Here is a 144,179-nt window from a genome sequence, read left to right as displayed (position 1 = left end):
ACTGACGCACAAACTACACGAGTCTGTCGTATTTCGTCCCTTTTTGATAGGGGGACGACCATAAGTGATTTCTAAAATGAAAATACGCTTATACATATTCTGTCTATCGAAAATTCATATAGGCATGGTAGGTAGGGTGTCGTTGAAAAATTCTTCACACACAGTAAATGTGACTGATTCGTAACAATACCTAGTTGTTTTGTTGTATTGTGGCCGGCACGAAAACAGTTCTTTAAGGTCACCTTGCTGTCTCACAGCATTGCCAGTTTTTTTATAGTAATAATTTCAAATGTTCGTAAAAATTAAAAAAAAATACTGGGAAACTCTATTTTTAGTCTAGTATATGATGCAGTACTTTCCAAAAGAAAATTCTCACTAGCTGCTAGGAAAAAATGAAAACTAACCTTACAAGAAATTTTGGAGGAAAATAATTTTTTACTTCAACCTGTGGTAGTAACAGAATCACTAATATAATTGGACTGAAAAAAAATATGAACATACTCAAAGTTTACTGATGCATACGCTGCGTCTTTTATTTCGGAAACATAAAAGTTTTCTGAGATAAAAAAAAGAAGAAATATTGTAAGAGTGTGAAACTGTGCCGACAGCGTAGCGAAAAATGTAGTCGCTGATGAATTTTCGTTCTGTAGGACTGCGAAGAAACTTCCGACGAGAAAGTTGTTAAGAAAACTACAAAATTAGTTTTGGTAACATTTCAGACATCATTATTGTATCGTATCACGTACAGAGGAAAATTACTTCCGCGATAATCCGTGCGCAGCATCGCGCGAGTCGTTGTAGGCCGTCGCCAGAGTTTTGTTCGGTCGGCTCGCTTTAATATGACGGAGAATATTCCCTACTTCCAGAAAATATTTTACTGGCTGCTAATACGTAATCCTTCGCCAGTGCATCCATCACTCAAAGCGGCAATATACGCTACGCAAACGTATTTGTAGTTAGTTTTCACTGAAAACGAGCAAAATATTTGTTCGAAAGGTTTTGTGAAACCTAAGTTTTATCTAAATTTGCTGTAAGCCTATTATTCTCAGCACGCAATACGTGCTTGGTACACAAAAACCTCGTTCGTACTACTGCAATGTCCGTGTCCTGTGTTACAAATTTCGTTCATCATTACAGTCTCTGAATTAAAAACCAAGTGTTCGGAGAAGACAGTGTATTGAAGTGACTGGCCAGAATATTCAGTTTTATCACGGGCATTACCCTGTATTTTTCAAGGCCATCGGATACTACACTCTGCCATACGAAAGTAATACAATTCTACGTTCTAGTTTTTTGTAAAAGTCGTCAAATATCATAGATTTCTATGCTCTTCTCGGAAAATCAGAATAGGTGCTGGTAGTGTTCTGACGTTACTGCGCTGTCGACACAGAAGCACCACAACGTTTTGTCATTTTATGAACTGCATTACCCTTACTACGAAATAGCTAGTAAATGCTTCTATGAAAAAAATGAGTTAAATTTCGAATGTACAAGTAAACCGAATGCAGTAAGATTATATCCAAATGTAAAGACATTCGATACTGGTTTTTAGGAAAAACTGTTATTAATTAATGCAGAATTGACAGTCTTATTTTAATTGACAGTTGCTATCGAGTAAAGTAATCGCCACAACTTGTGATAAATTTATGACGTCTACTGTAACGGAAAAACATTCCCAGTATGTCCTCTATAACTGAAATGAATAGAAAAACATTTACATCGAATAAGCTTTTTACATAGACGGCACTTACCTAAACTGAAGGATCTTCTGGCTCCGTGTCTTCGGATTCACTGTCGCTTGTTTCAGCCAGGTGTATCATCACAGATTCCACTATGGTGTCTCTTAAACCCTGGTTCAAGAAATCAGTTTCTTGCAATGCTTCTGCATGTTTTGCGCACCTCTCTCAGTCCTGCTGAGTAACATTGTCAAGAGTTTCGTGTGTTAGCTTCTCGACATCAGCAAGTTTGAAAGTAGTATTTCTTTTCGCTACTTCTCGCTTTACTTGGGCCCATACCAATTCAATGGGATTATATTGGGAGTGATATGGTGGTAGACGTACCACTTGGTGTGCCATTTCGTTTGCCAGTTGATCTAATTCGTAAGTCTTTTTGGCACCTGCGATTTCTTCCTTAGACAAGAGTTCAGCCTCCGTTTCATCGACTGAAAATGAAACATTCTTTCTCTTTAACCACTGGATAATATCTGCCTTGCGCCAATTTGAACGTGGCAGGTTTTTTATCTGAATGGAGTGGTAGCTGGTGTTATCCATCACGATAATTGACCCTTCTTCCAGCGCAGACAACAGTCGAATAAACCAATTCTTAAAAACTTCTCCAATCATTTCTGAATGGTAATCGGATTGGCAAGAACTTTTCCCACCACGAAAACAAGTTTGGTCTCTGGTATGAAGCCTGTGGTTAATGAACCAGCGTGGGCCATAATTAATCGGCCACCTGCACTTTCAAACCGCCGTTTCCTTTTGAGTCGTGCCATATATACTTATTGGTGTGGTTCTGTCAAACCCAGGTTTCATCCAAGTACACTACAGGTCTGGTGTTTTCAGCACGCAACACACACAGTTTGTACACAAAACTTCACTCTTGCTGCTGCAATGTCTCTGTGATCCATTAAGAATTTCCGTCCGTCATTACACTTCTTGAATCGGAAACCAAGGGAGCGGAGAAGACGAAGAACGGAGGTCTATGAGCCTAAAAGATTAATTTTTGGACGGAGGTCAGCCTATAGTTTTTAGCCGTCGGACACTCTCCTCTGTCGTAATATCAAAGTACAGTTCTACGCATGAGCTCTTTGTTAAAATCGTCAAGGTCGGTTAATTTCCGTTCACGTTCGTATCCCTTTCTTGGAGAATCGAAACACTCATTCATGTCTGGAGATTCTGCCAACGACTCAGATTTGCTAATACGGCCTACAATTGACTTGGAGACACTAGCAGTAAGTTTATGAATTTGCGCAAAATTTAAGTTATTCCTCGCTTCTTCATTGTCGGCCAGATCAGTAAAAACATTCAGTACATTCGATATGATAATTTTCGATTGTTTACGAATGTCTTTCCGCCCTTCACGCATACCGGCCAGAGGAGTAGTACAAGTAGGCCGTCGCTCCTGCATTGTTGTTCACCACCGAGCACACGTCAAAGCACCTTTCTAAAGACAGTGAGGCACTTAGATCAGACGTGAACACTCGATATAGCACGACAACACCGAGCTTTCTGCTGCTCTGACCTACCGCCGAGAGGCAGGCGAATCACAGCCCGCAGCCCCTGCTGGCGGCTGGCAGCGGCCGTGACCTTGAGGACTCTACTTTCGTGCCGGCCACTATAATAAGATGAGTTACCCTTTGCACCATAACAGTTAGCTAGTTAGTTAGTTGGTTGCGTGTTCCATTGATCAATCCCACGGTATGGTAGCCGTTATGATGTGGAACGTGTCAAATGCACAAGAAATGCACATACGAAACAAAATTTTTTTACAGAGTTAAAGATTAATATTTCTGTTATTTACCCCATTCCCTTAAATGGCACAAAATGCATATACTATATTTATAGATTTATTTACTTCTATTCATTTATTTATTTCTATTCAACACTTATTGAACACGTACACACACATAACAGAGTATTTTAAAAAATTGCGCCCACTTGTATTATGGCTCTAACATCCCATTGCTCAATATGTTAACGTCACGTACCGTCACATTATTGTAGGATACGATATTAAATTCATGCAGATCGATTATGTTGGCCTTTGAAAACATTTTCACACACGTACATCACTTTCAACACTATTTACTGTTAATTACAGATCGTTTCTCTTATAATAGTTAAAAAATCTTCTTAATGGTCCTGAAAGATTCTCTTCTTTTTAGTCTTCCAGAAAGTGACAGACTATTTCGCATATTCCTTCGCTATCATCTCGAGCTATTACTGATGATTTTGGATCTTCAGAACAGTCTTCATTATCACTTACTTCCTCGTCTTAGTGTCCATTGTCCTTACCACCAGTGGAGATTGCAAAGAAGTATCGAACGTCAGTCCATTATTTGTATCTTCATTTAGAAAGTTGTCTATAATATCTGTGACAAAACTGAAACGTATAAATAAGAGCGCAAAGAAAAGCCCATACACTTCCATTTGCATGTGAAATAGCCGGAAAACAATGGTTTTAGCCATTCATGTCTTTACTAGCTCTCGCTAATTTACGTTCAACGGTGTCAATTTGACCGTCTTTCCATTCAAATCCAGGAACTGCGGCACTGTAGCTCGTGGGTAGCTGGTTAAGTCGAGGTTACGTATGTACTTCGCGCTTAGGCTTAAAATGGCTGCAGTGTGGAGGAGCGAGTGACAAACAACCAGTACGCACGAGTATAGTGTGGTCTTACCTGTGTACTTCCACCGTATGGCCCACATTCTTAGGCTAGATCGTTTGTGGGAGCCGACATTTTACCACCATGCTTCCCTTATTAAATATAAAACATGAAGCCAAGCGAATGAAGTTCTGTTGAGAGCGCTGATCATGAATAATTTAAAGATGTGCCTGAGTTTGTATTGATGGGTAGATAACAGCTGAGAGCTCATTCTCAACTCGTTTTCTTCTTCTTCCGCCATAATTTTTATGGACAGAGATTCAATAGATGTCGATAGGCGGGAAGCTGTAGTAGTCTAAACTCTTGGAAGGCGACTGTCGGTTTCGCCATAGCATAGTGCTACTGAGCAGACTCTCGCTTCTGCTTACACGGCATGTGTCATTCGCAAAAGCTCTATGGGTGAAAGCCTCTCATATACAGGGTGCGTCAAAAAATGTATACACACTTTGAACTGTCATTGACAATTTGTTTCCCGTTCTACAAGGTTAAATATCTGTGAGAAAGTAATGTTATGTTTCTTCAGCAGGTGGCAGCAGTGACAAGGAAGTAACTGCAAAATGGCGGACGTGCGTTTGAGCTTTGAAGCGCGGAAGCAGATAATTAAGTGGTACTGGAAGTTTGAGAATGTAGCTGCTATTCAAAGAATTTGGAGAAGTGAGTATGGTACAGAACCACCTTCAAGGTTAACAATTACACGTCTACGAGACAAATCCGATATTCGTGGAACAGTGTGTGATGTGCATAAAGGTCGATCAGGGCGACCTCGTACAGCTACAAGTGATGATTCCAAAACTTCGATCTTGGAATTGTTTCAGCGTTCGCCTAAAAAATGTTCAAGGCAAGCGGCACGTGAGAGTAATGTATATGCTAGTAGTGTGCTACGCATTCTGAAGAAAGGCAAGTTTCATGTGTACATTCCAAGGCTGGTGCAACAGCTAAATGACGATGATCCAGATCGAAGGTTAGAATTTTGTGAATGGGTTCAGGAGATGGTGAGACGTGAACCAGGATTTGTGGGTAGCACAATTTGGTCAGATGAAGCCTAATTCAAACTCAATGGAACTGTCAATGGGCACAATTGTGTGTACTGGGCTGAAGATAATCCTCACATTATAGTTGGAAAGGCTGTAAATTTGCCTGGTGTAAATGTGTGGTGTGGTTTGTCTGCAAGGGTACTCATTGGGCCTTTCCGCTTTGAAGGTACTGTTACTGGAGAAACGTACCTAACAATGCTTGCTGAGTCCATATTCCCTGCCATTCGTGCATTATACGGTAATGATGAGTTTTATTTCCAACAAGATGGCGCCCCACTGCACTATCATAGGGACATATGAGCATACCTGGATCACAGTGTGCCAGACCAGTGAATAGGATGCAGGGGACCAATCAAATTTCCTGCATGCTCTCCAGACCTCACGCAGCTGGATTTCTTCTTATGGGGCACAGTAAAAGATGAGGTGTACAAGCGTAAACCATGTAACTTTGGAATGAGATTCAGGCGGTGTGTGCAGAAATCTCATTGGACACTTTGGTACGATGTACGAAATCAGTGGTGACTCGTACTCAGAAATGTATTGATGCTGAAGGCCACCAATTTGAACATTAATCACATTTGCAAAGCTCATTTATTTTTCCAATTGGACTTTAAGCTTTCCATTTCCTGAAATTTAACATTGTAGAACGGGAAATAAATTTTATATGCTGCTTCAAAGTGTGTATACATTATTTTGCCGCACCCTGTATTTATAGCTTAGCATTTGCCCAGTCAACAGGCACGATTTTGTCGAATATACAGAAAATGAAGTACAAAGTTCAAAAGCTGTAGTTGATTGTAAGGATGATAGTTATACTACAGAAGATTCATCAGAATATCCAACTTTTTCCGATGTAGTTACGTTTTCCACAAGTGATACAGCAATTGAACAGACGGCAACTCTTCCCAGTTCAGCTATATCGTTTTCAAGCCAAACTGAATTGAAAAGCATAGGGAGTCCTATCGGCCCAGAAACCTCATCTTCCAGACAAAGAAAAGTCGTTAAAATGTGTTGTGGGCTGGACGGGGAGCCAACCCCTCATTACTAGAGGAAGCCGAAAGGCACGCGTTTTAGCTCACGCAGGCTGGCGTGAGGTCTGGAACAGGACAAGGAAATTAGAATATAGAAAAACGGACGTAGCTGGTGGAATACTTAACTTTAATCCATTAATGGTGAACGTCGGTCTGACGGTACATGATTAACAAGATGAATAGCAACTGATAATGGCGCTTTGCTAGATCGTAGCAATTGACGTAGCTGAAGGCTATGCTAACTATCGTCTCGGCAAATGAGAACGTATTTTGTCAGTGAACCATCGCTAGCAAAGTCGGTTGTACAACTGGGACGAGTGCTAGGAAGTCTCTTTAGACCTGCCGTGTGGCGACGCTCGGTCTGCAATCACTGATAGTGGCGACACGCGGGTCCGACGTATACTAATGGACCGCGGCCGATTTACAGGCTACCACCTAGCAAGTGTGGTGTCTGGCGGTGACACCACAAAATGTTACAGGCTTCTGACGTTACTGCATCTTGTACATGTGGAATATAAAGTGCCGCGGGGGATTAGCCGTGCGGTCTAGGGCGCTACAGTCATGGACTGTGCGGCTGGTGCCGGCGGAGGTTCGAATCCTCCCTCGGGCATGGGTGTGTGTGTTTGTCCTTAGGATAATTTAGGTTAAGTAGTGTGTAAGCTTAGGGACTGATGACCTTAGCAGTTAAGTCCCATAAGATTTCACACACATTTGAACATTTGAACATTGAACATAAAGTGAAAGTAGAATATATTCTAACCATATTGGTCAGTGGTGAAACAGCTTTGACAGAGATTGTTGGATTATGAAAGGAAGTAGCGAAATTCAGCATGTGAACAGTAGTTTTTGTCTTCAATGAACATACAGGGTGTTACAAAAAGGTATGGCCAAACTTTCAGGAAACATTCCTCACACACAAAGAAAGAATATATGTTATGTGGACATGTGTCTGGAAACGCTTACTTTCCATGTTAGAGCTCATTTTATTACTTCTCTTCAAATCACATTAATCATGGAATGGAAACACACAGCAACAGAACGTACCAGCGTGACTTCAAACACTTTGTCACAGTAAATGTTCAAAATGTCCTCCGTTAGCGAGGATACATGCATCTACCCTCCGTCACATGGAATCCCTGATGCGCCGATGCAGCCCTGGAGAATTGCGTATTGTATCACAGCCGTCCACAATACGAGCACGAAGAGTCTCTACATTTGGTACCGGGGTTGCGTAGGCAAGAGCTTTCAAATGCTCCCATAAATGAAAGTCAAGAGGGTTGAGGTCAGGAGAGCGTGGAGGCCATGGACTTGGTCCGCCTCTACCAATCCATCGGTCACCGAATGCATTGTTGAGAAGCGTACGAACACTTCGACTGAAATGTGCAGGAGCTCCATTGTGCATGAACCACATGTTGTTTCGTACTTGTAATGGCAGATGTTCTAGCAGCACAGGTAGACTATCCTGTATGAAATCATGATAACGTGCTCCATTGAGCGTAGGTGGACGAAACTAAAATGAGCTCTAACATGGAAATTAAGCGTTTCCGGACACATGTCCACATAACTTCTTTTCTTTATTTGTGTGTGAGGATGTTTCCTGAAAGTTTGGCAGTACGTTTTTGTAACACCCTGTATATGAGAAGGAAAATAAGCCTAGGTTATGCAGAAAGTCGTTTTTCACATACAAACATAAACTAACGAATAAAACTTTCATGAGAGATTGCTTGTGCTATTCAGAAACCAAAGGGCGACTATTCTCTTTTGTTTGCAAAGTGGCAGATTCTGACGGCTCTCACGGTTTTCGAAAGAAGGATTAGATGACCGGAACAATGCAAATATTTTGCTGAAGAGACATGAAGAAAGCAGTTAGTATAGAAAAGAGATAATTTCGCTGTTAGTTCTAAAGAAACAAGGATGCACATGTCGACTCTCAACATGTTAACCAATCTGAGACCGAACAAAAGCTTTGGCGAACATTCTTACAACGAATTGTTGCAGTTATAAGTTATTTAGCTGAGCGAGGGCTAGCATTTCAAGGTAGTGATGAAATTGTTGGTTAACCCAAGGCGCGCGCTATCAGGCGACTTGTTACGGATCGCGCGGCTCGCCCTGTCGGAGGTTCGAGTCCTCCCTCGGGCATGGGTGTGTATGTTGTCCTTAGCGTACGCTAGTTTAAGTTAGATTAAGTAGTGCATAAGTTTAGGGACCGATGACCTCAGCATTTTGGTCCCATAGGCTCTTACCACAAATTTACAAATTTAGGGTTATCAGAATTACTAGCCAAATTTGAGGTGTTTCTGGCCCAACATATATGTAGTCACGCAAATAAAGGAAACGGACATACGTCATAATTGTCAAAAACAATATGCGAGGAATTTATCCATCTAATTGCTTCAGCCATACTGGGTCATACATACAACAAAAAAACTTTTGCACTGCCCCAGTTCCCTGAACTCCTGAAGATTGACTTTGACTGTCGATACTGTATCACAGACACAGTCCCTTTGACTGTTCAGAGATGTCAGTAAACCCGCCCAAAGATGTAAGCAACCAAGCATGATCAACGCCTATCAGACGAAGGGGGTCCGACAACCAATCAGTTCCAGCCATTCCACCATGAAGGAAGTACATGGCTAGTGTTGTCTGTAGTTCAACCACGCCTAGACGGTCAATACCGCGGTTCGATCGCGTCCGCATTGTTACTTTGTGCTAGGATTTTAGTGGATCAACTACACTCGATTAAGTTGTAGAAAATCAAATACCTGGAGAATATTTTGAATTTCAGGTATTTATTATGATAATTGACCATGTAATGGCTGCATTAGCCAAACACAGGGTAAAATATCATCACCTGACTAATGTTTTTGGAATACTAAGGGACTTTAAATCTCTTACAGCAGAAGAGATCATGAAAAAACCTCCTAATACCGTGAATGCTTGCCCAGATGAATTAGACGAATCGCTAGGCGACGAACTGGTACAGTTCGCTGAGCTGCTGAAAATGGATATCGCTGCTGCCATTGACAGAAAAAAGAACGAAGCTTTAGAACTACAAATTTTTAATGGAAAATTCGTTAGGATCGTGTTTTCTAAATGTAGAAATAGGCTTCCGCATTTACTTATCTTTAATGACGTTAAAGTGCATTAAAATTGAATTAAGAAATACGATGGGACAGGGACGTCTAAATGACCTCAGTATAACGAACATTGAATACGATTTGCTCAGAGACTTTGAGCTAACTTGTATTATTTCTAAATTTGCCTAAATTAAATCGAGAAAAGTTTTTTGTAACAATCTTGTTTTATTTCATGTCCTACACCTTACCACCTAAACAAACCAAGGGCCCTTTGCCAGAATTTGCTATGGGCTCCGCACTTGCTTAATCCAGCACTGACTGTAGTGAGTGTAGGTTAGGCGCAACATCAGTTGACAGAGGTCAGATGTCGGCAGCCGGAACCGCTTTATTAATGTGGCGTTCTCTGGTGGTGGCCAGGGATTACAGCTCCAGTAAGCGTTGCTCTCTACCAAACACGGCGCCGTCCTGTAGCGTCTCTGGCAATCGCTGCAGCGCAGATTCCGCCAGAAACGACATGCAAAACACTACCACCACGTTTATGGCTGTGAGAGTGGCCAAGGGAAGTCGGTTCGGCAAAAGGAAAGAAAAATATTCCTAGTAGCGAGAATGAAAGACACAAAACATAGATATTATTCCACTTCAACTAATTTAACACTAATTTAACTATTTAGACGCTTATGACCTGTGAAGTATCACTACTACAGTTCTCCCCTCGATACAGGCTGTTTCAAAAAGAATATACGTATTGCAAAGAACTATGTTATCAAAACGAACGATCGCTGCACCACAGCGCGGTTATCGGAGGAACAAATACTCGTCCATTGTTTAGTTTATGTTCATTGCCGCTATATGGCGGTTATCTGCTGCTTGTTTGGTTACCGTCACATTTTGCAAAATGGCTACTCTAGAGCCAAAATCATTTTGTATTCTCGACTTTGCTAAGTGTCATTCTGTGAATACAGTGTGAAGACGTTTCAGGTTGCGTTCGCAGTGCTATCGACGTTTTGTAGACACGGGATATGTATGTAAAGGAAAGAGTCCAGGCCAGCCGTCATGTTTCCTCCGAAAATGTCGTACGAATTCACACTGCTTTCCAATGTAGTCCTACAAAATCAAAATCAATTCGTCATGCCATTCAGGCGTTACAACTGCCTTCAACAACAATGTGGCGTGATTTGAGACATCGTTGGTTATGAAGGTGTACACATTACATATGTTACAGGGTCTACGTCGTGGCGACAAACGCAAGTGTCTGGAATTTTCTGCCAAGCTCCAGAATGCTACTGACAATGATAACATTTTTGCACAACACATTGTGTTCAGCGCTGAAGCGACTTTCCACCACTGTGGGAAAGTAAGCAAACACAGTATTCGAATTTGGGGCCTGCAGAACCTACATGTACACACTGAATATGCACGAGTTTCACCAAAATCAATGTGTTTTATGACATATCTCACTCATCTGTTTACAGAAAATTCTTCTCTGACAGAAGCGCGGTTAACAGTCATCAGTATCTCGCTGCGTTACAAAGCTGGTTGTTTCCGAGGCTGAACGACGACAACTTCATTTTTCAACAAGTCTGTCGCTCACTGGAGTCGCCATGTGTGTGAATATCTGAACGAAATTCCACCAAGCCGCTGGATTGTTATCAAACAGCCGGTGCATGTAGTACCAGTGAGCATGCTGTCTGTGTGTAGATGCCGAATAGCTGGATCGCCGAAATACTAAACAGAGTTGATTTTAGGATCCGGCAGCAAACCCTAAGAGATTTTCACGGTTACACCACTATGAACAGTGGACCGTGCCGTTGGTGGGGAGGCTTGCGTGCCTCAGCGATACAGATAGCCGTCCCTTATGTGCAACCACAATGGAGGGGTATCTGCTGAGAGGCCAGACAAACGTGTGGCTCCTGAAGAGGGGCAGCAGCCTTTTCAGTAGTTGCAGGGGCAACAGTCTGGATGACTGACTGATCTGGCCTTGTAACACTAACCAAAACGGCCTTGCTGTGCTGGTACTGCGAACTTCTGAAAGCAAGGGGAAACTACAGTTGTAATTTTTCCCGAGGGCATGCAGCTTTACTGTATGGTTAAATGATGATGGCGTCCTCTTGGGCAAAATATTCTGGAGGTAAAATAGTCCCCCATTCGGATCTCTGGATGGGGACTTCTCAGGAGGACATCTTTATCAGAAGAAGGGCAACTGGCATTCCACGGATCGGAGGGTAGAATGTCAGATCTCTTAATTGGGCAGGTAGGTCAGGAAATTTAAAAAGCGAAATGGATCGCTTTAAGTTAGATATAGTGGGAATTAGTAAAGTTCGGTGGCAGGAGGAACGAGACTTCTGGTCAGGTGAATACAGGGTTATAAATACAATATCTAATAGGTGTAATGCTGAAGTAGGTTTAATACTGAATAAAAAAATAGGAGTGTGGGTAAGCTACTACAATCAGCATAGTGAACGCATTATTGTGGCCAAGATAGACACGAAACCAATGCCTACCACAGCAGTACAATTATATATGCCAACTAGCTCTGCAGATGACGAAGAGATTGATGAAATGTATGATCAGATACAAGAAATTATTCCGATAGTGAAGGGAGACGAAAATTTAATAGCCATTGGTGGCTGGAATTCGAGGGTAGGAAAAGGAAGAGAAGGAAACGTTGTAGGTGAATATGGATTGGGTGTAAGAAATGAAAGAGGAAGCCACCTGGTAGAATTTTGCACAGAGCATAACTTAATCATAGCTGACACTTGGTTCAAGAATCATGAAAGAAGGTTGTATACATGGAAGAGGCATGGAGATACTGGGTTTCAGATAAATTATATAATGGTAAGACAGAGATTTAGGAACCAGGTTTTAAATTGTAAGACATTTCCAGGGGCAGATGTGGTCTCTGACCCCAATCTATTGGTTATGAACAGTAGATTAAAAATGAAGAAACTACAAAAAGGTGGGAATTTAAGGAGATGGGACATGGATAAACTGAAAGAACCAGAGGTTGTACAGAGTTTCAGGGGGAGCATAAGGGAACGATTGACAGGAGTAGGGGAAAGAAATACAGTAGAAGAAGAATGGGTAGCTTTCAGGGATGAAGTAGTGAAGGCAGCAGAGGATCAAGTAGGTAAAAAGACGAGGGCGAGTAGAAATCCTTGGGTAACAGTAGAAATATTGAATTTAATTAATGAAAAGAGAAAATATAAAAATGCAGTAAATGCAGCAGGCAAAAAGGAATACAAATGTCTCAAAAATGAGATCGACAGGAAGTGCAAAATGGCTAAGCAAGGATGTCTAGAGGACAAATGTAAGTATGTGTAGGCATATATCACTAGGGGTAAGATAGCTACTGCTTACAGGAAAATTAAAGAGACCTTTGGAAAAAAGAGAGCCACTTGTATGAATAACAAGAGCTCAGATGGAAATCCAGTTCTAACCAAAGAAGGGAAAGCAGAAAGGTGGAAGGACTATATAGATGGTCTATACGAGGGCGATGTACTTCAGGACCATTTTATGGAAATGGAGAGGATGAAGATGAAATGGGAGATACGATACTGCATGAAGAGTTTGACAGAGCACTGAACGACCTAAGTCGAAACAAGACCTCGGGAGTAGACAACATTCCATTAGAACTACTCTACAATCTGGTGAACAAGATCTATGAGACAGGGGAAATACCCTCAGACTTCAAGAGAAATGTATTAATCCAATCCCAAAGAAAGCAGCTGTTAACAAATGTGAAAATTACCGAACTATCAGTTTAATAAGTCACAGCTGCAAAATACTAATGCGAATTCTTTACAGACGAATGGAAAAACTGGTAGAAGCTGACCTCGGGTAAGATCAGTTTGGATTCTGTAGAAATATTGGAACATTTGAGGCAATACTGACCCTACGACTTATCTTAGAAGACAGATTAAGGAAAGGCAAACCTACGTTTCTAGCATTTGTAGACTTTAAGAAAGCTTTTGACAATGTTTACTGGAATACTCTCTTTCAAGTTCTGAAGGTGGCAGAGGTAAAATACAAGTAGCGCAAGGCTATTTACAATTTGTGCAGAAAGCAGATGGCAGTTATAAGAGTCGAGGGACATGAAAGGGAAGCAGTGGTTGGGAAGGGATTGAGACAGGGTTGTAGCCTCTCCCCGATGCTATTCAATCTGTATATTGAGCAAGCAGTAAAGGAAACAAAAGAAAAGTTCGGAGCAGGTATTAAAATCCATGGAAAAGAAATAAAAACTTTGAGGTTCGCCGATGACATTGTAATTCTGTCAAAGACAGCAAAGGACTTGGAAGAGCAGTTGAACAGAATGGACAGTGTCTTGAAAGGAGGGTATAAGATGAACATCAACAAAAGCAAAACGAGGATAATGGAATGTAGTCGAATTAAGTCGGGTGATGCTGAGGGAATTAGATTAGGAAATGAGACACTTAAAGTAGTAAATGAGTTTTGCTATTTGGGGAGCTAAGTAACTGATGATGGCTGAAGTAGAGAGGATATAAAATGTAGACTTGCAATGGCAAGGAAACCGTTTCTGAAGAAGAGAAATTTGTTAACATCGAGTATAGATTTAAGTGTCAGGAAGTCGTTTCTGAAAGTATTTGTATGGAGTGGAGCCATGTATGGAAGTGAAACATGGGCGACAAGAAGAGAATAGAAGCTTTTGAAATGTGGTGCTACAGAAGAATGCTGAAGATTAGATGGGTAGATCACATAACTAATGAGGAGGTACTGTATAGAATTGGGGAGAAGAGAAATTTGTGGCAGAACTTGAGTAGAAGGAGGGATCGGTTGGTAGGACATGTTCTGAGGCAACAAGGGATCACCAATTTAGTACTGGAGGGCAGTGTGGAAGGTAAAAATCGTAGAGGGAGACCAAGAGATGTATACATTAAGCAGATTCAGGAGGATGTAGGTTGCAGTAGGCACTAGGAGAGGAAGTGGCTTGTACAGTATAGAGTAGCATGGAGAGCTGCATCAAACCACTCTCTGGAATGAAGACCACAACGACAACAACACTGTATCACATATTTATATTTATTATTTAATACATTTAATAGTTTATTTTTATTTTCCTGTGGCAGTGGTAGATCATTATGATTATCATGTAGCACTCTTGGATACTCCAAATCAACTTCAAATATATACGCAGTATCTGAATCGTTGGCAATTTTTATCACATCAATATTCCAATTATTTCTCCATTCAGGTCCATCGTATGGTAAATATTGACTCACAAATAATTTGAGTCCTCATTTGGACTGTAATCTTAGAAATATTTATTATTTACTTTTCCATATCTTTTACAGCATTGTGCTATACCAACTCTTTTTCCTTTTTCTATTATTAAAATCATGTAATAAACATGTAATAATTCAAGTGTATTAACGTTATATGAGTCTACATACATATATCTAAAATAACACATCATCTTTCAGATATAAATTGTGACATTTACTCACACTTATTATATTAGACATATTCCGTATTAATTTTACATGTTCATAGTCATTGTCTCTAATATAAGTTCATTCAGCCTGTGATATAATTAGGTTTTAGGTGGTAGTTGTGCTTCATCAGGTCGTTTTCAACTATTCATATAATCATATTGATCTAACAAAATAATAAGCAACCAGTTTCACAAAAGAAATTTAATTTCTGTACCAGTCATAACCACCACATTTTTCTGTGTCTCTATTGTTGACACTTGAAAACATTGCAACAGATACAACCTTCTGAAAAAGGGCACTGTTAAAAAAACTAAATTTCTTTTATGTAATGAGTTGCTTATTATTTTTTTGCATACCACCACAGTTGCTGAGGGTGGATAAAATACTAATCATGTGGATATACACCTTTTCTAGCGATCAGATCCACTTTGTCATCAGTAAGGATTTGCTTAATATTAGTTATTTGTTATTTTCCCATATTTGATACCAATTTGTATTAAATCTCATTTTAAGCTATTTGTTTTTTTTACCACATCCTGTATATTTTCTTCATTATTTGGAATCAAACTTATTTCTTTTTCATCATTCCTAAGTTCTTTCACAAACAACTGTGAATCATAGCTAGTAAGATTATATAAGAATGTAGTCATAAATTTTCGATGTTGTAATTTAAGATTACATTTATTATACAATGATGCTATATAATTTCCTGTTGATTAACGTAATGAGCATTTATTGGATTTTGAATGGATTGATTGTCATTCACTTATTAATTTTTTCATTGTTGTAATTTGTGAACGTTATGTTCCCATATTCTTCTACACTTTTTCGCATGTCAATAAATTTTTTAGCTGCATCTGGGCCTCTTTATATCGCTAGATCTTTGTAATAGTAACTAACATGTTTTATATAGCAACAGAATCCATTTGGTTCATGTTTTTGATATTTCATCATCTATGATTTATTTGGGTTTGTATCAGTTGTATCCATTTTCAGGAGCAAACTTTCAAATCAGAGTAAATAACAGATATTGTTTATTGAACATGGGAAAACTTTTATTATGTTATGTAATTTTAACTGGCTCTTTGTTTGAATAATTTTCTTTGTGTAATTTATGTTCTTTTCTGTTGTAAAATGTTGTTTACACATTTTACAATTTTTCAGTATGTATTGTTTTCTGAAATCGAATTATGCATGACAGATTTTTACAAGAACATAATTTTTCAATATGTATTCTTTTCTGAGATCAAATTAAACGAGACAAATTAATATTTCAACTATAGTGGAATTTATTACTATCTTTTATGTAGAGTAGATCTATCCGTATTTTCTTTTCACATTTGAAATCTTTAATGGATATATTTCATACTTTTCAACATACACACATACATTAATCGATATGTCTAACTTACATTCAATGTTAGGACTACCAATAATTTTCGCTGGACACTCTATTTGACCAGTTTTGCTTTCTAGTTGTTCTTTTTCATGATTACTAGTTCGATTAGGAGCTTTATTTATAGGTGTAGCTGGATATAATGCTTGTGCTATTGACTAAATCAAACATTTTTCATCATAATTTTTAATATTTATGCATGAATTCTTATTTCTTATTTGAACTAGTAATTCTACACATGATGAACCATAAAGAGGTGAATATTTATTAGTATCATTTGTAATCTTAATAATCTATCCAACATCAATCCCGATCATCTATCTTGAAAATCTTGCATAAGTTTAAAAATTATCATTTTGTATTAATCCAAGGGTTGTCCATAAATTAAGTCCGCCCAAGCTTTTACACGTAGTAAACATCATTATGTTGCAAAACCAATTATAGGTTCTGGAAGCAGCCTGGAAGCAGCTTGGAGTTTAAGCAATTTATGAATGAAGTCCCCATCACAATCGTCGATGCTGCAGAAGCTTTTTCATACCCACATCATACAACTCTCCAGATGACTCATGCAGGAAGGAATGGTCAGCTGGCTTCACATACCCATTGCTTGAGAATTGCATTCCCCTAAGTGTCGTTTCAAGTTGGGTAACAAATTGTAGTCACTGAGAACTAAATCAGGGTTCTATTGTGGATGGTTGGTGATTTCCCACCCGAATATGGCGATGAGATCTGTTATGGTGCTAGCGACATAAAAGTGGCCGTTGTCACGGTGCAAACGAACTACCTTTGTCAACCGACCTCTCTTTTTGTTCTGTATAGCCTGGAGAAGCTTTGTTAGTGTCTCGCAGTACGTTGGCACATTGTTTGTTGTACCTCTTTTCTGGTAGTCAACCAGCAGTCAGCCCGTTGTTCATGTTTGTATGGCCATCTGTGAACTCCCTACACCACTTACATACATATTTTACGTCCATACACTTTTCTCCATATACATTGGTGAACTGACGATCGACATCAGTAAGAGTTGACTCTTTAAGGGGGGGATGTAACAGAAAATATAAACATTTATTTAAAAAATCTTTACAGCTGTATGTATTAGATTAGATTAGATTAATACTTGTTCCATAGATCATGAATACGACACTTCGTAATGATGTGGTACGTGCCTGTATTAATGTACAACTCTTAAATTTTGTGTGTATAAAGTAAAAGAGCTGTGTTTTAAAATATAATAAAATATGCAGGATAAATATATTACCAGAAATTTGAATTTTTAATTTTTTTATTGTCTTTTATAAAAAATCATAACTCCAATTCTAATCATGCAATTAATCCGAAAATTTTAATATAGTGTCCTGAGAAGGTTATAAGACCACTGAATGACAGTTATTAACTAATCATACAAACTGCATCTTTAACAGGGTTTTTAATTTTGCACATCCAAAATTAACTTTTGTTCTACATATAATCATCTAAAAATCAGAATGTAATTGCAGGATCTCTAATTTTTTTGTTCCATGGGGACAGCAACATGTTACGGACAGTTCCTGAAAATTTCATAGCATTAACGCATATACATTCTGATAAAAGGCTTCTAATAACGTAAATAATGTAAAACAGAGAAAATGAGGTTCAAAGATTTTCTTCTCACACTTCTACATGTAATAAGCTTACCTCAGTTTTAAAATCCTCCATACTGATACTCCTCATCCTCAAGGTTTCTCTTCTCTCCTCTTCGAGTCTGCCTGGCCTGTATTTGATGGTAAGACACTGGTCTGTTTGTTTTCTTGACCCTGCTCTCGTCGGTGGTGTAAAATTCTTTTGTTGTAAACACACCAGGATCTATTCCAGCTCTCTGCAGCACTTCAACTCTTTCATTATTTCCGTTATTGTGACATAAAACTGCATCATATTCACCTATTTTGAGTACTTCAAGTCCACAGAATGTCTGTTTTGAGCATCTAATCCAAATCAAATTACTGAGGCTTTCATTTGCATTTTGTGTCTTTCTGCAAACACATTTCCTCAGTAAATCAGGATTTGCAAGACACATGGATGTGGTCTTCATTCTATTTATAACAGGTTCTGTTAATGAGTGTTTAGGTGAATATGTCTCATCTCTGTTTTTCAACTTACACTAATTGTCTTTCGGACAAAGATTGTGTTTTGGTTTATTGTCAGTGGATAGTTCGTGGAAAAAAATTGCCCACACAGCATGCCTCATTGCTTCTAAACAATGTGTGTTTTTGCTGATAGCTCTCCCATAAAATAACTGAACAGAATCAGTTCCTTTCAGAGTAAGGCTCCCATTTCCTCCTAGTGGTTTTCCGTCCTCAAGTACTTCACTTTTCTTCTCTTTCAGCAAGCGATGAACTCTACCACCAAGCCTCTTTTGGATGTGGCCAACACATTCCACCTTTTCTGTTGTATTCTACAGATTTTTATCTGTTACAGTTTTGAACGAAGTGGAGTCCCCATCACCAAGGTATTTAGTATATCTAGCACCATACTGGTCCTCAGATATGGAGAACATCCTCACAACTGCAGCAGTCTCCATGCCCCCACTTGAGCCACTATAGTTTTTAGACCATGCTACTGCATGCTTTTCTTGCTACAGTTTCTCTTTGTCTTCATTGTCGGACATTTTCCTTGTTGCACCTGGTGGTAGTTTTTAGACATAATTTCTACATCTAAAACTTTACCTGAGTCAATACCAATAACAGATGCAACTCCATACAGCGATGAGTGACCCCTTTTCATACAGGTCCCATCTACACACAGACAGTTCAGTAACATTTGTAGAAGTTTCACTGACATGAAAATCTACCCCAGGATTTATTACTTTTTGGTTTATTTCCACCAATTCCTCCACAGCATTCTTCATAGACACTTTGGCAGTATCGCATACAGCATCAGACATTTCTTCATTTATTTTTTCAAACCTTGCACAGGGTGGAGGCATGTTCAGAAAACCACACAATAAATTACCTCCTTCCCTGCCCTGTCCAAGGCATCTCAGAGTATATGCTAACCTAAAAGTGCTTTCTTAGGTACCAGTATCAGTTTTTTTGGAGGAGGTAAATGAAAATTCATAGCCACACGAATTATAAATTAATTTAAAATCACAAGCTATTCCCACTCTTCTTCCTTCAACAGTAATCATACATTTCGTAATTTTACAGCTAATACATGAACATGAAAACTTTATAGCCTGACAGAAAAGCTCTAAATCAATAAGTCTGAATCCAGTGGAATCCATATCAACATCATTCATGCACCTGTACAATTATCCTGTCCCAAATTTGGACGCTGAAGCTGAGAGCTTATGTTCTTCATTTCGAGCTGCTTCCTCTTTTTTGTTGGTAAATCGATTTCTGTGAAATCTTAGCTTTCTAAATACAGTTTTTACACCACCCAATGTGCACCAATCTTGATTTTCACCTAAAGGTTTGCGAATTCAACCTTCCACCTACTAATATGTGTTAGTATTGTCAAAACGTAAATAAACCGCATGTAAGAAAGTTTTCAGGCAAAAATATAGATGTCAGCCAGAGATATACATGTCAGTCAAAGATATCGAAAGAAAATAGCCTTCAGACTGACAAAAATTCCGCTGAAGGAAGCAGTTTCCAAAATGTCTGAAAAGGTGGGAGTGTCTGCCAGTGCAGAGTTAATCAGTTTAACGATTTAAAGGCATTTCTTAAGCTGCTATCACGATAAAATTCACTCACAACATTGATTAAAGTGTTTACTTCAAGAAAATAATATTTTCGAAAAATCGATTTTTTGGACCAAAATCTATTATATCACCCTTTAAACTATCACAGAACGCAATTTACGCTTGGCGCGGTGTCGATTTCCCTTCCATCGTTAATGGCTGCCATGTCAAGAATGAGCATCACAGATAGAACTGGCATGCATAGTGGTGCAGGAAGCGAGGAACACGGCGCTGTTGTCAGATTTAAGTTAGTTCGCTCAGTCCTGACGGGAGCTCATTGAAGACCGTACTTGATGGACAACCCTTGTGTAAAATTTAGCTATGTCTTTTTTGTTTAATATTGTATAGTTAGATGATGCAAATTCAAACTCCTTTATTCCTTTAGTCTTGTCCATTTTGAAATCACATCATAATTTCAAATCCACCACCAATCCACTGTGTATATTAAGATTATCTTTTATTAAGCCATATGTTGCAGATTTAGCAGATGTTGTGGAGCTTTCATATTGAGATTATTCCCATTTTTATATGTTACAAGTCTACATCGAAATGCTTTTCTGTCAAATGATATTTATGGACATTTTGTGTCTTAGGCTTCTCAAGTATATCTACAGCAAATGGAATTATTATTTGAATAATATTAATAAACTGTATCAATTTATTTTTGCATAATTTAGAATACCCTTTAAGATTTAGATTTATAGCTACAGTTCTTAATTCAGTTAATGTAGAATAGGATTGTAATTTAATATATCATTTATTAATTCATTAGCTTTACTACTATAGCCTTTAATTGTATATTATTAAGCATATTGTCTCAATTGTTTAAATGTTAGACTTCTCAAATTTATATGATCCATTTACATAGGATAAAAGCTATCGAGAATTCTTTTTCTGTCTGTGATAGAATAACTGGATCTAGATGTGTCTTTGATTGATGTAATGTTTAATATCTGAAATTGACGATTTTACAACTAGATACAGATATATTTCTTACTGATATTAACATTATTAAAAATGTTTTGAAGATGCAATTTTACAAACAGAAACAGATGTATCTTCGATGTAGATAATATTCATTAGCTATAATTTCACAGTGAGGAACAAAAAGACGCATCTGTTTAATAGCTCTAATTCCACAATGAAATGAATAGTTTTGATTTCACAATCAGATGTATCTTTTTATATACATATTATTTAGTAGCTATAATTAACAACTAGATACAATTAGTTGGAACTTTTCATATAGATAAAAATTACTGAGTACTTTTAGTATCTGTGATAAATTAATGGTTTCACAATCATATGTATCTTTTTAATAGCTGTAATTAACAAGTAGATAGAACTGGATGTCTATTTTTATATAGACAACAATTAACCACTAGATACAATCAGAGGAGTAATTTTGATTTTGCAATTAAATGCACCGTTTTATAGATATAAAAGCTATTAATTACCTTCATAACTAGATACAGATTTATCTTTTATAGCTATAATAATTACTGAGAATTTTTAGTGACCATGAGATTGTTGTGAATTAATGTTTTTACATGTCATTTGCATATGCTCCTAGCTAAACCTCTATCACATTCACATGGAACCTTTTGTAATATTTTATATTCATGAATTTGATAAGACCCTCGGTATAATAAAATGCACATTGCTAGCATAAATTTCCATGACCATATTCGATATTTATCGAAATAAAATTCATCAATACTTTTTACATTGTTACACTGATAACAATTTATTATACATAAGAATCTTAATTTTATTTTCAGTATATATGTAACTTCTTCATTTATTGTGACAGTAATTCATGGCTGTGCAACCATCCCAACCTATCACTTTGTACAGTTATCTGATAATATAATTTTCAAACCATTATTGAGCTCTGTAAATGTTTTATAGCTCAATTTGGTATTAATAATATCTACATTTGTAACATGATACACATTGTCTATAACAAATCATGCAATGTTTTCAATAGTGTTATTGACACTATTACGCATAGCTACCAAATCAATTTATATATCAATAAAGTCATCAAGCTTTAATGTACGTTTTAGTACAATTTTTAGATCTGGTATTAACGCACATGGTTTAATAGAGTCTACACCAAATAGTCATAAATCACTTGATCCACCCTTTATTACTATTTTTGTGAGTTCTTTATATTCATAAAATGTTCTGTATTAGAAAAAATATGACATCCCATTAATATGCCTCCTGCAGAATTCATATATACTAGTAACCCTGGAAATTTTCTGTTTATATTACCACATACTTTACATTTAAAGTTGCACTCTTCCAAGAATTATAGAAAAAATATCAGTAAAGAATAAAAATGTTCTTCCTGAACATGTGTTGACTGCGCCATTTAATACCGAATATTTACGGAAGCCTGTACTGGACTATGACTCTGGATGTCCTGGAATTAACTGTAATGTTTCTAAATACATCATATATATAATTTTGTCAACAGATGTTACAATTTCACAGTTTGGCCTTTTATATATGCTAGTTATAATTTGTAAATATTATGGTAAATTATTAACCAGTTAGTTAATAATTGTGATTTTGGTATTGTATCATTATCAACCTTTCACACCCATCTTTTATAAAAAAAATATCTAAAATCATTCACAAATAAGAAGTAACCGATATTCATTTTGGCATAATGATTCAACTAGTTCAATTGATCTAGATGGTATAACTGGCGTAGTTTGATACAGTTGGCTCCATTGGTGTTAGTAATATTTTACCACATAACCTTTGAATAGTATTGATGTCATCTTCAGATAACTGTAAATCAGATTATAGGAAGGACACATTTTAATCCACAAAGATCTGTGTGTTGTAAACCGAATGTGTATCTACTCTCAGACTCTAATACTTCACACAGATTTATTTGGTATTTTGATGTATCTTCATTAATCTTCAAGTAGCACAACACATTGTCATCCATATCTAATTCTACTGGTTATTGGTAATAGTTACAGAAATGCGTGAGTTAACACATTACCATTTCCATCTAATTCTTTTGAATGTTGGATATTTTTATCAAATTCATGTCTATGTTGCTGTCTTTTATTTGTTATTAAACATCAGGATTATTACTAGCATGTTCAAACTAATATCAACATATGTTTGCCATAAAAGAAATGCTGTATCTGCTACTTAAACAGTGTGATCGTAACACCACTGGCGTTCAGCAACTCCTTATAATCAATTATTTTAATAAATACACAATCTTTGATGTATAGAACATACTAAAGCTGCTGAAACTGAGAGTATCAACTTGCTGAGATTTATATTACTGCAGAACAGTTGGTACTGTATAGGTATTTCATTCCATGTAGGCTTTCACGGCCGGCATCTTTATCAGTAAACTCTTCCGGGCTAAGTTGCCGTGGTCCATCTGTAGAACTTCTTCTCCCTGACGTTTCGTTCTCAACTACGGAGAACATCTTCTGAGGTGAGTCGACGACTGGCTGCTAGGAGCTGGGGCCGCCGCTTATATAGAGATCGTAGGGGGCGCCACCACACGTCACATGGCGTCGATGTGCAGCTATCTCTGGCTATCGTCTGTTCTCTCGATTGCAGGCAATCGATTGTCACGTGATTGATGCAACGTCGACCGCCATATCTTATCCAATTTTAATCCTTCTTCTTTACGATTAAAATTGTATTGATGTTTGTGGATTTCAATTGCCCCTCTACACATACGTGTATAATAGTGCGACGTCCTCGCTAGCAAGCTTGTTTCACCAAATTTTATGTCGTGATCTCCATCCTTAAAAACATGTTCCGCTACTGCCGATTTGTCGATATGTCCCAAGCGACAGTTTCTTTTGTGCTCCGTCAACCGTGTATTGATGCTTCTTTTTGTAGTTCCTATGTAAACCCTGCCGCAACTGCACGGAATTTTATATACCCCTGGGGTGACTAGGGGGTGACGAGCATCTTTTGTTGATCTTAGGCATTCACTAATTTTCTTAGTAGGTCTAAAAATGGTCTCTACCTGAAACTTGGCTAGTACTTTTCCAATGCGATCCGTGATATTATGGATGAACGGAAGAAATACTTTTCCAGCTGATGGTTGTTGCTGTCTCCTATTTTCAGGCATTTTTCTATTTGGGTGAAGTGCTCGATTAATCTCGTTTTTCGTATAACCATTTTTCGCAAAGGCCATTCGCAAATGATTTAGTTCTTCTTGTAAGTAGCCTGGTTCACAAATATTATTGGCCCTATCCACTAGTGTTTTTATGACCCCCCTCTTTTGCCTAGGGTGGTGGTTTGAGTTCTTAGCGATCGGTATGTGTACCTTTCCTGTAGACCTTATGGCCTAAGGTCCCATCCGCCCGTTTGATAACTGATACATCCAAGAAGTTAAGTTGTCCATTCTTATCCTTCTCCATAGTAAATTTAATCTTTTGGTTGATGCTATTTAAGTGTACCAGAAAATCATTCAAGTCTTCTTCCTCATGATTCCATATTACAAAGGTATCATCCACATACCGATACCACTTTGAGGGGCTTTTTTTGGCCGACTGCAATGCTTGATGTTCAAAATATTCCATGAATAAATTCGCAATTGCGGGACTTAGGGGGCTTCCCATGGCTACCCCATCGATCTGTTCATAAAATTCACCATTGTACTGAAAATAGGTTGAGGATAGACAGTGTTGGAACAAGGCTACTATATCAGTAGGGAACATATTGGCTATATGGGAGAGAGCCTCATCAACTGGAACCATCGTGAACAAAGACACTATATCAAAACTGACAAGTATGTCATTAGGACCGACAGTAATTTCCCTCAATTTTTCAATGAAGTGTAGAGAGTTTTTAATATGACTCTCAGTTTTGCCTATGTGAGGTTGTAACAAAGAGGCAAGGTGTCTGGCTAGTTCTTGGGTAGGAGCTCCAATTGCGCTGACTATTGGTCTCAAAGGAACATCAGGTTTATGTATCTTTGGTAATCCATATAATCTCGGAGGATAAGCCTCCATTTCAGAAAGATACTTCAGTGTACTGTACATAAGATAGACATTTAGAACTACTGCTCTTCAGAATGCAATACGTGTATTTCAGTGACTTGAGTTGCCAGGTATTTCAATATCACTTGCAGTTTAATGTGAGATGGCATAGCGTCTCACATACTTGTATTAGCTATTTGTTTATTTCAGTATAATGATAATAGTGTAGTGGCTGGTGCCAGGAGGTGCCGTATTAAGACTCATCTGAGCTTTCCAAGTGATTTATTGTTTCCAACAACAGTGCCCTTATTCTTCTTAGTCTGCATCACAGGGCCCCGCAATGCTGAGGAAGAACCCCAGCAGGCTGTACAAAACAATGCTGTGACATGCTGGCCTTGGGCACCCACAATATTGCAACGGCGTCAGGATGCGCCGACAGTAGGCTCAGCGATCTGCATCCCTGCCAACTCAGCGCTGCACAGTGTGAGCCGCACGCAGCCAGCTGCTGCTTCTTCATGTGTTGGAAGCCAGGACAACTGCCCGCGGTAGCGAGCTGTGGCGTGGCGCGCCGGTGGCCTTCTGGCTACGGACCCTGCGTCGGCCTCAGGGGGTCGAACCATCGATCCGTCATGGACTGGAATGCTGGCGCCCCATCTGCTGCTGTGTGTAGCCGGCGGTGTGACACGCCCTGATGTCCAGTAGAGCTTGTAAGTAGGCTGTTTATGTTTAGGCTGTTTATGTTTTCTCTATGTAAGTAGGCTGTTTATGTTTAGGCTGTTTATGTTTTCTCTAAGTAAGTAGGCTGTTTATGTTTTCTTATTGGCAATGTTACGTAGCGCTCAATATGAAAATCACTGGCTGTGCTGTGTGCAGTCTGTGGCTGCTTTGCATTGTTGTAATACTCGCCATTGTAGTGTTAGGCAGCTGGCTGTGAACAGCGCGTAGCGTTGCGCAGTTGGAGGTGAGCCGCCAGCAGTGGTGGATGTGGGGAGAGAGATGGCTGAGATTTGTAAATTGTCATGAACTGCTATATTTATATATGATGATATCAAGGTAAATACATTGTTTGTTCTCTACTAATATCTTTCATTTGCTAACTATCCCTATCAGTAGTTAGTGCCTTCCATAGTTTGAATCTTTTATTTAGCTGGCAGTAGTGGCGCTCGCTGTATTGCAGTAGCTTGAGCAGCGTAGATTTTTGTGAGGTAAGTGATTTGTGAAAGGTATAGTTCAATGTTAGTCAGGGCCATTCTTTTGTAGGGAATTGTGAAAGTCAGATTGCGTTGCGCTAACAAAGTATTGTGTGTCAGGTTAAGCACAGTCTCGTGTAGAATTGTTCAAAGGGGACGTTTCATATGGCGACCCTGCCCTGGAATCTTCTGATTTTTCTTGTAGTTTGTGTAATTAGTGTAGATTTTGTTTATTGCTAGCGCGTAATTATAGAGAGAATTTCCTTTGTAGTTGCAGTCTTTCATTGTTGTATAGTAAAACAGTTGTGGCATGCATGTAGATTTGCACTAAGTATTTCGTAGCTGCGCTTGCAATTAACTAGATATTATTTTCAGTGCTATGTTAATGTGTTCTCTTATTTTTGATCTTCAAATTGTGTTTTTCTGTGTTGTCGTGTGAAATACTGTGACAATAATGGCGTGTGAAAAACGTAACACTAGGCTCCAAAGTAAACTGAGAAATGACAGTGAAAGTGAAAGCAGTGTGTTAGCGCCACCGAGTAATGAATTAACTGATGTTCAAAGTAGTAATTTGGTAATCGTGCATAGGGAAATGGAGCGGGCGGCAAACAATGGCACGGACAGTGAAACAATTAGTGAAGAGGGAAGCATTATCGATCGATCGGTCGGCAACAGTTCGCCTCAGGAATCCGAAATGACAGGACACAATTTTGCAAATACTGTAGATTCAGGTTTTGCGTCCTCACCGTTTTCTCAAATGAGTCAAGACACATTTTCCGCTTGTCAAAATGTGAATGTTGCCGGTGCAAATTCACTGCCGAAAAGCACTGAGGAACGTGTTTCAGACACCAGTGCATTGTTATTACAGTTAATGCAACAAATGGGACAAAAGCTTGAAAAGTTAGACACAATGGAACAAAATCTTCAAAAGTTAGACACAATGGAACAACACCAGAGACAAACACAGCAACAGTTAGACGCAATGGGACAAAATCTTCAAAAGTTAGACACTACACTTGAACAAACACGTGAAGATTTAACCACTGAGTTACATAACATCGAATCGAAATGTCAAAAGGTCTGTAATGACGTAAAAACTCAAATTTGTGAGCATTTTCAACCTATTTTTTCGCGGCATGAAAATGCATTACGGAATCACGAAGCAGCCATAAAAGAACTGCAAACTATTGTTCATGAAAATCATGAGACCTTGCAAGCTAAATTTGACTCAGTTGCATCTACCGATTCGGTTACGCAACTTGCAAAAACTCAGAAAAACTTAAAGGACACAGTAGATACTCTGAAACTTGGTTCAGAAAAACACACTGAGGAAATAAGTACACTATCGGATAAAGTAGCCAAACTTTCAGATCAGTTCACTAACTTATCTACAAAGGTAGATGATGATCTGAATGACACAACACCTGTAGCCTTCACTGACACAGAAGAGTATGAACAAATTAGGAAATTCAAACAAAATCAGAATCAAATTAATACGCAACACCAAAGAGAAATCCGGGAAGTACAAGATCAGCTGACACAGGTAATACAAGAATTACGTATTTCAGAGGACACTCGCGCTCCAACACGGGAAGAGGGACTTAGAAACACGGAAAAGCCGCAAAATAATAACACAGGGCATTTCGGAAGTTATGAAAGAAATTGGCAATGTGCACCGAATTTTGAGATGGAACGGCCGACACGACCTAACAATGACCGATATGCGACTCGCCGACATGACGATTTTGACTATAAGCTGTTCATTACTACACGTAAATTCAAAACATTTAAAAATTCTGGCAACGACATTCATCCACAAGCATGGCTCCATCAATTCTCTCATTGTTTTCCTCCCAACTGGTCGTTGGAACACAGATTAGAATTTATGTGTGGCTACTTAGAGAATGAACCAGCTGTAAGAATGCGATCGGTCATTCACGATTGCCACAGTGAAGGAGAATTTTACCATGCCTTCCTCTCAGCATATTGGTCTCAAGCCACACAAGACCGCGTAAAACATGGCATCATAATGATGAAACATTTCGAACAATCTGAATTCTCCAGTCTTGTGAAATATTTTGAAGACATGTTGCACAAGAATCAATATCTTTCAAACCCATACAGCCCCTCAGAACTCATCCGCATTTGCTTACTCAAATTGCCTGAACATTTACGACATATTATTTTAGCAGGACGTTGCAAAGATGACATTGAAGCATTTCAGGGTCTGTTACAAGAATTGGAAATTGACACTGACAATCGGGGAACGCGGAATCAGGAGCACAACAATTACAGGTCACATCTGTCACAATTCCACGATGAAAGAAGTAATAACTGGACACGACAAGGCTATTCTCACAACACATATCGTGACCAAAACAGACACCACCCGTATGACAACCGTTGGCAGAGTAGTAATAACTACAGGGAAAGATCACCTCTCCGTGGTAATGACTATCACAGAGACAATCAGAGAAACAGACAATATGGGAACCAAAACAATCATTATCAAGGGAGACAGAATAACTTTAGACGCAACGGTCCAGCGCGCAGTTACGATTCAGGGAGAAATTCTCCACCACTTAACCGACAAGAAAGAAACTACAGGAACTATCGACATGACGACAGACGATGTGATCGTAACGACAGACCTGAATTGCATCAGAACTGGCGGGATTTAAAAAGGGCAGGGCCCTCTCGTCACGGTGAATTTGTAGAAGTTAGGTCTCCAAATCCCAATAACGACGCTCGCCAACAAAGAGACAATAGGCAATGACTCACACCGCTGGCAGCCACAAAACGTTCTTATGACACTAACGACGCAGCTGCCGTAGCTAGTAACTACGTAAAAATGGAAGACATTAGGGACATCTTACTCCAAGAACACGACGTAAAACATAACAACATTGCATATCCTGTGATTCACATTACAGTAAATGACGTAAAATTTACGGCAGTACTTGACTCTGGCAGTCCCATTTCAGTAATCAGTGAAACAGCCTTTAGCAAATGCAACAAATCGAACGATTGCCCCACACTTCCGTTACGTAAGATTAAATTGCAAGGTGCAATCTTTGGAAAAAGTGTAGATGTACGCCAACAAACCAACCTAGAATTCTTTTGTCAAAGCCACAGCTTCTCTATGAACTTTCTTATTGTTCCATTATTGTCGACGGAAATTATACTGGGAGTAGACTTTTTAAATGAATACAAAGCAATCTTAAGCTTTCACGATGCTGAAATAAGTTTAGAAAAAGAAGGTAAGTCAGTAGCTTTGAAATTTGAAGATTGGCTCTCAAACCATGACGAGGAAATTAATCGGCTTTACCTTCTGTTAGACAACAGTTCGGAATTTTCGACGGAACTTGACACTAACAATCACTCTGCAAGTACTGACAGGGATGACATCGACGGCATATTTGAAATTAATGAGTTAATTCAGAATAAAATTCAAGCAATTGAGAATTGTAATGACACTGATAGGCAGGACCTTTTTGAAATTTTACAAGCACATTCCACAGTTTTTACTCACAAAACAGGAACAATCAAGGGATTTCAATACCAATTTCGTGTTCGTGAGCATACTAAATTTTGTGTTAGACCATACGTAATTCCGGCTCATTATAGGGACCGTGTTAGAACAGAAATACAATCTATGCTTGACGAGGGCATTATTGAGCCTGCAGTAAGCTCATACAACAATCCGTTACATGTTGTTGAGAAGAAAAATGGATCGATCAGGCTTGTCTTAGATTCGAGACAAATCAATACGATCATTATTCCTGAAACAGACAGGCCGCAAACGTTGGAAGAACTTCTTCAAAATTTTAATGGTGTAAAAGTGTTGTCTTCCATTGATCTCAGATCCAGCTTTTATCAGATCGAACTTCATCCAGAATGTAGAAAATACACAGCTTTCCTTTGTTTCGGCGTTTGTTATCAGTTTTGGAAACTTCCCTTTGGTTTGAACATTTCTTCGGCAGCATTCATTCGTGGGTTAAATTCCATATTACCTGAGTTCCTAAAACGTCACATCACCTTCTATGTGGACGATATTCTGATAGCAGAAGCTTCATGGGAACAACATAATCACATTCTCAACAGTTTGTTATATATTTTTGCAGAATCTGGAATTACAGTTAACTTGGAAAAGTCTGAATTCGGTAGGTCAAAGGTGAGGTTTTTGGGACATATTATTTCTTCTAAAGGCATTCAGCCGGATCCTGAAAAGTTAGAAGCAATCAGAGCCATTCCAGTTCCATCCACAAAAAGACAAGTCCGCAGTTTTCTAGGTCTCGTAAATTTTTACCGTCGTTTTCTGAATATGCAAATTCTTGTTACACCAAAACTTTGTTCTCTCACTGGAAAAAATACTATTTGGAACTGGGACGAACAAGCACAGTTGGAAATGCGATTCTTTAAAAGAAGCGTTACTTCATGCGCCAATATTAGCTCATCCAGATCTATCACAAGATTTCTGCCTTAGCACGGATTCTTCTAAAGTCGGTCTTGGTGCCCATTTATTTCAAGAAGCCATAGAAAATGACATTACTGTTCAGAAAACCATTGCTTTTGCTAGCCGAGTGCTAACAAAATCTGAAAAAAATTATTCCGTTACTGAATTAGAAGCTTTAGCAATCGTTTGGGCATTTAACAAATTCCGTTTCTTTCTTTCTGGTAAGCACGTAAAAGTGTACAGTGATCATCGTGCATTACAATTTCTTATGTCTTCAAAATTAAATCATGACAGGTTAAAACGTTGGGCATTGTTTCTGCAAGAATTCCGCTTCACAATAGTCTACATTCCCGGCAAGGAGAACATTGTTGCGGACGCACTGTCACGCGCACCGGCTGGGCTTGAGAAAAGTACCACAGAAGGCAACCTCGAGAAAAATTTCAGTATTCTTTACATTCAGAAAGTCGCCTTTGAAAACTTCATCACCACATCCTTAAAGGACATTGCTCATGAACAAGATAAAGATCCGATTTGGAAAGACATCAAGAGCAAATGGCATGAAAAGACACACACACAGATTCGGCATTATTACCTGGTTAGAAACAACATACTCTTCAAACGCTGCACTGTTGATGACAAGCTATGGGTACTTTGCATTCCTGACGATTTTGTTAATAAGCTCATTTGGTACATTCATTTCAGCTATGCACATTTTTGCCCAAGAAAATGTTATCATATTCTTCGAACGACTTGTTATTTTAACAATATGGAAAAGAGAATTCGAAGAGTCTTGTCTATTTGTAAACTTTGTCAAAAGGCGAAACCATCTACTATCTCCCATAGTGCTCCGCTGTTTCCTATCATTCCTTCTAAATTAAAAGAATTTGCTGCTGTTGATCTCTTGGGACCACTTGTCAGAACATCTAATGGATTTTCGTACGTTCTAGTCGCTGTTGAACTTACTTCAAAATTTGTTTCTTTCACTCCGTTACGTAAAGCCACTGGATGATCTGTATCCAACGCCTTTGTTAAAAATTTCTTACGTGAAGTTGGACACGTTAGTAAAGTCATTTCAGATAACGGACTGCAATTCAGATCTGCTGTTTGGTCACGCATGCTTCGCAACCATAAAATCAAACCCGTTTTTATTTCATTGTACTCACCACATTGCAACCCGTCTGAACGGATTATGAAAGAAATCAATAAGCTTTGCAGACTTTATTGTCACAGAAAGCATCAGCATTGGGACAGATATTTACACTTATTTCAAAACGTGCTGAATGAAATGCCTCATGATTCCACTGCTTTACCACCTACTCTTGTACTGAAGAATGAAGAACCACCGAACAGAATCAGAGAGCTTGTACCTTTCCCGAATACACGTAAACTTCGACACAAAGACATAATTGATTTGGCTCTTAAAAATATAAAATCTGCAGCAGACAAAAGGAGAAAACTACACGGTAAAGCAAATGCAAAGAAGTTGTATATTGGTCAGAAAGTTCTCATTAAAGCTCATTGATTGTCACATAAGAAGAAACACTTGAGTCACAAATTCTTTCTAGTTTACAATGGACCTTACAGAATCCGACGTATACCACATGATAATTGCGTTGAAGTTGAAACTCTGCGTACTAGGAAGAGTAAAGGTTTACACCACATTTCACATGTAAAACCGTTTATTGAAAGATAATCTGCTTTTTAACTTAGTCTTTGTCATAAAATTTTTCGCTTCACATTACTAATATGCTTTGTCAGATTTAGAATCTGTTAACATGTAACAATGTTTGAAGTGAAATATCCAGTCAAGAGCCAAGAGAACTTATTTAAGCAGAAATGACGAATGCATTGTTATAGTGAACAGACGTCACAGTGTTATTGTGTGTGTACATTCTTGCTTGTTTGTTGCACGATTACGTAACGACTATAAGGCTCACATACTTAGAACATTTACCAGTACTGCTAATGAGATTTTAATGCAACATTTTGGTTTATTTGAAAATACATTCCGAATTTAAAGTGCTTTCTGAGAGATACCAGATGACACAGAAGTTAGTTTATGTGACAGCTACACGATTTTTATCACGACGCTACTAATGAGTGACAATTTACAATGTTGCTTTTGCGGTGTATCTGTTTTATATCTGCACAGTTTTCTGAATTCTTCTGGAAAGCAAAACATGTTTTAGTTGTAAGCTACAATGTGAGGGCCTTTTTCTTAGCACAACAATACCTTACAGTATAGTATTTTCTTGATCACAGTAATGTACATAATAATTATGATATCTATACACAAAGCATTTCACTTTCGTTTCTGATGGGGTAAGTACATTGACTTCTGCAGAACTTAGCTTTCGGAGGACGATAATTACGACACTTCCACAGAATTATCTTACAGCAAGACGCACATTTAGCGCTACAGGACACGCATTTGAGTGATTAATTTTGTACTTAAAACATTTATTTTTAAAGATATTTGAGGTACAATGATACAAAGGTTTTCAGTGATACATTTCATTTCATTGCTGTAATCTGTAACACCTGAGGGTATAATTACATTAATCCTCAGGGGGGTTCACGCTTACTTTGTGTACCATGTGTGTGGCAACCACAAGGAACCCTAGCTAATATGGTATTTGCTTATACAACTTTACACATCGGTACCATATTTCTCTAACACATAAATTACACAGCTATCTGATCATTTAACTGAGAGATAAACATTTTTTTACTACATCAGTGACACATGTTTACGCAATACACAGTTGGGTAACTTCACACTTATGAAACTGTATTTTGTCTGTACTTTGTAAACTGTTCATATTTTTTCGGAATCATTGTGATACTATGAGAGCTTTGAATGATGTATTTGGTAAGGGAGCATGATTTTAAAGTACGTTTGAGGTAGATGACACTATTGAAATGAGCAGAGAATTTTTTTAGGTTTTGAAATTATTGGAGGAAGCTACGACGATTTTGAGATTTGACTGAGGTGTTATGATGTTATTATTACGACGACGATGTGTACTATGCTGTTGAGATATGTTTATGATCAATAAGATGTTGCTACCGTATATGAGGAATAAGAAGTATGTTGGAAACCAAGAATCGTACTTTAAGAGTTATGAAATGTGCGTAAATGCGTGACTGTATCACAATGCTGACGAATATTTTATTTGGACACTTATATTTGTAGGATTTTCTTTCTACAGATTTGCAACGCTAATTCTTGACCTGTGAAATATTTTTATGTGAGACTGTCACGGTAGCAGAAACTGCTGTCGTAAATATTTCCGTACGAAAGTTAAGTGACCACCTGCACGTAATGCGTCGCGGGCACCCAGCTGTGTCAGACACCTGGAGAAAAAGCCATTATTGCGAGCCCTTTTCAGCGGCACAGGTAGAACAAAAAAAAGGGGAGGCCATTATCCTCGGAAATATTCTTACATCTGCAAACTTGATAATGACAAGTGTCTTTCTACGAGAATTGAGAGCTACTGACTTACGAAATGCCACATAGCTATTGAATGATGTTTTTATGCTTTGGTTTGCGTAATTGCTTATTTCATTTGATATCTGGTTTCCAGCTGTGTTGCAGCATTGCTTTTATAAAATGAAATGCATTTGCTAATGTGAACACTTTCTGTCAACAGATCTATTAAATAATTATTTTATGATCCACATTCTTTAAAAAAGGAGCACTTGGAAAGGAAAGAACAATAAGAAGGAACTAGTAACAGCAACACATAATTTTCTTTTCAAGTACATGGTAATATTTTTTTTACAATAAGTTGTTGTGCTGCACCACTTTAATTACATAGATATTAAGATGTGAATAGACATTTCTCTTGTCTGCATTGTTGTTTTTATTGTAATATTTTTTCTGCTTGAGCTATGTCATGTTTTGATAGAAGTTATTACAATTGCTGCTGCTAGCTTTGCCAATCTGTACTTTTTGTCATTGCTGCTTGTGTTAATTGTTTTATGTGCTGCTGCATTGCCTCGTCCCTTAGTTTAGCATCTGAGCTCAGTAGATTTAAGTTAGCTTAAGAGGGGTAGACTATATAAGAAACTAACTATGATGAATTGGAAGAAATGCATTTAGACGCTATAAGAAAATGGTTTGGCCAAAAAAAAAAAAAAGTATTTTAGGTAGGATTTTCTTGGAAATAAATGATGAGGTAAGATAATGGAAAATAAAAATGAGGTAAGAAATGTGTGAACATATAAACACAGAAAGCATGCTTAGTTAGAATTTTTTTTGGTGGAAACAAAGGATGAAATAAGAGGAAAGATGTATGAAGTTTTGGGTTGGACTGCAGTACCAAATGTTACACTGAAAACGAACCCTGTCCTTTCCTATTGGTGTTATCCCACTATGTGTGTGTGTACCCTTGTGTATTTGTTTTCTTCCTGTCTCTGTGTGGTTTCATAGAATTTTTTCTTCTTTTAATATTAAGCTACATTCACTATGATGAGGAATACTGTTATCCTCGAATATAATTGGCATTAATAATATGTTATTTACTTTGTAAAGATGTTAGACATTATTAATTCTGTTCTGTTTCATGCTCATGTGTGAAGTTGATGTTTCAAAAGTTATTGTGATCTTTTATGTATGTACTCATGTCATAATTCCACTGATGTATATGTTAGTTCGATTCTTTTGTAAAGCCTGTACTACAGATGTTATCTGTATTATTATGTTTTTAATGATGTATCATGTACCTTTGTTATTGTATTTTTATGTTACCAAATTGTAATTGTTACCAGTTCTTCAAATTAAGTAACATTTCACTGCACACGTTTCTGTTGGTCATAGTACATGGACAATATGTGAGAAGTAGGGACTGTTAGTGTTTGCACGTGTGTTAATAATTCAGCAAGGGACTGGATAACAGCATTGCTGGTTCTAAGGACAATTCCAAAAACATTGTGAGTGCACAAGTGGTGGTTTATGGACTTGCTATATTCTCCGCAAGACTCTTCGATGGTGAATGTGCACCTGCACAATCGCAACAGATGGCTGCTGGCCATCTCTACAAGGACTACAGTGGGTCTACATCTTTGATGATCCATCATTACCATTATCTCTACAAGGACTACAGTGGGTCTGCACCTCTGGTGGCCCACCAATACCACAATCTCTACCAGGACTACAGTGGGTCTGTTCTGTGATGACCTACCTACCAATATTCATCAAAACTTCGACGGACTCTGCAGTGGGTTTGCTCTGTTGTGACCCAATACTTGTCTGCATGTCGAGAGTCAGCACTGTCTTTCCGTTGGAAGGACAACACTACTTCTTCAAGACTGCATGGAAATCCACTACTTCCGTGTGCATTTTCTTTTACTGCTCAGACTTTGAGAAAAACACTGATATTCTACTGTAATGAATGATCAGGACTATCTTTATGGACTGTGAGAAAATTTTAGCTTTTGACCAACATTGTATCAATAAGTGTGTGCATTTGATTTCTTTGTTATTGTAATTATGAAAAATTTTATCAAATCATTATTGGCCACTGCCCAAAAAAATTTTGTAAAAGTTTTTGTGGGGAGCATGGGGGCTATGTAAGTAGGCTGTTTATGTTTAGGCTGTTTATGTTTTCTCTATGTAAGTAGGCTGTTTATGTTTAGGCTGTTTATGTTTTCTCTAAGTAAGAAGGCTGTTTATGTTTTCTTATTGGCAATGTTACGTAGCGCTCAATATGAAAATCACTGGCTGTGCTGTGTGCAGTCTGTGGCTGCTTTGCATTGTTGTAATACTCGCCATTGTAGTGTTAGGCAGCTGGCTGTGAACAGCGCGTAGCGTTGCGCAGTTGGAGGTGAGCCGCCAGCAGTGGTGGATGTGGGGAGAGAGATGGCTGAGATTTGTAAATTGTCATGAACTGCTATATTTATATATGATGATATCAAGGTAAATACATTGTTTGTTCTCTACTAATATCTTTCATTTGCTAACTGTCCCTATCAGTAGTTAGTGCCTTCCATAGTTTGAATCTTTTATTTAGCTGGCAGTAGTGGCGCTCGCTGTATTGCAGTAGCTTGAGCAGCGTAGATTTTTGTGAGGTAAGTGATTTGTGAAAGGTATAGTTCAATGTTAGTCAGGGCCATTCTTTTGTAGGGAATTGTGAAAGTCAGATTGCGTTGCGCTAACAAAGTATTGTGTGTCAGGTTAAGCACAGTCTCGTGTAGAATTGTTCAAAGGGGACGTTTCAAGCTGCTACACCTGAATAAATCTCGTTAGAAAACGGCACCTATTTATACTCGGCTCTGCGCCTCTGTTTTCCCACGCGCCGCTTTGCGTTACATTCTCATAACACACTAGGTTGGCCAGTGGGCCTCTTCTGCCTGTGACTTGTGACATGCCAAACAGCTATGTCTACTGTTTCAGCAATTTGATGGGCCTGTAGCCTCTATTCTACTTTGCAACTGTTGATATGCATAACTCACTGCAATCCAGCCCACACTTGGCTGTAACTTGTGCTCAAAATTTCGCACAAAATTAACTTTCCCTATCCCAAACGGTGGTGCCGCTACAGTAGGTTTTTGTTATAGACTTTGAATGTAAATATTACCATGAGATTGAAATTTATTTATTGCTTTAGAAATTTAAAACTATTCTTGAACCTCATTCAAATCCTTTGCAAATATAACAGTGCTCATATTGGCACTATCTCTGAGTAATGACTGCTCTGCACAGTAGTACAAAATTTGGTTATGAAATTAACTACCATACCAGTACATTTAAAGCACTTCTGACCTAACAGGACACTGACAAACCCTGAACATAAAAAAAGCTGAACTGTTGAGCCAAAAATCTTACCTTCCAAAGCTGGCCAGAGTGGCTGAGCGGTTCTAGGCTCTATAGTCTGGAACAGCGCGACCGATACGGTCGCAGGTTCGAATCCTGCCTCGGACATGGATGTGTGTGATGTCCTTAGGTTAGTTAGGTTTAAGTAGTTCTAAGTTCTAGGGGACCGATGACCTCAGAAGTTAAGTCCCATAGTGCTCAGAGCCATTTGAACCATTTTACCTTCCAAAACAACTTCAGTGTACTGTACATAAGATATAAATTTAGAACTACTGCTCTTCAGAATGCAATACGTATATTTCAGTGACTTGAGTTGCCAGGTATTTCAATATCACTTGCAGTTTAATGTGAGATGGCATAGCGTCTCACATACTTGTATTAGACTTCTGTACAGAGCCAGAAATATGATTCAAATAGGATTTAAAAATTAATTGAATTCATTCAAAAATTATTTTCGAACGAAATGTCATTCTCGGCAGATACCACTCTTATTAGAGCATGCCAGTAATGGCGTTACCAGCGCAAAGTTAGTGAGAAATGTAAGCTCTCACTTCTTGTGGATCAGATAAATAATAAAGACACATAACCTCTATGCAACTTCTGACAAGACAGCTATACTAATCAATATTCTTTCGAGGACTGGATACTGTGTAACAAAAGTGTTTTTGTATCTTTAATGCTGTCCTTAACTTTTTTCATGTGAACCGATGATGACGTATAAGAAAAGATACGATCGAAAGTTGCTATGCCAACCCTGATGCGAGCAGTCCCTGTCCCTGTCAGACACATCGCTGGTAATGAGGCAGTGCCTTCATGTAAAATATGCACTTTGATGAATCAATCAATTAAGACCCTCAAACAACAAATTACTTTTAGGAATACCTTTATTTTCGTTATTCATTTTGGAAGTTTTCAATGTTTGTCTTTGAGTTCTGTATGAGTAAGTTCTCTGCTATTGTTACAAAGTTTACTTTGATTCATCATTGAATAAAAATTTTGATGTAGTTACATTCAACTTTCTAAGGCCAACTGAATGTTTGTGCTTACATATCGTCACATTTAATTTAACTACATTCTTCCCACCCTATCAATTTCACATTAAAATTTTGATTCAAGTTTGTAGTATGATACAAAATTACAGTTTCAAGTATGGACCATTTGCTTTTCCTAACGTCGAATTTGACTCACAGAAAAAACAAGGATTTGAAAATAAACCACTTACACTGGTATCCTCTTATTCATCTGTTTAGGTGGAATTAAAAAAGTTTCTTTCAGTTAAAGTTCGTTTATATTTTGTTTGTATCATAATGCACATATGTTGGTATTCAACAAGACTGTTGTTCCTCATTTCTTTCATTCTGTAAAAGAGTTTGCTGATATTTCCTTTGGTTCGTAGGAATTTGAAATTTGTATTCTGTTTAATTAGCACTTTTCCATTAGCTTGGAGGGTAGCGAAAACTTCTTAAATTCTAATATATTGCGTCGTTTATTCGGATACTGCGACATTATAGAGAAACTAATGATAATCACTGAAAATAATTTTTTTTGGGTGGAAGATGCTGGTTCATTAGATTTCCAAAGCTGTGGTTATGCAGGAATATAACAGCAAACCTGAAATCGCTGTGAATGAAACGAGCAGCAATCATATTTACAGTCGTCACTGCCAAGAATGCTTTGCTTTCTTTCTGTGAATATATCATGACTTTCGAAGATGGGGTTATTCAGGAACCTAACAACACAGCTTAAATTGCTGGGATCCGCTTATGAAGTGAAACAAATGAAGAAACAAAATATCACTGAATTTTTCTGCATCTGACTCATGATTAGTTGTCTTCACTTACCATAATTCATTGTGCTGTTACTGGCACCCACAGAGGACGTAAAAACCACTGACACTTAAGTACGTGTTTATCACATGAACTTCATTCAAGGATTCGCTCCAAGACTGACAAAACGTGGATCATGAGCGAACACTTGCGTATGCCAAACGAACTTGAGTGAACGCATCTTGCCTCCCGTTTCACCAAAAGGAATGCTCTGTACACTGATGCATGTACACTTGTTCACTCCAGCGTACAGGCACCTTAAGATTTGGCACTTCCATAGGGCATTCTTCGACCACTCTATCTACAGTCCTGTACCATTTTCACGTCCATGTTTCAGTTTTTGAAAATTTAGCAGCATATTTAACTACTGTGTCGTGAACTCGTGATATGCAGCTAAATTAAAAAAAATGAAACATGGATGTGAAAATGGCAACAAATGTGCAACTGACTGGAAAAACTGTCACCACAGCATAATTACAATAACGATATTTCATCTTTATGTAAGTACAGATATATTTTCGATAAATACTGCCTTACCACTTACAGTTGTTCCACTTGTATCTGTTTAGTCACCAGCAAATAATTTTCTTTTTATTCAAACAGTGATCTCCTGCAATATGAACATGTACATGAATATGTAAGCATCTGAGGATGGCCACAAATTCTAAACCAGTCGTGTGACGAATATATAATCTTTTATTGTGAGTGGTAGCGGATATTTCTCTACAGTCTACACCCTATAAAGCCAAAGTACATCTTTGAAAGGAGTGCAGCCACAATACCTCTCGTAAAGTATATAGTGAAATAAAGGCACGGGTCCGCACTTACTGTCCTGACACTACTGCTCATTTTTTTTAGACTGTGCGTCCTTCCTGTTTATCACCTATGAAAAAACAGCCAATCGCGGAGCGCAGGCTGTCTGTTCTATCCGCATGCCGGCATAGATAAGAGGCGATGTAGCATATGTGTAAAATGTCTGTGGTCTTAATTCTAGTCTCTCTGGTCATTACAGTAATTGCGCAATAGGCAGTTTGAGATCGAGAAGCTGATTGTAAAATGCTGACACTGACAGTCTAGAAGTAAATCCCGGTCTCTCGTATTTTATCTCGATTCAGTGAGGTAGCCATTTCACACAAAATAAAATGAAGTTTTTTCCCTTGCTTTTCTTATTGGTATCGACATGTGCAGCACAAGATACGTTTCTTACTACTAAAGTTTTTGTGATGCCCATAGTTCCATCATTGTTTAACTGGACGTTGCAAGGTACATGAGAAAGACAATACGTTAAGCGAACAGAAATTTAACTTAATTTCTTGTAGCTGCCAGTATGTATTTTCTTCTCCCAGGACATACCAGTCAGTATACGTATCGACCATCCTTATTAAATGCCCCAGACCTTCCAGACTGGATCCATTATACACACAGCAGATCAAATGGCAAAGGATATTTGTATGGTGTACCACCAATGAAACAGAATGATTTGGAGGTAATATTTAGTTTTTTGTAGCACCAGTAAGCTGTAGCAGAGAGCATGTTTCATAACTCAGATTGCATAGAGTTAAATTGCGTGTAATATTTGTAGATACACGGACACTATAAAACTAGTTCACATGCATACAGATCCGATACTGGCAGACCAAACATCCACCACTCTCCGCCACCATCCCTCACAAAAAATTCAAAATTGAACATTCGTATCATTAAATACTATTTGATCCACAGTGTTGTTCCATTCCTCTTTATTAGTTACCTGCTTCGCTATATTTCGATAGAATTTCTACATTTGTAGCAGGCTGTATTGTGTTAAATACTGCCTCTTTTGTTGATCACCTCTCAGGTTTGGTTTTAACATGCATATTTTTTTATATATAATATACCTTGTAATTCTGAACTATTTTCTACTTTTGCTTCCATTTTTCATGATATACCCCATAATTCTGAACTACATTATAGTTTTGCTTCTCATAATTTTAGTGTTTTACAATATTAAAACTTATATGCTTCAGTTGATACTCAAGCAGTGACTAAGGTTGAATATGGAGGCATTAATTAAGAAAAAATATAAATAACCCAGGTCACATTTTTCCATTCTGCAAAATAAAGTTTGCAAATTGCAAGTCAGTGGTGGATTGATGTACGAATATTGTCCAATTAGAGTATTTGTTTGGATTTTGTGATATCGCATCTTAATTGTCCATACAAGAGGGGTCAGTGTTTTGTACAGAGATAATTAACAAGAATCTACTACTCCTAAGCAGTTGCATTTCTGATTACACTTTACAACTGCTGTTCTTCCAGTATAACTTACTTGGCATTGACTTGGATACCTGTAAGGTGACATTTTGTATCAACTATTTTACATACATAGGTAGGACTACATCCATTCCCATAAACAGAAGTAAAATACCATACTAGGCTACGTTTGCAAAATGAAATGTAATTGGGAAATTGAGTAAAACTGTTAACATAATAAGGGGAGATGGGAAACAAGTAGTTATTAGAGAAGAAAGGGCAGATGCTATGAAAAGATCAAAGATTTGAAAGATGGAGAAAGTGGTTGATGGAAAAGAAATAGTTAGTCCAAAAATGCAGACTCTTAAAGTAAACCTGTGTGCCGAATCACGACTAGAACTCAGGGCCTTAGCCCTTTGTGAGCAAGAGCTCTACCGACAGAGCTACCCAAGCTCGATTCACAGCTTGTCCTTGCAGCTTTACTTCCACCAGTACCTTGTCTCCTTCCATCCAAACTCCACACAAGCTCTCATGTGAAACTCCTGGAGGAAAGGATATTACAGGGACGTGGATTAGCCACAGCCTGGGATATCCAGGGTGCTGTTCGACACAACAGCTAATCTCATCTGCTTGTTGACATTAATATGAACAGCAACTGCTATGGCAGAGTCTATATAGCTTGAAGTATTGGCCCTCCTTCAAGCAGATCCACTTACCACATTTCACAAGCACGAAATACAGCTATGTGTCAGATAGAATGTGCATGCCTTGTTTAAGGTACGATCGGTACCACAGTTCCCCGTGGCTCCACAATTGCTGTCATGTCACCCGTGAAAACTGTCTGAGGTATGATTGATAGGAAACTTCTTTGTTGTGCTCTAACAAACACTGTGCATTGCAGAATGTCTTTTAAACTGCATGCAGGGAGATCCTCAGAAACATGTCTGGACCCCTCTTTGATTCATGTCATGCGTTCAAGAGACCACGGCAGTAAGACATAGTGTCTTCACATCCTACTGAATTCTCAGTCAGAGACCACATATAGTTTTTTAATCCAAATGATACAGTGTATTGTGTGGTAAAAAAATCCATAACATGAAGTTCATCTTGGTCAAAAATGCTATTATCTGCATTGCTAATGTTTCTGTATTTCATTGAAATGGCAGTCCAGCGTGGCTGATTCATATCATTATTTCGTAGTATCCTGCCACTATTTATTGTGTGATGCACTACTATTCTGTGTAACAGTGAAGAGTCCAGGTTGAAATATCAACAATATTATGAAAAGGATAGATAGCTACTTAACGGAAAGATGACACACTGAGTTGCAGAAAAGCATAACGAGAAGACTGTTACACATTGAGCTTTTGAGCAAAACTTTCTTCAGAAAGGAAAAAATACACATATTCTCACGAGCAAGCACATAACACATACGCATGACCATTATGTCTGACCATTCCATCCAGAATGTAACCATCATGTAGAGTTGAAGCAGCAATCTGGAGTGAGGCAGGAAAGTGGGAGGGACAGCAGATACACGTGGGGGGGGGGGGGGAGGAGTCAGTGTTGCATGGCAGAGCATGTGGGGACTAGGAGGTGGCAGAACAAGGCTGGATGGTGCAACATAGGGAAATGTGGAAGAGGGAGGGGGAGTGTGTAGTGGAAAAGGAGCAGAGGGGAAAAGACCAGTGGGTGCAATGGCAGAGCAGCGACTCACAATGATGGTGAGGGGATGTAAATTGGATGGTCGTGGTAGAACAGAGGGGGCAGAACCTATTGGGTGGAGGGTTTGAGGACAGTAGCTTACCCTAGGTTGAGGCTGGGATGATTTCGGGAGCAGAGAATGTGTTGTAAGGATATCTCTCATCTGTGCAGCTCAGAAAAAGTGGTGGCAAAGTGGAGCATCCAGATGGCATGGGTTGTGAAGCAGCCATTCAAATCAAGTATGCTATGTTCAGTTGCAAGTTATGCCAGGGGTTGGTCCATTTAGTTCTTTGTCACAGTTTAGAGGTGGCCATTCCTCCTGGTGGACAGCTGGGTGATAGTCATACCAATATAAAAAGCTGCACTATGATTGCAGTAGAGCTGGTATATGACATGCAAGGGCAATACACAGCCCTTTTAACAGAAGCACGCCTCAAAACAGATCCTGATCTAAACATCCTACCTGCTGACAAAAGTTCTGTCACTGTCGTTATAGACCACATTGAGTAACTGGTGGGATTTCTCTGCCAGTTGTCTGACTCCTCCACCTATAAACTCCACCAAAGTGATCCCATACCAGAAATCCAGCATAAATTCCAATCCCTGCCTAAAGTCTTAGGCCCCTCCTCTCCTCTGATGGCTCCATCCACACCTCTATCCACATTAAACCCACTAACCACCAACAGTATCTGCATTTCAACAGCTGTTATCCCTTCCACACCAAAAAATCCCTCCCATACAGCCTGGCCACATGGGGATGGCATATCTGCAGTGACAAGAACTCCCTTGCCCAATATGCAGAAGGACTTAGTAAGCAGATTTCCCATGCCATATCCCCCCAACACACCTTATCATCCCTAAGAACCAGCTACAAACAAGTGCCCCCTTCGTCACCCCAGACTGGAACAGCAATACCACATCCTTTGTCAGAGCTGTGATTATCATTCATCATGCCCTCAAATGAGGACATCCTACCCGAGATCCTTCCCACCCCTCCTAAAGTAGTGTTCCATCATCCACTCGACACCAACAACATCCTAGTCCATCCCTATGTCACTCCCAATCCCAAACCCTTGCCACACAGATCATATCTCGGTGGAAGATGCAGGTTCAAGACCTGCCCAATCCCCCCAACCGGCACTTCCTATTCCAGTCTTGCCACAACCTTATTCTACCCCATCAGAGCCCAGCCTACCTGTGAAAACAGCTGTCATACCAGCTCTGCAGTAATCTTTGCACAGGTTTTTATATTTGTATGGCTACTAACCAGATGTCCACAAGGATGAACGGCCACCGCCAAACTGTGGCCAAGAACAAAGTGGCTCGCTCTGTGGCACAACATAAAGCTGAACATAACATGCCTCATTTCAATGACTGTTTCAGTACATGAGCCAGCTTTTCTGAAATGTGCAGATGGGAGTTACCCTTACAACACATTCTCCACTCCTGAATCATCTCAGCCTCAACCTATGGTACCTACTGTCTCCATATCCTCTACCCAATAGTTTATGTCCCTCTAATCTGTCAGGAAGTGCAAAATGGCTAAGCAGGGATGGCTAGAGGACAAATGTAAGGATGTAGAGGCTTATCTCACGAGGGGTAAGATGGATACTGCCTACAGGAAAATTAAAGAGACCTTTGGAGAAAAGAGAACCACTTGTATGAATATCAAGAGCTCAGATGGAAACCCAGTTCTAAGCAAAGAAGGGCAAGCAGAAAGGTGGAAGGAGTATATAGAGGGTCTATACAAGGGTGATGTACTTGACGACAATATTGTGGAAATGGAAGAGGATGTAGATGAAGATGAAATGGGAGATAAGATACTGCGTGAAGAGTTCGACAGAGCACTGAAAGACCTGAGTCGAAACAAGGCACCGGGAGTAGACAACATTCCATTAAAACTACTGATAGCCTTGGGAAAGCCAGTCCTGAAAAAACTCTACCATCTGGTGAGCAAGACGTATGAGAGAGGCGAAATTCCCTCAGACTTCAAGAAGAATATAATAATTCCAATCCAAAAGAAAGCAGGTGCTGACTGATGTGAAAATTACCGAACTATCAGTTTAATAAGTCACAGCTGCAAAATACTAACACAAATTCTTTACAGACAAATGGAAAAACTGGTAGAAGCCGACCTCGGGGAAGATCAGTTTGGATTCCGTAGAAATATTAGAACACGTGAGGCAATACTGACCCTACGACTTATCTTAGAAGAAAGATTAAGGAAAGGCAAACCTACGTTTCTAGCATTTATAGACTTAGAGAAAGCTTTTGACAATGTTGACTGGAATACTCTCTTTCAAATTCTGATGGTGGCAGGGGTAAAATATAGGGAGCGAAAGGCTATTTACAATTTGTACAGAAAGCAGATGGCAGTTATAAGAGTCAAGGGGCATGAAAGGGAAGCAGTGGTTGGGAAGGGAGCGAGACAGGATTGTAGCCTCTCCCCGATGCTATTCAATCTGTATATTGAGCAAGCAGTAAAGGAAACAAAAGAAAAATTTGGAGTAGGTATTAAAATCCATTGAGAAGAAATAAAAACTTTGACGTTCGCCGATGACGTAATTCTGTCAGAGACAGCAAAGGACTTGGAAGAGCAGTTGAACGGAATGGATAGTGTCTTGAAGGGAGGGTATAAGATGAACACCAACAAAAGCAAAATGGAGATAATGGAATGTAGTCGAATTAAGTCTGGTGATGCTGAGGGAATTAGATTAGGAAATGAGACACTTAAAGTAGTAAAGGTGTTTTGCTATTTGGGGAGCAAAATAACTGATGATTGTCGAAGTAGAGAGGTCATAAAACGTAGACTGGCAATGGCAAGGAAAGCGTTTCTGATGAAGAGATGTATGGATTGTAGCCATGTATGGAAGTGAAACATGGACAGTAAATAGTTTAGACAAGAAGAGAATAGAAGCTTTCGAAATGTGGTGCTACAGAAGAATGCTGAAGATTAGATGGGTAGATGACATAACTAATGAGGAGGTATTGAATAGAATTGGAGAGAAGAAGAGTTTGTGGCACAACTTGACTAGAAGAAGGGATCGGTTGGAAGGACATGTTCTGAGACATCAAGGGATCACCAATTTAGTACTGGAGGGCAGCTTGGAGGGTCAAAATCGTAGAGGGAGACCAAGAGATGAATACACTAAGCAGATTCAGAAGGATGTGCGCTGCAGTAGGTACTGGGAGATGAAGAAGCTTGCACAGGATAGAGTAGCATGGAGAGCTGCATCAAACCAGTCTCAGGACTGAAGACCACAACAACAACAATCTATCACATCACCATCCTCATCATGCGCCACTCTGTGCTTACACGCCCACTGGGCTTTTTCCCTTCTCTTTTCCATTGCTTTTCCGCTCCCCATTCCACTCACTCCCGCTCCTGTCTTCCGCAAAGCTTCCTGCTTCCACTCAGCTTGACAGTTGCATTTTGATTCGAATGACAGGATATAGCAGTCATGTGCTTGGTTGTGCGAAAAGGGAGAGAGAGAGAGAGAGAGAGAGAGAGTGTTGTTGTTGTTGTTGTTATTCCTTTCTGAAGAAGAGTTTTGGCCGAAAGCTTAGTGCGTAACAGTCTTTTCATTGTGCCTGTCTGCCACTTGGTGTGTCAACATTACAGTGAGTAACAATCCTTCCTTTGTATAATAATGTGTAAAAGTGTTTTAGTTTTCTTATTCTGCATCCACAAACTCACAAAGAACTTTTTATCGCTATTTGAAAGGGAAATAAAAACTTCTACATTAAATTAATTGTCAAATGAAAGGAGATAACTGATATTTTGTGACACTTATATTGCAGATTGTCAGGAGAATCTGACAGGGAATGATCAAGTAATATTATTATGATCCTATAGTTTGTTACTACCCTCTTAAAATTTGACATCTGTTACATGGTATTTGCCAAATTCTCTGTCATCTGCATATCATTTAAGGCTCGGATAAAAGGTAGGGAATGTTCTTGGCTGCTTGAACTGTCATGGTTAAGTGTGTACGTCACACTTCTTGAACACTGCTAATGAACTGACTGTATGTTGTGGGGTTTTGGCAACAGTATACTTGTCACACAAGGTGCTTAGTGCTGTTATTGGAGGATCAAAGTTCCAGGACGTAAAATGTTATAATAGGAAATAATTTTAATGAAGTTGATGAAGCTGTAGTCACTGATTTCATCAAATTGTGTGATACAAGAAAGTTCCAGGGGTTTGCTAAAAATGAGCGAGAAGAAGATAAACTGAGCTTGGTGGCCAGATAATCATAGTAAACAGCATACACAGTCATGAAAATCTTGAGAAGCCCCAGTTAGCAAAGTTTTTGTGAGAACCAGTGTCAAACACAACACATTTTGTGATAAATTTAAGATTGTTTTTTGAAATGGTAGTCTATATGACTAAAAGTCTTGTAACAGATCAAGAACTGACAAAACGGTGATTTATTCATTCACCAACGTGTTGCTTCTGTAGATCGTATTATGAGGAAGAGCTCTCAAAGGCAGTGGTAGAATACTACATCATAGAGTTACAGATAAATGAACCACTTCTTGAGTTGCATTAGTAACTCTCATTAAAGATAAGTAGCGTATGCTTGTCAAAGAAAAATGCTATTCTCTACACCACACTTTAAAAGACTGCACATTAATGCCCTTCATGCTCAGCAGAACACCTACTGCTTTAAACAAACTATTGAAGCATCTGATTAAGTAATGTTTTTGTAGAATACAAAATAATTGAATGCTAAATACAGTCATCCACTGTATAGTGGAGGTGTTCAATAGCAAATAGTCATATAAAGAAGAGGGAGAAAACAGTAGATCAGTTTATGAACTTGATTTTGCCTATGGTATGCACATATATACAGTGACATTTTCCCTGTGTTGCAGACCAATTGAGGTGAATGGTTACATTGTGTGGTAAACCCAGAGTTTTCCAGTAAATATTGTGTTCTTGAAGGACATACAGGTTTAAAAAAGGAAGGTAAAGTGGCAAAGTGCGATGATAAATATAAAGGTTTTCAGACAAATCATATTCTGCTCCATTATCATTTCTCAGACAAACATCTAGTAATTGCATCCAGTCTTAGGCTATATTGACAGATTACAACGCTGTATTGAGTGTGGAAGAAGAACCTCCTTTGGTTTACTGCACAGTATTCAGTCTTTGTGGCTGTGGCAGTGGTGGTGGCTCTGAGCACTATGGGACTCAACAGCTGAGGTCATCAGTCCCCTAGAACTTAGAACTACTTAAACCTAACTAACCTAAGGACATCACACACATCCATGCCCCAGGCAGGATTCGAACCTGCGACCGTAGTGGCCACGTGGTTCCAAACTGTAGCGCCTAGAACCGCACGGCCACACAGGCCAGCTCAGTCTTTGTAAGACATAGAATTGAAACCAAACTAAATCCATGAGATGAGATGGTTTTTTTCAGTTTGAGTGAATTTGAGCATAAACTAATACATGGGATTGAATCAGAGATTGTCTCAAAGATCTTATTCAACATTCTTAATAAAAAAAAGTGAGGTCAGTAACATCTAATTGACTTTGATGTCATCAGAGATGAAACATTAACTTGTACTGTATTGGACTGGGATAAAAAATAAAATCATCAGTGGCCTCTTTTAATCAGTAGCATTCACCTGAATCTATTTAGGAAAACCTAAATATGAATAGTAGGATGGTGATTTGAACCCCTCCTCCCCTTCAGTATGAGTTCAGTGCCTTAACAAATATGTAAACCTGCATTTTAGAAAGGTTTTCAGTGGTTCAGTATGAGACAGTTTTACTTACAAGATGGCAGTTCAATATGCATGATAGGGCTAATTCTTGCTGATAGAAGTCATTATTCAGCACCAGAACTAGTAACAATGCATGACTACCTACCATTTTTATCCATAGATAACAAACTGTAATGTGTATGGGTCATCCTCAATTCTTTAGGTGTAACAAAGGTAAAAAATTGTGTGTGGTTTCTTTGCTACAAATGGAATCATTGCTACAGTCACACTTGAAACTGTAGGATGGTACAATCAAATTGATATGCTTAAGCAGGCTGTCCACCATTTTTCAAAATTCCCTTGGTCAAGTTGCCAAAGATAGTCTAACATGTACATCTGTTTCACTTTGAGAATCATCACACAATGCACAAAACAAGCACATTGCAGACATTGGCTCTCCCACATTCTTCTCACACCTGAGATCTGGCTATGTGCAATTTCTTCAAACTGGTTATTTCTTTCAAGATGATTTTCATGGAAAATGAGTTTGTCTAGGAAACAGATTTTGTATATATTGAAAACATGATAAGTTTGGTATCTACAGCAGCAACTTTACTTTGTGACCAATTCAGTAGCTAAGTAGTGGGTTCAGAAGTTGTAAATATGTAAGTATTTTTCATGCATCTGTGAACCAAGAAAGCAATATTAACAATCTTTGAAACCACGAAGATTGGCAGGAAAGATAATTAAGTTAGGCATTTCACCCCTATGACCCAGCAACTGGTGATGATATATGGCATTTTAAATACAGTCCATCCACAAAACTCCAAACCTGCAAGGGGACAAGTCCAATGAAACCAATGCCAACAATTGTTAGAGATTTAAAATGTATTATTTAGACCTAAAAAGTATTCCTGATTCATCCCACAGCATAGTCATACAGGTTACACTTTTCTTCAAATGTCTGATTTATTACTGTCTTAAATAAGTCATACATTTGCAATTTGAGAACTGGTTTCTGCTGCATGAGAATGTATGAGAATGTGACTGACCAAAAATCATACAACAGCAACATCTCATTCTCCAATATTCACAAAATTTGGAAGTAGGAGACTCCCTTCTTTTCCATAAAGTGAAGTATATTCCAAAAGCAATTCAACATGGATCCATTACTTATTGCCACCTGAAAGACATCCAAAGAGAAGACTTTCTGTACTAAGCAAGGAGTGTATTGACAAAGCTAGTGTTGATAGTTGAATCAATGAAATTTCTTGTGCACCCAGTGTGCATTTTTATTCGCCTGTCCTGAGAACTTTTCAGACTGAGTGTGTTTTAGCACCTAATTTGACTAAATTAACAATATGTATATTCTCTCAATTTGTCAGTGTTTATATTGGAATTAAATATTGATGGTTTTGGAGTATTAGAATATTTCTTGCATTATGTAAACTGGAATTTCCAGAAATATTGAAAGACCTTCTAAATAATCACCTGTCAATATAACTGGAGACAAGAAAACAATTCAAATCCATGAAAAACAGTAGCAATATTATTTGACATGTTGACTGCCACAATGCTGCCCACAGCCACAGCAGAGCCTTTCACCTAACATCGTCTGCTCGCCAGTGACCACAGCAAAGACACCATGGTGTGGCCTGGTCTGGCGGTGAAACATCCATCACTATGCATGTGGCAGTTAATGTATTAATGAATACAGGAGAGCACATGAGTAATCGGATAGAAAATAAGTAAATAAAACCATCAGAGAACTTGGTGCTAAATGTAGTAAGCTGACATAACCTTCATAAACTAAAAAAAGTAATATTTAATGGAATGATGTCTCAACAACTTGAAGCCAGTTTGACAATGTTGCGGTTCCACCAACAGTGAAGGAAGTGCACTCACCCAAACTGTTAAACAAATGTAGTCTTTGCTTCTGTTGTGTGCATATTGGTCAAGAGTTTATACTCAAACATACCAAACACAGCTAAGTTAACAGCTGAATAAATGTCAAAGCTATTGATTTTACAGAAATTCATAGTGAGTGGACTCAAACCAGTACTAAGAGTCACACAGTGGTGATCACCTCTTAAATGAAACTGTACATATGTAGTGATAATACAGTGGTGTCGTGTTGGACAATGACTTTTTTATAGAAATGAAAGTTCCAAAAAATGAATGGTTGCTCTGGATTGCGTGTTCACTGTAGCTGACATATTTATTGTGAGAGACCTTGCAGCTAAATTGGTATTTAAGAATATATATTATTTTCTAGTTTCAGGGGCAGAGTGACTAGTTTTGATCTCTCTAGTTCATCTTCAGATCTGTGTAGTTGCATCAATAACATATCATGTTTTTATGGAATGACAGTTGTTATCGGTATTCTAATGTGTATTTCCAGTACAGACATGATGGGTTGTTGACACCATTACATAGATCGGAATATGATCCAGGTGGATTGAAACTAGTCATACTTTTAATATATGTGGCTGAAACTGGAAAATAAACTAAATCTAAAATTTTTTGATAGTTTATTTAAACTGCCGGGCAAAGTTTGCAGATTTGCAAGTGTAGATTTTGTGTGTGGTCTGAGGCATCAATGTTGTTGCTTGATGAGCTAGTGATGAATTCTCCAGTCAATCATAGTGTTTGTCCAATGTAACATTCTCTTTTCTTAAGTGTGTCATGAGAATAAATTAATAAAATCCAAACATTTCCAGTTTATTGATTCCAAGTGTTTCAGATTGTGAACGACACATATTTGCAATGTATATTACTTATTATTAGAACAGGTAATGCTACTTGCATTATTTGTGCTTAGCTGTTGTAATTGTTTGATGGAAATTATTGTTCTCCATTCTGATCATTGCAAAGTTCTTGCTGAGTTTGTTGATATTTAAACTTGCAATTATGGGTTAGTAACTTTTTCTTACAATAAGTAGTTGAAATCTGTTTATAGATCACTTGTGCTGTTTATTCATAAAAACAGTTTCTGAACTACATCTTAAAAAAGAAAAAAAAGATATTACTTCCAAAAATACAGCTGCTTCTACCCATACTAACACACATTGCAAAAACTACTGCCATGTGATTACAGCCACCGTAATACAGTATATATAACATCAGAACAATGTTGACTGCCTTGGATGTTGTTAGACATATTTTAATTAACTTACGATTATCAAAAACATTTATGAAATTATTTAGTATAACATTGCACAATCACAAAACATAACATAGTTCTTATGATTCAATTTATTAATTACACATGCTTTCTGTCCCAAAAATTACATCCTGAGTATTTTTAACAATAAATATTACAAAATGATAATTTTGGACAGAAATAAATTCATCTTGCACTTTCCTACAATTGTGGCAGTTCCTTATTAACAATTCATATTGTTTCATACGAGTTACTCCATTGGTGTAAGTTAGAAATAAAGATATGATCCTATACAGGTACATGTAAATGAATTGAAGTATATCGACTTGTATAGTAGTCCAATGTATCATACTAAAATATGTGAGCCTTGATATGTTACATTACACTGTACATTAATTCAGCTATTGTCACTTCCAATGACAATGTTTTCAATGAACAGTGATTACACTCTGAAATCAACCCTCAATTTCTTGGCTGGTGAAGAAAAGTACCTATTCATGTACAAGCTTGCTGCAGTGTTTACAGAAAAGTTTTGATTTACAAACATGGGATCTCATTCTAAAAGAAAAGCTGATTTGAGTTTTCTTAAAATAAAAGAAGATTTAACTTCCCTTAAAAAGATTTTTTGTGTGTTATCCCTGAGGACAAAGGATCACTTACTATAGTATTTGACTGTGAGGAATATGTGACTGAGGGGTATTGAGCTCTCAGACACTTCAGTGTAGAAAATTGTCCCTAATAACCCCATTCCTTTCCTCTAGACAGCTGCAGATAATCCTGAAAACCCTAGGTCCCTCACAAGGGCTCACAACTATCCATAGAAAACCAGATCCACACTCCCCACTTTGTACTTACTTCTCAAAATACATTTCATTTCATTTTATTACAACCATCCTGGCTGTCCCACCATGACTGGCCTTAAAGCCCCCACCAAATGCATCTCAGTCATGTTCTGCCTGCATTTCCAATCCATCATATAGAGACTCTGTCCTACGTAAAAGACAAATCACTTCCTAGAATTCCTCAGATCCATTCCTACCTGGAACCCCCCATTTCACCATTGATGTGATGTGATTTCTTTACACACTCATACCGTGCACATACAATCTCTCAGAATACTACTACCCTCAGAAGCCACATGTAAGTCTCCTTAAGACCTTGTTCATTGACACACTAGTCAACTTCATCCTTGCTGATATGAGACTGCAGCTTTGGAGCAGCAGCTCCACAACTGTATACTTTCATAAATTTTTATTTTGTCCATCTCAGTTTCATGAGTATACAGTTTACTGCTGTACAGGTTACCAGTTTCGGGCTGACACTCCCACTCTCAAACCACACACCATGTTATTAGCCGCAACTAGTTACTCAACGTCATGCCAAAAGACACAAACTGCTTAGACTGTCATATCAAGGAGTGTATTTGTTGTTCACAGTTTGACTTTCCTGTACGAAACAGTTTGTGCCTTTTGGTACTGTGTCGTGTAACTAGTTACAGATAATAATTTGAGAAGGGGTGAGTCGGCCAGAAACTGGTAACCACTGCAGAGATAAATTATATATTCATGAAACTGAGATGAACAAAATAAAAATTAATCAAATTTTCCCCAACTTCGTCCTTACCCACAACTACTCCACTTTCGAGGGCCAGACACCTACAGCTAAGTCAGAGAGGCTACTATGGCAACCAGATTCACCCTAATGGAAGAGGCCTTCCTCAAGACTCAGAAGCTGAGCCCTGGCTTGGTACTGATTTATTGATGACATATTTGTGGTCTGGACTCATGGTGAAGAAGAACTACTCCACTTCATGCAACTCCATTTCTGAACTCAAATTCATAAGATCCTTTTCCATATGCAGAGTAACTTTCCGTGAAATTGACCTCTACATCACTGAAGCCCATGTCCAAACCTCAATCCACATAAAACTTACTAACAAGTATCAACTCTTACGCTTTCATAACTACCACCTCTTCCATATAAAACACTCCCTTCCCTACAGCCTAGGCAAATGTATCTGCTCCATCACAAAATCCATCAACACATACATCAACTACATCTCCCAGGTTTTCCTTTCCTGCAACTACCTCAAAAATCTTATTCGCAAACAAATCTCACTGGCGGTATCCTCCTCTCACCTTCTTACTAATACAGTTGCCATTTCCAAAAAAATTCAGCCCCAATGGGACCCAGTTACATCCAAGCCTTGAATGCTTCAATATTTAACTCCAACAAGGCTGTGATTTTCTGAAGTCAAGCCCTGAAATGAGATACTGTCTCCCTGATATCCTCCCTACACCACCCACTAGTCACCTATCGCTCGGCCTAACATCCTTATGACATACCCAAACCATTATCTTAACTGTAAAACTTGTCCCAAGCATCCACCCTTTATCATCTACTCCAGACCACTGGGAAATCCTAGAATATCAGAGGCAGAGCTGCCAGCAAAGCAACACAAGTTGTTTATCAACTTACTTCTGCCGACTACACAGCATTTTGTGTAGGTATGATGACCAATAAACTGGCTGAATGCATGAATGGTCATAAAAGAACTGTCCGCCTTGAGGGTGCCCAGCACAGAGTTGCTGAGTATGCTGTACAGCATACGTAACCTTCCACAGCGAACACCTGCTGCACCACTGTGAGTACCAATGTCTCCTTTGCAGCACTCCACCCACACAGACCCAGCCCGCACTATGCTTAGAACCAATGTGGATCATGTGGTGGGTGTACGTATGATTTACATATCACGGGGTGTAGTTATATGCATACATTAACGTCCATTTGTATCCACCTGTCAGGGATACTTTTATTTACCCCACCCTGTATATGTCTGTCGGCAGTACTACACATTTCACCTCCTGAAGGTAAATAATGGCAACGATTTCTGTCTCATAATTTGTTAGTTTTCTCAGTAGAATGTCTATTTGATGCCATTAAAGCCTAATATAATGTTTAACCAAGCAGAGGAAGGGAAGCTTAGGGTTAAAATATTACTAGTATCATTTTGTACTGCTAATAGAATCCCTGACGTTGTCGCTGAGAAAACCAAATCCCAGTATAGTATTTGCAGGAAAGCGCCTACCACTTTTGGACTAAATTTTAAAACTAACTTGGAAAACACAAGTTGTTCTTCAGTAATACGGGGGCTGGGTTCTTTTTTTCCACCTCCGATTGGCTGTAAATAAAAGAAAAATGTACAGAAAATAATAAATTTATTACCAAAAGTACAGTAAAGTCTTAACTTATTTAAAACGATTAAGGCAATTGTCATACATTGACACCAGCTTTTCAATACCTTCCTCGAAGAATGTTGCCGCCAGTGAGGACAGGTAAGTCTTGACGGCATCCTGAAGTTCTTCGTTAGTAGCGAAGCGCTGCCCACCTAACCATGACTTCAGTTCTCGGAACAGGTGATAATCACTTGGTGCTAGGTCCGGGCTATATGGTGGATGTTCAAAAACTTCCCATTTAAACTTTTTGAGGAGGTCTCTTGTCATGTTGGCACTGTGTGGTTGGGCGCTGTCATGGATCAAAATAACGCCAGACAAAAGCATTCCTCTGCGTTTGTTTTGAATGGCTCTGTGAAGACGACGTAAAGTTTCGCAATAAACTTCTTTGGTTATCGTCGTAGCTTGCTCCGTAAAGTCCATCATCAGCACTCCTTTATGGTCCCAAAACACAGTGGCCATTGTTTTTCTTTTCGTCAGTGAATGTTTAAACTTTTTTGGCTTGCTTGGGGAAGCTGTGTGCATCCACTGCTTTGATTGTTCCGTCGTTTCAGGATTGTCATAGAGGACCCACGTTTCATCGCCAGTAACAATCGACTTCAAAAAAACGTTTCCCTCATTGGCATAACTTGTGAGAAACGATAATGCTGACGCCAACCTTTGCGTTTTGTGGTCGGTACTCAGCATTTTTGGGATCCAACGTGCACACAATTTCCGATAGCCTAGGTCTTGAGTCACAATTGTGTACAAAGCAGATCTTGAAATGTCTGGAGATTCATCTGACAGTTCGCTAATTGTAAACCTTCGTTTGCATCTCACCACCTGATCACACGCTCACTGAGGCCTACAGTGGCGACAGACTTACGACCTTGTCCACCTTCATCATGGACGTCTGTTCGTCCTTCTTTAAATTTTCAACACCATTCCCGAACACTACCATCACTCATAACGTTGTTACCATACACGTTGCTCATTCTGCGATGGATTTGCACAGCACTACATCCTTCTGCTTGCAGAAAATGGATTACACTTCGTAACTCACATTTGGCGGGAGCATCGAGCGTAGTGGCCATGTTTACAAGGACGTAGCTCAGCTACAACTGACAAACTGCAGCTGAAAACGGCAGAGGTTGTGGTGGGGGAGCTGCGCAATCGCATGACGTGCAGGTCTGGCCCCTCCCTACCTCTTACTTGCTTAGATAGACGATCGGAGGTTGAGAAAAAAACAGTCCTCGTAGATGACTTTTATTCATGTTTCGTGCTGTGTAATCAATAATACCAGGAACATTCACAAATTATTAAATAGAGTTCAGCCTTTTCAAACAGGAATGCAACAGTTGAGTGTGATTTTTCATTAAATAAAAATTTGCTCCTCAAAAATTGACATGAATAAAGTTCAGTTGCTCAGTGAACAGTGGAAGATGCAATAACATTCTATGAGAGCATTCAGAATATCCCAATTACCCAAGTATTGCCGAGCAATGTTATAGCTGCCCACAGGAGATATAAGAGTAAAGAAAATCTGAAAAAGAAAAGGGCAGAAAATAGGAATATTATGAAAAGGAAAGCTGCCACTCACCGTATAGCGTAGATGCTGAGTCGCAGATAGGCACAACAAAAAGACTGACACAAATAAGCTTTTGGCCAGCAAGGCCTTTGTCAAAAATAGACCAAACACACACCAAGCAAACGCAACTCACACACACATAACTGCAGTCTCTGGCATCTGAAGTCACACTGTGAGCAGCAGCACCAGTGCATGATGGAATGGCAACTGGGAAGGGGTAAGGAGGAGGCTGGGGCTGGTTGGGGGAGGGATAGTAGGGTAGGGATGGGGGACAGTGAAGTGTTACTAGGGAGCAAGCAGGGATGAGGTGGAGAGAGGGTAGGGCAGCTATATGCAATCGGGAGGTTAGATGGATGGCAGATAAGAGGTTGGGGGAGGGGGGGTTGCAGAAAAAGAAAGAAGTAAAAGGACTGAGTGTAATGTTGGGATAAGGGCTGTGTAGGGCTGGAATGGGAACAGGGAAGGGGCTGGATGGGTGAGGACAATGACTAACAAAGGTTGAGACCAGGAGGGTTACAGGAATGCAGGATATATTGCAGGGAATTTTCCCACCTACGCAAATTCAGAAAAGCTGGTGTTGGTGGGCAGGATACATATGGCACAGGCTGCGAAGTAGTCATTGAAATGAAGGCTGTTGTGTTGGGCAGCATGCTCACCAACAGGCTGGTCCATTTCTTTCTTGGCGACAGTTTGTCGGTGGCCATTTGTGCGGACAGACAGCTTGTTGGCTGTCATGCCCATGTAGAATGCAGCACAGTGGTTGCAGCTTAGCTTGGAGATCACACGACTGGTTTCAAAGGTGAACCTTGAAAGGAGGAGGAAAGTGAAGAAACCTGACACATTGATAGAAGAAAAGACACCAGATGAATAATTAAAATGTTGTAGAGTAAAAATTAACAATAATGAATTATTATGGGTGCAGTTATGTTTGCAAATTTCAATCTACTTTAAAACATTCATTGTCGTAGAGAATGTAATTTGTTATGTTACTAAGAGGAGTAATTTAGTTATTTGTAGGATGTAAAAATTATGTGCTACTTGTTATTTAGTCTTTGTTAGGAGTTTGTGAGAGCAGCATTTAAAAATATACAATGTTAAAAATGTAATTATGAAAAAAAAATAATGAATAAAAATGAGAGTGTGGAAATGGCCAAACCTATAAAAATAAAAATTATTGTTTTCTGTAGTAACTGGGAAAATATGTATGTCTTAAGAATCAAGGGGCAGAAAAATTTTATTTATTTGATCATGGAATGTCAAGAAAATCAATACCAAAATAAAAGTGTGAACCATGTAATAGGGAGGCTAACAACTCAATGCTATGTGATGTGGCATCTGATCAAAGGCTTTAATTGTTGATGGAGTTATTCTGTGAGACTGTTGGCAGTGGAGCTATAGTTATAAGTTTGAATTAATTCCACCAAGTAGTGTTGAAAGTGCAAAGAGGTATGACTCAAACTGTTTGCATTTACCTACAGTGATTTGGAGACAGGTATTCCAATCTCCAGTCACTTATATAACTGCAACAGTCCAGACGATTAACAAAAATAATCATATTTTGTACTTTATTTTATGACAATATATTGAATTTGACAAATACTTAACTAATGAAATTGGCTGCATGTCTGTAGTTGACGATAGGTCCAGGTCATATTTAAAACTATGGGATAAAACATTGATTTTAAGCTCGTGTTATTTTGCATTGTCTCAACTTCAAATACAGCATTTAAATTTTGCATAAACTGGTTAAAGAACGGTACATTTTTGTTTCAAACTCTGACAATATAACCAACACTAACTATCTTTTACAACCTCCATCTTACTATCTTGCTTAGCCTTGTGCCAATCCTTATAAAAATATAAAACAGTTGGTGAAATCTGATACATTACTTGTATTAATACTTTTTTAAAGACATAATGAAAAACTTGTGTGCGACAGTAAGTTTAAATAAATGTAATTATAAATATACAACAATGGAATAGAAGTTAAATTGTATCAAGTAATACATTGAAGTTGTGTATTGCCCAGTCCTATGTAAAACTGGTATCTTAAACTTCCTTGTTCAAGTATAATATTAAATCTAAGGCTGTTACAGTACAGCAGCAATCCACTTGTGAAAGAAAGCTATATCTACAGTCGTTGCTGTTGCAACTTTCTTTGCATCTACATCTGTGTGATTATTCTGCTATTCACTGCAAAGTGCCTGGCACTGGGTTCAGTGAACCACCTTCAATCTGTCTCAAGAAAATCTAGCACTTAAATTTTTCTGTGTGAGCCCTGATTTCTTGTATTGATTATCATTTCTCCCTACGTAGGTGGGTGCCAATGGAATGTTTTTGCAATCAGAGCAGAAAACTGGTGATTGAAATGTCATGAGAAGATCCTGTCGCAACAAAAAATGCCTTTGCTTTAATGATTGCCACTCCAGTTCACATATCATGTCTGTGGCACTATCTCCCCTATTTCACGGTAATACAGAACGAGCTGCCCTTCCTTGAACTTTTTCGATGTCATCTGTCAGTCCCATCTGATGCAGATTGCACACCACACAGCAATACTCCAGGATAAGGCGGACAAGTGTGGTATAAGCAGTCCTTTTAGTAGATCTGTTGCACCTTCTAAGTGTGTGCCAGTGAATCACAGTCTTTGGTTTGCTCTATCCACAGTATTATCTAAGTGATCATTTCAGTGTAGGTTATTTGTAATTTTGATCCCTAAGTATTTAGTTGAATTTATAGCCTTCAGATTTGTGTGACTTATCGCGTATTAGAAATTTAGCAGATTTCTTTTAGTATTCGTGAATAACTTCACACTTTTCTTTATTCATGGTCAATTGCCACTTTTTGCACCATACAGATATATTATCTAAATCATTTTGTTCTTTGTTTTGGTCATCTGATGACTTTACAAGACTGTAAATGACAGCATCATCTGCAAACAATCTAAGAGGGATACTCAGATTGTCTCCTATGTCATTAATGTAGATCAGGAACAACAGAGGACCTATAACACTTACTTGGGGAATGCCAGATATTAGTTCTGTTTTACTCAATGACCTTCCATCTATTACTAAGAACTGTGACCTTTCTGACAGGAATTCACAAATCCAATCGCACAACTGAGGTGATATTCCATAGACATGCAGTTTGGTTAGAAGACACTTGTGAGGAACGGTGTTGAAAGCCTTCTGGAAATCTAAAAATATGGAATCAGTTTGTCGATAGCACTCATTACTTCATGAGTAAGAATGATATTTTCTCAACCCGTGCTGACTACGTCTCAATAAATTGTTTTCTTCGAGGTAATTCATGATGTTGAAACACGGTATATGTTCCAAAACCCTACTGCAAATCGACAGTAGTGATATGGGCCTGTAAGTCAGCATATTACTCCTATTACCCTTTTTGGGCATTGGTGTGACTTGAGCAATTTTCCAGTCTTTAGGTATGAATCTTTCAGTGAGTGAGCAGTTGTATATATTTGCTAAATATCAGCACACTCTGAAACGAACCTGACTGGTATACAATTTGGACTGGAGGCATTGCCTTTATTAAGCTGCTTTGCTACACCAAGGATACCTAATCTGTTTTTCTCACCTTGGCAGTTGTTCTTGACTGGAATTCAGGAATATTTACTTCATCTTCTTTGGTGAAGTAGTTTCAGAAAACCGTGTTTAATAACTCTGCTTTAATGACACTGTCATCAGTGACTTCACTGTTGTTATCGCACAGTGAAGGTATGGATTGCATCTTGCCACTGGTGTGCTTTATGTATGATCAGAATCTCTTTGAGTTTTCTGTCAGATTCCGAGACAGAGTTTCATTGCCACATTGAAGTATGCGCCATATTTTGAACTTCTGCAAAACTTTGCCAATCTTGAGAATTTTGCGTTCTTTTAAATTTTGCGTGCTTTTTTTATTGCTTCCACAACAGTGATCTGACCCTTATTGTGTACCATGGGGGATCAATACCATCACTTATTAATTAATGTGGTATATAGATGGTTTACTGTCCATATAAACCAAAAGCTAATTGTGTCCGTGTCCATTTCCCAAGTCAATCAATAAGCTTACATGAAACCAACTCAGAAGCAAATCAATCTCTGAGTCCACAGCCAATGTAATATTGGTGTAAGCAAATAGTTCATATCAAAGGCATTATCATAAAAACAGTGCTGGAGTCAAAAGGTGCTGGGCAGCTGTTTTCTCCTAGTGAGATATCAAAGGATCAGATCATGTGAAATACAGGTGGTGGCAGAGTGTTAGAGATTTGTGTTACTTGAAGGTAATGATTGCATCTTCATCTGCACTATGTCAGTAAATGATGAAGATAGTAAACAGCTTACTGACATGGGGGAGCATCTCCACAGTGGTAATGAGAGTATCCTATGGCCCACTCCAGGGAACTAGATACATACATAAATACTAATGCATTACTTTCTGATCACCAACAAAAGAAGTTTATTCAAATGTGTCAAATTTGTAAATTTGTTAAGCTGTGTATTCTCACCCATGTGGGGACAACTGGTGAAATAACAGCTGTGACCAGGAGCTGCACACCAAGTAATGCAATACCTGTGGACTTCAGTCAGGTTTATACCTTGCTGCCATTTGGATGTGTCTTGTAGTGTGTGACATTAATAAAAGTATTATTACACTGAAGCCATACCATATAAATTGATAGTGCTATCCATACATCCCACTAGAGAAAGTATCTGTAGTGGTGAACCTGCCAAAAGCCCAACATGCATGAACTATGCCAAGAACGATACTGAACATCGCTCCAATGCCGACAACAGTTAACCAACAGTGCAGTACAAATTTGGTATTGTACCCTACATCATTGTTCAGGATATGACTTGTCTTGACAGAGAATACCTAATTGACATGTTCAGTGCCCCACAACAATGCATCTGGCACTCTCCACAGAATAGCCATGCAGGTACTGTGAATGCAGCATTGAACAGTTCCTCGCTACCCAAGTAGTTGGACAGTTTCACACCAGTGCTTTGACCACACTGCATCTGTGCTACGCAATTCATTCTGAGCATACAATTCAACTGATTGAATGGCTCTCAGACAATTTTGCTTGTGTTAGTATTTTACCATTGACAATGTTTATCATTAAGAATGGCATCTATCTTGCCTCACCACATTCATCACACAGTAAACTCAGCAAGAAATGGAGATGACAAAATTTTGCCTGAAGTCCATCAAAGGAGACAGTGTCCCCTTTCGTCTTCAGCAGCCCAACACGATGACATGAGTTTGCTCAACTGCTGGTGAGGGAGACAGTGCCCCTTCCCTGCCACAACAGCCAGCCAAGGTGGCTGGCTCAACTTGACTGTCACCTATTGAGTTAGCTCCCCGTCCCATGGGATGATTAACGAGAATTATCTTCCTAGTATACTCTACCTTCCCAAGAGCTTCGATTTCAAACCGTAAAATGACACACAACCGTAAAATTCTACTGCTCCAAGACACTATGTCAAACACAATTGTGCAGATTCCACATATAATTTAGCCCTTACAGATGGAACTGCAGGCTGCCATGAACACTATGAGTTGTGCGACCTGCACCAAACAACAAGCACTTCCCAAGATGCTCTCCTGTGGATAGGACAGCAAAACCACTTGCACACAGGTAGTCCCAGTCTTCAAGAAGGGTCGTCGAGCAGATGCGCAAAACTATAGACCTATATCTCTGACGTCGATCTGTTGTAGAATTGTAGAACATGTTTTTTGCTCGAGTATCATGTCGTTTTTGGAAACCTAGAATCTACTATGTAGGAATCAACATGGATTCCGGAAACAGCGATCGTGTGAGACCCAACTCGCGTTATTTGTTCATGAGACCCAGAAAATATTAGATACAGGCTCCCAGGTAGATGCTATTTTTCTTGACTTCCGGAAGGCATTCGATACAGTTCCGCACTGTCGCCTGATAAACAAAGTAAGAGCCTACGGAATATCAGACCAGCTGTGTGGCTGGATTGAAGAGTTTTTAGCAAACAGAACACAGCATGTTTTTCTCAATGGAGAGACATCTTCAGACGTTAAAGTAACCTCTGCCGTGCCACAGGGGAGTGTCATGGGGCCATTGCTTTTCACAGTATATATAAATGACCTAGTAGATAGTGTCGGAAGTTCCATGCGGCTTTTTGCGGATGATGCTGTAGTATACAGAGAAGTTGCAGCATTAGAAAATTGTAGCGAAATGCAGGAAGATCTGCAGCGGATAGGCACTTGGTGCAGGGAGTGGCAACTGTCCCTTAACATAGACAAATGTAATGTATTACGAATACATAGAAAGAAGGATCATTTATTGTATGATTATATGATAGCGGAACAAACACTGGTAGCAGTTACTTCTGTAAAATATCTGGAAGTATGCGTGCGGAACGATTTGAAGTGGAATGATCATATAAAATTAATTGTTGGTAAGGCGGGTACCAGGTTGAGATTCATTGGGAGAGTGCTTAGAAAATGTAGTCCATCAACAAAGGAGGTGGCTTACAAAACACTCGTTCCACCTATACTTGAGTATTGCTCATCAGTGTGGGATCCGTACCAGATCGGTTTGACGGAGGAGATAGAGAAGATCCAAAGAAGAGCGGCGCGTTTCGTCACAGGGTTATTTGGTAACCATGATAGCGTTACGGAGATGTTTAATAAACTCAAGTGGCAGACTCTGCAAGAGAGGCGCTCTGCATCGCGGTGTAGCTTGCTCGCCAGGTTTCGAGAGGGTGCGTTTGTGGATGAGGTATCGAATATATTGCTTCCCCCTACTTATACCTCCCGAGGAGATCACGAATGTAAAATTAGAGAGATTCGAGCGTGCACGGAGGCTTTCAGACAGTCGTTCTTCCCGCGAACCATACGCGACTGGAACAGGAAAGGGAGGTAATGACAGTGGCACGTAAAGTGCCCTCCGCCACACACCGTTGGGTGGCTTGCGGAGTATAAATGTAGATGTAGATGTAGAAACAACAAATATGACAATGTTTACTGTGGAGACTACACTGCCTGTGCGCAACCTTGTTCAAGCTACTTTCAGTGCAAATTCATGGCAAACTCTGAGAAACAGTCGAGTTGTGTCTCATGCCAGCCACAACAACCAACCCGATACATCTGCACAATGCCCCTCATCCAGACAAATGGTCCGATCGTGTCTCTCACACATGCCTCTCATGGTAGAATCACACACACACACACACACACACACACACACACACACACACACACACACCTGTGCCACACTTCTCCAAGAAACTGCCATGTTGTGCCTTGCACACACGCCTGCCACTGCCCCATTGGATTGGCCGTACGCATCAGCGCATGATGATGCTCACCGACCGCTACTTTCCCCTGTGCTCTGTACTGGGGCAGGGGGCTCTGTGGAGACACCTAGTGAAATAACACCTCTGACTTCAGTCAGGTTTAGACCTCACTGCCATTCGGATGTGTCTTGTATTGTGTGCTATTAATAAAATATTAATTAATGTCATATAGATTGATAATGCTATCTGTACATCCCACTGGGGAAAATATCTACATCCTCGTAAACTATATGTGGTTGTTCAGGGATGAAGGTACAGACTGAAAATAGGATGCAGAACATGTATCACCTTGTGATGGTCCACATTTTTTGTTCCTCCATTGTGAGTTTAGCTTTATTTATGTAACATAGTGACCTGCTTTGTGGTATGAAGATAAGATTCACTCCATGCAAGATCAACAACATTAATGTCATATATCATAATATTCAAAGTATAATTTTGCGGTTGAAATCGAGGCTCTTGGGAAGGTCAGAGTATACTAGGAAGATAATTCTTGTTATTCATCCTTCCTAGGACTTGTTTATGAGACCATTATGGCAATCTTTGTAGAAAATTCTACATGGAAGCCAAAATGTCAGGCTGTATGGTAGTTCTGCTTTGAAAAATGAATCAGTAGTTAAGATAAATTTTGATGAGGACTGGGTCCACAGCCATATTGAAATCTTTGAACAAAGTCATTCTTCTTTAGGCTGCTGATATGTTTTAATAGTATAAAGTGGAATGACTTCATTCAAAAATTTAAAGATGATTTGCTGATCTAAGTTATAATAGATTAGATTACTACTGCATGTTTTACTCTGTTAAAAAACAGTTACCAGTTATACAGTTAGCTCATAGTAGTCCTATCATGCTAATACAAGGTTTGTAATACACTGTTAAGGACTCTTGTCTTAACTATATGACTTACCATCTCTTAGCAGCCTAAAGGTTTTTGTGATCTTAATTGTTCCATTTTTGACACTGACATCTGTCAAATGTGCATACATTGTCTGCAAAAGTAATCTAATGCATCTGTATTTAGATGCAGTGTTTGCTGACACACTGAAAAAGTCATAGGATTTTTTTCCTTTGGAATATTTGTGATAATGGAGTTTTAACTGTGCATATTAGCTTTTTCTCTAAACTACGTAGAGATTTCTCTCCTGGGCACAAAATACTTTAATTGAACTTACTGTCCATTCCTTGTCTTTGCTGCTGTTTAATCTATACTGTTTCATTTTAAAGTAAACAAGTCTTATATATATTTAGCCATCACTGTCAGGTAAATTACTGAAGTTAGTTGTATATAAAGCCAATTTGTCAATATCTCTGGCACTATTACCTTCAATACTCAATACCTACCCATCTTCAATCAGTACTATCTAATAACGAAATAATATTTTAGTCTATACAAATAGTGGGTCACCAATTAAGTCTGTATAACAACATTAACTCTCCAAATGCTTAAAGAAACTTAAAAATTTTCCTGTGGTTCTGGAAACTGTCAATACCATTGATATGCCTGTTTTATGATACACTGTTGTGCCACAGCATTCAGAGAACTTTTCATGGCAGTATTCACTAACCTCTATGGCATGTGACCTAACTCAAATTTTTATATACACAGCCACTTCTACTTCCTTTTATAGATTCTGTGATAGTGTAATATTAAAACTGAAAAATGTAGTACATTCAGTCTCTAATAATCTGTTTATTGCAGATCTAGCTAGATTTCAGCCACTGAGTGACTATCATCAGTGCTGAAAACAGATAAGAATACATTACAATAAGACACATTGGATGGAAAAAACATATTATATTTGTATAAGATTTGTACAAGAGTAGAAGATAAAGTGACATCACTGTAAGATGCAAGTCAAATCATCTTTATCATTTACCTATACAAATAGCCCCTCCTAGACTATCCATTCAGTACTTCAGTTCATACTGAAGCCACCGTTTACAGTTATTACATAGCTAACCTCAGTGTATGTCAGAAAGATATACATGTTTAGTTTAGACTACAGGATTTACAGGTTTTGTTCATATACTGTTAGGTAATATTTGGTAAACATGAAACACAGTAGATAAAAACATTGCTAAAAATAGCTAAGTTATGTATTATTCATAAGTTAGTGTGCATTTGCCAATTGACAATACATATTATATAACTGTTTAAAAACATAAATAAATAATAAAAATATACAATTACTCTTGCTTACAGGAATAAAACTTTACTAAAAACCATTTAAAAACATGTGGCCCCATTTTAACAAGAGCTCCAATTAGAAATATACACCAGAAGCCTTGGGAATGTATGTATCAACAGAGGTAGATTACAGGAAACAAGACACATTACACTTCACACTGCATCTACACTCTAGTTTCCCATAGGCTCGTAGCATCATTGGTTCTGTTTGGTACTAAATTCATTAAGCTTTAGAGTATGCTGGCTGTTTATGTAGAAAAAACTTTATGTTACTTAATACCAAACATGCTCTTGTATGTGAACCTGGAGGAATAGTGTTACAATAGGCCAATGCTGGAGGGCTGATGTGCTCACTGGTGTCTACTGTCACCAGCCATACCCAAAGCAGTGCAGGAGGGAGGGGGAGGGGAAGGGAGTGGAAAAGAGAGGAGCAGAGATGGGGAAAGACTGGTGGGTGCATTGGTAGAGATTTGCCCACAGTGAGAGTGAGGGTGAGGGAACATGAATTGTAGGAGGTGGTAGGACAAACGGGGTGGAAACTCTTGAGTGGAGGTTGTGGAGACAGCAGCTTACTCTAGGTTGAGGCCATAATGATTTTGGGAAGGAAGAATGTGTTGTAAGGTTAATTCCTATCTGCACAGATCAGAAAAGCTGGTAGTGGAGGGGAGAATCCAGATGGCCCAGGTTGTAAAGCAGCCAATGAAATCAAGCATGCAGTGCTTAGCTGCATGTTGTGCCACAGGATGGTCCACTTTGTTCTTGGCCACAGTTCAGTTTGGCGATAGCCAATCATGCTGGTTGGCAGCTGAGAGGTGCTCATACCAATATAAAAAGCTGTGCAATGATTACAGCATAGCTGGTGTATGATGTGCTTGCTTTCACAGGTAGCCCAGCCTCTAATGAGGTAGGATAAGACCATGACAGGACTGGAATAGGAAGTGCTTGTGGATGGACTGGGTGGCTAGTGCACCTGAGTCTTCCATAGGGTTATGATCCCTGTAGCAAGGGTTGAGATTGGGAGTGGCACAGGTAGGGACTACATTATTGTGGAGGTTGGGTAGGTGACAAAACACCACTTTAGGAGGGGTGAGAAGGATATTAGGTAGAATATCCTTCATTTCAGGGCATAATGACAGGTAATGAAACCCCTGACAAAAGATGTGGTTCAGCTGTTACAGTCTGGGGTGGAGTTGGATAATGAAAGGGGCCCTCCTTTGGAACTGGTTTGTGACTGTGGTGGAGGATTGGGTGCGTGTGAGGATATGTCATGAGAAATCTGTTTGTGGACCAGGTCTGGGGAATATTCCCTGTCTGTGAAGGCCTTTGTCAGACTTTCGTTATACGGGGCCAGTATCTCTGAAATTGAACCCCTTGCACTCCAGCATGTGAAACAGCATCCCAGACATCACGTCCATATGTTATCTAGCCTTCTGACCTCCTACTGCCTCCTTGGGGCACAGCCCTACATACGTTTCAGTGCTATCAAAAGGCCGTACCGTTAGCCCTTCACCCAAATTATCTATGTTGGATTTGTCAAAGATCCACTCTCCTTCTCCCAATCCCTGCAATGGACACTTGTTGCAATGGAAACACTTTTTTTCTGCCAATATCTCCAACCAGAGCCAACATAATCCCAACACTGAACTCGGCCTCTCCCATTTTATAGCACCATCAAACAGTGATCCTCCCCTGCAAATCCCTCTCACCTAAACACACCCCCTGGTCACCTTACAGGAATTCTTTACCTCCAACTGGGCCTCACTATCCTTGCGCAGGTCCCTTATTAAGAACACCTATTTTTCAGCAGAAGAAAGGACACCCATACACAGCCTCAAAACGGATCCTGAGCTAATCACCCTACATGCAGACAAAGGTTCCATAACTGTCTGTGAATCATGGTGACTACCCGGCAAAAGGCGTCTGCCAATTGTCTGTCTGCTCTATCTATAAATTCTGCCAGAGTATTTCCATCCTAGAGTTCAACATAACTTCCATCCCAGCATAAATTCTTAGGCCCTTCCCAGAACCTCTGCCCTGAACCCTTCTCCATCCTCACCCCTATGACACTCCACACACCCTCCTTCTGTATGCTCCCCAAAAGCTACAAACCCGAGCAATCCTGGACACCCCATTGCAGCTAGTTATTGTGCTCCCACTGAAAGTATTTCAGTCTTCACGAACCAACGCATGCAACCAACTGCCTAAAATCTAGCCTCCTGCGTAAGACCAACTCTCCACCATCCCCACCCCTTCATCTCCAGGATTCCTCCTCATCATTTCCGTATACATCAACATCCCTCATGCCCATGGTCTTGTCACTATTGAACAGTACCACTCCCAATGTCCTTCAGGCTCCAAACCCATGACCTCATTCCTCATACACCTCATTAATTTTATCCTGACACACAACTACCTCTCCTTTGAAGGGAAAGTGTACAAACAAATCCATGGCAAAGCCATTGGCAGCCGCAAGGTGGAAAAAAGCGCAGGTCATTCCCGTTTGTAAGAAAGGCCGTAAAACAGATCCACACAATTATAGACTTATATCATTGGTGTCACTCTGTTGTAGAATTATGGAACATGTTTTATGCTCAAAAATTTTGATGTTTTTGGAAAATAAACAGCTCCTCTATAAAAATCGACATCGATTCTGCAAACAGAGATCGTGCAAAACTCAGCTCGCCCTGTCCCTCCATGAGATCCACATCGCAGTGGACAAAGGTGCTCAGGCTGATGGCATGTTCCCTGATTTCAGTAAGGCATTTGACACCATCCCACATTGAGGATTAATGGAAAAGATACTAGATTATGGAATATCGGAGCTGACCATCCGGAGTACCACAGGGAAGTGTGATGGGCTCTGAGCACTATGGGACTTAACATCTGAGGTCATCAGTCCCCTAGAACTTAGCGGTCGTGTGGTTCCAGACTGAAGCGCCTAGAACCGCTCAGCCACACCGGCCGGTGAAGAGTGATAGAACCGTTGCTGTTCACAGTATATATACATGATCTAGTACAAAGTGTCAGATCCTCTTTAAGGCTATTCGCAGGCAACTCCAGAAGATAGTAAGAATTTGCAGAATGACCTGCAGAGAACTGATGAATGGTGTAGACTCTGTCAGTTGACCCTGAACGTAAATAAATGTAACATATTGCGCTTATGTAGGAAAAGAAATCCACTACTTTACAGCTCCCCCACCCCATGAACCATGGACCTTGCTGTTGGTGGGGAGGCTTGCGTGCCTCAGTGATACAGATGGCCGTACCGTAGGTGCAACCACAACGGAGGGGTATCTGTTGAGAGACCAGAAAAACGTGTGGTTCCTGAAGAGGGGCAGCAGCCTTTTCAGTAGTTGCAGGGGCAACAGTCTGGATGATTGACTGATCTGGCCTTGCAACACTAACCAAAACGGCCTTGCTGTGCTGGTACTGTGAATGGCTGAAAGCAAGGGTAAACTATAGCCGTAATTTTTCCCGAGGGCATGCAGCTTTACTGTATGGTTAAATGATGATGGCGTCCTCTTGGGTAAAATATTCCGGAGGTAAAATAGTCCCCCATTCGGATCTCCGGGTGAGGACTTCTCAAGAGGACGTCGTTATCAGGAGATAGAAAACTGGCGTTCTACAGATCAGAGCGTGGAATGTCAGATCCCTTAATCAGGCAGGTAGGTTAGAAAATTTAAAAAGGGAAATGGATAGGTTGAAGTTAGGTGTAGTGGGAATTAGTGAAGTTCGGTGGCAGGAGGAACAAGACTTTTGGTCAGGTGAATACAGTGTTATAAACACAAAATCAAATAGGGGTAATGCAGGAGTAGGTTTAATAATGAATAAAAAAAATAGGAGTGCGGGTAAGCTACTACCAACAGCATTGTGAATGCATTATTGTGGCCAAGATAGACATGAAGCCCATGCCTACTACAGTAGTACAAGTTTATATGCCAACTAACTCTGCAGATGATGATGAAATTGCTGAAATGTATGATGAGATAAAAGAAATTATTCAGGTAGTTAAGGGAGATGAAAATTTAATAGTCATGGGTGACTGGAATTCAAGAGTAGGAAAAAGGGAGAGAAGGAAACATAGTGGGTGAATATGGATTGGGGGAGAGAGATGAAAGAGGAAACCATCTGGTAGAATTTTGCACAGAGCATAACTTAATCACAGCTAACACTTGGTTCAAGAATCATAAGAGAAGGTTGTATACGTGGAAGAATCCTGGAGATTCTAGAAGGTATCAAATAGATTACATAATGGTAAGACAGAGATTTAGGAACCAGGTTTTAAATTGTAAGACATTTCCAGGGGCAGATGTGGACTTTGACCACAAATCTATTGGTTATGAACTGTAGATTAAAACTGAAGAAACTGCAAAAAGGTGGGAATTTAAGGAGATGGGACCTGGATAAACTGAAAGAACCAGAGGTTGTACAGAGTTTCAGGGAGAGCATAATGGAACAATTGACAGGAATGGGGGAAAGGAATACAGTAGAAGAAGAATGGGTAGTTCTGAGGGATGAAGTAGTGAAGGCAGCAGAGGATCAAGTAGGTAAAAAGACGAGGGCTAGTAGAAATCCTTGGCTAACAGAAGAAATATTGAATTTAATTGATGAAAGGAGAAAATATAAAAACGCGGTAATGAAGCAGGCAAAAAGGTGGAAGGAGTATATAGAGGGTATATACAAGGGCAATGTATTTGAGGACAATATTATGGAAATAGAAGAAGATGTAGATGAAGATGAAATGGGAGATACGATACTGCGTGAAGAGTTTGACAGAGCACTGAAAGACCTGAGTCGGAACAAGGCCCCGGGAGTAGACAACATGCCATTAGAACTACTGACGGCCTTGGGAGAGCCAGTCCTGACAAAACTCTACCATCTGGTGAGCAAGATGTATGAGACAGGCGAAATACCCTCAGACTTCAAGAAGAATATAATAATTCCAATCCCAAAGAAAGCAGGTGTTGACAGATGTGAAAATTACCAAACTATCAGTTTAATAAGTCACAGCTGCAAAATACTAACGTGAATTCTTTACAGACAAATGGAAACACTGGTATAAGCCGACCTCGGTGAAGATCAGTTTGGATTCTACAGAAATGTTGGAACACGTGAGGCAATACTGGCCCTACGACTTATCTTAGAAAAAGGATTAAGGAAAGGCAAACCTACATTTCTAGCATTTGTAGACTTAGAGAAAGCTTTTGACAATGTTGATTGGAATACTCTCTTTCAAATTCTAAAGGTGGCAGGGGTAAAATACAGGGAGCAAAAGGCTATTTACAATTTGTACAGAAACCAGATGGCAGTTATAAGAGTCTAGGGGCATGAAAGGGGAGCAGCGGTTGGGAAGGGAGTGAGACAGGGTTGTAGCCTGTCCCCGATGTTATTCAATCTGTATATTGAGCAAGCAGTAAAGGAAACAAAAGAAAAATTCAGAGTAGGTATTAAAGTCCATGGAGAAGAAATAAAAACGTTGAGTTTCACCGATGACATTGTAATTCTGTCAGAGACAGCAAAGGACTTGGAAGAGCAGTTGAATGGAATGGACAGTGTCTTGAAAGGAGGATATAAGATGAACATCAACAAAAGCAAAACGAGGATAATGGAATGTAGTCGAATTAAGTCAGGTGATGCTGAGGGAATTAGATTAGGAAATGAGACACTTAAAGTAGTAAAGGAGTTTTGCTATTTAGGGAGTAAAATAACTGATGATGGTCAAAGTAGAGAGGGTATAAAATGTAGACTGCCAATGGCAAGGAAACCGTTTCTGAAGAAGAGAAATTTGTTAACATCGAGTATAGATTTAAGTGCCAGGAAGTCATTTCTGAAAGTATTTGTATGGAGTGTAGCCATGTATAGAAGTGAAACATGGACAATAAATAGTTTGGACAAGAAGAGAATAGAAGCTTTCGGAATGTGGTGCTACAGAAGAATGCTGAAGATTATATGGGTAGATCACATAACTAATGAGGAGGTATTGAATAGAATTGGGGAGAAGAGGAGTTTGTGGCACAACTTGACTAGAAGAAGGGACTGGTTGGTAGGACATGTTCTGAGGCATCAAGGGATCACAAATTTAGCATTGGAGGGCAGCGTGGAGGGTAAAAATCGTAGAGGGAGACCAAGAGATGAATACATTAAGCTGATTCAAAAGGATGTAGGTTGTAGTAGGTACTGGGAGATGAAGAAGCTTGCACAGGATAGAGTAGCATGGAGAGCTGCATCAAACTAGTCTCAGGACTGAAGACAACACCAACACTTTACAGCTACACTATTGATGACAAACAGCTGGAGACAGTGTCTGCTGTAGAATATCTAGGTGTAACTATCCAGAGCAACCTTAAATGGAATGACAATATAAAACAGATAGTGGGAAAAGCAGACACAAGACAGATTCATCAGAAGAATCTTAAGGAAATTTAACTCACGCATGAAGGAGTAGCATATAAGGCATTTGTTCGCCCCATTCTTGAGTATTGTTCATCTATCTGTGATCCCTGTCGGGTAGGACTGAGAAGAGATAGAGAAGATCCAACAAAGAGAGACGTGTTTCGTCATGGGATCATTTAGCTGGCGAGAGAGGATTACGGGGATGCTAAAAAACTCCACGGGCAGATGTTACAAGATAGATGTTGTGCATCACAGAGAGATTTACTACTGAAATTTCGGGACAGCACTTTCCAGGAGGAGTCAGACAACATATTACTTCCCTCCACATAATCTCGCGTATTGACCATGAGGACAAAATTCGAGAAATTAGAGCCAATACAGAGGCTTACCGGCAATCATTCTTCCCACGCACTATTCACAAGTGGAACAGTGTTGAAGGTATCAGATAGTGGTACGGAAAGTACCCTCTGCCACACACCATTAGGTGGCTTGTGGAGTATGATGTAGATGTAGAAGGTGCCCTCCTATGCCAACCTGTTTATGAGCCATCTAGGAGGCCTTCCTAACATTCCAAAATCCCAAACTGGTGGTCTGGTTCAGGTTCATTGACGATATCTTCATGATCTGGTCTCAGGGCCAAGACACCCTATCATTTATTCACAACCTCAGCACCTTGTCTCCCATCCACTTCACCTGGTCAGTCTTCCTCAACCCGACATGCCACCTTCCAGGATGTTGACTACCTCCTCTGAGCTCTCCATCCACAGCTCTGTCCACATTAAACCCAGCAACCACCAACAGTACCAGCAATTCAACAGCTGCCAGCCCTTCCCCACTAAAAAGTCCCTGTCATACAGCTTGGCCACATCGCGATGTTATATCTGCTGTGGCAAGAACTCCCTTGCCCAGTATGCTGAAGGTCTCACAAAGGCTGTCACAGATAGGCTCTATCCCCCAGACCTATTCAGCAAACAGATTTCCCATATCCCCACACACACCCGATCCTCCCACCTCCTCCAAGAACCAGTTACCAGCTCTCTCTCATCACCCAATACCACCATGGACTGTAACAACTAAACTGCATCCTTCATCAGGGCTTTGATTGTCTATCATCATGCCCTGAAACATGGAACATCCTGCCTAAGATCCTTCCCACACTTTGTAATGTGGTGTTCCACTGCCCACTCAACCTACACATTCTAGTTCATCCCAATGCCACTCTCAATCCCAACTCGATGCCACAGGGATCATATACCTGTGGAAGACCCAGATGCAAAACCTACCCAGTCCACTCATCCAGCACTTTCTATTACAGTCCTGTCACAGACTTCTCCTACCCCATCAGAGACTTGGGCCACATGTGAGAGTAGCCATGTCATATACCAGCTCTGCTGCAATCATTTCACAGCTTTTTATATTGGTATGGCTACCAGCCCACTGCCCAACAGCATAAATGGACCCGCAATACTGTGGCCGAGAACGAAGTAGACCACCCTGAGGCACAACATGCGGCTGAACATAACATCCTTGATTTCAATTGGTCCTTCGCTGCCCAGGCCATCTGGATCCTTCCCTCCACCACCAGCTATGCTGAACTGTGCAGCTGCGAGCTAGTCTTACAACACATTCTCCACTCCCAGAATCATTCCAGCCTCAACCTATGGTAACCTGCTACCTCCATACCCTCCCCACAACTGTTTCCACACCCCTCTGTCCTATCACTTCCTCCCAATTCATGTCACCTCACTCTCATTGTGCGCTGGCACTGCTCCCTGCCTATGCATCCATCAGTCTTTTCCCCTTCTCTGCTCTTCTGCATTTCTGCTTCCTGCCAGACATCCCAGAGCCCCCTCTCCCTCCCTCCCCCATAGTCTCCCGACACAGCCTGACAGCCTTGTCCGATCATTGTCTACTCTCTGCACACTCCATCAGGCAGTGCTGATCCCCCCCCCCCCCCTCCCCTTTGGACCCTGCTGTCCCTCTCCTTTCCTGAATCACCTCCACATTGCTGCTTCCGTTCGACACCGTACAGTTGCATTCTGGCCCGAGGTATTAGACATGTGTACGTGAAGTGTGCATGTCTGTGCTTGTTTGTGTGAATGTGTGTGTTTTCCATTCCGAGGAAGGCTTTGACCAAAAGCTCAATGTGTAACAGTATTTTCATTTTGCCTATCTGCAACACAATGAGTCATCTTTATGGTGATTAGCTGTGTATCTTCTTCATAATATTGTTGGTATTCCAATGTGAACTTATCATTGTTTTATTAAGTAACAAGTTGTATAAGCTAAATTTTGCCTTATCTAGGCTAAGCAATCCTTTAATTTTTGATCATGTGTCTGTCTTTGTTTTAAAAACAGGTGAGAAAATTGCTAATCAAACCAGATTCACACATAACCAGAAACTTGAGAATTTGGCCAGGATGGGAATGCTTGCACCAATAGTTTTTGAATTTTGGATTCTATTTCAGAATGCTGAATTTTACTTATATTAATTTTGATAGAGAACCACAAAGATTAGACAAAGTAGGATTAGTAGTAATGAAATTAATTACAACAGCAACAGGAAACAGATTACTAAGAAGCTTAATAATGAATGTTCAATCATCACAAAGGTGGATAATGGAAATAGCATGGTGGTAGTTAGTGCAGCTGAGCACAGTGCTAAAACAAAAAGCCTCCCATGGGAATGGCACTATTAATGTTGGAAAGGATTTACTCCCAAAGCACATATGAAAATTAACAAAAAATTAAAAGAATGTAATGAAGTATTTGTACCGAGGGACACTCTGCAATTAAGAGCAATAAACCCACATACACTTACTCTTAGGGCACAAATTAAGGTCCACAAAAAAGAAATACCTATTAGACTGACAGTTAACAGTAGAGGTAGCCCTTTCAGCAAAGTAGCTAAGAAAAGCTTAGATTTTTAGGAAAAACATTTCATTTTTAATCATCAGCACTAAATAAAGAACATTCATGAATTAGTTGATGAAGTTAAAGAAATACCTCTAAAGGCCAAAGTGAAATTAGTTACATTGTATATAAATAACTTATGTAAAAATGTTCCAGTTGTTGAAACCATTAAAATCATTCAGAAAACCCTTATAGAACTGAATAAGTTGCCTAAAGAAGGAATTAGTGATTACATAGGATTCCTTGCATTAATCTTGGAATATAATTACTTTCAAGCAATAGAAATGTATATGTACAGAAAGATGGGTTTTGTCTGACATTTTATTAACTACTTGGAGAACAATTTTTTCGGGACAATCCTGAGTCATTACTAAAATAATGTACTATTTTAGATATGTTGACAATACTTCATTGTTAATTTGAGGGAATAATGTTCACATTGAAACAGTTATTAAGTATTTCAACAGCCTATGTGGTAAAATAAAGTTCACATATAAAGTGGAGTCATACAGCTCCATTAATTGAAACTTCCAGGGAGATTAAAACTGTGTGCCGGACTGAGACTCGAACTCGGGACCTCTGCCTTCACGGGCAAGTGCTCTACCATCTGAGCTACCCAAGCACGACTCACGGCCATCTTCACAGCTTCAATTCTGCCAGTACCTCGTCTCCTACCTCATAAACTTCACAGAAGCTCTTCTGTGAACCTTGCAGAACTAGCACTCCTGGAAGAAAGGATATTGTGGAGACATGGTTTAGCCATAGCGTGGGGGATGTTTCCAGAATGAGATTTTCACTCTGCAGCAGAGTGTGTGCTGATATGAAACTTATTCTGGAAACCTCCCCCAGGCTGTGGCTAAGCTATGTCTCCACAATATCCGTTTTTCCAGGAGTGCTAGTTCTGCAAGGTCCGCGAAAGAGCTTCTATGAAGTTTGGAAGATAGGAGACAAGGTACTGGCAGAACTGAAGCTGTGAGGATGGTTTGTGAGTCATGCTGGAGTAGCTCAGATGGCAGAGCACTTGCCAGCAAAAGGCGAAGGTCCCAAGTTCAAGTCTCAGTCTGGCACACAGTATTAATATGCCAGGAAGTTTCATACCAGGCACAATCTGCTGCAGAGTGAAAATCTCATTCAGGTCCATTAATTTCTTAGATTTGAGCATTAAATTTCAAAATGACAAACATTCCTTTGGGATCTACAACAAACACGCATGCAGAGACATTATTATTGATTACAATTCAAACCACCCCTGTCAACAGAAAAAAATAAATATTTTAATTTTACTTCCGACCATTTATTAGAAATTCCAATGTTAAAAGCAGAACATTAATCTGAATTGAACACAATTAAATATAATGCTAAAAGGAATAACTACCCACAATATGTGCAATAACATACAAAAGAAAAGGCAGAAGGAAAATGGTTTCAAGCAAATTCATGATAGCAATAGGAATTATACTTGGGCACCATACTATGGAAAAATCAGTGATAGGATGCCTTCTGTTTTTAGAAAAAAGAAAGTAAAGGTGTCTTTTACCAGCAAGAGTAACTTGGGGAGGGTTTTGAATAATACTGTTGACAAAGACAGTATTTATCATAGGCATAGGATGCCTTCTGTTTTTAGAAAAAAGAAAGTAAAGGTGTCTTTTACCAGCAAGAGTAGCTTGGGGAGGGTTTTGAATAATACTGTTGACAAAGACAGTATTTATCATAGGTTGGGTGTTTGTAAGAAAGTGTATCCTGATTGTGATGTCTATTATATGGAACAAACTGGAAGGTGACTTGAGGTTAGATTTGGCAGACATGTCATGTTACATGGAATTAGTGTGGCTGAAAAATCTAACTTTGCCGTCTACATTGTTGAAAGTGAACATGTCATTCCAGTTATGTCCTCGCATATGATGATGCTCAATTCATGTGAAAAGGGGAAATTTATGAGCCTGCTGAAGGAACTGGAAACTTTCTGCCACCAGCAGTCGTCGGGTGGTGTGCTGTTCACCGAACCGTTGTCAATGAGAACTCTCATTTTTGGGAAGTTTTTAAAAACTTCTTTGGGCATGGCCTGTGACAACAGAAGCCAGCAAGTGCATTGGCCTGCCAATACTGGCCTATTATAATAGTATTCCTCCAGGGTCACATATGTGAATATGTTTGATATTAAGTAACATAAAGCTTTTTCTACATCAGTAGTCAGTGTACTGTAAAGCTATGGAAAATCAAGGATGGAATATAACAATATAATGAAAAGAATAGTTGCTACTCACCACATAGTGGAGATGCTGAATCGTAGATAGGCTCAATGGAAAGACTGACACACACACACACACACACACACACACACACACACACACACACACACCACAGTCTCTGGCAGCTGAAGCCAGTAAATTTGTATTCGTGTAAGCAAGAATAATTGTGTATTTTTTTTTATTATTTGTTTGTGTTTTTAGGCAGCAATATGTACAAACTACTGTTAGTTCACGGCACAGGTCAACTGGTAAATGGGTAGTCACTGCTTCACAAATAAAACATACCTTACCTATTTTTAGCAATGTTTTTATCTACTGTGTTTCTTGTGTACCAAATATTAGCCAACAGTGTATGAACAAAGCCTGTAAATTCTGTAGTCTAAACTACACATGTATGGGGGCTCTGCATATCATTATGTCATGCACCGAGGTTAGCTGTGTAATAACTGCAAACAGTGGCTTCAGTGCGAACTGAAATAGTGACCTGGATAGCCAGGAGGGGCTATTTGTACAGGTAAATGATAATGATGACCTGAACTGCATCATACTGCTGTGTCACTTTATCGTCTTTTCATGTACAGAGCCCATACAACTATAATATGTTTTGTTTCATTCACGTGTCTTATTGTAATGTATTCTTACATTTTTTAGCTCTGGTGATAGCCATCCAATAGTTGAAATCTGGCTAGATCTGCAATAAACAGATTATCAGCAACTGATTGCTGTACATTTTTAGTTTTAATAAACACAGTCACTAAGCACACCCATTCCATGTAGAATGGAACCTGATAAAAGCATGACATTAGCTTGTATCCACATAGAGCTTTCTATTGAGTTTCAGAGATTTCTGAGTTATATCATAATAAAGGTAATATATCTTAATTACCTGACATTTAATTAATAGTTTTGACTAGTTAAATGGCCATCTTTAGTTCACATAATAGAAAGCAGTGTCTACATCAGTGAGAATCTTTGTCATGGTCATGTTTACAATTCCAATAGTTCACACACACACACACACACACACACACACACACACACACACACACACACACGCACGCACGCAATAAGCACTGTTTCATTGTGTAGTATAATAGGTTCATCATATTCATGTAATGAGGCAACATAAGGAGCCATCTCATCTGTTGACAGTATCAGAAGATGCTATCCAGCTATAGGCGGTAGGCAGACTGGCCGGTACTTCCAGGTTTCTCAAGTGAATGCTCCTCTTGTTCTGTATTACTAAACAGCTAACAGCCTTGGCGGCACACTAGTGCAGCCGTGGGCACGGCCAGGGCTGGAGCTGGCCAGCACAGATGGCTGCAAGTCGGGCACTTGATGGAGGTTACGAAGGTAGATTTGGCTGTGTACCTATGGACCGTGAGGCAAAATAAAAGAAGAAAAAATAGTGGGTGCATCCTATATTTCAATCCCACTCTACAAACAGAATGTTTGCAATTTTTTTTGTGAAGCAAAAAGTACTCAACATTCATCATTCTTTAGCTAGAAGTTTCACAGAGTCCAAGTTAAGGATAATAGTAAATAATTGGAGAATCTTTCACAAGGTCCTCAATGTAGACACTGATTTCACTGTGAACACTGTTAAGGAGTGTTGTTTTCTACCCATCTCTGTATGAAACAGAGATTGTGTACAGTTTATAGATTTAGTTAACAGATATCCCCCAGTTTCTGAGGATATTCCCCAACAAATATGCAATCATAAATTCAGTTCACACCACAGAAACATACTTGCCCATTACTTTGTAGATGAAGGCGCATTGTCAAATCAGTTGAACTACAGTCTCTGAATTATATGTACATGTTGTGTTAATAAAATATAAATAAATGTAAAAGAACATACACAGTGCGTTATGTTCTTCTGTGCTGTACATTCGTTGCCACCAAGAGTCATATTCATTTTGTTCCACACTTTGTTTTTCAGGTTTTTGCCTGCATGCTCTTCAGATGAGAAGTCCTGCTAAGCAGGCCTCTTCCTAAATTTTATTATTTTTTTCATACTGAAGTCCATTATGACAGAAAGATCCTTTTGCATTAATGGAACGACAAACAAATAATCAAATGCACACAACTGGAATCACATACAATTTTGGCCACAGCGGCTCACTGGCCAGAGGCTAGTCGCATGACGAGTACTGGTCTGACAGGCCAGCTGGCCACAGTCAGCTACATGTATGTTACACATTCATCTTACATGTAAGTTTGGTTGCTTCCGACCAACAGCAAGTCTGCCAATGGTTGTGGCTGCACTAATGCACACCGTCTTAAAACAGTTACATGGTCCCATTTGCAGCTTGTCTATCTAACAGATTCCAGTGGCAACAAAAATTTGATTTTCAGTATTTCATGTAATTATTGATTCAATTTAAAAATTTAAAATTCTGTCTTAAGCTACTCATTTAGATGTATGATCATACGTTACAGATTTAACAAAATAAGTCAAATATTAAAGTTAGAAAATGTGAAGATGTCTTGAGACTGAATAAATCACAACACACAGATTACCCACACTATATACATCCATTATTAGAGAATAAAATCTCTTAGTGATTTCCAACAAGCATTAAACATAATTTCAATCCTTTTTGAGACACTTTCTCACCTACAGCCCCAGAAAATAATGAAAGAAAAACAACTTTTCACTTACTAAATCAGAGTTAGATTCTGTAAAGCATAGGAGGCTAGTAGGAGTTACCACTATAACTACACCTATCCTGTAGCTTTATCTTTCCAAAGAATTTATCCTAAAAAGTACTTAGCTTATTGTAATTATTGAAAAACGTTGGGATGGGATTGGTTAATTTTGTTGCCATATAACAGCATTGTGGCAGTTGGATTGGTGAGTTGTAATTAGATGAATAATGAATAATAATTGTTGCAGATGGTTTCAGTATCCAAACAATGGAGTACTATGTGTTAAGTAAGATATTTTATTAAAGTAAGGATAAAATGCAGTGATTTTTGTTCTTTACAGTTGGAAATTGTTGGACTAAACAAAGGAACATATGAAACACAGTGTGAGACAGTCTTGTTGAAAGTTGAAGAAAAACCAGGTCAGTTTCATGATGAAAAAATATGCATGGTTTGTGTTATCTCAGAACAGTTAACAAATTTTTAATATTTTTAAGGTGATGTTCATTACAAATGCAGTAAAGATATTGCTAACAATGTGACAAACTTTCAAGAATGTGCAGAACCCTTACAAGAACTCCGGAGTGACACTATAGTACACAATCACAGATGAAGATTTGTAAAATGTTAGCCATAATCATACTTTTTTATTGAAATACTGCTAGGATAAGAGAAACAGAAACCAAAAGTAAATTTCTGTCATTTTAAATTATGCTTATTATGGGAGTTAAGATATACATTTGACCAAACTACATTGGAAATGTTGCAGTCTGAGAAGAACCATAAGTCTTTGATGTAAATAACCGAATTGACTGTAGAGATGACAGTGTCAACGAAGTTTATGAATGGGAAACTATTTTCTCCCAAAAATAACCCATGAAATACATTGTTCATTGCTTTTATTGTTTATCAAGAATGGGAATGGGATCAGTGATCGGGATATAGAAAGCTTAATTCCCATATATGTTGTAGCTCGTATACATCTACACTTGACACTGCATCCGCACAGAATGAACTATAACAAAGAACTGGTTAACCCAAAAGTTAAGATGGAGGCTCGACAGAGCACTTAGAGTTCACAGATATTAAGTTTTGTGGTTGATACGAACTGTCGACCCTGATCAGTGGTGATAGTGGTCGGGTACCCGAAACGAGCGATTCACTAGCCAGTGAAAGCCTTGGCTACCATCTCGGCAGTAATGTTAGGGAGAGGGGCAGCCTTGACCCAGTGAGACAAATGGTCAATAGTTGATAAGATATATCTATGGCCCTCTGAAGGAGGAAGAGGCCCAATCAGATCAATATGTATGTGACGGAATCGATCTGCGGGAATGTCGAACTTGCCCAAAAGCGGGGAGGTGTGGCGGCTGATCTTGTTGTGCTGGCAAGCAACGCAGCTGCATGCCCAGGTTTGACAGTCCTGTTTGATATTCTTCCAAACAAAACGTTCTGACACGGGACGTGTGGTGGCTCGAACGCCAGTGTGGGCTAGGTTACGCAGGGCGTCGAAAACCTGTTGGCGCAGCCTGGGTGGGAGCAAAGGGCTTAGGGTGCCGGTCGAAGAATTACACCACACTTGTCAGAAATGCCAGTAAATTTAGCCTTTGTGAAAACAAGTGATGTTTGTGGGTCTCGTAGGAGAGCTTGAGAATCTTCGTCAGAAGCTTGGAGGGAGGCCAGATTGGAAAGGTCAATGATGCAGGAAACAGCACTGATCTGTGAGAAGAAATCCGCAGCAAAGTTATCCGCACCCTTGATGTAACTGACGTCCGTTGTGAATCAAGAAACCAGGTCAAAGTGGCGGTAACGTCAATGGGGTGGGTCCTCAGGTGGGTTGTAGAATGCTTCTGCCAGTGGTTTGTGAGGACGAAAAACGAACGTCCCTCGACATTGGGGCAGAAATGTTTGATTACCTCGTAAACAGCAAGGAGCTCTCTATCAAATGCAGAATATTTTCTCTGAGGTGTAGATAGTTTCTTGGAGAAGAAATGAAGGGGAGAAACCACATCACCCGTGCGTTGTTGCAACGCTGCCCCCACTGCGATGTCACTGGCATCCTTAGTGATGAATAACTCGGCCGAGGGGTCAGTGTGGGTGAGTGTCACAGCTTGAGCTAAAGAAGTCTTCAGAGCCTTGAAGGCCTCTAGCATCGGAGCAGCCCAAGAGACGGGTTTGATACAGGAAGTTTGTTTGCCTGATGGCACATCAGTCAGGTGTGCCTGAACAGCGGCGGCAGAAGGCAGATGGCGATGATAGTAATTGATGGTGCCGAGGAAATGGCGTAGCTCTTTGTAAGTAGCCGGGGATGGCAGAGACATGATGGCATGCACAAGAGATTTGGGAGGCTGTATTCCGTCAGCGGAGACGGTGTAACCTAGCAAGGAGACTGACACCTGGCGCAACTGAAACTTGTCTTTGTTGACCTTGACACTGTTGGAGTTCAAGGTCTGGAGGACTGTAGACAGATGATTTTCGTGTTCCTCCGCTGAGCTGCTGAAGACAAGAATATCATCCAGATAAGCAAAGCAAAACTTGAACTGTCACAAGATAGAGTCAATTAAACGTTGCTACATTTGCGCTGTGTTCTTTAGGCCGAACGGCATGAAGTGGTATTGAAATAAACTGAGCAGCATGATAATAGCCATCTTAGGAATGTCTTCCGGCGCCACAGGAATCTGGTGGTAAGCGTGTTTACAGTCAGTAACCCTGAAAACTGTGGCGCCTGATAACATATGAATGAAATCATTGATGTTCGTCACTGAGTAATTGTCCAGGACGGTATGAGTGTTTAAGCATCTGTAATCACCACACATTCAAAAAGATCCGTCATGTTTGAGGACGAGGTGGATTGGTGAAGACCAGTTGCTATCTGAAGGTTGCAGAACACCTGCCGCCGAAAGTTCATTAATCTGCTTCTGGGCACGTGCAACTTGATAGGGTTGAGGCATTGGACCTTATGCCTAATAGGAGGGCCGGCAGTGGTAACTATTTTGTGTGTCGTTTCATCAGTGATGGAAGAAACTGAGAACTGCACATGAGATTGGTTAACGTCCTGGCGCCGAGTCTTCAGACGAGTAGGGCGCGACGAGCGTAGCCGTTAGCGCGAGTGGGGAAAAGGTAACACGAAAGTCACATGTCTCTTACGGTAGCTCGGCCAAGCAATCTCATTTAGGTGGCGGCACCATGGACTGCAGTTGCAGAGGCAAGGTACGAGCCGTGAATAGCTCGCTGCAAGTGATTGCGATGCGTTGTTTCAGCTTCTCATTGTCCTGGTGGAGTTGTGTCGCCAAGTCATATGTGGAGGGGGTGGGTGCGTGCGCAGTGCCAAGCGAAGGGGAATGGACGGTGACTGTCTGCTGTTAACCTTGCACTGGACAACCGGCGTGGGCGAGAGCAGCACTGGCGTCGCACATGGGGTCACAATGGCCGCTGGGTCATGTGGCCGGTGAGTGAGAGAGGGAGAATGTTTATCAACACGTGCGGTAGCTGTCCGAGAGGTGGCCATGGTCGTGACGTGCGTGCAACTGTCATTAGCAGCACTGTTTGAAACACACTGCACTGGAGCGCGACGAGGGGGTTGGAACGTCACTCGCAAGTAAAGTTTGTAGACTAACCTGGTGAGAGTTCGAGCTAGGCTCAGCTGAGCAATCTTGTTTAGGTGGTGGTGCTGTGGACTGCAGTTGCAGAAGCGAGGTACGAGCCGCAAAGAGCTCGCTGTAAGTGAATGCAATGTGCTGTTTCAGCTTCTTGTTGTCCTGGCGGAGTTGCGTCGCCGAGTCGTATTCTGACAGTAGGTCAGTAACGCAGGCCACAATGTTGCCCACGGGGGTGGAGCACTCGCGTATGATATTGTGTGTTGCAGTGGAAACAGAGCGTTGAACATAGGTGCGGGTACACGGTGTGTGAATGTTTGTAGGATGGTGGAGCACTGAACCCTGTACACCTTTCGGGGATAGTTCGTAATGAGACAAAAAATCCATACCGAGGATTGGTTCATCGATGTCGGCAATTTAGAATGTCCATGGAAAACGTAGAGGAAGAGGTGGAGTCACTGTAACCTTTACTGAGCCTGAGGTAGGTAATGTCGACGCATTGACAGCTCGTAGAAGTGACTTTGTCTGTGAAGAAGTGGGTGGAGCCATCGAAGTAGGTATGATCGACACGTCGGCACCAGTGTCAACCAGAAAAGTTAGACCTGATGCAATGTCAGTCACATAGAGACGACCACTCGGCTGGGCGTACGAGTGAACGGAGTGTAATGTGAGAGGACGCCCGTTAGGTTCCCCACAGGACTCGGCGTCTCTTAGTTCCTGCAGTCGGCATTTGGGTGTTGGCATGGCAACCTGCACTTCTTGGCATCGTCGCCGAACACTTTGTGGTACCAGCAGAAAGGGTGAGCAGGGTGAGGAGGAGGTGGAGACTGCGACAGCGGGGGCGGCTTGCCCTCGTTGGTTTTTTCTGATAAATAGACCGGTATGTAAGGTGCGTGGGCGATCCTGGAGTGCTCGGACAGCAGAGAGAGTGAGACGATGCTGCCAGGAGAAGCAGATAAGGTGACGGCGGAGTGAGCCCTGCCTCTGCCGGCTGAAGGTCAGTATGCAGGGGTGGCTGTGCCGATGAACGGTGTGGAATGAACTGGCTGATGTTGCTACAGTATCGAATACAACTGGTCAGCGATGCGTAGGCGGGAGCCGATGGACTTGAACGAGTGTGGTAACAGATGGATCTGTGGTTCGGTAGGTAGTTTGGCAGACCACACAGCCCGCAGCATGTCTTCAGGCATGGTATGCTCATTCACGAGCAATCAAAGGTGGTGCCACAGTCATGAGGGGGGTGTGTTCCGCAGGCGCTCCTTGTAGAGAATCTTGATTATTAACTCTTGTGGCAAGCAGGCGTGTCGTTCCATTATAGCCTTCTTTGCAAACTCGTATTTTGATGCAGGCGGCAGCGAAAGGAGCAGGTCACAAATCAAATCCGAGTGGTCGTGGAGGTGTGTGACAAGGCAGAGAAACTTTGAGTTGTCGTCAGACACATGATGTAACTCGAATAGATGCTTGACGAGGGTGAACCAAGATGCTGGGTTGTCCTTGTATAAGGGCGGTAGCTTGGGCAGGCGGCCAGGAGGGGGTGATGATGGCATCGTCGGTGTCTCCTGGGTTAGTGGCTGAACTGAGGTTAAGTCAGAGGCCGGCACGGTAGGCCCGGATTTAAACCAGGCGAGCGAATCCATAGTAGCTTGACCTTGCGTGTCAACTGTGATACATCAATTACTTATGCTTTTCAAAGAGAAACAAAGTATGAAAACAGAAACAACGTGAAGGAATCTGATTAACTAAGTACAAGTAAAAAGATCCATATGGAAGGGATGGATAATTTCAAGCAGTTTTATGTAGTGGGCAAAAGTGTCTGCTATGTTACAACAGAAATAATTTTTACTACATGAGAATTTTAGGTTTTGTTAAAAATGGTCTTCCCTTCAAAGTAACCAATTAAGTATATAGGGTGTCCCAGGAGGAATGGTCAGTATTCAGTGATATGGCAGGGATTATCATTCAATACAAAAAGTCAAGTAAATATGAGCTCTAAAATGCATACTGTAAAGAGCTATGATCACTTGTTCAGTAGTAGAGATGTGTTTCACAGCAGCAAGGATGATGAACAAGTGTTCTTGCTCTTATGGTATGCATTTTAGAGCTCATGTTTACCACACAATTTTTTTTTTTTTTTTTTTTTTTTTTTTTTTTCGGTCCATACTATGTCCACTCAAATTATGGAAATCAAAGAGGTTGCATTAAGAGAGATTTGTTTCACAGTATCAAAGATGAAGAAGTGCTCATAGTTCTTAAGATATGCATTTTACAGCCCATGTTGACTAGACATTTTTGCTTCGAATGATTGTTCCCATCATATCACCGAATATTAAGCATTCCTCCTTAGACACCCCATATATCGAGTGGTTGCAGTCAGTCTTGGATTTATAGTAAGATCAGTGAGTTTAATAGAATTATATCACAACCTTACCTCACCAATTGTATCTTTTCCATATCCCATTACCAGTTTTTCATACTCTGGCCCTCCACATCTCTCCTGTGTAGTACCTATTTCCCCTCAACTTTCCTGCCAGGAGTCTCCTAAACTGCTTCAACCACCTGAAAAGGGTACAACAATGTGCTTTCAACTTGCTTCATGAAATACAATTTTGGTAAACATTTTTGGAAACTATGACTTTGTAGCAGCTGAGGAGAGCTCCGCCTATCATCCTCCAAGGAAGCCATGGGTCTGAAGATGGTTATATAAATATAACGGAAACCAGTCACCTATGTTATTGAGACATAAGTGTTGGGATCAAGACTGAACTTTAGTTAAAATATAATTCCTTCATGAAATATTACAAAGATGAAACTCTTGCAGTTGATCACATACCAATAATTTTGTTTCCAGATCCAGCAAAATATGAAGTCCAGCTGAAGATTGATAACTTGAATGTTGAGGATATGTTTGATGAACTTAGAATGAACAGACTCTTAGATGTATTTCGAAATAATCTGTGGCCACAGAGCCATGCTGATTTATATGTAACATTCCTTGAATCAGCTGTGCAGCTGGGAGCCAGATTACCTTTGAGCCCAAATGAGAGGGAGGGGTAAGTTGAATGTTTTGAACTTTAGCTAAGAGTTATCTTCATTAAGAATTTATTGTAGCACATAGTGCCAATGGCATAACCTTCTCTTCCCATGCCATCTATAAAGTAACACTCACTTCTTGGCAGACAGCAGCTGAGATATGTTAAAAGTTTGGCCATCGCAGTCCATGTGGTGTGTCAAGTAAGGTATGAGCAAGCACAAATAACTATTGAGTGGAGCTGGAGGCAAGTGGACATTTGGAGTTTGGATTTTCGTAGCTACCACATAAAAATGCTCAGCAAATGCCATGGTTTCCCATGATCACACAAAGCTAATAGCAGACTTCATGTCCGACATGAAAAAAAAACCCTTTCTCAGAAGTAGAGTCTGTATAAGGTACATGTGTTGGCATTCATTTTGATAGGTTCATGATTTCTCCTCTCGGTGGCTAACTGATTGACGGAATGACAGATTTTGAGATAAGTGATCACTGGGGACCTAAAAAACTCATATTTTTGATAAAAGTGAATTCTGCCATAAAATGCAAAAATGCAAGATCACCTAATAAATGATATTGCATAGTGAATTGTAGATTAGTGGGAAAGCTTCATATGTCAATCTATCAAATAAGATGGAACAAAGTAGAAATTATGATAATGATGGTGATGATGATGATGATGATGTATCTAGAAGATCTATTGTATCAGAGATAGTGTGGAATAGCTTATCTCCTACTTAAAAGTATCGAATATGTAACCAATTTTCAGTTACTGTATTGCACATCATCTGCCAAAGCCCAATTTGGAGAAATAATGTGTGTCTGCAAACTAAAATGTGCATAATTGTAACAGCTTATCAGTGAGCTCACTTGAAGCTCTGTTGCCAGGCCAGTTGTGGGTGGTTGAATGTTTGTATAAGGTACAGACTGCATAGTGCAACATATGACTCAGTGGGGGGATCTAGCATCTTAAACCAATGAAAAATGTGCATTTGACTGCTAGGTGAAGTTCAAAAGTTGGTTCATTGTGCGCAATGTAACTTGGTGGTTTAGGTGGTGGTTGTTTCAAACTATGGTTGTATAGGCACAGATAGAGGTCAGACCTGAACTACCTTGCTCATAACATTGTCAACCCCAGTAAGCAATTGCATGGTAGCCTCTACCGAATGCTTTATGTTGTGCATTGCCCTTTGTTTTCTTTTGTTATTTTGAAATGAGTGAAGAGACTAATCCTGGTCCATTATGTAGTTCAGTTACAATGCTCACAACACCAGAAGGGATTGGCAATCTCTCTGACTACATATCATTTCTGCTTTTGCATAAAAAGAGAAAACAGGTTTAGGCTGGGGCTGCCTTGCAAGAGGGAGGGGGGGCTTGTTTCCCCACATAGCTCCCCTCCCCTCTGGCATTCATAATTCTAGTTTGTTTACACTCGCCGCTGATTGTCAGTTTATAGTGTTTGCACTCTGCTCTGTAGCGACCAGAAAACAAAATCTGTCAGTGTATTTTGACCCGCTGAAAATCTTCCCCTAACAAGCAAAACGAATTATTGCAATTTCTGCTTCTATGCTCAGGAGTTATACTCTGCATGATAGTTTCTTGCACACATGCACAGTGTGTCCATTCCATGTGAGTTCGTGGTCTATTACAAACGCAGCAGTTTCACAGGTTCTACATTTTCCAGGTATGAATGTTGGCAGAGTCTGCTTACCCAATGAGTACACTGGGCGCTGTCTGCATTTATGATGAAAATATTTACAGGCAAAACTCAGCATACCAGTATGTCATGCAGCCTCAGAAAACAAACATATCTGAACAATGTAGAAGCTGTGAAACTGCTGGGTTTTGTAATATACCACAGACTCACATGGAATAGACACACTGAGCAAGTATGCAAGAAACTGTCTTATGTAGTGTTCCTCCCAAGGAAATTAAGAAGCGTAATTGCTGACCAGTATCTGTTAACTGCATATTGTGCCCTCTTCCATAGTGAAAGTGGCGATTCAGCACTTGTCTCCAAGCACAGGGACATCCTGGCATCCATCCTACCCAAGGAGGTTAAAATAGTCACTAACCTCCTTGACAGAACAGATTCTGACCCAACCTATCCTAACATCCTTGATCCCACCAAAAATGCAATGATTGAGATCAGACACACTGTGACCAAGCTATTGTCCAATGTAATCCTGTTTAGTCCCCCTTAAACATCCCAACAACCACCACCAATGTAATCTGGCAAACCTCTGTTGGCACGACTGTTGACTGGACCAGTGCCCAGAATGCCCAGTGGGAAAGAGGGACCTGTGTTTTCTGACAAAGACTGTGGCTGTAAGCTTTCGTGTAAGTGTCTTTTAACTGTGGCTGTCTGCGACTTAATGTGTCATCTTTACAGTAAGTAGCAATCTATCTTCTCCCACATTGTTAACACATTTACAACATCTGTGTACTTGTTAATACATCTGTGTAGGTGTTTGCATATCTGTGTGGGTATAAGTATATCATAGGCTGTCTGATTTTAGTGCAATAATCATAAATATTTCTGTGGGCTCGGGCGTCATTAGTGTGGCGTAGTGGTTAGCATTGCTACCAGGCCTCAAAACCAAGGAATGTCACAGCATAACCACACTCAAGTCCAAATCCAAAAGTTGGATCATCAGTGTAATATAACACTACAAGCACATTTATGAATAACATCAACACAGGGCCAGAACACAACTGATCTTGTGGATGGAGAGTGCAGTTATTTACAAAATTTGTAAATATTATAGAAATGATAAACAAGAAATAACAAATAATTGCTGGTGGTTGGGTCTCATCAGATCATAGTTCCTCATATTCAATAGTCTGTTCATAAACTGTAATCCTCATTTGGTCATTTCCTCATTCTTCAAAGCTTCTGTTGTTTTCATCTATGTTGTATCTTCCTTCTGTTGAGCAGCAGTGTTGTTTGGTGCTGCAGTGGCTTAACTTAGATTTCCCTCATGGTACTGTGTTCTGCCAAAGGAGTCCTTCAAATGCAGTCAGTGTCTTTCTGTTTGCATCCAGTTTTGCATACCACTGTGACATTATACTCCTGAAGCCTCAGTGTCTATCTCACCAATTGACCCATCGGGTCCTTCAGGCTAGTCAGCCAGCATATTGAATTTAATTCATGAAAGGAGAAAATACAAAAGTGCAGTAAATGAAGCAGGCAAAAAGGAATACAAATGTCTCAAAAATGAGATCGACAGGAAGTGCAAAATGGCTAAGCAGGAATGGCTAGAGGACAAATGTAAGGATGTAGAGGTAAGATAGATACTGCCTACAGGAAAATTAAAGACACCTTTGGAGAAAAGAGAACCACTTGCATGAATATCATGAGCTCAGATGGAAACCCAGTTCTAAGCAAAGAAGGGAAAACAGAAAGATGGAAGGAGTATAAGAGGTTCTATACAAGGGCGATGTTCTTGAGGCCAATATTATGGAAATGGAAGAGGATGTAGATGAAGATGAAACGGGAGATATGATACTACGTGAAGAGTTTCACAGAGCACTGAAAGACCTACGTCAAAACAAGGCCCCGTGAGTAGACAGCATTCCATTAAAACTACTGATAGCCTTGGGAGAACCAGCCCTGACAAAACTCTACCATCTGGTGAGCAAGATGTATGAGACAGGTGAAATACTCTCATACTTCAAGAAGAATATAATAATTCCAGTCCCAAAGAAAGCAGGTTTTACAGATGTGAAAATTACTGAACTATCAGTTTACTAAATCATGGCTGCAAAAAAACTAACATGAGTTCTGTAAAGGCGAATGGAAAAACCGGTAGAAACTGACCTCAGGGAAGATCAGTTTGGATTCTGTAGAAATTTTAGAACACGTGAGGCAATACTGACCCTACAACTTATCTTAGAAGGTGCTTAAGTAAAGGCAAACCTACGTTTCTAGCATTTGGAGACTTAGAGAAATCTTTTGACAATGTTGACTGGAATACTCTCTTTCAAATTTTGAAGGTGGCAGGGGTAAAATACAGGGAGCAAAAGGCTATTTTCAATTCGTACAGAAACCAGATGGCAGTTATAAGAATCGAGGGACATGAAAGGGAAGCAGTGGTTGGGAAGGGAGTGAGACAGGGTTGTAGCCTATCCTCGATGTTATTCAATCTGTATATAGAGCAAGCAGTGAAGGAAACAAAAGAAAAATTCGGAATAGGAATTAAAATCCATGGAGAAGAAATAAAAACTTTGAGGTTCGCCGATGACATTGTAATACTGTCAGAGACAGCAATAGACCTGGAAGAGCAGCTGAATGTAATGGACAGTGTCTTGAAAGGAGGATATAAGATGAACATCAACAAAAGCAAAACGAGGATAATGGAATGTAGTTGAATTAAATCGGGTGATGCTGAGGGAATTAGATTAGGAAATGAGACACTTAAAGCAGTAAATGAGTTTTGCTATTTGGGGAGCAAAATAACTGGTGATGGTCAAAGTGGAGAGGGTATAAAATGTAGATTGGCAATGGCAAGGAAAGTTTTTCAGAAGAAGAGAAATTTGTTAACATCGAATATAGATTTAAGTGTCAGGAAGTCGTTTCTGAAAGTATTTGTATGGAGTGTAGCCATGTATAGAAGTGAAACGTAGACGATAAATAGTTTAGACAAGAAGAGAATAGAAGCTTTCGAAATGTGGTGCTACAGAAGAATGCTGAAGATTAGATGGGTAGATCACGTAACTAATGAGGAGGTATTGAATAGAATTGGAGAGAAGAGAAATATGTGGTACAACGTGACTAGAAGAAGGGATCGGTTGGTAGGGCATATTCTGAGGCATCAAGGGATCACTAATTTAGTATTGGAGGGCAGCATGTAGGGTAAAAATCGTAGAGGGAGATCAAGAGATAATGCACTAAACAGATTCAGAAGGATGTAGGTTGCAGTAGGTACTGGGAGGTGAAGAAGCTTGCACAGGATAGAGTAGCATGGAGAGCTGCATCAAACCAGTCTCTGGATTGAAAACCACAACAACAACAACATAAAACTAAGCACAAAATTAGATTTGGTGCCATATTCTTTAAAACTGATGGCCAAACTTCCTGTTTTATGAAAATGCAGATTATACTCACATATGTTAATGGTAATTAGTTAAGAACAAAATGAATTTTAAGGATGCAGATGGCAAAACAAGAGGGGAAGCAAAATTATCTCAGCTTGTTTTGTCACAAACTTTATTTTATACATTACTTTTTTCCTTTTATCTTCTTCTTCTTCTTCTTCTGCTTTTACGGCCTCATTGGACCACTTCAGTCAATCATTTCTGGTCCTCTTCTTTGGTATTTTCCCCTTCCGAGTGGCCCAGTATCTCTTCATTCTTTCCGATGCTTTTCGTCGTTCCTCATCTGTAAATACCCTTTTCATTGTATGTCGTTTGTCAATTTTTGGTTTAAATCTTATTTCTGTGTCCCTCAACTTCTTTAAATTTGGCGTTTTGTTCTGCAAATCATCCAGAGTTATTTCCAGTTCTTCCATATCCTCTCTTATTTCCTTAAGCCATCCTCCTTGTTGTTTCAAATTCCAGAGTTTCTCAATAATTTTCCTTGATAATCTGGTTTCTGGTGTCCTCAGAATGTGACCACAAAAAGAGATCCTTTTCTTTCGTATAGTATCGGTGATGGGCTCCAGTTCTCTGTATACCACTTCATTTGGAACTATCCGCCATTGCCCAGCTTTTTGATATTTCTTATTTATGCATGTTCTAGCAATTCTTCTCTCTACTTTTAAAATTTTGTCAATTCTGTTTTTCTGGGTGACTTTAAAAAGAGTTTCACTTCCGTATGTAACCTCTGGTTGAACCACCGTCTTGTAATGTTTTAATTTTGTTTTAATTGATAGACATTTTTTATTGTACGTAGACCATGTTAGTTTTTGAGCTTTTATCATTTTATTAGTTCTTGCTCGCCATGCAGGTTTCTCGTCCAATTTATGTGTTATAATTTCACCCAGGTATTTAAATTGTTTCACTATTTTAATTTCCCTATTGTTCACTGTGATGTGATCTATTACAAGTGGATCCGTTACCATTATTTCAGTCTTTTCAAATGATATCTGGAGTCCTAATTTTTGTGCTATATTTTGTAAGCTTGTTATTTGTTTCGTGGCTTCCTGAATATTATTAGCTAGTAATGCTAGGTCATCAGCAAATCCCAAGCAATTTAGGTTTATTTTATCTTTCTTAGTTCCAATTTTAATATTCATAGGATTTTCCTTGTACCATTCTCTCATTACATATTCAAGAGCACAATTGAATAGCAATGGTGATAAACAATCTCCTTGTCTCAACCCTGTTTTAATCGTAAATGGTTCAGATATTTCTCCTCTAAATTTTACTTTGGATTTGGTGTTTGTTAAGGTTAACTGTATCATTTTTATTAATTTAGGATGAAGTCCAAAATTCCTTAATATTTTCATCATTGAAGATCTATGGATGCAATCATACGCCTTTTTGAAATCTACAAAGGTTATGACTAGTTGTTTTTGCCTTCTTTTGTAGACATCCATAACTAACTTCAAGGTGATTATCTGTTCTGGGCAGCTTCTCCAGGATCTAAACCCTCCTTGATATTCTCCCAGTTCCAGTTCTAGTTGATCTTTACAGCGGTTGTATAGTATTCTTGACATGATCTTATACGTGCAGTCCAAAAGGGAAATTCCTCTATAGTTGTCTGGATTTGATTTTTCTCCTTTCTTATGTAATGGATGTATTATAGCAGTAGTCCAATTTTCTGGTAATTTCTCTTCATTCCAGATTTTTACTATGCATTGGTGTAATGCTATCTTTACTGGTTCTGCTGCATATTTCCAAAGTTCAGCAAACGTTTGATCTTCTCCACTTGCTTTGTAGTTTTTGAGTTCTTTCAAAGCTCTGTAGACCTCATTAATTGTAGGTGGATTTATATTTTCTGCTGGTGTTTTAATTTGGGTTTCTGTGTTTATCTGAAGAAGTTCTGGGGGATCTTCACAATTTAGTAACTTGTTGAATGTTTCTGCTAGAATTTCTGTATTTTTACTATTGCTATGGGCTAGGTTATTTTCTTTATCTTTTAACATTAATGTTGGAGGATCATATCTTTGTAATTGTCTGCCAAATATTTTGTAATAGTCTCTTGAGTTTGTTTTTTCACTATTTGTTTCTATCATTAGAAGTATATCTTTTTGGTACTGACGTTTAACTCTCCTTATTATATTTTGTGTTGTCTTCCTTTGTTTTGTGAGTTCCAAATATGATTTTTCTGTTTTTTCATTTTGATGCCTTAACCAAGCTTGGTGTCGATCCAACACTGCTTCATCACATTCATCATTCCACCACTGGTGTTTTTTCCTTGGATTTATAGGGGCAACTTGTTCAGCTATTTGTTTCAATTTGGGAATTATTTCTTCCAGATCATCTGTTATTTTTATATCCCTGGTTTGTGCTTCATAATCCTCATTTCGTATCAGTTTATGAGGGTCATAGGTTCTCTTCTTCTTCTGGTGGGATTTTTTCTTTGCTAATGGGGTTAATTTAATTTTAATTTTTATCATGTAATGATCTGATCCGGTATCTGTCCCTCTCAGTACTTTCACATTGTAAATTTCCTTGTGGTAATTCTTATCCATGCAGACGTGGTCCAGTTGCCATTCTCCTTTTTTCCAGTCTGGATGTTTCCAAGTTTTTAGTTTACTTGGTCTTCTCTTAAAATACGTCGACTTTGAGATCATGTCATGGTTTCTGCAAAATTCCACTAGTCTTATGCCATTTTTGTTTGTTCTTCTTTGTGCTGTCCATTTCCCTATTATGTCTCTATATCTCTTTTCCCTTCCTAACTGGGCATTGAAGTCTCCTTTTATCATTATCTATTATTATTCCTGGACATTATCATTATTTTTTTCACCACATAACCAGATAGGTTTAAATAAAGAGTGTTGTTAATTGATCCAGTGTGTTTACTGTAGTAGTATTTCCATGCACTGAAATCGTTTACTGAAATACAGTACATATGTACTTATTCATTCATTTAAAGCTACTCTTGTTTCATCATGAATCACTACCGCTACTTATGTGAGGTTTTAATCCCTGAGGTGCCGCTGGAGTCGTTGTGGTCAGCCAGACACCAAGGTGGGAAGTGGCACTTCGTCGTCCACTGTTGTTGGCCATTGCATGGGGGATGCCGGTCGTTCATGTTCTGTTGACGTAGACGGTGACGACAAATGTGATGTGGAGCTGGTGGAAAGATCTTCCAGGGCCCACCTCAGCTTCATACGGTTGATGGCCAGTGTTGTCTGTTTGCCGTTGATCTTGATTCGAAAACTGTTGTCGCTGTGGCTGATGACTCAGTATGGGGCCTTGTAGGAGGGAGAGAGTGCAGGTCGGAGCATGTCGTCACGCAGCATGATGATTTGTGTTGTGGCCAGTGCCTTGTGTACGAAGTTTTAGGTGGTGCTGTGTGGGGCCTTGGTGGTGGAATGGTGATGCGCTGAATTCTTCTGTGTACTGCTTGTAGTAGTACTGGTAATGGTTGTGGGTTGTTATCCATGCCTCCTCAGATGTTAAGTCCCATAGTGCTCAGAGCTATTTGAACCATTTTTGTTGTCCATGGGTGGTGTGAAAAGGTCTGCCATGTCCCTCTGTATAGCAATTCAACAATTGACACCTATAGATTCTCTTTAGCAGCAGTGCACACCCCTAGAAAGACCCAAGGGAGTGCTTCTGCCCATTCACCACTGTGATACGTGAGTGCTGCTTTCATTGTGCTATGCTACCTCTCGACAAAACCATTACCCTGCGAGTGGTCTGCTGTCATACGCCAGTGGTCAGTGCCACACATGTTGCATAATGCTTTAGTGAGGCCTCTAACTGTTGTCCTTAGTCCACCATTATTGTGAGTGGTCAGTTGAACTGGACAAGCCATGTATGCACATGTGCCATAGCTGTGGCTTCTGCTGTAATGTCGGTCAGCAGAGTCGCTTCAATCTGTCGTGTTATATGATCAGCCTAGGAGAGGATGTATTTTTGTCCTGATGATTCCACTAAAGGGCCGATGAGGTCAAATTGAATGTGACAAAATCGTCCCCACAGAACTGTGAAATGACCTATTGGCAGTTACGCCTGACAGCCGACTTTGCTTTGTAGACGAGCAGTGCACACGTGTGTCCATAGCTTTGTGTCTCTGATGTTTGGCCATATGAAGCAGTTAGTGACAAGCTTGAGATAGTCCTGTTGAAGCGATATGATATTGATCCATGAGAGGTAGTCTGCTCTGTGTTATCTGCTCCCCGTAAACCCCATAATTACAGTCGTCCATAGTAGACCGAGAATTATAGTCCATGTATCTAAATTGTCTCAGAGTAACTTGTGTTGACAGATGTCGAATCACATCCATGCGTAGCATATGGTCTGTATAAATCACAACCCCTCACCCATCAGTATCTTCATTGAAATAGCGGATGGCTTCATTTATTGCTAAAAGTTCTTGTCAAATACAGAGTACTTTTGGGCTTTTGATAGCTTGTTGGAGAAAGACTGAAGTGGTTGCACTTACTTGTTGGTGATTTGTTGGAGTACTGCCCCTATTGCTATCTCGCTGATGTCGGTAGTGATTGTAAGAGGCGCGCCCAACACCTGGTGCGCTAAAGCCACTGCTGAAATCAAACTGTTGCCCGAGCGTGCAAAGACCACTTGCATGTCTTCAAACCATGTGAGCAAGCAATGTCTGTGGGTGTTTTATCCTATTAATGCAACAGTGAGGGGAACCTGGATGTGTGCTGCATGTGGGATATTTCTCTGGTAAAAAATTAAGATTCTTAGATACCACCAGAGGTCATGGAATGTTTGTGGTCACGGAAGATTTCATACTAGCATCAACCAGTCATCTGTCAGTCATATTCCTGAAGCGGAGACAGTTTGTCGTAGAAATGTGACTTTGTTTCTGGAAAAGCTGTAGTTTGTCCTTGTTGATTTTGATCTAAGGCGCCAAGGACTTGTTTGAGGTGCCTGTCATGTGCTTCATTGCTTTTAGAGATCACTAATAAATTTTCTATGTGGCGTAGCAATTAGGGACATTAAAAACCACACCGTCAATGAAATGCTGCCACATATGTGCAGAATTTTTAGTCTGTATGACATTACCAAGAACTTGAACAAACCGAAAGGTGTGATGACATCATTTGATCGACTGCTTCTTTTGCAGCATTGAGTTTTTGAGGATCTAGTCTACGCACCTTGTGTCATATCATGGGCCCCAGTGAGTGGTAATCCTATGGACCATTCTGTTCCGTATAGCACACAAATACACCGTTGAGGGGACACTGGTGTGGGCCAGGGAGACAGGCAAGACAGAGTGCAAAGTATATACCTGTGCTGTGTCTGCCCAGGTTGACTGTGGGTGTGGTTCTGGTGCAGCCAACCAGGAGGTTGTGGGTCCCATACATCAGTGTAGGTGTTGCTGTTTTAATACATCGATTGTAGCATGGTCCATGTTGAGCTCCTGTGTACGTGACTGAAGTCATAGGTGCAATGAATGGTTTTCTACACATGCATCCAGAAGCTGTATTTGGTTTGTAGTCAGCTTGTCCTGTGCAGTGAAGGTTTGTTGTATTGGTGCGGGGATTAACCAGTGGACCACCAGTAGCACATCCTGATGTTGTAGTCTCAGTGGTTGGGGCCCCATTGGGAGCGTGTGTGTGTCGTGCAGGTACCATGCAGACCATTTCAAGTTAGGAGAAAGCTTGAACTATCACAAGGAGTCCACACTGAGAACTGATTGTGTGACATCAGCTATGTAGAAAGTCCACATGCATTGTATTCTGTCAGCAAAAGTCCTGTTCTGGTTGTGCTGCCACATACTCATACAGCAACATCATTGACAGCCAGGAGGTGTAGAGGTTCTGAGGGGGATAATGCCAAGGCAAGATACTGTAGGAGTATACTGACATCAGACCCTGTGTCAGTCAGGAAGTGGGTGTTGTTTACGTCTGTTACAAAAATGCGTCCACTTCCTTTTGGGGTGAACATGTCCGAAAGCGTGGTGGGTGACTGCATCTATTCCTGCCCAATGGCAGTGTTTGGGTGCCGCCACAGATATTGGCATTTTTGTGTCTTATCACCGAATGTTTGGTGGTACCAGCACACAGCATCAGTGTTTTCCATTTCAGCCATGGTTGTTCGTCATGATGGCTGAACATTGCTAATGCTGGGGCGGTTCATATGTCCTGCTGCAGTGGGTTGTGGTGAACCTATGTTGCGGTATGGCATGTTGTTGTGGGGTGGTCCATCTGGGCAGTGGTTATCCTAATAGGCGAGGGCATATATTCTGTTGGCCAGAGTGAGTCGTCGTCCATCGGTTGCTGCTGCTCGTGGGCTATCAGTGCTGTCTGGACCACAGCTGGCAACTTGGCAAGTCAGATAGAGCAGAGCTTGTGCTCGTTGATGACCCTGTATCACTTGAGTTCTGGAGGTGGCACCCACCACAGCTGTGACAGAGTGCTATTGTCAAGGCGTGCTTCGTACAGTGCTTGATGTAGTTATTGTTCTGGTGGGTGAGCGAGTCTTCTCAGAATCACTCGTTTCACCATCTCGTATTTATTGGAGGGCGGCGATGACAGGATGGTGTCACTCTCTAGTTCGACATGCTCGCCTAGTGACATAGTAGAGTGATGAGTTTCTCTGAATTGTCTGTAATATCTCAGTGTGCAAAAAAGCATTCAGTTGTAGTGAACTATAACATAGTGTCATCTGCACAGAACAGCGAGAGCTTAATGTTCAGCCCAGCAAGGGGGTGTGGTGTGCTGACAGCTTGCGTGCAGAGTGGATGTTGTGGTATATATTTGCTGTGCTTTCCGCCATTTGGCGACTGTGGTGGCGATGGCAAAATGGCACCGTAATTGTTAGGCAGTTGCTGTTGTTCTGTCCTGATACGGAATGCTGCCTGAGGCGAGTCCATGGAAGCTTGAAATGCAGAATAATCGCCACAGTTGACTGGTGAAATTATGCTGTGTAGTTGGTGCTAGAGGTAGTCACTGTCAGAAGGAGACCAGTTGATAATATGGGGGCAGAAGCCCATTATTGTTGTTGTTGTGTGGCCTGCATTGGTGATGTTGTGGTCAGTGGAGGTGCAGTTTGTCACATGAAATTTTCTATACAGTGAGGGCACTGCGATGATGAATATGTGGAACACTGATGTAGTGTTCCTATTGTTGTACATGTAGAGTAACTATTGGTGCATGTCATTGTTGTAAACACACAAAATATGCTAGTAATTTGAGGTTGATCAAAATTCTCACTCTGTTCACTATGTCAGTAGCCACTCTCACCTCACACATCCGTGACACTTGCACCGGTGTACGTCGAATGTCCGGCAAGGTGACATTGTCGTAAGTGCAGCATGGTTGCAGGCGATCACGATTGCAAACACGAATCACATATTCACAACTAGGGGTCAACAATGTGGTGGGTTTTCACAGTCTAGGCGATATGATAGTGCTTTATTACCAAGTGCGCTGCATTCTGTACATGCCGTTTTGTTTCCACTTAGTGCAATATACAGTGTCCATTCAATATGAAAGTACAGAGCATATCAACTATGGCTTGTTATTTGCCAGTGATATTATTGTTCAGAGTCCCCACACTTCTGTATGGAAGTTACTTGAGTGCTACTACTACTTGGGCTGTCCTGTCAAAACAGGCATCAGGGCACAGATGAAATAGGGGCTCACACAATGGAGCTATTGAATATGGGCGGAGGGAGAATAGAAGTGTGTCTCAGGTGGGGAAGTAAGAAAGGAAATGTAAGATTAATAGTGTTAGAACCAAAGAAATATAGCATGGGATGGGAGGGAACAACTTCGCTGGTGGGCCATAAAATAAAGTTGTTCGGCAATCCTGTAGAATAGACACCACCAGCTTCACGCACCGTAGGCTCAAAAATTGGTTATAACACACAACTATGAAAAGCCTATGGAGTGATAGTAGTAACAGACTTAGCAGCTCCCATCTTACACATATACTAAATATGATAAAATTTGCTTAGGTATTAGTGCCTATTACTTAAGTCTAAGTCCTTTTAAGTTAAGCGTAGGTATGAAATCACCTCTTAAGACATAACCATATTAATCAATATTTCAACAAAATATAAAAATATTTTCCCTTACAAAAGTTAACCAAACCATAACTACCACCCCGCAGAAAAATTTTAAAACCCTCCCAGGTGTGGTTATCAGCTGAAACTCCCATTATAAAATTTACCATACCAGCGCACAAAACTTAACTTCTAGTTGTATATAAAATTTGCATTAATGTTAACTGGGGCATTAGATATTTTCTTTATATAATCAATTTCGTGTTAGGCAGAGAATTGATATGTGAACACTGTTTTGGTATGGACGTTGCTGCCCTGAACATGGCTTTCATAGTGGAGATATCTAGGAAGGTTTTATGTTCTTTTAAACTATAAAGGTAACAACATTGTTACCTACTCTAGTAGCCCTACTATCTGAGTACATTCAAAATAGTTGTACACTGCTGTAAGGGAAACGTCTTGTTACCTTACACAGGTATGTAAGGTACACTGAACTCAGAAATGTGAACAGTTCCCCTCAGAACTACCATCTCTCCAAATCTTTAACATACAAAATGATAAACACCATTGATGCAGAACTCCTTTTAAGGCAATTTAAAATAAAATTGGTTCATTAACCATCATAGCATTTTATGTTAAGACTACCTTTGAATCTTAACATTAATTAACATTGCTTAGCACCATTTCTAATGCTAGTCCTCAGCTTGGTCACATAAGAAAAAAATTGTCCTATCAACAGTATCCTATTGTATCAGTTAACTACTTCCATATTTTCTCCACTTTGACTAAGCAAATCTTAATGTTTCTCTCATTCCCTGAAATTATGGATACGTGCTATTGCCTTATCCCTGTTTGTCATATATCCAAAATGTTACTTCCTCCTAAGTTTCCAGTATACAGTTTAGAGCTTCAGAAGATTCTCTCTCTCTCTCTGTCGCCATCCCTCCCTCCTGTGCGCCAACAATGAACGGTTGTGGTGGACTTGATAAGACATCCTGTAAAACTTCACTAAATGCCTTCTCTGAAAACTACCTAGGACAGATAAATAGGAACTCCACTCATGATGGAAATATATTGTATATAACGAGAACAAATAGACTTCATCATCTGCAACAAGCTTGATTTTACTATGACCAGTGTCTGCAAGGTCATTAATATACAATAAAAACAACAAGGCCCCAATATGCTTCCCTGGGGCACACCCAAAATTACCTCTACATCTGACGTGACTCTCCATGCAAGATAACATGCTGTGTCCTCCCTGAAAAAAATCCTCAATCGAGACACAAATTTCACTTGGTACCCCGTATGATCAAACTTTTGACAATAAGTGTAGGTGCAGTATGGAGTCAAATACTTTTCACAGAACAAGAAATACTGCATCTACCTGGTTGCCTTGATCTGAAGCTTTCAGTGTGTCATGTGAGAAAAGTGCGAGGTGGGTTTCACATGATTGATATTTTTGAAATCCATGCTGGTTGGCATTGAGGAGGTCATTTTGTTTGACATACATCATAATGCTTGAGCTCAGAATATGTTATAAGATTCTACAACAAATTGATGTCATGGATACTGGACAGTAGTTTTGTGGATCACTTCTACTACTCTTCTTGTGGATGGGTGTGACCTGTACCTTTTCCCAAGAACTGGGCACAGTTATTTGTTCAAGACATCTACAATAGATTATAGTTAGAATAGGGGCTAACTCAGCCACAAATTCAGCATAGAATCTGACAGGGATTCCATCAGGCCTTGGACCTTTGTTCTTCTCAACACCACTGACACTAATACTTATTTCATGCATCTTTTGAGTGGTTTGAGGATTAAATTGAGGCAATTCTCCAGGGTTTTTTGTTGTAAAGGAACATTTGAAATTGGAGTTAAGTATTTCAGCCTTTGATTTTCTACCCTCAATTTCAGTTCCTGTCTGATTCACTAGGGACTGGACACTAACTTTGATGCCACTGACGGTCTTTACATACGACCAGAATTATTTTTTTGTTCTGTGAAAGGTCATTTGACAATATTCTGCTACAGTGCTCTTTGAGGGCATCATGCATTGCTCTCTTCACAGCGAAATGCGTTTCATTCAGCACCTCTCTACCTATAGCTGTATGATTTGCTTTACACTTATTATGCAGTAATCTCTATTTCTTTAAAAGTTTCTTTGCAATGGCTGTATACCATGGAGGTTCCCTCCCATTATGAACCATTCTACTAGGTACATATCTATCCAGTGCCTCGTCAACTATTCTTTTAAACTTGAGCCATAGTCCATCTACATTCTGAAAGTTTCAAGTCCCTCATTGAGATATGACAATACTGATTTTTTATCTAGTTTACTGAACATATATATCTTTCTGCTTGTTGTAGTTGTCCTTTGTATTTTGGTAATGATTGCTGCCACAACCACGCCATGGTCACCAGTTTTGATGTAGATACCCTCAAAGAGAACGTCTGAAAGAAGGTGCATAAATATTCAGCCAGATCTTGATAAGATTTCAACGTGGTGAAAAGATTGGTAACCTGCTCTAAATGTTCAGAAATCTAAAATTTTGTATGACTATAAGAGCAATGAGTTGCTGCTGGAATTCACCAACTCACTCAGATACCTGGGTGTAATAGTTTGTAGGGATATGAAATAGAATGATCACATAGGCTCAATCATGGGTATAGCAGGTGGTAGACTTTGGTTTATTCACAGAATACTGGGGAAATGCAATCAGTCTACAAAAAAATATTGCTTACAAATCACTCGTGCGTCCAGTTCTAGAATATTGCTCAATTGTGTGGGACACATATTAGATAGGACTAACAGGGGATATTGAACATATAAAGGGAAGGGTAACATGAATGGCCACATGTTTGTTTAATCCATGGGAGAGTGTCATAGAGATACTGAAGGAACTGAACTGGAAGGCTCTTGAAGATAGACGTAAACTATCCTAACAAAATCTATTAACAAAGTTTCAAGAACCAGCTTTAAATGGTGGCTGTAGCAGCATACTACAATCCCCTGTGCATCACTCACATATAGATTCTGAGAATAAGATTGGAATAATTGCTGCACCCACAAAGACATTCAATCAATCATCGTTCCCACACTCCGTCCGTGACTGGAGCAGGTAGGAAACCTAATAACTGGTACAATGGGACATACCCTCTGCCATGCACCTGATGGTGGTTTGCGGAGTATAGATATGTAGATGTAAAAGTCAATTACACATAAAATAACACCTGTAATTACAGCTGAACATGTCATGCTTACTACATAAAGGTATAGTAACACCTGCCGACCCGTAATGTATCAGAAGATGGATGTACAAAGATTGGAGTGGGCAAAGATGGAAGTCCACCCCTGCAACCAATGCATACTCTGCAGCCACCTAGGAGATGCTTATAGTGCAGGAAAAATTTCCTACAAAGAACTCCGGTGCTAATGCATGTCCACAAGCACCACCAGCTGCTGAAGTGGAGGACAGATCTAAAAAAACCCTTGGTACACAGGGGATAGGCAAAATATTGTGAACTATAGTAGTAATGGGATGTTTGTGTTTGACAGTCGACAATGCAGGTAAATCATGTGTTGCGCTGGACTGTGAGTGTTCAGTATGGACTAGGCATCAGTGCAGGTTGTTTATGAGTAGTGCACTCTTTGTATTTGCATTCAGATGCTGAGGTCGATGTGGAATGAAAGACCTAACAGAGTTCCAGAGAGGGCAGATTGTGGGGGCCCAATTAGCTGGAGCACAAGTAACCCAGACAGCCAACTTGTTGAATGTTTCAAGAGCAACTGCTTCAAAGGCCAAGACAGCATTCTTAAAACATGGAAAGACATCATCATGTAAATGTAATAGTGGGCACAAATCAAAACTAAATGACAGAGATCATTGCATGCTAACACAAATTGTGTCAAATCAACACAAAACTATGGCAGCTAAAATGACTGCAGAGCTCAATAGCCATCTTCGAGACCCCGTATGTTTCAACACTGTCTGCTGAGAACACCATAAAGAGAACATTCATGGACAAGCTGCTATACCGAAACCATTAGTGATGACAACAAATGCAAAGAAGTGTAAAACATGGTGTCAGGAGCATAAATCCTGAACATCTGATCAGTAGAAACCCATCGTATGGTCCGACGAGTCAACGTTTTCATTATTTCCAACATCGGGCCGGGTTTATGTCTGGAGAACGCCAAAAGAAGACTACATTCCAGATTGCTTGCTTCCAACACTTAATCATGGAGGAGGAAGTGTGATGGTGTGGGTAGCCATATCGTGGTATTCTGCTAGTCCCATCATTATTGTCAAAGGCCGTGTTATAGTCAACAATTATGTGAACATTTTAAGTGGTCAGGTGCACCCTATGATTCAAATGTTGTTCCCCAACAATGATGCCATATTTCAGGATGATAATACACCCATTCACAAAGCCAGGACAGTACAATCGTGGAATGAGGAGCATGCAACTGGACTGCAGTATCTTCCCTGGCCAGCACATTTCCCACACTTGAACATTATCGAACTCTTGTGGGTGATATTAGAGCGCAGATTCCGGAGCAGATTTCTGCCTCCCTCATCACTACAGGAGTTAGAAGAGATTCTGATCGAAGAGTGGCATAACATTCCACTGGAGATTATACAATTATTATATGCCAGTATTCCAAAAACAATCGCAGGTGTATTACAGGCAAATGTGGGTCCAACTCCGTGTTAATAAACCATTCCCAAGTAATACAGGTGTTCACATTATTTTGCCTATCCCCTGTACTTCCAAAAGAGGAACCTGCTATTGGCTGTGACAACAACTACTCTGGGTGAAGGGTGCTGAACAGGATGAGTTTGGGAGCAACACACTGCAAGACCTATACTCAAATTGGAGGGTACTTCCAGGCTAAATCGATACTATCTTTGGTGAAATGCAAGACCTAGGCCACCTGCTGTGTAGCGGAGAACTGGGCCTTCTTTACAGAAGATCTGATCTGTTTACAGTTAATGACAAAACCACATCAGCCAAAAGTTTTTGGAACTAACTTGTTTCAGCGGCACTGAAAATCATAATAAATGAATCTAATTGATGTCTACTATAGCCCTTTCATTCTTTCTCTATTACATTCAACCATTCATTGTTGACGTTTATATGCTCTAGAGCCAACGCTATAATGTCATCAGCAAACTGAAGGTAGGTTAGGTATGTTTGATTAATAAACAGTACCCCTGTTTCCACCAACTTACAATCTGAAAACTACTTCTAGGACTGCTCAGAATAACTTTTATGATATGAAATCGTCCTGCGTTACTGCTTTTTCAGTTTTGGATTTTTCACAATCCTAATAGACTCTAGTGAAAGGTGTAATACAGCTCAGTAGATTCTCCAATATATTAACATAAGTTGAATCACTAAGCCTGATTGAAGAATCTTGTTAATGTAGATATCTCTTTATGTTGAGTCTCTGATACTATTACCATAAGTAATCATATTTTTTATATGTACCCTGCAGACCTCACATCTATAATTGCGAGTTTAAAGCTGTTGACCAATCTTATTATCTAGGACACAACTTGGTCTCTGTTGTATCTCAATGGTAGTTCATAAAAGTCATAGCTAATATTGTAATATATCATTTTATAAGAGCATGCTAAATTAAGCTCATATAACAGCATTGTGATCTGTGGTTTATTTGTTTTGAGTTTTGTATATATGACAGTATAGCACAGAATTGCACTGTATCATGAAATATCAATTCTTCATTCACAAAAAATAGCTTTGCAATGAATTTGAGAGCTCTAATTTTTGTATTATATGACTTTGCTGTAGAGTAGTTTTGAAGCTGGGAAGCCAAGTTGAATTTTCTGCTGCACTAATTGAACTGCAAGAAGAAGTGAAACCACTGTGGAAATTATTGTCCTGTCCAAGAGATTTTAAACGTACAACAGTTGACAGATTCTTCAGAGATGCAGGCTTTGCATTAGATTGGTGTGCATTCAGATTGGTAAGTGGTGCACTGGTAATGCATGAAAAATTATTCACATCTTTTTTGATTCAGGAAAAATTATCACAACATAACTAACAATCCCATTTAAGGCAAAAAATAGATCCAATATAAAATAGATAGTTTAATTATTTTACTTGAAGTCTTAAGGGTGTTAACAGGAAACCAAACTTTCATCATGTTATGAAATGCACTTTGTCTTTCTTTTATTTTCAAATGAAGAGAATTTGATGGAACGATGTTGTTTAGAACTAAGTAATTTTGAAAGTTATAGTTTGAGTTAACATGTAATGATATCATCTCACATCTTGAGTAGATATGTATACAGTCCTCCAAGTTACTTTTATTCATAGTGATTTAATTCTGTACTGACTGATTTGAACACCCGATTCTATTTTCAGGTAATTACTGAAGAGTTGTCATCTTTGAGACATCTGGCACATCATGAAGTAGGTGTAGTGGACCATTACAATAATCTTATAGAGTCAGATACAATATGGTCCGCACCCTCAAAGGCAGAAGTTCCACAAAGAAGTTATGTTAATGAGTTTGTTGCAACAATTTTAGTGCCAATGCTGATTATGATATGCCTTGTTATCATATTGTCCTTAATACTTTGCTTTCACCACGAAGGGATGTAAGTATTTGTACCCCTGAATTTGCAGATAGTTCAGGTTTTGTTTATAGTACTGTAATTATTTTACTTTTCAAATTGCCTGTTCTTTCATTTATATATATAGTGGAGGGGAGGAGGATTGACAACACCCTAAGGAACCATTTATTTTTAATGAAGAATGAAGATCGAGGCAATACATGATCTTGCCAATGATGTTGCTTCTGAAATTCATTTAGAAAAAGTATTATTTCAGTTGTAAGTTTGGAATACCAGTAACCATTTATTTTTTTCATGTCTTTTTTTTGTTTTCATTTGTATCTCAACTGCAGTTAAAGATGAACTTAAATAGTTTTTGCTCTTTTAACACTTAAGGAACATGAGATTGGACACCAACTTGTACAAACACCTGTTACAGTTCTTAAGTCTAAATTAGGCCGCTTTTGAGCGGCTAATCATACAGGCAATGAGAATCACCCATATGACTACTGAAGTATACACCAGATTGCTCTCTTTGTGCACTGATGTCCAGTGTGAGAGTTTCTCATCCATGGTGATGCCAGTGGCCCTCTATACAGTGTTGCCAACTGTTGCCTTGTTCTCCAAGCCTATTCCCTATTTCACATGCCTATCTTTAAATCCAAAATTTCTATAAATCAGACAATGGAAAATCTGGAATGAAATAATGATAAGACTACTGAACACACAAGCTTTTGGCCAGAAGGTCTTCTTCGGAAATAGACAACATACAAACACACTCATGTAAATGCAGATCACTTGCAAATAACCACTGTCTCTGGCTGCCGAGGCCAACCTGCAAGCAACTGCGCATAATGGGAGGTGGTGCAGTCTGGATGATGGGGATAAGGAGGAGGCTGCGGTTGAGAGGGGGGAGGGAGGGCAAGTTAGAGGAAGGGGACAGCAAAGTGCTGTTTGTAGGAGCAATAAAAGGCTTTGGAGTGGGAACAGGGAAGGGATAGGTGAGTGAAGGACAATGACTACTGAAGGCTGAGACTAGGAGGATTACGGGAACCTGGGATAAATTGCAGGGAGAGTTCCCATCTGCACATTTTGCATCTGCACATTCGCGTCACTGAGTTCTTATTTAGTAATACAACCAACTTAAATTCTCTTGCAAAATGTTACTTGAATCGGAGAGAATTATTTTGACGCAGCTGTATGATTTTTTTGTAAATATGATGGTAATTGTTGTTCTTTTAGCATGTTTTGTGTATGCTCATCTTTTGTCATGAATTTATTTTGAGTCACTGTAATTCTCCATCTCGATCACTATTCTTATTTAATGTTATTCACCATAATGTGTTTCAGTCGCAGCCATATTTAGAATCACATCATTTAAAATCTTGATACACTGTATCTTGTCAGTTCTGACATATACTTGTTCTGTAGAGTAGCCTATGTGCACTTGTGCCATCAACTGGTCTATGATAGAAGTGTATATGAGAACTGTCAAGATACAATGTATCAAGATTTTTTATGTGGTCCTGAGAATGGCTGTGGCTGAAACGTGAGAAGGTGTATATATTTTTAAAAAATAAAAATAGTAATCAATGTTGGCAGTGTTGTTGTGGCTGCACTATTGTGCATTTGGGTGTCCAACTGGTTGTGTGTGTATTGTGAATGTGTATACTTTATGCCAGAAGTAAAGCCAAGGCTCAAAAGCTGTGTTCTGTAACATATCTATACACTGCATATGTCTGCTAAAGGTGAGTTGTTGCCTTTCCATTATTTTAAGTAGTGTTCCATCCAAGATGGACTATTGTATTGACTAGTAACAATGTTCGTGGGCTTGTATAATGATTTTATGTCATTAAAAATGTAGGAAAAGATAGATTGCTGCTTACCGTAAAGAAGATACAGTAAGTTGCAGACTGGCACAATTAAAGGACACTTGCGTAAAGCTTTTGGCCTCAGCCTTCAACAGCAAAAGAGAGACACATGCCAGTCATACACACAAGTAAGCACACCTGATGCACTCATGACCACCAATTCCAGTGTCAGATACACTTGCTTGTGCGTATGAATAGTGTGTATTTCTCCTTACTGATCCAGGCTGTGGCCGGAAGCTTTCTGTATGTGAACTTTAATTGTATCTGTCTGCAACTTAATGTGCCTTCTTTGTGATAAGTAGATTCTATCTTTTCCTGCATTGTTGATATTCCTGCCTCAAATTTCCATTATTTGATTTTATGTCATTCATAGACAACATTTATTATCATTTTAGTCCTGATATTAGTTACAGAGTTTGATCATATTTCATATGTTTTCATATTGTTTTGATATTCCTTCTTGACAGGTTTGATGAATCAGATGAATACTTTGAGTCACTGTTTGATATATTTGAACAATTATTGAGGTGAGAGAGAGAAATAGAGTGAAGAGATGGAATGCCATATAACATAGAATTCACTCCTTAATACTACTAAGTTGTTTTACTGCATATATCAGTTTGCTTTTCAATATGTGTTATATCCAGTAATTTTCCCTATTAACTATCTGAAAAACTAGAAATACAATATTTACAGATGCATAACTGCAAAAACCTGGTATGATTGAACCTGCTTGTGAAAGTTAGTATTCATATTTCTGACTCATCTACCTGATGCAAGGGTACATAAATCATGTGATAGTGTGTAATAGCTGCTTTGTAATATCGGCATTAGGTTTATAATTCAATGAACTGAATTACTGTCATCTCGTAGAATTGGGTGTACTGCCGGTGGCCCGCGTCTTCCCAACATGATTAAACTGTATTACTGTCGGTCTACACTTTTGATATAAAAGTGTAGGGGAATATAACAGTGGAATAGTTTTCAAATTAGAATTTCATGTTCTACATCTACATCTGTACTCTGCAAACCACCATGAGGTGCATGGCAGAGGGTACGTCCCATTGTGCCAGTTATTAGGGTGTCATTCACATATAGAGTGTCAGAACAATGATTGTTTGAATGCTTCTGTGCATGAAGTAATTATTCTACTCTTATCCTCATGATCCCTATGTGAACAGTATGTAGATGGTTGTAGTATACCCCTAGATAATCACTTAAAGCTTGTTCTTGAAACTTTGTTAATAGACTTTCTCGGGATAGCTTACATCTGTCTTCAAAGAGTCTGGCAGTTCAGTTCCTTCAGTATCTCTGTGACATTCTCTCACAGATTAAACAATCCTGTAACCATTCAAATTGCCCTTCCCTTTATATATTAAATATCCCCTGTTAGTTCTATCTACTACAGGTCCAAAATACTTGAGCAATATTCTAGAACTTGTCACATGAGTGATCTGTAAGCAATCTCTTTTGTAGACTAATTACACTTCCCCAGTATTCTACCAATGAATCAAAGTCTACCACCTACTTTGCCCATGACTGAACCTTTGTGATCATTCTATCTCATATCCCTACAAATTGTTACACCCAGGTATTTGTATGAGTTGGCGGATTCCAACAGTGACTCACTGATATTGTAGTTATAGGATCCTACATTTTTTTGTTTTGTGAAATGCAAAATTTTACATGTCTGAACATTTAGAGCAAGTTGCCAACCCCTGCACCACATTGAAATCTTATCATGTACTGACTGAATATTTATGCAGCTTCTCTCCGACAGCACTTCATTATAGACAACTGCATCATCTGCAAAAAGCTTGATTTTACTATTAATATTGCCTGCAAGGTCATTAATGTATGGCATGAACAGCAAGGGTCCCAACACATTTCCCTGGAGCACACCTGAAGTTACTTCTACATCTGACAATGACACACTATCCATGATAACATGTTGTGTCCCCTCTACCAAAAAGTCCTCAATTCAGTCACAAATTTCATTTGATACCCCATATGATCGCACTTTGGACGATAAGTGTAGGTGTAGAATTCAAGAAACACTGAATCTACCTGGTTGCCTTGATCCAAAGCTTTCATTATGTCATGTTAACTTCGTCAGAGTTTATACAAAATTTTTTGTGCATGTTCTTATGGTAAATATCCTCCTCTATTTAAGATAAGAACTAAGTAAAGGTGAAAAATCAACTGCAGTTTGGCATTTTGATTGGACTACAGATTGATTATAATATAAATTACTTATCATGTGTGTCACAAGTTGCAATTGGCAGTAATACAGTATTCATTGAATCACCATTTGTATTCCAGAATGGTTTGTTAACTATGAATACCATTTTCATGTTCATTCACATAATTTTACAAAAAAAAAATGAAATAATAAAACAGAATGAGTTGCTGCCACCGATGAAAGTCATTTGACTGTGTAAATCTCAGCATTTTTATTAGTGAAACTGATATTTTATGGCCGGATTGACGTAGCCAATGAATGTCTGAAACTGTAATAGACAAGACTGTGCAGAAACCAATGTTGTGTAATTCATTGGATGTGCACTGGTGAATGTTTATGATTGGGCAACAGCCAGTAATGGAGCACCACAAGTTTCAGTTGTAAACCCACTACTGTTTCCCTTTTATATAAATCTTTATAATTAATACATAACAAGTGGAATGACTTTTTGCGTTATAATGCAACTGTTATATTAAATCCAGAGGGACATAAAGCAAAAGAAATAAGCTGCACATAATGTTTTTGTATAAGAATTATTGACTAGTTTTCTGTAGGATAAAAGGCAGTTTGTGCATCCAAAGGTATGACATTAAAGATAAATGTAGTACATTGACAAGAGCTAATAACTAAAGCATAACCTTAAAATTTTATTGGTGTACTTATTCATCAGAATTCAAACTGGAAGAAACATGTTCTGTAGCCATTTAAACATCTCAATTCGACCAAATTTTCAGTTTTCTTGAACTACTGAATAGAGACAAGTAATTTAAAGTATTTTGCTTCCTTACATTTCTTAATGGGCTGTGAGATCATGTTGTGGGGCTACAGTGTTCATTGCACAAATGTGTACAGTAGGAATAATGGGCAGTGCTCACCACTCATCGTCTTGTTAAACACTTATTTCAAAATTAAGGAATACTAATTACAAGATTTTAGTGCATAAGCTTATATATGGAATAGATGAAGTTATCCAGAAGGAACACTCTTAGCTTACTTTGAAGTTTAGCATCATTCTCTGTTAGACATTTTATATCATTAGGCATCTGCACAAAGAATTAATTCTGCCTGATATGAATGTAATGGTACATCACTCATGTGTATGAGAAATTTGAAATTTATGGCATTCCATTAATGATTTATGCCCAGTCAGCTAAAGCCTCATCTACAGTTAATGAATTGTGTAACATTCTTTTTCTTAAGGATGATGTAAGCCATTTGTTAGCTGGTTGTTAACATAACAATACGTCAACTGTTTTAACAAAGTGTTGTGGTTCACACAGTCAAATATCTTGTATAAATCACAGAAAATACAAGCTACTGCTGTTTTATTATTTAATCCCTACAGAAAAATGTAGGATATAGATAGTGGCGGAATTAAGGCATTGAGGGCAGGTCATGATTCACGCCCGGATAGCTCAGTCACTAAGAAGTATCTTCTGTGAAGTGTTTATGTTGGCTTACCTGTGAAGGTGGGGTAAGTGTAGTATGAAGATAGAGTGAAAGTGAAAATTCAAATGCTGGATAAATTTCTGAAACAGTTGTGTCTGATTGATCAAATAATACTGAATATTGTAGAGAAATGCACAAAGGAAAGAGAAAGGAGAAGTTGCAGGGAAAGCTCACATTAACTACTACTTTTTTTGTACATCCTTTTCAGTTCTTCCCATTTTCATGACCAGCTAAGAAACATGTAACAGGCAGAATTTGTAGCCAAGTTGTTTATGTACTGCAGTGTTGATAATACATATGATGCCAAAATCTAACTAAAAAAGTAAAAGAATAAAGATACAACGAATTACATAGCTATTTGTGTTAAGGAGTTGTAACTGATTCAAGACCGCATATTTAATGCCTCTGGTTGGCATAGTGTTATGATTATTTATGTTTTATTTGCTTACTGTAGTTTTGTATTGACTTAAACTGCTATTTAACAAAGTATGTGAAGATAGAATACACAGTTTTTGCATGATAGTCAATCTTCTGTTTTAACATTTTTGCATGATAATTAGTGTGTTGTTTTGACGTAGCTGTTTTGTTGCATATCATTTCTAGGCATGTTTAATTGTGTTAGTGGCCACTCTCTTAGTAGACTGACTCCATGTGGATAAGAGGAATGGTGATGAGTGCCTTATCCATGAAGTCGTGCTTTACGCGTCAGCTCCATTGAGAGAAAATACAACCTGGAACAAATTAAATGGTTCTGTAGGAGATAAAAGGGTAAAATAACACATTATTTATATTATTCACATCTTGAATTTCAACAGTTGTGTGAAAAGTAGTGTTAAATTTTTGCTTAATGCATTATAATAGATAAGCAAATAAAGAATGCATACATTATACTTGTCATCTAAACCTATTAAATGAAACTTTGTAAGGAACACAAAAGCAACTGTTCTGCACATAACACTTGTAAATATATGTCTTATTCTCAATTTTTTCTCTTTAGCATCTCTGTAGCATTTTCTTTTTCTTGTAACTGTATAATAATTATTGACATTATATGTGGAGTAGCAGTTTGCACTGTAGTGGGGTAATATTTGTTTGTATAAAAATGATAGTGAATGTTCACACTGCTCTTCTTGCTGCTTGTTGTCAGAAAGATAAGTGACTAATAGTGAAGTTAACCACTGTTGCAACACCAGAGATCAATTAATGAGTCCGCACATGCATCATCATGAATAAAAGTTAAATAAAGCAAGAAAAACACTGTTCATTAAGTGTAGTTGGATTTCAAAATATTAGCTACATCACTATCCAGGGGTCAACCAATGCATCCACCTCATTAACCCAAAATGAAATCAGTCACAAGTTTAATAAATCTGTAAGGGCAGGAATTTGTATGTAATAATTGTTACTTCTCACAGTGATTTAACGTTTTTCCAGACTGAGTTTATTGCAAAAAAGAATGAACAAAATATCCTTTCACACTTTTCACAATAGATAATTATTAACATAATATTTGTCAGTGTGAGAATCTTAAGTAAGTTGACCAGTGTCACTTGTCCACTTAACCTTTCAGAAATCCATGAAAATGATTTAAAGTGCTTCAGCACACTTGTAAGTTGAAGTTCTGTGATTGCAAACTAATGAGAACAGGGCTCAGAAGTTTAGACTAAGTTCCCTAACCTGAAATTATTCAGCGTCCTCATGCCGAAAAAATGTCTCAAAGTCTTTGCAATCAACACGTGAGAAATATTTACGTGTCCAACCAATCAATTTACTCAATGTGAATTTTTCCAAGTCCACACAAGCTAAAAACATTTCAGAGTTCCTCACGATCATCACATGCAAAATTTTTACAAGGCCATGACTAAATGCACACATGCAGCAACATCCAGCTGCACATACATCCTATCTGTTTGTGAATTCCACTCCAAATGACTGTCAAAATCTAAGTCCCCACACAAAAATGTCAGTCATTAATTATACCCTCACGCTGATGTGAGTCCAGTTCCCTTATACCTGACTCCCAAAAGCATACAGAAATTGTAAATTTAATGATATGTATACACATTACACATGGATTTGGAAGCAAATTTCATTAGCTTTTCAACGCTGTCCAGTCTTCTCATTTAATGGTTTTCTCACAAATAGAGTTTTTGTTCATATGTGCACTATTTTGCATCGTTGCATCACTAGTAAATGTTAAACTATTTACAGTCATACATCTGTAAATACCTCCATTTACTAATGCAACCACTACTTTCACTATTTCATGTTTTATATACGTTCAGCGTGTAATGTGAAATATATAGTACTCACAGAAAACCTATTACAACAGCTTAATAGTATTCACTGAGACCTATCCTTTGTATGAATTGCTTAAGGCATTAGTGAGTTGTTAATTTTTAAAGATCATTTCATATCCAAAACATTTAATACTTGTAAACTATATCTCATAGCAAGTGGGCATCTTCACTCATGCCCTCATCTAATTTTTGTCTTTAAAACCATGTGAGTGGCTTCTCTGTCATTGGTTTGGTTTAGTTTTTATTTAGAGTTTCTATTCTTTCATATTTTCTTTATTCAGTTGGTTTGGTCATGGTAGCTACCCTCCCCAGTTCATTCAAACAGTCAGGTTTTCCCACTGCACAGCCTGTGTCTGCAGTCAGGATTTCTCATGCTTTAAGTTCTGCCAATCATTGCTTGTCTAAGATGCTGCCACCTACTGACAGAGCCCCCAAAGCTTGTCTGGCTTGGCATGGCCCCTCAGCCATCAAAACACACTCTCTTGACCGTCATAACATTCACTGCTCGAACTGCTAGCATTACAACAAGACACACACGCATGGGTGTGTATGTTGTTCAAGTTTATTGTATGCAAATCCTGGATGTGCCATCTCAAGTTCCATTCTCTCTTCACACAATATGTCACCACTTACCAGCAAGGCAGGTGCAAGCCAGTTTCTTTGTCCTTAACATAGTTTTGTTTTATAATTTTTGGTATTGCGTCAAATCTAATGAAACAAAAGTCACATGTATGTTCATTTGTGCACCTTCATCCTACTAAATAAAAGTGGGTGAAGCCACAGGTACCCATTATCGCTGTGAAGTGCAAGTTGTTATGCAGCCAAATGCATATACTGATATCAATGTGTCAAGTACCTAAAATGGAAGAATTAGTATGTGGACTGATATTATCATTCTCTATAACTGATAGGCAGTGTTGTGTACAATTTACCACTATTGTTCTGTATTCTCACCACCCTGAAGAGTTTTCTTCAGTTGTACCACAAACGTAAATAAGTCATATTGTAACAGATGCACAATCAGTGTTAATTTTTACTTTCATACAAAATTTCTTTGTTCAGTAGCCAGTTTACTGGTATGGGATTTCATTGTGGATTAGTTGCTTGTGAGATTAACATCGTTTTTTTATGGTGTGTAGTAACATTTTTAGCTGTGGTAAGAATGATCAGTTAACTTTAAATGGTATATCACACCTTTTTGCTTCGTCCCATTCTGGTATGTTCCCGTTAGATTTTGTTGTATTGTCACTCAAGTACTATAGTCAGTTTGGTGATCTGAAACCTCATATCTTTAAATTTACAGCTTAAGAGGAAATAGACAATGGCTATCTTTTTTCTACCATTTCTTTTTAAAATTTGTCCTCTTATTGCAAATGAAGTGATACCTAATAAATTTAATTTTATTTCTTGTTAGAGGCTGTTGACACATTGATTAACATTTATTTGTCTTGGTTATCATTTTTTGGCCTATAAGACCATAATCAGGCACCATCAGTAAAAGTTAATATTGTAGAACAATCCTAAGTTCTTTTTTTCCTTTCATGAACATCAAGTTATTTTACCAGATGGTGACAGAAAAATTGAGTTGACATGCACTAAACATTTTTGAACATGTTGCAATAGGTATTCAGTCAGATTGGTATAATTGTGAAGGATTTTTACTCCATTGTTATAATGGTGCTACACTTGAGAGGAGTATAAGTGGCAGTTGAGGGTCAATAAAGGAAGGATTCCATTCTGCCGAAATCTGAAATCTTTGGACAAATAGTATATTTGCATCAGCACCCACCCCCAACCTTTGCTTTCCCACAGTTCTATAGCTAAGTAACAGGCAGTGCTCCATCGTTGATCAGGAGCTGGCTGGAGCTGTGCAAGTCAAATACACTGTTGTCACGTAAGATATGCCAGTGAGAGGCACATTTTCAAGAACTGTCATTGTGCTGTAGTGCTACTTGGAGACCACAGTGAAAATTACTGTAGAAATAGTCTCACAGACGAAGGGAACAGTTTCTCATTGACAGCTATAGACGAAGGAATTTGAGGACTGGAATGCTAATTGCTCATTTTAATTGGCACCTACATGGAGGATGGTGGGAACAAAAGCTTGGGATCGGCTCATAACACCTTAGCTGCTGGGCTAAGCCACACCTCTTCTCTCAAAGCAGCCAGCTTATAGCTTAAAAAAGAAATGAACATGTAATAAATTAATGCATCACAGAAGTGAACTGAGAATTGTTGGCAGGTTACTAGAAGGACCAGGTACAGTTTCTTTGCTCCATTTTGTAAATAGTATTGACAAATCACTGTGCACAACACCATACACAAATCAACACTATATTCATAATGGCCACTTATTGCTTGGGCACACAATATTACATAGCTAAGGTTGGTACCGAGCATGAACATTCCAGAACAGCATGAAGTCAGCTGACTTTTACCAATCAGAGTGAGACCAAGGTGAAGTGTGCAATTGGTAACTATTGCCTCACCCAACCACTACTTTGACTGTAGTGCAGTGGAGTGCTGTGTACATTATTCCAATTTTTGAGACACTCTTTCACATCTAAAACATAGAGTACATCCACATTAAATTTTTGTCCCAGGTCAAGGATAAATTTTCTTCAGATAATGAAATCAATGTAAAAAGAAGAATTTAACACATGATTGTTCTTTACAGAAGCAAACGGAACAAGCAGATGCCTGCAGTGCAAATGGTTCAGTACACTGCTGTCCATCGAGCAACAAATACATTGCGCTCTTTGTCAAACCAACGTGATGCCTGCACCGTTCCATCAGAAGTTGCTTCTTATAAAGTTCAGAATTCCAGCCCAAGCAATACATTATTAAAAACAACCATTCCTAGGTCAGTATGTCCGTATTTATGTATTGAAATCAATAATTCTCTTACAGAGTGTAAAAACCACCAGGTAGCCATAGTGTTTGTATTTAGATGAAGCTAAATTTATGTAGCTTTTGGCAAGCAATGTATGGCAGTTAAGTTCTTATTTGCTCCACTGCTGTGTTTCTATGTTGAAGCAGAACATTGACTTCAGTTTTTCAGGTAAGAAAAAATTAATAATCTATTATGAATGTGTCTATGTTGTTGAAAACATATAGTGCAAAATATCAGTTATTAAGCTGCTATCAAAAGGATGTAAGTAATGCCTTATTTGTTAGTTGTGAAAAATGTATGCATCCTGTTTTAGAGATGAAAATAGCAGTTTCACAATAAAACAGTCTTCATGGTACCAGCAGGTATGTAATTCAGCAAATTCCACTTCTCTCTTTCCCTTGATGGCCAAGAGTGAGTATCAGTATGTGATAGGAAGATCATTGCAGATCACTGGAGTAATAAAGTAAAATATGGTGCTGTCGTCATTCACCTCCTGGGCTGTACCAAATGACAAACACCTCTCCTTCATTGGTTGAGTATGGGTATGATGAATCCAAGGTTCCTCAGCTGGTGACTTGCAAGTCCTGCCAGTCTTCTTTAATTAAACTCTGGGCACGCCTCAGCAACCACTGTGTGGCACCGAGGTGGAATGTTGTTGTCAGAGAACAGCGATCTTTGCTTAACTGCTTAGATTGTGCTTTGTAGATGGCAACTTCAGCGGAACCTGCAGAATGTTGGTCATATAAGGGTTATCAAGGCAAGTTGGGCTATTTGTAGGTGAACACTTATTTGCCTAACTGCTTGTAGGCTGTAAATGGAGCCTACATCAATTAATAACCCTCCCAGCAGTTTAGGTGGTCTATTGGGCAGTATTAACCCTTTGCACTCCGTAAGGCAGACACGTGGTGGCTCCGCGCGCTCTTATTTAAATCGCCGCCGCCTGGGCGGCAGTGCACCACAGAGATTTTCGTGGATCTCTTTGTGGAAACAATGTGGTCGCTGGCCAACAATTGGGGTATACATTAAAACAAAATGTGTGCTTTCATTCATATATTTACGTAAGCTTTTACAGTACAAAACTTTCCAATGTGTGGTATTTTTTGAAACACTCTTCAGGGTGGAGAGCATGTTTCGCAGTAGTACACAGTTTCACGCCTGACACCTTTTGTTTTTTCTGTCTGAGCACACTGCACAATCCTTATGCTTGTTCCCAGGAAGCTTGTTGATAATGTGCAACTTTCCATTCAAGCGTTCCTCGTCATCAGAAGTTGAACGACATCCTCATTTCTGTCCTGGAGTTCTTTCTTTGGCAACTAATCCTCATGTAACACTTTTACGGAATGCTTTGTGAGATGGTATTGTCAAGTTGTTTTTCTCACAGTGGTTCTTGTATAGCAAATAGCTGTTTACAAGTCCTACCTCCAACAGCCAGAAGTATAGTTTTCGCCACCACTTGAGACTTTTCATTAGAAAACCGTAACTGGAAATAAAATGGTCAGATTGATCAACTCCACCCATCTTTGAAGTATAATCAATAATCACATTTGGTTTCTTTATTTCTTCCCTTTCCTTTCTGTTTCTCCTTTCTATAAGTGACATTGAGTTATTGGCTTTTGTAGAAAGCATGAGAACTGTTCGTTTATCTTGCCATGCCAGAACCAACATTTTGTTGTTGCGGGGGCATTTTATTTCGTGCTTCCTTAGACGCAGAGCTCCTTTCTTGATTGCACCTGGAAGGTTTTTGTGATTGGCCTGAATCATTCCTGTGAGATGCATGTTCTGTTTCAACAGTTCATCAGCTAATGCAACACTTGTATAAAAACGGTCAGTGTGCAAATGATACCCTGATTGCCCTGTAGCATTTCTGATATTAGCTAGCAGCTGAAGAACTATTCTCTCAGAAAAATTTAAGTGTGGACAAATCAATGACTCAGTTGTTACAGTGCCAGAATAGGGTCTCGAACTGCAGATATAACCATTTGATGAATCCGAAATTACATAAACTCTGAGTCCCCATTTTGTTGGTTTTTGAGGATTGTACATTTTGAATAATACACGACCCTTGAATGATACTGTAGATTCATGAGCAGCTAAATACTGATATGGTCGATAAATTTCGAGAAACGTGCCAGACAAGTAATTCAGTACATTTGTCACTTTACTGAGACGTGACTGAACCTGACTTGTTGACATGTGTAGCACTCGTCGGATTAGAAACATGAAGTGCCCAGAAAATTTGCATAAATCGTCGGTGACTAAAATAGTCTGGAAAGAAGTTGGATGATTGTAACCATTCTCTTGAAAAAAAGTCTTGAAAGTTCTTACACTTTTGTAATGCCATATTCAGTAGCACACCGTGGAAGCATTTCATTTCTTCCATGGTAACATTTCTCCAGTCCCACCATGCAGAATGTTGTGGAAGTGGTGTCACTTTACGTATTTTTGATGTAGCATACCTATCTGTTTCATCTGCTATTTGTTGAAATAGGTTATCTGTAAAAATTAATTGAAAGAATCTGACGGGTGATGATGGAACAGCACTACTTTCTGTTATAAAACCACACTTTGATTCGTCAAAAGAAAAATTTGTGAACTCAGTGTCAATGTCGCTCCACATTCGCCACGAATCCTCTGCTGAATCACTAGAAACATGCACATTGTCACTGTTTTCTTCATCATTGTCACTCGAATTGTTTTGAAATGAATCACTATCATAACCAAAATCATTTTCACTCTCGTTTTCACTTAGAGATTGCTCTAAAAGATCTAAAATCTCTTCTTCAGAAAGGACTGTACGTGAAGAACTAGCCATTTCTAGCACGTGGACTTGTACGTAATAATTACAATCTTTGACTTAACACAGCTGTTACTGTTCAAGACCGAGTTAACACTAGTTCTCCTAGATGGCAGCACACTGCAGCAATAATGCCTAGTAGACTCAAAATAAGTCTGAGAGCTTCGAAAAGTCGTGTTGAATGAGGCTCGACATCGGAGCGGAAAACAAATTTCGCGATGTCGAGTGGCACTCAACATTGGAGTGGAAAGGGTTAATACCCACAAGTATAGGGAAAGAAGCTCCTAAGTACAGACTATATGATGTGGGAGATGAAACTGCAACATATTTAATCTTCCAACGCGTAACACTGGAGGCGAAAAAATAGCAAATATTTGAATCAGTGCAAGGTGTGTTCCTCAAATGATGCATTAGACTTTTTTCTGACTCTGCTATATGCTGCAGAGCAGTCTGACTGACTGGGAAGAATAGAGGCGACTCTTAGCTTTCCAGCAGTAGGTCACTAAATTGTGTCTGTGCTCGTGGGTGGATGGGACAGCTTCTTCCACGAACCTCTACCTAATGGTCACTTAAAACTTAAGATGGAGAAAATGTTAGAGCAATGCTATGTGCTAAATTTTTGTGTGAAGTTCAACAAGACCCCTCTGGAAGTCTTTGGAATGGTTAAGGAAGCCTTCAGAGACAATTTCCTTTCCAGCCTGTTGCTGATCAGGTTGGTGAGGCCCATGCAGGACACCTGTCAACAACACAAACCTACAACAGTGTAACTCGTGTGCACAAGTTCCTGAATTCAGATCTTTGAATAAGTATTTGCTTGATGTTGAAATTGTTGGAATTTCCAAAAACACTTGTTTGTCAGATTGTATTGGAGGACTTGGCCATGCAGAAGATTTGTGCAGAACCTGTGCCCAGAGTTTTTATTGATGCACAAAAACAACACCATGTGGAATTGTTTGAAGAACTCAGGTAACTCTGTGAAGCTGATCCCAATTTCCTGGATAACATGATCACTTGGGGTAAGTCACAGGTGTTTCAGTACAATCCATGGTCAAAGAGGTAGAAGGCAAAATGGCACCTGACTTCAGGACTGTACCAGAAGAAGACTTGCAAGAGTAAGTCCTGGATGAATTCCGTGCTCATTTGTGTGTGTGTGTGTTTTTTCTCTCTCTCTCTTTTTTTTTTTTAAAAAAAAAAAGAAGAAAGGAAAAGAAAAGAAAATAAAGCAAAGGGGCCAGTGCACCATGAGTGCATATCTCTGGCAAGACCAGCAGGTTTATGTTTTACAAGGAAATGCTACAGACACTGAATCACAGGATCACCCACATCCAAAAGGAGTCCTGCTCTTCGTGGAAACTGCACCAAGACAAAGTGCCAGCTCGTGCTGCCTTTGTTATCAAGGACTATCTGTCCTGGATTGGTGTGACAATGGTGCCGCAACCAACCTACCATCCTGACCTGACCCTAGTGGACTTATTCTTCTGTCATGAGCTGAAAAGGAATCTCAAAGGAAAGCATCTGGAGTTGGTGGGCAACATGTTGTGAGCTACATCGAAGCCTTTGCTGAAGAGCATCATGGTTGAGGGGTTCCAAAGAGCTTATGAAGCATGGAAACCATGCTGGCAAAAATGTGTTGATGCAGAAGGGTCATAATTTGAAGAATTTTAAGTTATTGAACCTATCCAATCAATGAATTTAAAAAAAGGCACATTACTTTCCAGACAAACCATGTCATCCTGGAGAATGTGTGTAAGGGAAGAACTGATAAAGGGTCCATACTACTCTTCAAAGGCTCTAGCTGGCTTTACTAGAATAATAGGGAGAGATACCACACAATAAACTTAGTTTTGATGTGGGCAATGGGAGTGCTAAGACTGTTGATGTTTTGTCTCCCTGGTTAAATAAAATGATATCAAAATAAACACCCATTCAACAAAGAGACATTGTGTAGATAATCCACCTGTGAAGTCTGTCAACAGTTGAGAAATGTCAGTAACAAGCCGTGTTCATTAGTAAACAATGTGTTTACTGTAATTAAAATATAGAAAGCAAGTTCAGTAAATTGTCTTCCTTCTACATACATAAAACGCTGAAGAGATTCGAAGGATCACTGAATCAATTAAGAAACTGCAAAATGGTACACTCCTGGTGGGGCAGCAAGCTGCTAAACAGCAAGTCACCAGGAGAATATGGTGTGATTACAGGGCTACATACCACTCTAAATTATAGCAGTGGTAGTCAGCTGCAAGACTGTAGTGCATCTGGACACCAACGAATGTGAAGTGTTACTGAGGTCAGAAATGTTATGAAAAGAATAAACTATGAGCCTGAAAAGGAAACAGCCCTCATTAATTCTGCCATTTTATGTATGACAAGTTACATGAGTAAATTGCGGCAGAATTCATCAACCTGAAGAGTGGGCGTTTTATACTTAACCCTATACAGTGCTTTAAATGACAACATTTTGATTGCACAACTGTAGAATGCAAAGAGCAGGCGACAGATGGGAGATGTGGAGTGGCTGCTCACAAAGGAAATTATCCCTGTACAGCTACACCCATGTGTGTGAATTGGTTGCAGTACTGTCCAGCTGGGAACAGGAAACAACTAGTCTTCATACACCAGGAAAAATGTGCAGGAAATCGAGGCCACCCAAAAGACCCATCCAGCCTCCTACTTTTGTAAAGTCATTCATCTCTACTTTTGTAAAGCCATTTACCTAACAATGAAGCAAAAACCAGTTCTGACACACAAAGAGTGACAGCTGATGAAATCACAACAACCTACACTGTAAATGTAGCAGCAAAGCTGTGCCACAGACTTAACCAGTATATACACCTAAAACAGAAACAACAGTGTCAGTGTGAAATATTGTTGCAAAGAGCAGTGCCTCCTCATGGCAAGCAGGAAGGGAGCAGCAAAGGGGGAGGGGGGGGGGGGGGGGGGAAGAGAAAAATAGAGAAGCGGAAAGGCCTATATAGGTGTGTTGACAGGATAGAAGGCATGTGTAGTACTGGACTGGGAGCAGTGAAGGTGATATGCGGGTGGAGAACTGGGACTGGTGAAGTTTGAGGGCAAAGAATATCTTGCAAGGAGTGTACTACTTGTGCAGTTCAGAAAAAATCGGTGTTGGTGGGAAGAAGCAGTTATTTAAGTGTGGGGGTCGCATGCTCAGCAACTGGGTGGTCCAGCTGTCTGTTGACCACAGTTTGGTAGTTGCCATTCATGTAGACAAACAGTTAGTAGTTGTACACAGATAGGAAGCAACACAGTGTTTGCTGTTTAGTTGGTAGATCACATGGCTGCTTTCACAGCTGGCACTGCCTTTGATGTTGTAGGAGATGCCTGTGACAGACTGGATTAGGTGGTTGTTGGAGGATGTATGGAATAGGGCTTGCAGGGATTTGAGCCATGGGACGATGAACTGGGGGCAGATGTGGAGCCCGTGCCATCTAGGTTCTTCCCACCTACACTAGCTTTTCTGAATTGTGGAAATGGGGACTCTTCCTAGAATGCATCATTAATTCCCGTAACCCCCTTGGCCTCAGCCTTCACTAGTCCCTGTCCTCCATTTGCCTATTCCTTTCCCTGGTGCCATTCCAGTACTACACAAGCCTTCTATCCCACCAACATACACACACACAGTCTTTTCCTTTCTCTGCTTCACTTTTCTCCCCTCACCCCCCTCCCCCCCCCCCCCTCCGCCCTGCCCCCTCCACAGCACACTTCCACAAGTAGCACTGACATCTTCCCCCACCCCTACCCTGCTGTCCCTCCCCCTCCCTTCCCAGCACCTCTTCCATGCCCTCACAACCTAACCCAGCCAGATTGCTGCTCATCTCAGATACAGCTGCCGTTAAACTGTAGCACTTGGAGACAACAGTGGCCATGTGTGTGTGACTTGCGCTTGTGTGAATGTGGATGTTTTTTCTGCTTCTGACGGAGGACATAGTTTGAAAGCTGAACATGTCAAGTGTCATTTTCCATTGTCCCTGTCGGCATGTCAACACCTCCATCGTGAGTTGAGTAGCAATCTGTTCTTTTTATGCTGTTGTTCTTCCATACTGGACTTTCCATTGTTTGACGAATAGTGATTTTCAAGTACTGTACACCCACAATAAAATATTTTTTTTAAATGAGTTAGACTTACAAAACATCATAAGTTTCATAATAATAATAATAATAATGTGAGTATGTTTACTGTTCATTCCTGTGGTCATGAATATTTTGGAAGTATTTCATAGAAGTCTGGTTAATTAGTGAAATATTTTAATATACCGGGTGATCAAAAAGTCAGTATACATTTGAAAACTTAATAAACCACAGAATAATGTAGATAGAGAGGTAAAAATTGACACACGTGCTTGGAATGACATGGGGTCTTAGTAGGAAAAAAAAAAGCAAAGTTCACATAATGTCTGACAGATGGCGCTGGACAGCAAAACGTCAGTGACTATGCATGACAATCGTGTATAAAAGGAGCTGTAATGAGAGAGAGAATCAGATGCGCCAGCAGTCGCAGTGTGTTGACGTTACCTGAAAAGGCGCTTTTAGTGGATCCTATCGCCATAGGAAGAGGATTTGAATGGGTAAATGTCCGTTGACAAATGCAGGTGTGGCAAGAATGATTTCGAAGTTCAAAGCCACGGGTTGTTTAGACGATAGACCCCGAAGTGGCCGACCGAGCACAAGGCGTAATGCTGCTGAGACAGTTCAGGAAGAAATGGAGACTGTAATGGGTTCGTCTATGTATGGGGAAGTCAGCACTCGTGCAGTCACACGTCGCACCGGCATTCCAAACACTACTGTTTGGTTGGCACTTAGGCGTACCCTCCAGTGCTATCCGTACGAAATCCATCGGCATCATGAACTGTTACCTGACAGTTTAGTGAAGCAGACGGCATTTGCGGTATGGGCGTTTCAAAAGATGGCGGAAGATGACGATTGGTTGAGTAACGTGTTGTGGACCGACGAGGCTCATTTCACGCTCCAAGGGTCCGTCAACGCCCACAACTGCAGAATTTGGGCTACCGAAAATCCTAGAATTGTCGTGGAAACTCCATTGCATGATGAGAAAGTCACGGTATGGGTTGGATTTACCACGTCTACCATTATCGGGCCTTTTTTCTTTGAGGAAATGCGTGATTCTGGTTTTGTAATTGCTACCGTGACAGGTGAGAGGTACGCCGATATGTTACAGAATTGCATCATCTTCAGCCTGGCTGATAAACATCTGCTGGAACGTACGATGTTTATGGAGGATGGCTCTCCACCCCATATTGCTAGACGCGTGAAAGATCTCTTGTGCACGTCGTTTGGTGATGATTGTGTGCTCAGCCGCCACTTTCATCATGCTTGGCCTCCCAGGTCCCCAGACCTCAGTCCGTGCGATTATTGGCTCTGGGGTTACCTGAAGTCGCAAGTGTATCATGATCGACTGACATCTCTATGGATGCTGAAAGACAACATGCGACGCCAATGCCTCACCATAACTCCGGACATGCTTTACAGTGCTGTTCACAACATTATTCCTTGACTACAGCTATTGTTGGGGAATGATGGTGGACATATTGAGCATTTCCTGTAAAGAACATCATCTTTGCTTTGTCTTACTTTGTTATGCTAATTATTGCTATTCTGATCAGATGAAGCACCATCTGTCGGACAATTTTTGAACTTTTTAATTTTTTTTCTTTCCAATAAAACCACATGTCATTCCAAGCATGTGTGTCAATTTGTACCTCTCTATCTACATTATTCCGTGATTTATTTAGTTTTCAAATTTATACTGACTTTTTGATCACCTGGTATATTTCGATTAAAATATGTGCCTTCAAAAACTACAGAATGGGTAAAATAAAAGTGGTCCAGGAAATATTTATAAGACTAATGTGAAACTGATCCTTAGAAGGCTGGATGGATGAGTGGAGGAGAAAAGTTTTGGTTTCTCAACAGAGATGTCTGTATTTCCCTTCTTAACAATTCATGTTCTGTTTCCAACTTTCCTAAACTGAGAATTAGGGACCCTATACCTAATTTTAAAGAAATCCTAAGCCTTTTCAGGCTCATCTTCAGATGACACATGGAGAAGCTTACATATTTGTACTTGCAATGTGGTGCTTGACACTGGAGATTGCTTCATGCAGCGGTTTAGCATGAATGCTGGATGGTTACCAGCAACAATCACTGTGTATAGTAACAAATAATAATAATTATAATAGTGTATAGTAGTCGATTCAGTGCCTGATAGGCAAAGGCAATGGAAGCTGCCGGTTGGATGCGAAGACAAATACTTGCCATACTGAAACATGAAGCAACCTCCATCTCACACATTTGAAAATGAGCTGAAAACACTTAAAAATTAGTTCATGCAAATAAAGAAATGTTACACAAGTGACTGGGTCACAGCTATTATAATTTATATTCACTGCTATAAAAAGATTCATTATACAAGTAACTTAGTATATTACAGAACTCAGCTGAACAACATTTAATTATATTACTACCGTGGTACAACAACCAGGTTAGAAAACTGCTACAGAAGCAAAGGGAACTTCACAGCAAACATAAACATAGCCAAAGCCTTGCAGACAAACAAAAATTACACGAAGCGAAATGTAGTGTGAAGAGGGCTAAGCGAGTGGCGTTCAGCGAATTCGAAAGTAAAGTTCTATGTACTGACTTGGCAGAAAATCCTAAGATATTTTGGTCTTATGTCAAAGCGGTAGGCGGATCAAAACAAAATGTCCAGACACTCTGTGACCAAAATGGTACTGGAACAGAGGATGACATACTAAAGGCCAAAATACTAAATGTCCTTTTCCAAAGCTGTTTCACAGAGGAAGACTGCACTGTAGTTCCTTCTCTAGATTGTCACACAGATGACAAAATGGTAGATATCGAAATAGATTACAGAGGGATAGAAAAACAATTAAAATTGCTCAAAAGAGGAAAGGTCGCTGGACCTGATGGGGTACCAGTTCCATTTTACACAGAGTACATGAAAGAACTTGCCCCCCTTCTTGCAGCGGTGTACCATAGGTCTCTAGAAGAGCGTAGCATTCCAAAAGATTGGAAAAGGGCAGAGGACATCCCTGGGTGGGGGGGGGGGGCGACAATACTATATAAAAGTTTCATTTAGCTCACCCTTTGCCAAACCACTGCGTCCCCTCCCCCTTTTCCCTCATGAAGCCATTTATCACAATAGCTGCACAGCACCCCAGAACCACTCTCCTGTGGCAGTTCAAACTCTTCATCCTCATAATTGTTGACAAACAGTATGAAATTTGTACTAATTAACAGGAAACATTTTTATACATTACAGTCAAAATACACAATTAAGTTATAAAATGCACTGAGTTTACAATTTTCAAGGGACAAGACAAATAACATGCAGTTAGATGGAAACTTGTTAATTTTTGGGCAGTGGTAATTTAGGCCTACAGATGTATATAATACGAGATATTTTTAGTTCAAAAGCAGATTTTCCGGGCCAACACATCCAATCCTGGCACAGTTGATCCCTCCAAAAAAACAACTCAGGAGTACACCACTTGTCACTCAGTATTATTCTGGTCTGGACTGTATTAATCAGCTACTTTGACAAGGCTGTGACTTCCTAAAATTGTGCCCTGGAATGATATCCATTGTGTCTTAGATTTTGCCTGCTGCACCTAGAATAACTTTCTGTCACCCTCCCAATGTCCACAAAACCCTTGTCAGACCCTATGCTCCTTCTGCACGCATCTCCCTACTTTATGGCTGCTACCCCTGTGACCCCATGCCCATTGCAAGACTTGCCCTATGTACCCTCCTAGCACCGCCTACAACAGCCCTGCACTGGCAAAACATATACTATCAAAGGGGAAGCCACCTATGAAACAACCCATTACATACCAGCTATTATGTAAACACTGTTTGGCCTTTTACATCGGCATGACCAAATTATCAATTAGGATGATTGGGCATAGGGTGTATACTAGCACTCAATATCCTGTTGCGGAGTATGCTCTACAACATGACAGTCATGACCTTGGTGCCTGTTTTACCACACATGCCAACTGAATTCTTCCCCCAGACACCGGTGTTACAGAACTCCACAGGTGGGAAATAGGACTACAACATGTCCTTGGTTCTCGCCATCCACTTGTCCCTAATTTACATAAATTTCTTCCACCTCAGTACGTCTTCACAGTAATTACTTCTTTCTTCACTCTGTTTTAGTTGTCTATATCTTTCATTTTCTTACCTGTCTATTTTTCAACATCCCCCTCCTACCCCAGTTTCACCCTTATTAACTTGTGCACAATATTTTGGCAGTAATGTCTACCACCTTTAAGCTCTCAGGTTCTCAGTTCTTGTCCAGTGCAGTCCCCAACAATCAGTCTTTTCTTCTCATCCCATTCTCCCATTCTACCCACAATTCTGGGTGACTTTTCTGAAATATACCCTTTTTTCATAGACCCTCCAGTCCTTTTCCCTCTCCCTTCAACGCTTCTGGCGGAAGAAGAAACCACTGGCTCCAAAAGCTTGCATAATTATACCATTTTTGTGTGCATGTTCTACTGCCGCTTGGTGAGTAGATTTTTTATATATCCAATTACATTACATTGTCAGAGATATTTTTAGATATCTGCAGTTACACAAATATAGTAAACCCTGATGTCTGTGTAAAGAACAAAAGCAGTTGGGCCTTGGTGCCCAGAAACAGTAGCTCTCTCTCTCTCTCTCTCTCTCTCTCTGTGTGTGTGTGTGTGTGTGTGTGTGTGTGTGTGTGTGTGTGTGTGTGTGTGTGTTTGTGTGTATGTGTATGTTTGTGTGTATGTGTATGTGGGGGTGTTGTAGGAATGTGAGACAAACAGCTTTTTAGTGGTTGTGCCCACGTAGAGTACTACGCAGTGGATGCAGCTACATTGGTTGACAGCATGACTGCTTTCACAGTTGGCCCTGTTTCTGATGTGGTAAGAACCATAGGAAATGTATGTGACAGTACTGGAGTACCGTATTTACTCGAATCTAAGCCGCACTTTTTTTCCGGTTTCTGTCATCCAAAAACCGCCCGCGGCTTAGAATCGAGTGCAGAGCAAATGGAAGTTCTGAAAAATGTTGGTAGGTGCCGCCACAACTAACTTCTGCCGTCGAATATACCTAGCGCTACACAGGCATTCTTTGTAAGCACAAAGATAAATACTGGCGCCAAAACCTCTGCGTCAGTTAATAAATTTTAACAAACAAAAAGGTGGAAGACGAGCTTTTTTTTCTCCGCCCCGAGTTTCGACCACTTCATTTTCATACATTATCCAACGAAGTAAATACAAATTCCGTAGTGTTCATTTCAAATGTAGCAGAATTTCAATGTACTACGAAAATCCGACTGGCAAGACTGTTTGGGATGTTTGTCAATATGGCCAACTTTACGTTCTGAATTTTTTCCTACCTGTGAGAAGAGATGGTTGCTAATAGGAACCTGATGAAATGTGAATCACATGCAGTATTCTCTTCACCATAAGAATAATACAAATATAAACATTTTGCCATGTATTCTTTCGTGTTTGCTGCTATCTCATTTAAATCCTGTCTGCCTAATAAACTACGAAACTAGAGTGAGACAACAGCAAACGCGGAAGAATATACGTATCGTGTCATGCTTATATCCGCATTATTCTTATGCCTAATAGTGATACAGTCAGAAATGAAGCACGGCAACTGACTAGATTTTTAAATCTAAGATGACTAATTTCTGTGTAGAATTTGATGTACTAAAGAAGCGGCCACAAAGATTTTCAAACGCAGAAAAATTTTCGCCTAACTCTCGTTCAGAACATGTTCTATCATACGCAGTCTACTATTTTTGGTTTTTGTCGATCATTATCAAAGAAAGCAGCAGTGTAAGTAACAACAAATAGCAGTCTCTTGCCATTGTTTTGCTAATGAGACGATTCCTCACTACTTCTTCTTCTTCTTCTTCTTCTTTCTTTTTTAAAGCGCAGTAGCGCGCACAAAAGCAAGCCATGCCGCGAGCGGCGACAGGTCGTAAACACGCACTATCAGAATGCGACAAACAATGCATGACACAGTACAGTAATGCATTTTCAGCTTAGAGTGTCGACACTTATCAGATCAAAGCAATATAAGCAATCGATTCAAACCAGACGAAGCGCATGAAAAAGGAAGGGTACCGGTATAAATACGGACGGAGCGCCTGACGCATAGCAATGGCTACCTGGTAAGGCTTAACTGCTAAGCTTACGACTCGAACCAAACTACTGTGGCTGTATCGTCATTCAATCGACCTAAATTGTGTTTCATATTACAATGGACCACCTTTGTTTCAATTTGGAGGTGCGGCCTAAGACTTTTCTCTCCCCTTGAATTTCGAGTCTCAAATTTCAGGTGCAGCTTAGATTCGGGAAATTTTTTTTTTCCTTTATTTCGAGTCTCATTTTTCAGGTGCGGCTTAGATTCGAGTAAATACGGTAGGTGGTAGCAGGAGAATGTATGAGACAGATCTTGCATCTAAGTCCTTTACTGGGATATGAGCCATGGGGCAGGGGTTAAGAGCAGGGGTGGAATGGGGCTGGAGAACAATATTCCATACATCGAGTATGCAGTATAATACCACTATGGGAAGGGTGGGGAGGACATTTTTATATCAGAGCATGACAAGAGGTTGTCAAAACCCTGACAGAGAACATGATTCATTTGCTCCAGTTCGTGATGGTGCTAAGTCATGAGGGGAGTATGTAGAGGATGGAAGAGGACTGGGACACAAGGCATGATATCTCTGTTTCTGTGCAATGTGGGGAGGGTAATTTTGATCCACAAAAGCCCCGTGAGATCTTCGGCTTATTGGCATATTTGGTATAGCAATTCATCGAAATTCCTCTTCTTCTATCCATCAGTCCTCAGCAGTCAAAGTTGACTGTCAGTGTGTCAGTAAATCATGTGGAAATGATGCAGTCCCAGTTGTTACCCTTTCTGCTAAGTCCTTTGCCCATTATAAATGTTCCTTTGTATTACCTTTATCTTCCCAGTAGTTGGATGTGCCAACGTAACTGAATTTGTGATACGTATTTATTCCATCAATTGGGAATGACTTCAGTGATAACAATATTTTTCTCAGATGCATTGTGCACTTCTGTGCTCCAAAATGGTCATAACCTACATGAATATGGTACCCTGTGCTTTCGTAGTAGCAGCCATTGTCATTCACAGTGCCTAGACTTCCTAAATAATTTTCTATTATATAATTTCCAATGGAGATCTCTTTGTTCGTCATTATTCTGCCAGCAGAGAATAATTTCTTCTAAGCAATCATATTCTCTTTGAAAAGTGTACAAATTCCTAGACATTAACTTGATTCAAGTTTCACATTGAAATCTGTGATTTCCTCCATCTTTTGCTCTCTCAGTATCCAACCTGGCTTTATAGAGGGCCATGGCATTTAAGACTTGTTCAGTAGTTCTGACTTTTTATTTTTTTTTTTATTTTTTTTTTTTTATTTTTTTTTTTTTTTACACAAGTTGCACACTTTATCTCTCATTGGGTGTGATACTTTAGTAAAGTTGGATATTGCCTCCTTTTTTATTTGTGTTCTGCTGACAGTCATTGCGGCTAATTGAATTTCTGTTTGACTGATCAGTTTATTTCAGCCTAATTTAATCTCCACAAACTTTTTATTGAATGACAAGTTGTTTGAATGGCCCGATAGTGTAGCTATGAGGAATCCTCTGTCCTCCACTGCTGCTTGAAGGAGCCTTTGATGACAGAAGGTGAAACAGAATGGTTAATTACATTGCTAATCAAATGGAAAGAGTAATTTTCTTTATGACATGAAGTAATAAAATACTTTGCTGTAAGTTGACAATTAAATCACTTCAGCCCTTTTTAAAGATATATGTTGGTGGTCATAATAGAGACTGTGAACTAGAAGCTGAACAGATATTAAAATAGAGCATTATTCGAACTTAATCCTTTTATTATGAGTTTTGAAAAACAAACCTTTGTGCCTGTACCATTGAAACCTTCTTGCTTCTTTGTTCATGTAGATGATACCCTTTTATAGCAGAGATAACTTTTACGTCTTGTGTAACTTCCTAACACCTTCCATCAGAATATTCACTTTTCAATGGATATTGAAATGGGGGCTGCCTTACCTAGATTTATTTGTCAGGAAGAAGGTGATTGAATGAAAGAACTGGGTTATGTGGTAAACAGAAAGCAAATCACACAGCTGCGACATCCTGACAGATATCAACGTGTCATATGTCTCCATCAGGCTCAACATCGAGTGGTACACTGTATCGTGGCACACAGAGCCCACTCATTGCAAGTGTACCTTTCTCCAAAATTGGTATAGTTTAGTACAGTGTTGAATCACTCTGCGATGCTGACACACTGATGGCACTGAGATGAAAGCCCGTAAGTTTGTAGCTCTTCTTGCTCTAAACAGGAAATATTTCAAACAAAATGTGATGAACTTGCTATGCATATTGTATTTGTTTAATCTCATTCCTTAACTCATTCTCCTGTGCTTCTGAGCTGTGTGGTCTTATGACCATCCTTGTAATTTTTGTCTTTTTAATTGATTGCCATTGCAAGCATTGAGGCAACATAAATCAATAAGTTAACATACTTTGCTTGTTTTTATTCAAAAAATGCCGTGTGGAATTAAGAAAGTTTTCATTTGTACAAAAGTGTGCTGTAAGAATACCATATGTCGCTCACCCACTTTCATCATGAAGACGACTGTTGATAGAGTTAGGTATTTTAGCTACAGTATCATAACACATATTATCTCTTGTGAAATATGTTGTTAACAGTCCATTAGACTTCAAAAGTAATAAAGATATGAATAATTGCAATACTAAATGAAAAAATGCTTTAATTACTCTGCATTAAAATGGATTTTAGCTCAGACACAAAAGATAAATGCTATCAGTATCTTGGGTAACTTTTAAAATAAGCTAAGTGTTCGTATATTGGTCAGCTATTGCTACCCATAGAATAATTTTTATTTAGAAACTTGTAGCTTATTTAGTGCTAAAGTATCACGTACTTACTGTATTGTTAAACTTTATTTCTGTTTCCATCATGTAAACTCACATGTAATGTCAACATGTTGTCATATTTAAGCACAAATAAAAAAAAAAAAAAACCTTGTTTATTGACATATTGCCCAGTTCAAGTCATTGCAATATGTTGTGCAAGTGAGCTATGGAACATGTCACTAACTAACTTGCTTTCATTTCTTTGACAGTTTCTTTGTTTTGTTTTTTGTATTCTCATCCAGTCATCCACTCAATATAGTAACACCTGCTCTTTCTCCATTTTAAAGTTTCGTGTTTGTACTTTATCTCTCTCTATTTTTGACCTGGCGCTACCTTGTGGGTACATACTTTTCTGTACATATTTTGCCTAATACTATTCTTTACCATACAGAATATTGTATATTATGTATTTATTATTGTATATTATCATTGTATGTTGTATATTCATTGTTCTGCATGGGATGAAACTATATTATGTATAACTCTCAGAATAAACTGACATCAGTTTGATTCTAAATCATTCCATAGATATTAATGTTTTTGATTACAGGACTGTGGGTGAAAATTCCTGCTACAGACCCAATCCTCCACCATATTCAGGATTTTCACAGAGGTAAGTATGTTGTTTCTTTCTGACCATATAATTGATTACATAGTCTAAAAGATGTGAATTGAAGGAGGTTATTTTTAGATAGCTGCTGGTCATATTATTAGGCTCCATTTCAATAATAAGTCCAATTTAATAAAAGAAGTTGGAGTACTATTTGTAGACTAAAATATGATACCATCATCACTGTTTAGCTTATCTGTTCTGTATTAATAATAAATCTGTAGAGCTGTCATGTCTGTCTGTTTGAAAATCCTTCTTCAAAACTACCAGATGAATTTTCATGGAGTTTTTGCAGGTAACGTGCGGATAGCTTGGGGCACCGTATAGGCTTCATTTCATCAAAATCGAATCTTTGAAAAAAATTGTGATTGAAAGTTCTATTGAAAACTGCCTTATCTCTATGTCTGTCTGTTTTATCACACTAATCTCTTTCATACTGTTTCCACAGGTAAGTTTAGCATAATGTGAGGCAACATATAGGCTTTATTTAATCAAAATCAGGTCACAGAAAGAGAAGATATCACAATTGAAAGTTTTATCCATACTGATACTGTTACGTTTTTAAGACCAACCTGCAGAACCGATTTCACTGAAGTTTGCTACAGAGATAGCCTGAACCATGAGGAAGAACATAGGCTAACCATGAGGAAGAACATAGGCTACTTTAGAAAGTATGTAGTACATGATACTTGAATATTTGTAGTACATGATATTTGAAGAATATTACATGAATTGGGGAAAATATTTACTCTTCAAAAAATCTGTTTACTCTATGACTTTTGATCTGTGTCACATTTGTGAAAATGCTTTTATTGGTTGATATGTGCTATGTGATATGATACAAAGTAACAAATACAATGCTTATACAATCTTCAGAGTCTCTGATGCATACTTCCATGCTAATAGTTGTAATTACTAATTAGTTGTAATTGTATAATGTATAGCTACTGCAGTAGCGTGATGCGTAGATGCGTGTACCTGCCCGTGCCCTTCCGTACACGCTACTCGGCAGTGAAGCTGTCCATCCCAACACGTTGTGCATTGGAACAGCTTGGGCGGGGGAGAGCTTAAGCAGACACATTATGGCTGGTGATGTGACAGCAAATACATTAGCTTATTTACTCACCATCACTCATCATAACCAAACTACTTATATGTGAGCACAACTGAGGGTAACACATAGTGTATAATAACGCCATGAGATGCTACTATTTCCTGTTGGTTACGTAGGTTGATCCATAGGTGTTTCGGTAGATTTCGTTTGCAAACTGAGTTGCCAACATTGTGTGGATCTAAACAACTTTATTTGGTATGTCCTCCCAAAATATGTTTTCATGTGGCAGGCCCTTCATCTCACAGCAGCATGTATTCCCAACACTGTCAATTTTTTGTTGTTTACATTCTAATCTCTATCTTTCCCTAAATTTTTTGCCCTCCACGGCTCCCTCTAGTACATTCAAACCTCAATACATTGTAGACCTGTCTGTAATTGACTTTTCTCTCCCCCCCCCCCCCCCTCCCCCCATCCTTTGGAAGCCCAAAACTGTGATATTTCGAAGAAAACCTGCCAATATATAAGCGTTTTTGGAAGGCTTGAGAGGTACAGATTTTACCAGTGGACAAAAACTCTTTATATCAAAGTCACTTCTATATATCAAAATCTTTTATATGGTACCTCTGAATATTGAAGTGCACATAAATAGGGAAATCCTAGTCCCTCCCCTCCCTACATCAGTGCATCTGTGAGATTTGCATCGCATTGCAGCTCCCACATCGTCCTAGCAGGTGTGATTTTAGGCAATGCATGTTTCGAATTAAGTCGGGTGATGCTGAGGGAATTAGATTAGGAAATGAGACACTTAAAGTAGTAAAGGAGTTTTGATATTTAGGGAGCAAAATAACTGACAATGATCGAAGTAGAGAGGATATAAAGTGTAGACTAGCAATGGCAAGGAAACCGTTTCTGAAGAAGAGAAATTTGTTAACATCGAGTATAGATTTAAGTGTCAGGAACTCGTTTCTGAAAGTATTTGTATGGAGTGTAGCCATGTATGGAAGAGAAACGTGGACGATAAATAATTTGGACAAGAAGAGAATAGAAGCTTTCGAAATGTGGTGCTACAGAAGAATGCTGAAGGTTAGATGGGTAGATCACATAACTAATGAGGAGGTATTGAATAGGATTGGGGAGAAGAGAAGTTTGTGGCACAACTTGACTAGAAGAAGGGATCTATTTATTTATTTATTTTTTGTTCCGTAGATCCAGTTAGTGAGTCAATCACAAGGATATGGAACGTGTCAAATTGTACAGGTTTCAATTTAAACTTACAGTAAATACAAGGGCAATTCAATGGAAAATTGTACATAGTTTAAGTAAGACATACTATAAATAAAGTAACAGATACAATGTCAGCTAAATAACATAACTACCATTTGACAGAAAAAGGAGTTTCAAGGATCGGTTGGTAGGACATGTTCTGAGGCATCAAGGGATCACCAATTTACTATTGGAGGTCAGCGTGGAAGGTAAAAAACGTAGAGGGAGACCAAGAGATGAATACACTAAGCAGATTCAGAAGGATGTAGGTTGCAGTAGGTACTGGGAGATGAAGAAGCTTGCACAGGATAGAATAGCATGGAGAGCAAACCAGTCTCAGGACTGAAGACCACAACAACAACAACAACAACAACATGTTTTGATTGAGTATGAGCTGTAAGTGTCAGCCATGGGCTGTAAGCAGAAATGTCTAACAACCAGTGAAAAACAAAAAATTGACGAAGTGAAAGCAGGAGTGAAGAAAAAGAAAAACATAGCTGAAGAACTTGGGATTCAGCAAGCACACTGTCGACAGTAATCAAGAATGAAGATGGCATGATAACCATGGATGTAGGGGCAGATCAGAAACAACAATGAAAGGCTGAGTTTTCAAGTTTAGGAGAGTGCTTAGTGCAGTGGTTCCTACAACAAAGGAACAATAATGTGAACATTGGGTGGACTTATTTTTAAGGAGATTATTTTGTGGTAGTTTTGGGATACAATACGTTACGTCTGAGAAATAGACAATTTGAAAATTTCAGGAAGTATTGTTTTCTGAAAAGTGTGTGGGGAAAGTGACATTTTAGGTAACAAAATTTGTAATGAGTTGAAGTTAGAATTGCAGAGGCTCCTTCAAAATTACAAACTGGATGATGTTTTTAATGCAGATAATCTTGGACACTTTTGCAAATGTTTTCCAGACAAAACTTTGACAATCTGAGGAGAAAAAGTCACGGGCTCAAGCTAAGCAAAGATCGGAAACCAAAGAAGCCATGATGTTTTTTCTGGGTGGATGTCATTCCGTGTGGAGTATACTGGCCTGATTATTTAACTTCAGTGCTAGTTAACTTAGAAATGGTGCAAAGTACTGATTTTTTTTCTGAAAAATTATTTCTCAGCACAACATATCCTGCAATGCTCTTACAAGCTTTTCACACTGTTTCTGACCATCTCGTATACTGTCAGTTTTCTTATTTATGGCTTGGTGATGTGTAATGTATCAGATGTCTTGCTATTGTAACATACTATAATGTAAGAAGCTTGAAGCACATAACTGTCAGACAGGGGGAAGCAAATTATTATTTGTGGGGACTTCAATGTAGATTCTCTGAAAGAGGGTAATAGGAAAAATGACCTTGAAGTATTACTCGGTTCTTTCAATTTGACACCCGTCATTGATTTTCCTACTCGGGTGGTAAAGGATAGCAGCTCACTGATAGATAACTTCTTTATAGACCAAGATAAGTTTAACCAGATAAATGCTCAGCCTGTTGAGAATGGTCTTTCTGATCATGGTGCACAGCTAGTTACAATATATGACATAGCTCCATTCAGCAATACTAAACAGTCCTCCAAAGTAGTACGTTCAGTCAACGATTTAACAATTGCAAATTTCAGGGAAAGCCTACAGCAGTTAGACTGGGATGAGGTGTACCGTGAACCTGATGCCAATTTAAAATATAATTTATTTCATGACATTTTTGTAAATGCATTTGAAAACTGCTTCCCCAAGAAAATAGTTAAATATACTCGTAAGAAACCTTGTAACAAACCATGGCTTACTAAGGGTAGAAAAATATCTTGTAACCGGAAAAGGGAAATGTATCTGACGGCAAGAAAGAGTAGTGACCCAGAAACTATCAAAAATTATAAAAACTACTGTGTTATATTAAGAAAAGTTATTAAAAAATCCAGGAGTATGTGTATCATGTCTGAAATCAGCAACTCTGATAATAAAATTAAAACAATTTGGAATATTATTAAAAGAGAAACAGGTCAACCAAGAGCAGAGGAAGACAGTATTACCATCAAATTGAAAGAAAACTTTACGAACAAAAAGTCAGAAGTTGAAAATATTTTTAATAATCATTTTCTAAATGTTGTGGATATAGTAGGATCCAGGTGTTCATTAGAAGATGCTAGGCTGTTAATGGAAGAGGCCATACCTATGCAATTTGATACAATTGAAATCTCACCCACTTCTCCCTCTGAAATTAGGAAAATAATAAACTTACTTAAAAGCAAAAGCTCACATGGAATTGATGGCATTTCCAGCAAAATACTAAAAGCTTGTTCTCAACAGATAATTAAGAGTCTCAGCCACCTGTGTAATAGCTCTCTGGAACAGGGCATTTTCCCTGATAGACTGAAATATGCTATTGTTATACCTTTACATAAAAAGGGGGATAGATCTGATGTCAACAATTACCGTCCAGTCTCCCTTCTAACAGCTGTATCCAAAGTTTTTGAGAAAGTAATGTATTCAAGAGTAGCTTCACATATCTGTAAAAATGAAGTACTAACAAAATGTCAGTTTGGTTTCCAGAAAGGTTTTTCAACAGAAAATGCCATATATGCTTTCACCAGTCAAATTTTGAATGATCTGAATAACCGAACACCACCCATTGGGATTTTTTGTGATCTCTCAAAGGCTTTTGATTGTGTAAATCATGAAATTCTGCGAGACAAGCTCAAGTATTTTGGCATGAGTGGGACAGTGCACAAATGGTTTAATTCGTACCTAACTGGAAGAGTGCAGAAAGTTGAAATAAGTAGTTCTCGTAACACGCAAAGATCAGCACATTCCTCAAACTGAGGAACTATCAAGAATGGGGTTCCACAAGGGTCAGTCTTGGGTCCTTTGTTGTTCTTATTATATATTAATGACTTGCCATTCTATATTCATGAAGAGGCAAAGTTAGTTCTCTTTGCTGATGATACAAGTATAGTAATCACACCTGAGAAACAAGAATTAACTGATGAAATTGTCAATACTGTCTTTCAGAAAATTACTAAGTGGTTCCTTGTAAACGGACTCTCACTGAATTTTGATAAGACACAGTACATACAGTTCCGTACAGTGAATGGTATGACGCCATTAATAAATATAGACCTTAATCAGAAGCATATAGCTAAGGTAGAATATTCCAAATTTTTAGGTATGTCCATTGATGAGAGATTAAATTGGTAGAAACACATTGATGATCTGCTGAAACGTTTGAGTTCAGCTACTTATGCAATAAGGGTCATTGCAAATTTTGGTGATAAACATCTTAGTAAATTAGCTTACTACGCCTATTTTCACTCATTGCTTTCATATGGCATCATATTTTGGGGTAATTCATCACTGAGGAATAACGTACACTCCTGGAAATTGAAATAAGAACACCGTGAATTCATTGTCCCAGGAAGGGGAAACTTTATTGACACATTCCTGGGGTCAGATACATCACATGATCACACTGACAGAACCACAGGCACATAGACACAGGCAACAGAGGATGCACAATGTCGGCACTAGTACAGTGTATATCCACCTTTCGCAGCAATGCAGGCTGCTATTCTCCCATGGAGACGATCGTAGAGATGCTGGATGTAGTCCTGTGGAACGGCTTGCCATTCCATTTCCACCTGGCGCCTCAGTTGGACCAGCGTTCGTGCTGGACGTGCAGACCGCGTGAGACGACGCTTCATCCAGTCCCAAACATGCTCAATGGGCACTGCGTAGGATCCTACGGTCTTGGCGTGCATCCGTGCGTCGCTGCGGTCCGGTCCCAGGTCGACAGGCACGTGCACCTTCCGCCGACCACTGGCGACAACATCGATGTACTGTGGAGACCTCACGCCCCACGTGTTGAGCAATTCGGCGGTACGTCCACCCGGCCTCCCGCATTCCCACTATACGCCCTCGCTCAAAGTCCGTCAACTGCACATACGGTTCACGTCCACGCTGTCGCGGCATGCTACCAGTGTTAAAGACTGCGATGGAGCTCCGTATGCCACGGCAAACTGGCTGACACTGACGGCGGCGGTGCACAAATGCTGCGCAGCTAGCGCCATTCGACGGCCAACACCGCGGTTGCTGGTGTGTCTGCTGTGCCGTGTGTGTGATCATTGCTTGTACAGCCCTCTCGCAGTGTCCGGAGCAAGTATGGTGGGTCTGACACACCGGTGTGAATGTGTTCTTTTTTCCATTTCCAGGAGTGTATTTATTGCACAAAAGCGTGTAATCAGAATAATAGCTGGAGTCCACCCAAGATCATCCTGCAGACATTTATTTAAGGATCTAGGGATATATATTCTCTCTTATGAAATTTGTTATTAACAACCAAACCCCATTCAAAAGTAATAGCAGTGTGCATAACTACAATACCAGGAGAAAGGACGATCTTCACTATTCAAGATTAAATCTAACTTTGGCACAGAAAGGGGTGAATTATACTGGCAGTAAAGTCTTTGGTCACTTACCAAATAGTATCAAAAGTCTGACAGATAACCAACAAGTATTTAAGAAGAAATTAAAAGAATTTCTGAAGACAACTCCTTCTACTCCATAGAGGAATTTTTAGATACAAATTAAGAAAAGAAAATATTAAAAAAAAAATAAAAATAAAAAATAAAGAAAAACAAAAAACACAAAAAATAAAGTTGTTATATTAACTTAAGTATGTTGTTAAATTAACCTAATTATGTCATGTATTGGAAAATTCGACTCGTTCCACATCATTACGAAATATCGTATTCATGATCCATGGAACTAGTATTAATCTAATCTAATCTAATCTAATCTAATCTAACTACAGGCTTCATGAACAACTTAAGTATTATGGAAAGTTTTACAATTTCATCTTACATTCAGTTCATGATTCCTTAAGCCATGTTTACATTAGTTTGCTTTCATTTATTAGTTGCATTAGACATTTAATTGTTTTTACTTATGTGCTAAAATATTTACAGGTGTTATATTTTGGCTCGTTTCAGCACATCAGATCATGCGGATTTCTGACTTCCGGACAAATACAAAATGTGGTATTGTTAAATCTGTGGAAAACAGGATTACTGCTACCAGAGTTTGCTGAGCAACAAGAAAAGTGATTTTCCTGATGTGTGATGTGAGGCAGTATTACTAGCTTCATCATTCAAAAGACTATTAATTTGCTCTTGCAATTCAAAATTATCTTGTGCAGTGGTTGCAGCAAACAATATATTTGATGTGCATATTCATCATGCAAGTAATGAGCCAGAAATAATAAAACAATGGGACTCCAGATAGCAATGTCAACAATGTAAGAAAAGATAGATTGCTACCTACCATAAAATGACACAGAAAACTAAAGACAGACACAATTAAAAGACATTTACACAAACCTTTTGGACACATCCTTCATCAGCAAAAGCAAAACACACATCATTCATTCACCTCACGCACACGTGACCGCCAGCATCGGTAGCTCAGGCCAGAATGTGGAGTTGGCAGTCATGTGTGCATGTGACATGCTCACTTGTGTGAATGAATGGTGTGTGTTTCTCTTTTGCTGATGAAGGCTGTGTGTGAAAGCTTTGTGTAAGTGCCTTTTAATTGTGCCTGCCTGCAACTTAACACGTCATCTTTACGGTAAGTATCAATCTATCTTCTTCTATATTGCGCACAAAAATAATAGTTCTTTCTCAAATTTTGAAGCTGAAAGCTTTGTTGCTATCTAAAATAATTATAAAACTTACATGTTTGTTTCTTCCATGTTATTGCATTGAAGTAGTCTAGCTATTTAAGGTTAAAAATTTTCTACATAATTTTAGACAAGTGTGTTCCATCATCCACTGCACTTGCTACTAAATGCCTGTGCCCATTGTAACTGCCATTGTTTGGATTGGTGTTGTGTCATTCACTTCGCTGAACTTATCTGTGATGTCACCCATACCAGCCACACATGCTGATTACATTGTCCTTGACAATACTGGTGCACTTTGTGATAGTCAGCTCGTGAACCCTACAGAGAATACCACAGTGCGATTTGTAGAGCACAGCCCAGTAAACATACACCTTAACATAGGAATTCATATGATACTTGAATAAACTTATTTGCTCTTATTATTATTGGCTTTGCAAAAATTATATTGCTTTGAAGTTATTCTTTGATCTGAAGATTGTGATGGAAAAAAAATATTGGTTGATAGACTAAGAAATAGATGTAATTTATTGATGTAAAACAGTGAAGCAAAAAAAGGAAAACACGTACATCAGTTACATGAAACTATTTTTATCCTGCATGCATAAATCTGTTACCCTCGACACCCTGTATCACCATGTACATTACTTGTATAGTGTTGGGCTTTGTAGTGTAGTCATAATTGTAAGAAATCATTAAAACAAAGCATTTGTACCAATATTCGCAGACAAGATATTTTACTGTAATGGGCAGTGAACTTGCTGCAGCATATGTTACAAGTATGTAGATATGTATAACTATATTCATAAGGTAACTGATTTGGCAATATTCTGCATAGAATAATAAGCATATTTTTTAAAAATGTTTCATTCAGAATAAGTTTGTTTAGTGGTGGAAATAGTTCTCCAAATATTCCTACAGCAAAAGAAATGAAATGTTTGAGCATTAGGTAAATAAGCAGAAAATAGAGCATTAATTTTGATATTGATAAATATATGAATACTAAGACATACACATGCTTTACTGTATCATCTCAAGAGACATTCTCAAGAAACAGAGATTTGGCAGTGTAAGTTCAGAACCTTCAATGTGTGATAGAGACTATAATTAGCAGCTTCTACATTCTTTAGTGTGCCTGTCTACCAACTATCAGTTCTTCCACACTCTATCTTCACATGAAAAAATACTTGTCAAAGCTAATCCCACATGCTTATCTTTGCATTTTTTTTTATAGTGAGTATTCTTTGATTAGTTATAATGTTAAATTCAGTTTGTTGTATACAATCTAGTATTTTTATTATTATTTTAATTCTTGTGATAGACAGGTAATGTTACTGTCACTTGTGTTATATGTAAGTAGTTGTTAACAGTCTGTACCTTGATAATAAAAGTTTAATACCAAAAAAAGTTGTTTCTTTTTTTCTCAATTGTTATAACTGCCAGTTGACTCTGCGGACCCCTAATGAATAAAATTCACCTCGTTGGACCATCATAATGACTACTTTCTTTCATAATAATGGATGGTTTGGTGAATGTTATTTGCTCATATCTACATATTCGTCATGTAGAATGATCAGAGCATTATAAAATGGTGCTCTGATACACAAAGCTTATTTTGTATAGGGAACATCTTAAATGCCAAGTTTAGTACACTGGACTCATATTCGAGAGGATGATGGTTCAAATCTGCATCCGACCATCTCAATTCAGGTTTTTTATTATTTCCCTTAATTGCTCCAGGCAGATGTCAGGACAGTTCTTTTGAAAGTACACAATCAATTTCCTTCTTCATCAGTGACACAATTCGGGCTTGTGCTCCATCTCTAACCACCTCTTTGTCGACAGGAGGTTAAACCAGAATCTTCCTTTCTTTAAATGCAAGTAAAGCATTGAACAATGTGATAAGTAGGCATATTGTTATACAGAACTACATACAGAATGTATATAAAGTCTGGGAACACTTTCAATTATTTATTGCACGAGA

General features: G+C 39.3%; 1 protein-coding gene across 2 annotated transcripts; it reads left to right on the top strand.

Annotated features, from left to right (window-relative positions):
• Window positions 1-40,371: 40,371 nt before the first annotated feature.
• On the top strand, window positions 40,372-143,578 carry LOC124606711 (epsilon-sarcoglycan). 2 transcript variants are annotated; one of them, XM_047138741.1, is made up of 10 exons: window positions 40,372-40,621; window positions 40,705-40,844; window positions 81,047-81,125; window positions 87,145-87,346; window positions 106,241-106,415; window positions 106,817-107,052; window positions 109,346-109,405; window positions 117,547-117,732; window positions 134,153-134,215; window positions 141,510-143,578. In XM_047138741.1, the coding sequence occupies exons 1-10, from the start codon at window positions 40,501-40,503 to the stop codon at window positions 141,532-141,534; spliced, it is 1,287 nt and encodes a 428-aa protein (XP_046994697.1). In that variant the 5' UTR covers window positions 40,372-40,500; the 3' UTR covers window positions 141,535-143,578. The 2 variants fall into 2 exon arrangements, with proteins under 2 accessions (XP_046994697.1, XP_046994698.1); XM_047138742.1 differs by lacking the exon at window positions 109,346-109,405.
• The last annotated feature ends 601 nt before the right edge of the window (window positions 143,579-144,179 follow it).

Source organism: Schistocerca americana, chromosome 3, assembly GCF_021461395.2.
Source record: "Schistocerca americana isolate TAMUIC-IGC-003095 chromosome 3, iqSchAmer2.1, whole genome shotgun sequence".
NCBI lineage: Eukaryota > Metazoa > Arthropoda > Insecta > Orthoptera > Acrididae > Schistocerca > Schistocerca americana.
The sequence above is the reverse complement of the archived record's forward strand: the minus strand, read 5'-3'. Positions and strand labels throughout refer to the sequence as shown.

Coding starts and splice junctions, on each gene's coding strand:
- LOC124606711 (XM_047138741.1), top strand. CDS start 40,501: ATGAAGTTTTTTCCCTTGCTTTTCTTATTGGTATCGACATGTGCAGCA. Junction 107,053..109,345: donor TGCTTTCACCACGAAGGGAT/GTAAGTATTTGT, acceptor CCTTCTTGACAG/GTTTGATGAATCAGATGAAT. Junction 117,733..134,152: donor TTAAAAACAACCATTCCTAG/GTCAGTATGTCC, acceptor TTTTGATTACAG/GACTGTGGGTGAAAATTCCT.